Here is a 144,179-nt window from a genome sequence, read left to right on the forward strand (position 1 = left end):
TCTGACTTTGTGATAGTATATTGTATCAGCAATAGCAAATTAATACACATGAGCCAGAGGATATTGGGATTCTTAGTATTTGGGTTACTTGTCAGTGCACTGTAAGATCATCTATACTTGAAAGTGAATTATAGAATCCTCTTTTTGTTCTAAGAAAAAAGGGAAGAATTTTAAAACTCAGTTGCTTTAGATTTTTTTGTTTTCACTTTCAGAGCACTAGGGGAGTCATGGAAGCCAAGTTTTAAAGCAAACTTAATTTTAGAAAGTTGTGAATTTCTAGCTGCCTCCAAATATTTTGAAATTTCAACTCATTTATTTATCACAAATGTGACTTACAGTTCAGAAGACATTCGTATTATGAAATCTAAATTTTACAAACTTACGTTTTTCATCTTTTAAATAAATTAAATTGGATAATTGAAATTCCTTTGACAAATTATTGATGTTATTTTATTTATTTATTTGAGAAGAAGAAAGAGGGGAAGAGGGAGTGTGATGACTGTTTGCACATTCTTAAAATGTTCACAATATGTTAGGCTTGTCTGACCCTAATGCTAGGAGCCAGGAACTCCATCCAGTTCTCCCACAAGGTGGCAGGAACCAATTACTTGAACCAACACTGCTGGCGCCTAGGTTTCACATCAGTCAGAAGCCAGAGGCAGGAATCGAACCCTGTACTCCAAAGTGGGATAAAGGTGGCCCAACCAGCATCATTCCAATTACTAAGTCAAATGCAGCGCCTATAATTTTTTTAAAAATGGTTCCAGCCTAGAAAATTAATTCTGACCTGTCTTCTTCAATTTTTCTGACTTCAGAAGCACACTTGAAGTTTGTGAGAATAAAAATTACCACAAGTGCTCTTCTCTTTGATGCATTTGTTGCTTCATATATAGATATTTTTATTTACTAGCCCCCTTATCGTTGTGACAGGGCATATCTTTTCTTTTTTTTTATTTTTTATTTTTTTGACAGGAAGAGTGGACAGTGAGAGAGAGAGACAGAGAGAAAGGTCTTCCTTTTTCTGCTGGTTTACCCCGCAATGGCTGCTGTGGCCAGCGTACCACGCTGATCCAAAGCCAGGAGCCAGGTGCTTCTCCTGGTCGCCCATGGGGTGCAGGGCCCAAGGACTTGGGCCATCCTCCACTGCACTCCCAGGCCACAGCAGAGAGCTGGACAGGAAGAGGAGCAACCGGGACAGAATCCAGGGCCCCGCCTGGGACTAGAACCTGGTGTGCCGGCGCCGCAGGAGGAGGATTAGCCTAGTGAGCCGCAGCGCCGGCCAACAGGGCATATCTTTTCTTTGAAAGCTTTGTACACTTGTGATGGAGAAGACATGTAAAGAACTGCTAGGAAACTTTATTCCAAATGGTACTGTAGTTGTTAGCATATTGTGAGTAATAAAAAGGTGGCCTTTAAATGAATAAAGATTATTGCAATGGTCAGAATCTTATTTTACTCTCTTGGCTTTCAATTCCCTGCCATGATAACTCTAATTTTACAACCAATCTATGGATTAGGAATTAGGAATGACATCCACATACAATAGCGGTAGACAACCAAGAAGTTATTATCAATCTTTATTAGATTTAAAGCTTTCCAAGTATTCACAACATAGAACTGAATGCAGACTTTATGTTTTCATTTATTTCTGTATCCTTCTTATGATTTCAAGTTGTTCAATACTTAATGGGTCATTGGCATAGGAAAGATAAAAATGCTAAATAATTGATTAAGATAGGGGTTTAATCATGAGATGATTAAGGTCTTTTTCACTTACAGTTGCTTCATTTCAGGCTCAGATCATTCTTGTAGCCACTCTTATCTGCACATACTCCAAGCTGAGTAACCATATCTGGATTCACTAGTTATTCTACAGCAATAACTTATGTCATCCCTTCAGTCTATCATCATAATGACTGAGCTTATAGAGCATAGATGGACTCTTCATTTCACATATTTAGTTTCTGTGTATGAGAATGGGGAATTCTGCCTACTTAAAGAACACTATTCATTTTATGAATAAAATAATATAAGATCAAGCATTTCAATTATCTAGTAAAAAACTCAGTTCTTTTCATTAGGAGTGTGGTTACCTTATGATCCAACCATTTCAACACATCTATGGAGGGTCAGTTGACTACCTAGAAAAGTATGGTAATGTGAATTCTGCATTATTTTGCAAGTTGGTTATCCCTACTCAGTTTGTAATTAGGAAGTATTTTAAAACTTTGATTGTATTAATCCCCATTGAGATATAGATAGATAGGTAGATAGATATAGATATAGATATAGATATAGATAGATTCCTACATTTATATATTTTTATATTTCAGCTTTGTCCTCAGAGAAAATGGAAGAATCAGGTAATGCAATCCATTAAAGGATGGCCAATCAGCCAGCAAATGTTTATTTCAAGTCATGATATAGCATGTGGTCCATGTCATAGAGTTGAGGTTTTTAAATTAAATGAACTGATAAACTTTGAAATCAAAGGACAATTGCTGTATTGCAAAGAGTCAAGATGCTCAAGTAGAGGCCACTGAGGGATTGGGACTTAGACTTCTGAAGAGGAGTCACCACCTGTCTGCTACTATTACCTCTCAAGAACTGTGAGCTTCGTTCTGTGAGTGACAATGGGAGCTAAAAACTAAGGCCAGCTGGTACTACTGGGAGGTAAGTCCCTGCTGGGAAGAGTCCATGAGAATTGCAAGCAAAATGGAAGGATGATTTGCCCTCCTTCCTTCTGAATAACATAACAAGAAGCCAGCTGCCACCAAATAAGTGTAGTTGGCTGAGCCCCAGCTCCAGTCACACAAACAGCACACAGATGGGTGATTCTGAACTGGTACACACGACATATTCATCAGTACCAGTATTTTACTCATAAAATGTATGATACTTAGAAAAATTGAGCAACATCCCTAGAGTCATGCAGTCCATACACAATACAGTCAGAAAGGAAACACCAGGTTGTCTCACATGATCCACCACTCCCATGAATGCTTCCTTCCTTTATAATAACTGGCTTTATCATTCAGGGTAATATCTTGTTAATATACTGTTGTTACGGGATTCTGGGGCTGATCCCAGGCTCCCACCAGGCACCTAGCAGCAACAGGCTATCCAAAGTACTAGCACTGGCCTGATACATTTAGGCACCTTACAGATGCCTAGCAGGTCATGGGTACCACTGAGGATTGCAAAGCCTTCTGATGCTTGGATGGAGAACAGTTGATCCTGGGCTCTGAGCCTGAATCAGATTTGCTCACCCCCTCTGGGATTCCTCTCACATCTGGAGTAGGATTTATTCATAAAATACTTCACACTCCATACAAAATGCTCCTAAATACCACATATAAAAATGATTTTTGAGAATGATGTTTTACTTCTAAGGAATGTTCTCACCAAATTACATCTTAAACGCAAGAATAGGCTGGTGTATTTTCATCCTGTTTGTGTGAATTTCCAAGCTCAGCTAAATGAGCGTGCATCCTGCCAATGCTTTTAAAATATAAGAGCAGACAAGTTTTACCTAAGTTGCTTTTTTGTATGAAATCTAACTTTAGACAACTTGAAACACCCTCACTGGAAAAATATTAATAAGAGGCCTTAGCATCTAAGAATCATTCTTAAAAATGTTCCCACTCAAGGACTGTTTTCTTTCAAAGTGCTATTCTTGAGCAGAAAATGGAAAATTCGTAGTATCCAAAAGGCTAGATTACTTAGTTTATCACCCTTATTATGGTAACTCTAAGAGAAACAGCAAGTGGTTTCACAATTGCTCATTTATAAATGTGAATTTAAAACAGAGTTAAGATTTCAAGTTATAGGGAAAATTTTCAGGAGCAATAACATTAGTCAAAATGTGTTTGTCTTCACAGTTGGTGGAAATGTGTGTGGTAGGACATTGGAGACAAGACCATGTATTCAAGCCACATATACTGCACATTTTCAGTCAAAAGAAAAAACAGCTATAAATCAGGTTGACTATTTACTGTTTTAATGCACTAGAAAGTAATTTCTCAGAAGTGTTCCCAGTTGCTGCTGTACAGAATTTTTGTTAACTTTTTGTTGTTGTTAGAGTCAATACCTTGATTTGTTCCAAGGAATAATATTTACTCCAGGAAAAGGCTTCTTCTCATCATTTTTCCAAAACCTCTAAGTACCAAAAGACCTTTTAGAAGTTGTTTTCTTTTGGGATTCTCACCGAGCCACCTACTCTTTGGAGGAAAACTACTTCAACACCAAAAACAAATACAGTCAATTAAGAAATGCTGCGGCTGACTGATGGGTCTCAATGTGGAGAAGCCTGTGGTTAGTCCAGCAGAACCACTGACTTGCGCAGAAGCCTAAATAAAGATATCTTTCTTTACAGCACATACTTAGTCTGATCCTATGAGCTAAGTGCCCATCCCTGAGAGTCCAGGCTCTGCTTGGATCCATATGCACTTTTTTTTTTAAACCACCCAGGGAGTGTAGTATGGATTTGATAATTAGTATTTGCAGTGTACTCCTGAATTCCTCCAGGAAATAGATTCTGGCTACAAACTACTGAGAGTAAGCATGTTTGCATAAGAAGTTTATATAACTGAATTTGAAGATGTTTTCTTTTCTTTTTCTATCCTCTTCTTATTTATTTATTTATTTTTTTTTGCTTTAGCAATGGACAAATTTCTTCTGTTTGACAGGCATTTGTAAACTATCATTATTACATTTATAGTGTTATTCCACTAGCTTACATTCATTTTGTATGGCTTGTAGCTACATCTCACGTCATGGGAACAAGTTCAAAATCAATCTTTTGAGTCTGGTATATAGCGCAAACTGAAGCTAGGTCAATTGTATGATAAGATAAATGGAATGATGAGGTTTTTTAATCTGGATCATGAAAACTTAAGAAAATAGATATTTGCTTTAAGAAAATGAAAAATAAAAGATGAAGAAATAAATTATTGAGCCCATGTCCTTCCTAGAAAAATATTTTAGGGGAGGGTATTTGGCACAACAATTAAGACATTTGATACCCGATCTCATGATCTCATAGTGGATGTCTGGGCACTCCAGACTAGGCTTTGCCTTTGTTTTCAAATTCCTGCTAATGCATGACCTGGGAGACAGCAGGTGATCTGTATTAATCAGCTTTTCATTAGTTTAGCTAATATACTTGAAAGGAGATTCTTGGGAAGAAAAAGGTGTATTTTGGTTTGTTTTGGAGGTTTATAGTTCTGGGTCAAGCAGGCCCTTTAGCCCAGCATCTGGTCATGGGGGAGAATGAGCAGAGCAGTGATAACATGATGGTCCAGGAAGCAGAGTGATGCTGGGCTGAACTTGAACTAAACAACCGGCTCCTTCGTTTGAGTTACTTCCTAGGGCCAGCCCCAAGAGTTCTGAAGACCTGTCACTCAACTCACCTTAATTAGAACAAATCTGCCACCTTAAACTACTGACCATTAGCAACAATCTATTAATTATCAATGTAAGATTTGGGAGTTTAAATGTCGACATGAGTGTTGGAATCCTAGTCCTGTTCAGCCTATAACATGACAGCTGAAATGTCTGAACATCTGTCACCCACATGGTGGGGACCCCAGTTAAGTCCTTGGCTTCTGACTGGCTTGGCACAGCCCTGGTTGTTATAGGGGAGTGAACCAGCAGAAGGGAGATTTTCTTTCTCTCTTTCTGTCTCCCCCCATCTATCTCTGTCTCTCTGTCTCTGCCTTTCAAATAAATGAAGAGAGAGGGAGGGAGGGAAGGAGGCAGGGAGGGAAGAAAGGAGGGAGGGAGGGAGGGAGAGGGAGAGAGAGAGAGAGAGGAGGAGGAGGAGGAGAGAGAGGAGGAGGAGGAGAAGAAAAAAGAAAAGAATAGAAAAGAAAAGAAAGAAAAAGAACTATCTTAAAATTCAATCTTAAACAAAACAACATTTGTGGCTTCAATGTATTAATAAACCAAAACCTGAAATAAATATGGGAGTATTTCTGTGTGTGTGACTGGAATAAAACTTGGGAAAATGTGAGTATTTAATTGCAAACATACAAAGTAAGTGCTTGTATGCATGTGTGTGTTCACACACTTACAAATTGACACACACGAACAAGCATGTTGAAAAATCTCCAGCTAGTAAATTATCACTCTAAAACAAATACACCTCAGTCACAGAGGAGTTGTCATAGTTCTTTCCTCTTCCAATTGCATTTCAATGCGCACAGGCATGCCAAGAAAAAGCTAAATGCTCATGCGTGAACACATGCTTAAACATGCACACGCCCACACCCACCCACTCACTCACACACACACACACACACACACACATATACCCCTACCTCTGAGGTTATGGTTACCTTTTGATCAGGGCTTTTGCAAAAATATTTAAAGCTCCTAAAGAAACCATGAAGTCTGAGAAACATTTGTAGGTTCTGACAAGCTTCCAAGCTCTCTGGTGGGAATACTTTGTGTTCTTTTCCGTCCTCCTGGAGGAGAGCAGTGGTTTATGGACAAGCTCCTAGGCAATTAGAATTGCATAATTCAAATTAATAACCCCATAAAACACTGCAGATTATGTACTTGGCTTTTCTAACCTATAGCCAAAGTGCCATTCTGATAGCAATTTTAGAATTACTTGGAATTCATCCCAGGTTTGCTAAAAATATTTTTAATGTTAAAGATATTTGAAATAAAAAGGTTTTCATATAATGTAGAGTTTTTTAAATTTACAATTAGATTTTCAGGTTAGTAGGATATGGAAAATATTTGCTTTCAGTGTTTTTGCTTTACTGGCAAGTGGATTTTAAGGTCATATTTTTCTCACATGGACCTTTTCTAAGTAGAAAAGGGGAAATAACAGAGGAGACGGAAACACAACTTCATTTTATCATGTTCCTGTTATGCTTCATCACGTTGTCTAGTGAAATGAATGAATAAATTAGGCTTTTGGTTTCATGTGCAGGATTATGTGTTTTATGTATATACCCCCAGTTTTAATTTAGTAGGGCAGTCCTTTCCACGAGAAGATAGGTCTCATTAAAAGAAATGTCATTATGGAACTGTGTGCATTAGGTTTAATTGTCACTCAATTTAAAAGGAATACTTGGGAGAGCAGAGCATTAGAGCATGAGAAAATGATTAGTTGGGGTTCCTTTTAAGGAGAGGAGCCAAATGTGTGAGAAGTTGTGCCTTTGGGGCAAATAAAACAATCAAATAGTTGGAAATGAGGTTGCAAGCCTTACATAAATGACCGTACTGCTCTATTTCCAGGCCTCCTGCCTTTCTTTAATGACCACTGCTCTTCTTCTACAGGCAATTGATAAAGAGGGGCCAGACTAGAGGGAGGAAGAGGACTTGGGCCCAACTAGGACAAGACCCCTGAAGGGTTGCCTTACAGGAATTCTTATATTCTCTCACCAGGTGAAAAGTCAAATTCGCTACTGAGATCAGGGATCCTTTTTCAGTCCAAGACTTTATCTGACCCGAAGTTACCTGAATTTCAGTGAACATCAGAAGCCATCTAGAGGGCTGGTTAAAATACAGAAATCCGGCCCTACTCCTTGACTTTCTGATGGAATAAGTCTGGAAGTTGAACATGAGAATTTGATCATGAAAAATATTTATTTGAATCTGTAAATTGCTTTTGGGAGAATGGACAATTTGATGATATTGATTCTTCCAATCCATGAGCATGGAAGATTTTTCCATTTTTTGGTATCCTCTTCTATTTCTTTCTTTAAGGTTTTGTAATTTTCATCATAGAGATCTTTAACATCCTTGGTTAAGTTTATTCCAAGGTATTTGATTGTTTTTGTAGCTATTGTGAATGGGATTGATCTTAGAAGTTCTTCCTCAGCCATGGCATTGCCTGTGTATGCAAAAGCTGTTGATTTTTGTGCATTGATTTTATATCCTGCTACTTTGCCAAACTCTTCTATGAGTTCCAATAGTCTCTTAGTAGAGTTCTTTGGATCCCCTAAATAAAGAATCATATCATCTGCAACACAAAGAGACAGAGAAAGATATGAGAGAGAGAGTGAATGCTCATCCATTAGTTTGCTCTCCAAATGTCTGCAACAATCAAGACTGAAGATAAGAGCTGGGAATTCAGTCCTGGTCTCCCACATGGGTAGCAGGGACCCAACTACTTGAACTGTCTATCACCTGTTACCTTTCAGGGTGCACATTAGCATAAAATTGGAGTAAGGACCTGGAGATGGGCATTGAACCTAGGTACTCTGATGTGAGAAGCAGTATCTTAACTACTAGATCAAATGTCCATCCTAGGGGGTCAGTGTCGTGGCTCATTTGGTTAATCCTCCGCCTGTGGCACTGGCATCCCATATGAGTGCCTGCCAGGTTCTAGTCCTGGTTGCTCCTCTTCCAATCCAGCTCTCTCCTGTGGCCCTGGAGGGCAGTGGAGGATGGCCCAGGTGCTTGGGCCCCTGCACCCGCATGGGAGACCAGGGAGGAGCACCTGGCTCCTGGCTTCGGATTGGCACAGCGCTGGCCGGGGGCGGGGGGGACGTTTGGAGAGTGAACCGATGGAAGGAAGACCTTTATCTCTGTCTCTCTCTCTCTCTCTCACTGTCTATAACTCTACTTGTCAAATAAAAAAAATGTCCATCCTAGATTTTGCTTTTGTAACAAATTCCCAAGTAACAATCATGCTGCTGGTCCTTGATTTTCATTTTGAGAACCCTTGGCCTAGAATGGGCTAAGAATGACTAAATGGCTCCAGATAGATTAAAGGTACATCTACATACAAATATGAATATAATAGGATAATCTCATAAATTAGTTCAGTATACAGTCATACTTGAGGACTACCATTATTCGTGTTCAACTGACTCTCAGCTGCAGGAATAGTATCCATACATGAGAGTACTCCATAAAATTCATGTCCAAATGTAATTAAAAGATGATTTTTTTCTTTGTGTGAAAGATTTTGTAATCTTTGCACAGTTTTTTTTTTTTTTTGGGACCATGCCTTTTTCCATGAACTTTATCTTTTAATTATATTTCCATAAACTTTTTGAATTGTTGTTGTACAGGTGAGCTTGTTAATTTCTCCTAATACCTCACCCCAGAAAGTTCTTGATCCTGATATATGGATATGGGGGGATTATTGAAAGAGGAAGTAGAGAGAATTCCAGTTTCATTGAAGTACCCACCCCTTCAGGACAGAAACCAGAATCCTTTGATTCAGTTACTTTGAATTGTGCGATTTGGGGAAAATATTATCCAGCTATAATAGAACCACATATTTGGAAGACAGTGGAAAATAATCTCAACAGAGACATTGTTTTCAAAGATGTATTTATATGAAAGACATAGTTACAGAAAGATAGGGAGGAACAGACAGTGAGAGAAATCTTCCATCACCTAATTCACTCCCCAAATGGCTACAACGGCCAGAGCTGGACCAGTCTGAAGCCAGGAGTCAGAAGTTTCCTCTGGATGCCCCATGTTGGTACAGCAGCCCAAGCACTTGGGCCAATTTCCACTGCTTTCCCAGGCACATTAGCTGAAGCTGGATTGGAAGTGGAACAGCCAAGACACCAACCAGGGCCCATATAGAAGCCAGTGTTGCAGGCAGCGGCTTTACCTGCTAAGCCACAACAAACAAAGAAGTTTGATTCCTCCAAACACAATGTATACAATAAATGTATAAGGAAACGAAAATGCTATTTATCCTGCTTTAATCATTACATATTGCACACATGTAATGAACTTTTAAAAAATATTTATTTATTTTGTTTGGAAGGCAGAGTTGCAGAGAGATGGGGAGAGAGAAAAAGAGAGAGAGAAGGAGGAAGAGAGAAATTTTCCATCTACTGGTTCACTTCCCAAATGGTCCCAACAGTCAGGACTGGGCCATGCTGAAGCCAGGATGCAGGGACTCCATCCTGGTCTCCCATGCGGGTGGCAGGGGCACAAGGACTATGGCCTTCTCTATCACTTCCAAGAAGCATTAGCAGTGAGCTGTACTGGAGCAGCTGGGACTTGAATTTGTGCTCATATGGGATGCTAGCATTACAGGTGGCAGCTTAATCTGCTGCACCGAAATGCCTGTTCCAGGTGTGTTGGATTACAAAATATGTACGATTGTTATTTATGAACTAACATGAAAAAGGATGATAATTGGGATACACACAGAGAGGAAAGGCCAGGTGGGAGCACAGTGAGAAGGTGAGCATCTGTGAACCAGAGAGAGGCTCCAAAAAACATTGATCTTGGGATTCTAGCCTCTGGAACCAGGAGGACACGAGTTTCTGTTGTTGAACTATCCAGTCTGTGGTAATTGGTCATGGTAGCCAGAGCAGTCTAATATAACATCTCAGGAAGATAGTCTAGAAATTAGAGCCAAAGGTCCTATAATCTACCTTTGTATATCACTACAAAGCTTTCTCAAAATGTGTCCCTCTACATTGAGAGAAATGTCTCCAAATTTATTTATATACATTCCTTCCATTGAGTCTTCCATGAATTTTTTTTTTTTTTTTTTTTTTGGACAGGCAGAGTTAGCGAGAGAGAGAGAGAGAGAGAGAGAGAGAGAGAAAGGTCTTCCTTTTTCCATTGGTTCATCCCCCAAGTGGCCGCTACGGCTGGTGTGCTGCACCGATCCGAAGCCAGGAGCCAGGTGTTTCTTCCTGGTCTCCCATGCAGGTGCAGGGCCCAAGCACTTGGGCCATCCTCCACTGCACTCCAGGGCCACAGCAGAGAGCTGGACTGAAAGAGGAGCAACCAGGACAGAATCCGGCGCCCCAACTGGGACTAGAATCCAGGGTGCCGGCGCCGCAGGCAGAGGATTAGCCTAGTGAGCCGTGGTGCCGGCCTGTCTTCCATGTTACAATCAGCTGGTTATTGAATCCCTAATAGATCCATTGACATGCTTGAAGTAATAGCTATCACTCATTCATTCAGACTTAAGAACTTTGATACAGGGGCCGGCGCTGTGGCGCAGTGGATTAAAACCCCAGCCTGAGGTGCTGGCATCCCATATGGGTGCCAGTTTGAGTCCTGGCTGCTCCTCTTCCAATCCAGCTCTCTGCTATGGTCTGGGAAAGCAAAGTAGAAGATGGCCCAAGTCCTTGGGCCCCTGCACCCGCGTGGGAGACCTGGAAGAAGTTCCTGGCTCCTGGCTTCAGCTCAGCTCAGCTCTGGCCTTTGGCAGTCATTTGGGGAGTGAACAAGCAAAATGAAAGAACTTTCTCTTTCCCTCTGCCTCTCCTTCTCTCTGTGTAACTCTGACTTTCAAAAATATATAATATTAAAAAAGAACTCTGATACTTTAAATTAGCCCTCATAGGATATATTTTATATAACCTTGATCATTTGTTTGTTTCTTCTTTTGGGTTTTCTCAAGTTCCCCTAAGGCAGGATCCCAAATAGTTTGTTCTGTTCTTAATCCTACAAATAGGCCCCAAAAGCCCATGTGTCATATGACAGAAAAGATATAAAAAGCCCCTTACTGTGATCATGCCCTGTTTCTGCTAATCCTGAGTTTTCTGAAGATTGGCATTTCACTGGACCCTTTTTCCTAGCCATTACAAATTCAATGTCCTTTACAGAATTCATGGGTTTAGTTTCCTCTTCTGTTTTGGGCTCCTTGTAGATTGATGGGCCCCTTGAACCTCATTTCTCCCTTACTAATCTCAGACTTCCTTTTCTTTAACCTCACCTAATTTGGTGAGGGATTCTCAACCCTGGGATCTACTTACTTCTTGCATTTGCACTGACATCCATAGGCCCCTCAGTGCTGTGTCCCCACCCCCCTCCCCGCCTCCCCGGCAAACTTGACCTCCATGAACGCACTTGGGGGCTTCCTGCAGTAGAGTAGTGACTCATTTCCTGCTCTGAAAATTCCTATCTGCATTATGATATCCCAGGGTTCTTCCCAAATAGCACTTTAAAAAGCAACAGAAACACTGTTCATTGAATATTTAATCTACTGTTAGTCACTTTCCTAAGCAGTTTGCATACATGATCTAATTTAATCTCAAAACTATATCCATTGGGATAATTACATTACTTTCATCTGGGGTATGAGGGAACAGATGAAGTAGCTAGGTTAAAGTGACTTGGCCCAACTCATTTATTTACTCATCATCAAATTATGACTTCTTCTCCACACTATGTCTGACATTCAGGCTTTAAGCAAAAGTGGACTACATCCACAATGCTATTCTTTTATTCATTAACTTTTAACTTCCAAATTTCATTTAAAATTAACATTAATTTTTTTAAACATCCACATCTTATTTGAAAACCACTATTCACTGGGGAGACTAGCTGAGTGCTGGTCACTCCTGTGGCTAGTTAGTGAGAATACATTTCACAGTTGGTTACGTGGTAATAACTTTTCGACTGTTCCTGTAAAGATGTAGTCAAACCCAGAACTGTCCTGGGTTTTCTGAATGACTCATCAAGGAGTACAGATTTCATATTTTGTGTTAATGATTCATTCAAAGTTTACATTCTCCTGCATAATATATTTGTGTTTGCTTTGGTATAAATTATTTATATGTCTAAATGCTTTGCTTACACTTAAAGAAATTATTCTCTGTATTCCCTCGTTGTTGGATAAGATACTGATGGACTGACTTCATGAATTTTAAAAATGCAATGGACTGAAACGTGGAAGGTTCCATGACCAGGAAATGCTTCTTCCTGTTAATGTCATAAATGTGGATGTGATACATATGTGAAGTCAGGTCACAAATCCTTCCAGTGGCTGATTTAGGAGTTCTGTAGTAATCACTAAATAAAAATGCCAAGAACATTGCCAAAGAGACGGTTCAAGATAGGGTCTCTAGACACTGTATTTTTGGAAACTTTGTTGGAATTTTTTGTATATTTTATTCATATGGTGAGGCTTAACATTCTCTGTTCTGCTGGGCATTCTAGTTTTAGCGTCAGTGGCATTTATAATTCCATGGTACCTTTCAGTGGAAAAAACTGAAAGATGATGCTCTACTTACCTTTAACAAAGACACAGTAAACATCATTATTTTTAATTGAACAAAAATGTTCAGATACCTCCTCATCCCCCACAAGCAGTTCCCCATTTCAGTTCCCACATTCATTTTAATTGCCATGATCTTGTCATAGGCAGTAGCAACCTTGAGAGTTTCTTCTTGCAATTATTGATTGCAATCATTTAGCTGTGAAAAAAATGTTGGCTAGATAAGCCAATTTTGTTAAACATTCTTTGTCATTCCAAACAAAAAAGGAGTTAATTCATCTTATCCAGTGCTTCATCCTTCCTGACAGTCTATTCTCCTTCTCTGGGAGGAATATGATCACCGAAGCCAGGAGTACGGTGCTTTGTGGTTCCTGTTGCACATTTGGGTTACGATGTTCCCAATTAAACTAGAGTTCATCTGTACAGTAAGTTTTCAAAGTCACTTCCTATTGTTAAAAAAAAAAGTTATTCAAGTCATTGGACTTTTGTTAAATAAAAGTTTCATTTTTACCACCCCATTGAACACACAGAAGAAATCAGGAGGCATATTGTTTGAAGTGAGTGTTCTTGGTAAATGATGCAGGGACTGCTGGGTCATTCACAATGACTAATGTCCTTGATGCAGGTTACCACTCCCAAAGTTTGACATTGGAACCTTTTTTCAGCTTGGCTGCCTCTTTTTGATCCAAAATAGATTTAGTCATGCCTGTAGCACGGGCTCTATCAAATATTCTGTTACATGAGCTTCATCTTTTAAAATATTTTTGAAAATGACCTTGAAGCTAACTTTGAAAGATATTTTATTTACCTATTTGTATTTTTATTGAGGTGCTTCTAGAAGAGTCTTTATTATTTGGAAAAAATCTGGTAATTCCCCTTCAAATTGTGCTAATTGTATTTTAAATGCTGTCACAAAAGTGATGGGATCTGATTATTTCATCTCAAGGTTTTCTAATAAAATATTTTACAGGTTTTAAGTTGGTTATTCCTTCCTAGTCAAAACCTGTGTTTTAAATAAATACCAGGATAGGTTTTGTTTTGCTGATGCTTAGCATCTAACATGGTAGTGTCTTGACTTTATTAAAAGTCATACTTAGAATGTCTGTAGCATAATTTCTTAGACAATTCTCAATTCCTTTAGGTTTTCTCTAACTTCGTTTTTGAAATCTTGTATAAATTCACAGACTTCAGGGGTTGATTAGATCTTTCTGGTTTAAGCCAAAATGTCATACACTCATGTCAAATTATAATTAAAATATAAACCAAGAATGACACTATAAACATTAACATTTTCAGTTATTTTGTGATAGTATAGCTCTCGGTGTGATGGAAACTGTAGCTAAATTTAATTGTGCTCATAAGAATTTATTCAAATCATAGATTGAAATATTTATGTTTGTACTTTTTATTGCTCACTTGATTGTTTATGGCCTTTTTTTATAGCAGCATTTAAAAGACCTCTCTCAGTGTTCAGGTTTTTTGACGTCCAAAGCAGGGTTTTAGAGACAAAAGAAGAGAAGTGAAGGAAGCCAGTAGCCAATTCATGTTAATGGAATTAGGAAAAGAGACAGATCTAAGAAGTCTCACCTGCCCTGAAGTTCACATGTCCTGGGTGTGCCTGTCAGAAGAGAAATATGAGGCATTAAAGATGCAGTAGGTTCTGCCCCTGTGGACATGGAACCATGTGAATAGATTTGGGGGCTGGCGATAGGAGACCCGTTTTCAGGAAGCTGTCTACACGGTCCTTCAACTCCTCTGGATCGTCACAGGCCTGTTTAGGAAGCCATCTGTCCTGTTCACATGAGCTAGCCTATCACTAATGAGTCATTCCACAGAACGTAGCTTTCCGGATGTAAAGCTCTGATAAGTTGTGTCCTGATCAGTTTGTTCTCACAGATACATCTTCAGCACCCTCCTTTTTTAAAGCAGCTCAAGTAATTTATAAGTCCTCTGAAAACAGTGACTGTTATTAAGAATGAAGGAAACAGAGATGGATATGAAAGGGACTGTGTGGAGGAAGAACTTTAAGGCTCATGACATCCCTCCTCAATATAGCAACCATTTTGCTGATGGCAGTTGGGTGAGAAAGAACCAGTGATTATGTGAGTACTTGTTTTCAAAACAAGAAAGCAAAACAGTGGTTTATACTTTAAATAATAATCTATAAAAGAAAAGAAAAGACTGGGTTGGCGATGCAATTTATGTCCAAATTTCTATGTTGTAACTTATGTAGACACACAAGAATTAGCTTTGAAGGCCAGTGAAATTAACAGAGTCTGGCCTTGTCACAGCAGCATTCTTTGTTCATGATGCAAATAGCATGCTGGGTTTCTAATTATCACAGAATGCAAGATTTCTTATTCATGTGCTAAACTTTCTGTTCTTTGGGCTTTCATGAAAATCAAAAGATCAGCAGATATGCAGTCTACAGTCGGTTGAATCCCACGTATGTATGCGACAAGTATCTCCAAGACATCAAAGACACAGAAGAGGAACCAAAAAGGACTCCACCTCAGTTTACAGTAAGATTAATGCTGTGGGTATAGACACCATACTTCCTCCATGGTTTAGGTAGTGCAGAGTGCAACAGCACCACATAAACAGGCCCTGGTTAAACGGTCACCGTTTTCATAAGCTTCTTCAGGAAAAAATACAGATTTCTGAGATTTTTATAAAGTCGAAGTTTAGAGATATCGAAAATAAATTTTACTTGAAAATGGGGATATTGTGGCAGGGCTAATGACAGAGAATGGAAAAATAAATAGATCCATGATTTCTAATTCATAAATTATAAAGTCCGTTTTCTTGTTTCTTAACCCTGGGTATCCACTGCTTATTTGATTTATTTAGTTTCCTGAATGTTTTAATTCTTTCCATAATTTACTGTCCTATTAAAATGCCATCTCCACCAAAGAGGCTTCCTGGATGCGTTGAATAAAACTAGCTATTTCCTCTTCTATTTCTTCTTAGAAAGAAGAAATACATTATTTGGTATTTTTCACATGAAATGTTCTCTTTTTAAAAAATATTTATTTATATGACAGGCAATGAGGGAGAAAGAGAAAAAGAGAGAGAGAGAGAGGAGAGAGAGAGAAAGACACTCCCATTTACTGATTTCACTCTGCAAATACCCACAAAGGCCTGCCAGCCAGGACCAAAATTTGAGCCTAAACGCTATCCAGGTCCCCCTTGTGGCAGGAATTCAGATACCTGCGTCATCACTACTGCCTCCTTGACCTGCATTGTTTGGAAGCTGGAATCAGGAGCCTGAGCCGGGGATGGAGCCCAGGCACCCAGGCACTCTGACATGGAATGTGGGTGTCTCAACTGCTCAGAGAATGCCCTCCTCCGTGTTAGTTCCTAGTTCAGGCTGTATTTGTTTTGGTGTATGGCTGATTGCTTTCTCCAGAATGAAAGAGAATTGAGCACCAGCACAATACCTTACTCAGAGTTTATCCTCCAGACACAGGGAACAGGAATGTTTTCTGTAGAGGGTCTCATAAAAAATATTTTCATTTGTTTGGGCCACATGTAGTTTCTGTACTTAAATTCCAATTTTTACTACTATTTAAAAATGTGAAAAACATTCTTATATTGGTATTAGTACAAGAACAAATTGTAGGCCAGTTTTGGTCCAAGGAGTATAATTTCTCATCCCTGCCTCAGAATATTTAAAAGGGTATATAATAGAAAATACAAAATACCTGTAAAATGAATGAGTAATACAGGCTGGCTATCCCTTTATCTGTAGTGACTGGAGTCAGAGTGTCAGATATAGGATTTTTTTAGATTTGGGGATATTTGAATATGAATAATGAGATATTTTAGGGATGAGATCCAAATTTAAACACAAAATTTATTTATGACTCATATAAACCTTGTATACATATATTAAAGGTAATTTATTTCACTTTTTGAAAATTATGAAATTTATTTATTAGCATAGCACTATCAAGTTAAGGATATTTTTGTAATAAATGACATTAAGGGTAATTTTATGCTATGTTTCCGGTTACCTGTGAATTGACTGTGACCTATCACATGACAGGTGTGGAATTTTCTACTGTGGCATCATGTTGATGCTGAAGAAAACTTCATATTTTGGAAGTTTTCAGATTTTTGGATTAGAGATACTCAAACTATAATAATAAATAATAACTAGTAAGTAGTATACTATTCAATTGTTTTCCTATTCTAATCCATATGTGTAAAATAATAAAATATTTGTACCTCTATTAAACAAATTTATCAGGTCATCTTGTTTTTCCAGAAGCTGTTTAGTCATAAAACAAATAGAATTTACTTTTTCTTAACTACCCAATTTTAGTTAATTGTTATTTTTCCTCAATGTATGTGATGGTGGGTGTTAAAAAGCATCATACTCAATGTGCAAAAGATCCATATACGGCAAAACAATGAAACAGAGAATTGTAAAGGAGTAAAGCTTATAGTCTGTGAGTTGCTAAATTATTAATCCATCACTAAATATTTATTGAGTCATTCTTCCCATGGGAGGAAGCTACTATGCGTGCTTCTGCTTAAGATGTTGAAAGCCACAGGAATCACTTGCTCTTACCCCAAACAATGAGACAGTGCCAGATAATCTCAGAAATCTTAACTGTTTTTGAACCCATCAGAGACTGGGGGTCATAACACAGTGGAGGGAACTGAATTCCAAAGAGGGACAAACTCTTCTGAGGAGAAGTGGAAAACATGACCTATCTCACCTTTGGAAGAACAGCGAAGGACGAGGTATGTGCCAGGGAGGCAGGTGAGAAAAATCCAGCTAAAATATTAATGAATTCTTAAAGGCCAAATGTGAGCTAGTGTATCCGCTTAGATTGCCTGGGAATTCCAAATACACATTGGCTCACAAGCTCTGCTTCAAAGGCGTCCCCTGAGTGTGCTCAGGAAATACTAGAGGCAGAGCTGGAGCCTAGCCAGAATGGCCTCACTGCTCAGTGCCACAGGCAGACATACGGTGACTGCCTGCCTTGAGATAAAGGTATCTTCCCAGGATTTGGCATCTTATAAGTGAAGGAAATGCACTTCTGAGAGTTGGGGAGAGACCCCATGTTCCCCACAGCCACGATGGGAGGTATATACACAAAACACCTCTGCCTCTCAGATAGGAGAGGGCTAGAAATCCCCACTTCTTTATGTTGCAAATCAAAAGAAGAGCTATTGCTTCCAATTCAAGACTTCTGCTTCTAGGGGAGGAACCAGAAAACCTTTTTGACCAATAATATTGCAATAGTACAAAGCATATATTTTCTAATGATCAGGGAAGAAATGCCAACTTTCTGCTACCCTAGAACTTCAGGAGAGTAAAGTATATTTTGGTTTCTTTGAGGATCACAGGGCAAGAAAAGTGAAAAATCCCCACTTGTAAATAACCAGGCTTAAGAACCTACATAACAGATTAATCCTCTGCCTGTGGCACAGGCATCCCATATGGGCACCAGTTTGAGTTCCAGCTTCTCCACTTCTGATCCAGCTCCCTGCTAATTGCCTGGGAAAGCAATGGAAGATGGCCCACGTGCCTGGGCCAATGCACCCACATGGGAGATCTGGAAGAAGCACCTGGCTCGTGGCTTCAGAGCAGCCCAGCTCCAGCTGTTGCAGCCATCTGGGCAGTGAACCAGTGGATGGAATACATTTCTCTAACTCTGCTTCTCAAATAAATAAATAAATCTTAAAAAAAAAGAAAACCTACATAGCTCTGCTATGAATGTTGTACTAACAAGCAATGAACAAGTTTAAGTTTACTCATGGGATAGAGCAAAAGAAGCAGTCGACAAGTGACAGCCAATAGGCCACTTCTACTAAGTGGGCCATTTGTTTTAAATATATGTTTTATTTATTCTTTCATCTAGAGCAAAAGCAAGAGTGACAGAGATGGAGGTAGAGATAGAGGGATAGACAGACTGACAACTTCCATCTGGGTCACTCCCCAAGTGTTCTCAACAGCCAGGATGGGGATGTCAGGAACCAGAAACACCAAATGAGTCTATCACATGGGTTTGACAAAGGCCTAGGCATTTCAGCCAATTGCTGCCTTCGGAAGATTCATTAGCAGGAAGTTGGGTCAGAAATGGAGCAGCTGGGACCTGAACCATCACCCTCATATTGGATGCAAACTTCACAAGCAGCAATTTAACCCACTGTGCCACAACATTCATCAGCAGCAGACTGTTTTTATATGCCTGTGAACTAAGAAATGTTTTTACAGTATTTAAAGCTTGTAAAATAAAAACAAAGAAGGATAGGGGTGAGAGTGGCATTGTGGCACAGTGGGTTAAGCCACCACCTGAGACACTGGCATCCCATATAAAATCCAATTCAAGTCCTGGCTGCTGCACTTCTGATCCAGCTCCCAGATAATGCTAATGTGATTTGGAAAGCAGTGGAAGATGGCCTGAGTATTTGGGCTCCGGCTACCATGTGGGAGACCTGAATGGAGAGCCAGTCTCCTGGTTTCCACCTGGCCAATCCCCTGCATTACAGCCATTTGGGACGTGAATATGTGGATGAAATTCTCTCTCTCTCTCTCTCTCTCTCTTTCTCCCCCCCCCCCCATCTGCCTCTGTCTCTCTCTTTCTAATTCTGGCTTTCAAATAAATAAATAAATCTTGCCAAAAAAAAAAAAAGAATATGTGACAGAGAACATATGTAGCCTAAAAATCTAAATTATTTACTATCTAACAGAAAGCTTGCTGACCCTTGGTCAGAGCAACAATGCTGTCTCTCAATTGTACAACGGTATCAAATAACAAGTGTGGAGCAGGGAGACACTGAAAACTCCTGAAGCACACATCTTCACCTAAAGCTTGTATTGCATTGAGGGTAAAACTGGCAACACAAAAACCCGTGGCTGATTCAACTAAGTCCACTACTAACTGTACTGATGAAACATTTCACACTAACAACTCAGAAGAAAATGCATGCACATTTTTAGCTGTAAAAAAATATTTACCGTACTATCTGCTCCCAATATATTTAATATTACCTCTTCCTAATTCTATTTTTAAAAACTGTAAGACGCAAAAGTTAGTAAAGAAAAGTCATCTATTTTCAAGCAATAAAGAAGTTGAATGATAATTACAGATGACTCAATCTTAAATTAATAAGAAAGTAATTCAACAGTTATTACCTTAAAGTATCTAGTTGACAATATGAGAAATATCCATGAACACAAATTGGAAAAAGCATGGAAAAACACTCTCCTTATATGCCTGCAACACAGCCCTCTACCACATTGATGAGAGCCAAGTAGGATCTATTTTCTACTTCTGACCTCCACACTGCAAGAAAACAAATTGATGTTGCTTGAATCCACTACATTTATGGCAATTTATTATAGCAGCAAGAGGAAACCAATATGAACACAGATAGAAGGTCATTCAAAATATTAGCAAATCAAATCCAGGAATGTAAAGAAAGATATTACATCACGATAAAGTACTTGGAAAACCAAGTGAGTTCAATGTTTGAAAGTCAGTAAATACAATTTATCACACAGATGCTAAAATAGAAAATAAAACTCTACATATGATCATCCCAGTAGATGCATTGTAAATATTCATTTTACGTATCAACTTGGCTAAGCCATGGTCCCAGAAACACTGTTCATTCATGTGAGGGTATCTTTTGGCTTAGATTAGTTGCTATTTAAATTAATAGACTTTGAATAAAACAGATTGCTATGGTGAGCCTCATTCAATCAGTTGAAGCTCAGAAAAGAAAAAGTGTTAAGTTCCCCCAGGGACAAGGGAGTTCTAGAAGATGGCCGTTAGAGTTAAGCTGAGACCTCAGCTCTTCCCCCGGTCTTCAGTTTTGTGGGGAGCAATCCGGACTGGACTAAGTTACTGGAATTAAGACTTATTCTATGCATCTGCTCTCCCACAATATGGCGCTGGGAGAGAAGAAAACAGCTTCTACACAGCTGCCTCCAGTTCAGCCAATAAACAGCAGGACCTGTTCCTGATTGGAGGAGAGCAGCGTACTCGGCATGTGGGCAGCCGAGTTGGGATTGGCAGAGGAGGACTATAAAGGAGGAGAGAGACGGCATGCACCGGGAACTTCTAAGGGGAACATCTGAAGGAACACCTGTGCAGCCCCCAAGAGAGCCGGCCGGCGGTGTGCCGCTCCCCTGCGGAAGTGGGGAATGTGGCCAGGGGGAACTGCCCTTCCACGGAGGTGGAAGGGATAGTAGCCAACCCGGGAAGAACCAGCAGCAAACCCGGGGAGGGCCGAGCAGACGAAAGAACAGCGCAGGGTCCTGTGTCGTTCCTCCACGAAGAGGGGGAGCGACAAGTTTCACTCGTACAGTTAGGTAAGGAAGAGAAACAAATGGCATCCGTGTTGGAGAGGAAGAAGCAAGACTGATGTACTGATAGCACAATTATCTACTGAGCAAATCCATCCAAATGTATAGTAAATTATGAGAACTAATCGGAATGTATGGGACCATTTCAGTATACAAGATCAATATAAAAAATTGAAGTGCATTTTTATATGCTGGGAATGAATAGGAAACTGACATGAAATGTATATCTGAATTGATATTATAAGTATAATAACATTAAAACAGACATGCATTTGAACAAATATACCAAAATATGTGTGCAAGCCATAGACATTGATGTGGAAATTAAATACCTAAAAATTGGACAATGTAACATAATAATTTATTGGGATAATTCATCTAGTTATCAATGTACCCCTTAATTATCTACAGAGTCTGTGCAAGCCCTATCAATTCAATAAACTTTTCAGTAGAAATTGACAGACTTTTTCTAAATTTATGGGAAGAATTTAAGAACTAGTAAAAGACCAATTCTTGAATGAACTTTGCTGTCTGGTATCAAGACTTCGAAGTAAGCCATTGTAATCAAGACAATGTGGTATTTGTACAAAGTATAGTCAAAAAATGGAAAGTGCATATTATGAAAAATATGCATGGATTTCAATTTTCACCCCAAAATAAACTTATTTAATCCCATTCTTCATAAACCTCTCAAAGTACCTTCGTATAAGAAAAATATTTATCAATGGAGAAAAGCACACATTCCAAAAAGAAAGCTACATTTATATGTTAAATTGTTTTTATTAATTTGCTAAGGTAATTAAATATAGAAAGGATAGCTTTCTTTATTAAACTTTGCTGCAAAATGAAACATGTAATGCAAAAACATTAGCACTTTAACCTATACCTTACTAATATTCAAAAATAATCACAAAATGTATCATAAACATAATTATAACAACTGAACCCAACTTGAAGACAAATCCTCCTTAAATAGAATACATGAAGCATAAATAGAAAAGAAAAACTTTACAAATTGGAATTCACTAAATGTATAACTTTTGCCTCAGTTGAATGTGGAGCAGTCTATATACTATGAGAAAATCTTTGCTAACACCTGGCTGATAAATGATTTCTATCCAGAACACATAAAGAAGTTCGGTATCCATTTTAAAGAGTCTAATAAAATAAAATGGGTGAAAGGCTTTCAGTATACAAGAAATGTTGATAGAAAATATGTATATAAAATGTCTAGTGTCTTTAATCATTAGGGAAATGTAAAATGAAACAACACTACATACCTATTCCATTAGTAAAATAATCAAATAAACTCATATGTTGGCGTGAATCAAGAGTTACACAAAAAACGGTACAGCTTTTTGGAAAAAAATTTGGCAGTGTGTATAAATTTACACATACATTTATTCTGTGACTCAGTAGTCCCACTCTTAGATGTCTACTCAAAAGAAATAAAAGCATATGTCCACAAAACTATATGCACAATTATATAAATGTTTAAGTGTCTTTGTTTACAAAACTCTCAAACTAGAAACATCAGATGGCCATTAACCACTGCTCAGTGATAAAAAGGAATGAAATACTGAGACGTGCAACAACATTGATGAATCCCAAAACACTTACACTGGGTAAAAGAAGCCAGACCAGCAATTAAGTTCAAAAGACAAAATAGAAATTTTGTGGCAATGGATTTTTTTTTTAATTTTTACTATTTGAAACAGAACAGATTCATTTATATATAGGCACAGTTCTAAGAAGGTAACCATACTTAAATTTTCACTCTCTCCATCCCTTCCTTCCTTCCTTTTTTATTTCTTTAATTTTTGCAAAGAAATACTTTGTTTTTTAAAAAATATTTATTTATTTATTTGAAAGTCAGAGTTACACAGAGAAGAGAGGGAGTGAGAGAGAGAGAGTCTTCCATCTGCTGGTTCACTCCCCAATTGGCTGCAACGGCTGGAACTGCCCCAATCTGAAGCCAGGAGCCAGGAGCTTCCTCCAGGTCTTCCCATGAAGGTGCAGGGGCCCAAGGACTTGGGCCATCTTCTACTGCTTTCCCAGGCCATAGCAGAGAGCTGGATTGGAAGTGGAGCAGCCGAGCCTGGAACCAGTGCTCATATGGGATGCCAGCACTACAGGCAGCGGCTTCACCCACTATGCCACAGTGCCGGCCACCAAAACATGCTCTCAATTAACTATATAATTCCTCATTAACCATAATATTCAACAAGTAATAAGTAGAAAGACCACCTTTCTACAGGAGTACAAACAACGACAACAATCATATCACAAGATGTCAGTTTTATTCCTATGCATTGCTTTTTATTACATATACACATATAAGAGAAAACACAATATTTATACGTTGGGGATGAGCTTATTTCAATCAGCATAATGGTTTCCAGTTGCATCCATTTTGTTGTGAATGACAAGATTCCTTTCCTTTATACACCTGAGTAGTATTCCATAGTAAAAGGTGAAAGATTTATACGACCTGAAGAGAAAACAGAGTATGAGTAGTATTTCATAGTTCACATTTTCTTTATCTAGTCATTGGTTGATGGACATCTTACCTATTGTGAATTGAGATGCAATAAACAGATCACTCTTTCATAACACAGATTTCATTTGGTTTGGGTAAATTCCCAGGAGTCCAGGAGTGGTATAGCCGATCTCTTTCAGATTTCAGAGAAATCTTCATACTGTCTTCCAAAACGGTTCTACCAGTTTACATTCCCACCAACAGTGGATTAGGGTTCCTTTTCCCCCAACATCCTCACCAATATTTATTGACTTCCACTTTCTGTATGATAGCCAGCCTAACTGAGGTGAGAGAAAACCTCACTGTGGGTTTGATTTGCATTTCCTGATGGCTAGTGATCTTGAGCATTTTTTTCATGTATCTGTTAGCCATCTGAATGTCATCTTTTTTGAAAATTGCTTTGCTCATTTCTTTTTCTTTTATTTGACAGATAGAGTTAGACAGTGAGAGAGAGAGACAGAGAGAAATACATTCCTTCCATTGGTTCACTCCCCAAATGGCTGCTACTGCCGGCGCGTTGCACAGATCTGAAGCCAGGAGCCAGGTGCTTCTTCCTGGTCTCCCACGCAGGTGCAGGTGCCTAAGCACTTGGGCCATCCTCCACTGCCTTCCCGGGCCACAGCAGAGAGCTGGACTGGAACCCGGCGCCCATATGGGATACAGGTGCTGCAGGCAGAGGATTAAGCAAGTGAGCCACCGCGCCGGCCCCCGCTTTGCTCATTTCTTAACTGGCTTGTTTGGTTGGTGGTGAGTTTCTTTAGCTCTATATAGATTCTGATATTAATTCTTTATCAATCGCATAATTGGCAAATATTTTCTCTCATTCTGTTGGTTGTCTTTTTACATTGTTGAGTGTTTCTTTTTCAGTGTAGAAGCTTCTCAGCTTTATACAATCCCAATTGTCTATTTTTACTTTTACCCCGTGCATCTGGGGTCTTTTCCAAAAAGTCTGTCTATGCCAAGGTTTGCAGAGCTTCCCCATCGTATTCCTCTAGTAATTTGATGGTATCAGGTTGTGGACTTATATCTTTGATCTATTTTTGAGCTGATTTTTGTAAAAGGTGTGAGGTAAGGGTCTTGTTTCATACTTCTACATGCAGAGATCCAATTTTCCCAGCACCATGAATTGAAGAGACCATCCTTGCTCCAGGAACTGATTTTAGTACCTTTGTCAAAGATTAGTTGGTTGTAGATGTGTGGATTAACTTCTGGGATTTCCATTATGTTCTGTTAGTCTGAATGTCTATTTTTATGCCAGTACCAGGAGGCTGTTTTGATTATAACTGCAATGTAGTATGTCTTGAAATCTGGTGTTATGACACCTCTGGCTTTGTTTTTGTTGTTTAAAATTGCTTTAGCTATTTGGGACTTTTGTATTTCCATATGAATTTTAGCATCATTTTTTCTATATATGAGGAGAATGTTCTTGATATTTTGAATGGGATCAAATTAAATATGTAAACTGGTTTGGTCACTATGCACATTTTGATGATATTAATCCTTCCAGTACATGAACATAGAAGATTTTTCAGGTATTAGTTTTTATTTGCTTCTTATATTTTTTTCCTTAATGGTTTGTAATTTTCACTGTAGAGATCTTTCGTATCTTTGGTTAAATTTATTCCAGATATTTGAATTTGTTGTAGCTATTGTGAATGGTACTGATTTTACAAGTTCTTCCTCAGCCATGGTATTGTTTGTGTATATAAAACCAATTGCTTTTTGTCTGTTAATATTTTATCCTGCAAATTTGTGGAACTCTTATGAATTCCAATAGTCTGTTGGTGGAGGGAGTCTTTTGATTTTCCTATATATAGGAACTTGTCATTCACAAACAGGGATAATTTGCCTTCCTCCTTTCCCTTTTGTATGCCTTTGATTTCTTTTTCTTACATAATGATCCAGAAACGTATTGAATAGCAATAGAGAAATTGGATATTTTTGTCTGATTTTGGATTAATGGAAATGCTTCCATATTTCCCCCTAGCTGTGGGTTAGCAATATATTGCCCTGACTGTGTTGAGATATGTTCCTTCTATATCCAATTTGCTAAAGATATATTTTTTATTGTGAAATGATGCTGTATGTTTCAAATGTTATCTCTGCATCGATTGAGATAATCATATAGTTTTTATTTTCCAGTTTTTAAATATGATATATCATGTTTATTGATTTCATATGTTGAAACATCCCTGTATCACTAGGATAAGTTCCAGTTGGTCTGAGTGGATGATCTTTTGATGCATTGTTGGATTCAATTAGCTTATAACTTGTTGAGGATTTTTACATTAATGTTCATCAGCAATATTGGTCTATAGTTTTCTTTCTTTCTGGTATATTTTTCTGGTTTTGGAATTAAGGTAATTCTGGTCTCATAGAAAGAGTTTTGGAGAATTCTCTCCCTTTCAATATTTTTGGATAGTTTAAGAATTGGGATTAGTTTTTTAAAAGTTTAGAATTCAGCAGTGAAGCCACCTGGTCCTGGACTTTTCTTTGTTGTTGTCTTGGTTATTGGTTTGTTAAGGTTTTCTATGCCTTTTGTAGTTCACCTCTGGTAAGTTGCTTGTGTTCAGAAATCTATATGTTTCTTTTAAGTTTTCCAACTAGTAGGCATAAAGCTCTTTGTAATAATTCCTAATGATCATTTTAATTTCAGTGGTATCAGTTGTAACATTTTTCTTCTCTGATTTTGTTAATTTAGGTCTTCTCCCTTTTTGTGGTAAGTTGGGCCAATGGTCCATCAATTTTGTTTATTTTTTCAAATAACTAGCTCTTCATTTCACAGATCTTTTATATCATTTTTATTTCAATTTTGGTTCTTTCTTCTCTAATGTTTGTTATGTCTTATATTAATTTTTGGTTTGGTTTGCTATCATTTTGCTAGGTACTTGAGAAGTAGTGTTAGATCATATATTTGATATATTTCCAATTTCTTGATGTAGGCACTAATTGCTATAAACTTTCCTCTTAATACTGCTTTTTCTGTTTGTCATATGTTTTTATGTACTGTATTGTCATTCCAATTTGTTTCAAGGAATTTTTTATTTCAGGGAAAATTCAGAGGTGTATGCTGGGTATAACCAAGGAGCTCTGGCAAGGGTTTATGTGTGGCACAAATGTTTAGGTAACACGCCAGGTTATGAGTGGTAACTCGTCTCTAGTCTGTAGTAGAGCGGGCGTGATCACCTGGATGGCAGGAGCACTGCCTCTGCCCTTCTCTGTGCTTAGGTGAACCTCTCGATGCCTGCACAACCACACTCCCTCAGGCACAGGAGTCGCATAATCTATGTGCTCCTTATTATGAACATGTAGCCCTCCACAGCGTCCATTTCCAATACCGAGGGAATTCTGAGATTTGGAGTTGGTCTCAGTAGTTGTCCCAAAACACAGGCATACCCCACCCTCTTATTGGTTTCCTAGCCTTTCATACTTCTACAGGATTCCCACGTTCACAAAATGCGGAATTTCCACAGTCACAGGCTGTAGGGGCTCCATTTTGCCTTGCAAACTTCCCCATCCAAAGACAGAGGCACACTCTCCCTGAGTGCAGCACTTCGGTGGAAGGAGGGGAGGGGGCAACATGCCAAATAGGCACCCTGCCCTCTGCCAACTCTCTAGGTCAGACTCCACTCACCTTATTCTGGGAAGATCGCACTTCCCTGTAGGTCACTGGGCACCTTGGTTGGAGGAGAGGGGAAACAGTGTGCCTTCCGCTCAGAGTTCAGTGGGCACCCTGCCCCTCTAGCAAGAAATCCAGCCAGAAAGGTGGATATACCAAGGCTTTTAACAGGAAAAACAGTTTTATTCTTCTGCCAGCTCATCCAGAGAGTTTCGTCTCCAAATTCTGGGCCCTGAACAAAGCAAGGAGCTATCTTATATATCCTAGCAGAATCAACTTTAACCTTCGTAAAACATATTCAGATATACAACCTTTGATTGGATATTTTAGTTCTATAGCAGTGCCCACGCAACCTTATACAGTCACACCTGCAGGTACCGAATCACTGCAGATGGTCTAATAGGATTGCTTTAGCTGACCTAGCTGCATTTGTGGTATTTCTCAGAAAATCCCTTCTACCTCCTTGTTCCCAGAAGGCCCCTGCTTGAAAGTCTCTACCCTTTTTGCATTTAGTCAGTTTTTTTCTACCTGGAAGAGAGGGACCCCTAGAGGTCACTGCCACACACCTTGCTAGTTCATTTGTTGGGTCTCAAAAGTCCGTGGGCACCACGGATTTCTCCCTCTGACAAAATCCACCAGAGGCACACCCATTTTCACAATATAAATTTTGTACAACTTTAAAAATTTTTTCTAAATTGTTTTGTGCTTTTGGATGCTATTGTAAATAGATTTGATTTCTTAATTTCAGGTTTATGCATTTTGTTGAATGTATATACAAAAATAATTGATTTTTGCATGTTAATGTTGCATTCTGAAATCTTACTGAGCTAATTTATTACTTTATTTTTTAGTAGACTCCTTAATACATTGTATACACATGTTCATGCTGTCTGAAAAAAGAAATAGTTTTACACCTTCCTTGCCAGTCTGGATGGCTTTTATTTTATTTTATTTTATTTTATTTTATTTTACCTAATTCCTAACTAGAATCTCCAGGACAACATTGAATAGAAATGGTGAGATGGAATTCTGGATCTCAGTGGAAAAAGTATGTAATACTTTCTGGATGACTTTTATTTTATTATTTTACCCAATTCCTAACTAGAATCTCCAGAGCAACATTTAATAGAAATGGTGAGATGGAATTCTGGATATCAGTGGAAAAAGTATGTAATATTTTACTATTAATTCTGATACCAGCTGTAGATCATTCTTATCATGTTTTCACCCTCAGGAAGTTACCTGGCTCCCTTCAGTTGCGTATCAGCAACATCGTTAATGTTTTGAGAGTGATTTTAGACTTGAATTTGCCCACGATTTTTTGCAAATAATATGTTTCTCTGGGGACTACTTCAGAGATGTTTTCTTATTTTTTAAAAGATTTATTTGCTTATTTGAAAACCAGAGTTAGAAAGAGAGAGAGAGAGAGAGCCTTCTATCTGCTGGTTCACTCCTCAGATGGCCGCAATGGCTAGGGCTGTGCCAGGCTGAAGCCAGGAGCCAGGAGCTTCATCAGGTCTCCCACGTGGAGGTCAGGGGCCCAGACACTTGGCCCATTGTCCACTGATTTTTCCAGGCCATCAGTGGAGCAGCCAGGACATGCACTGGCATCTGTATGGGACGTCGGCATTGCAGGTGGTGGCTTAACTCCCTTTTCCAGAAACTGGCCCCAAGAGCTCTTCTATTCTTATTGATGTGGGCATATAGGCAGCTAACAGAGAGGAGCTGAAATTCAATGGCACTACCTTGCTGGAGCTGCAACAGCTCAGTGGTACTAGGATAGCTTCAGTGTACTCACAACATGACAGCCCCAGACAGTCTGCTGCCTGACAACTCCAGGTGGCCCATGAAAAAGCACTGTCCTGCCATCACAGCAGCCAGTGACCAGCCCCCATGTGACATGGTCTGCACCACCCAAACTGCCTGCCCAAAGCCATTTCTCTGCAGCACTCAAACTTTCCTTTCTGTGCACTGCCCAAACTGCCTTCTGTTTATAGCAGAAACTGGCAGTTCAGCAATGCTGCAAAGTTAGAACCAGCCTCAGCTTGAAATATCCAATATAACTGCAGCGTGTGCTCCTACAGTGACCTTTAGGTCATTATCATGTTATTATGATAAAATTACCAAGGCTAGCATTCCCATTGAGATCTCCATAAAAGGGCAAGGAAATGGGTGATACTCATCCCAGCCCCAATTTCCAATTTATTGGAATATCCAATTAATCTCCATCCCAGACATCATACTCTATCCCTCTCAATAGCCTAAAAGGACGGCCAGAACCTTATGAGGCCTCTTGGTTCATTCTCTCTCTTGAGTTTATAGGCACTTAGATTTCTTGAGGGTGAACTTTTCCTTTGCTTTAGCTCAATCTTGTTTTCCTACTCCCTATCATCTTTGTTCTCCCATTGAATTCCTTCTTGTGACAGAGACAAGAACCTTGACCCATCCTATCCAGGGGCCATGCCTACAACATTATGATCTGCCTGCCTGACTGGGAAGGAAACTGAACCACACCTTCAGGTGGAGGGCAGGGTCAGAGACGCACTTCTCTTGAAGTGAAGCAATGGTTTTCCAGGATTTGGTAACCTCTGGTCTTCCCAGCTTGCCTTTTGCAGCATGGTATGTCTATTGCAGGAGCAAGTTGGGTCAAGAATGAGCAGAGTCCTGGTATTACTGTTTTACCACTTCTAGAGTGGGACCTGCAACCTATGAGTAGTAAGAAGGGAGCTCCCAACACTTCAGCCTCACTCTCCAGGAACTTAGGCTCTGCAACACCGAAGGTGGGTTAAATGAGGAAAGCTAGCGGTCAGCGTCTCCCAGAGAAATACTGAAATCATTCACTAGGACTTGGGGATAGAAAGGGCCATGTGATCTTAGCTGTCCGTATTCCCAGTGGAGTTCTCGTTGTGCCGATATTGGAAAAGGAAGGAACTGGTTTTCATGTTTGTGTGTTTGTTTACTTGTTCATCAGTTTTGATGCTTTGTACCATGAGTGCTAGAAAGGAAGTTGTAATTCTTTATAGGGGATAGATTTTGGTGCATACCTCTGCACCCAAACTTGAATTTCTCAATGAAGATGAGAAAGTTACTAAAGTTAACATTCCCCCAGCCTCCTAAGAACCCTCACCACTTGCTGACTGTTGCTAGGGTGTGTTTCTCTATATTTTAAAATTTGTAACTTTTTTTTTTCTTTTTGCAATTACATGATCGGTCTTAGTTTGCTAATACTGAAGATTTATTGTTTAGTTATCTCTTAATTTTCTATATTCTGTGGTTAAGAACTTCTAGAAAATCTTGAATTAATCTTGAATTAGCTTTTACCTTTGTACCTGTGGAAGAATTTGGCTCAGTTTAAGATAATTGGCTCGCATTATTATTATTATTTTCAAAGTATTATAGCCACTTTTAAACAACATTCTGTCAGCAGTATTGCTATGGAGAAATCTGAGATCACTGAGTTTTAAATTTAGGTCTTTGGGGGCTGGTGTTATGGCACAGTCGTTTTAAACTGCTGCCTGCAATGCCAGTATCCCACATCAGAGCACTGGCTTGAGTCTTGGCTGCTCTGCTTGTGATCCCGCTCCTTGCTTATGTTCCTGGGAGAGAAGTGGATGATGGCACAAGTACTTGGGCCCCTGCCACCTGTGGGAGAAACTTGAAATGAGCTCCTGCCTCCTGGCTTCAGCAGGACCAGCTCTGCCCATTGCAGTCATGTGGGGAGTGAAGCTGTCGATGGAAGATCTTTCTCTCTCTTCCTCTCTCTCTTGCTTTGCCTTTAAAATAAATAAAATAAAACTTTAAATAAAATAAAATTCTGCTTCACCTCAATTTTGAAATTGTATATATTTTTTCTTTGATACCCAGAAGAGTTATTACCTTGAAGAATGGCAATTTCATGAAGACTTAACTCAATGTTATGTATTTTATGGCAGAATTTTCTGGAACACAATGTTTCATTTTGTTATATGTGAGTATAATCTTACATTTTATTTAATAATTTGGTTCTACCATGTACCTCACATCTATCATTTTTAATCGCCTTGATCTCTGTGTTTTAAATTTATTTTGACATTTTGAAGCTTATTCGATATGCTCTTGACTTTTATTTTTCAGTCTATTTGTTATGCGTGCTTCTAATAGTGGGGAGTCAAGAAACTGTTATTGTATTTTCAAGATTGTCACACAGGTTCAACACTACTCTCAGTTACTCCCTATGGGTTAATATTGCAGGCAGTCTGATATTTACAGGTGTCTACTAATGCATCCTCCAAAGCTTGTCTTTTTCATGGCCTGTGTTGTAAGCCTAGGTGGAGAGTTACTTAGGTGTAAGTCATGTTTTATGTAAATTGGTCATAACTGGAAATGGTAGAAGACAGTTTGAATTTGCATATGTTGTATTTTGAATATGATTTGGACCCTGAGCTCGTGCAGGAGGTTCAATTCCAAAGTCATAGGAAACTTAATTCAGTTATGATGTTTGCAGGTGAATCATCAAGTTGGAGCCCCCATCGTTGATTCCTGGTAGCTTTATAAAGAGAGAGGAATTGTATAGCGAGAGATATGGATAGAAATATGTGCATTCCCTGTCCCTTGCACGTGATGCCTGTGCCATCTTGGAACTCTGCCAGCAAGGATACCATCTCCAGAAGCCAAACCAATGGGGCCTGCCCGATCTGGGACTGAGAATCTCCAGAACTGTGAGTCAAAGTAAATCTCTTTCCTTTTTGAAGTATCTTGCTTCAGGAATTTAGTTACAGTAAATGTTGACTTACATAGAATGAAAAATGGGCCTAATGATTTCTATGATCCTAAATGATATAAAGAACACTCATTTGATTTTTTTCTTTAATAGTATCATAAAATAAAAGAAATGGAAGCCTGGGAAATGTTTGGAAAATTAAATCAAACCATAAGAAGTTTTTTAAGAAACAAAAGCTATTCATTTCAAGTCTTTGCTGCAATCCCCAAAAGACAGTAGATCATTAGTAGTTGAGATGTCTTTAAGAGAAGAGCTAAGAAAGAATGCCTGAGTCTCAAGATTTTACAAAAACATTATAATTAGTGGTGGGTATTTGCCACAGCCTGGCTTCAACCTGGCCCAGTCCTAGCTGTGGTAGGCATTTGGGGAGTAAACCAGCAGATGCAACATCCTTCTCTGTTGCTCTCTCTCTCTGCTTTTCAAATAAGTACCTATAAATTAAAAATTATAATTATGCTAATTTTAAACATTTTATTGAACTTAAATATTTATGCATAAATAATAAGATCCACAGTAACTCAAAGATTATGATTTTTCAATAATCCATCATTAATCTTTCCAATTTCCAAGTGCATGCTTTCATAACCTTTTAAATACTATAATATGCATTGAAAATTGCAATTCACTTGACTGAATGATATAACTTTGAAAACAAAGTAGTAGGGGAATACCAAAAATATCTTTCTAATATTTGTTCATTTAATGATGGAGTTTTATTTGGGATGCTAGAATTGTGAACTAATTCAATAATATGAGTTAAGGAGAAGGACTGTGCTATGCAAATGCTATGTATAAATGCTGTCATAGGAGTGCCTTTTTTCTTTTTCCAACTCTTTGCTCTGTAGTGCTTTCTTTTCCCCTCATATTTACTTCAGATTTCTAACAGATTATTAGTGTCATTCTCCCTTTTAGAAATTGAGATTCAGACTAAAAAAGATGGTTGGCTGTGCCTCAAGCAAGGTGCTTCAAATCCAGGGTTTCTCAAGACCTTACAAATGGATTCTGGGAGATATTTTCTTCTCCAAAATTCAGTATAATCTATGGCGAATTAAGCAAAATGGAATTGTTCATCTCACAATTTGATCATCCAAAACTTACAGCATCTCCTGAAAGACAAAAAGCAAAGGTTTCCCCTTCTCCCCATGCTGCACTGAGCAGCAGGGTGAGACAGACAGGGTAAATAGGAAGTCAGAACCCCTGAGGATAACAGCAGGTGGAGCAGGCTCATAAAATGGGGGCCTCCTGCCATGTGTGGTCATCTGGCAACCCCACAAATCAGTCCCACAAAGACAAGCACCTTTGATCTACTTGAAAGGCTGGGGATATGAGATACAAACTCGAGTGACCTTTCCACTTTTCAGCTCCAGCAGGTCCCCCTTGTTCCTTGAATACTTCTTCTCTAGAATTCCACACCACTTCAGAGGCATTCATGTGATGTTGTGCTTTCCCTATCTCTGTCCTTGACCATTCAGCAGCATCAGGGTGTGCGTTTTTGTTTTGTAAGATGGTCCTATAAACTCTGATTTCCGAAGGGCATCTGGAACCTAGGCAGAATGTCTTAGCTGAAGAGAAAAGAAAGGGGACATAGAGTCATTGAAATCTGTGCCTTTACCAGATAAAATTTACATTTTCCATATATATCATGTCAAATACTTGAATGCACAAAACATTCACCTTTTAAGTTAAATATAAATCCATGACATTCCCCAAATTTGATATCATGTATTTTTTTTTACTTTAATCTGTTTCTAAAATAAGAGATGAAAAATATCCAGTGTAAAGAACTTGCTAACTCACTGAAGATATTGGATATGCTGTGGGTAGTAATCAGACTTAGAGTTTAGTTTTAATCATACTATTTTATATAAATGAATTTTTTAAAATATGGAATAGTAGCTTCAAGGGCCATTTCTTAATCAGTGATTGACATATTTGTTTTATACCATAAAATATTAGCTGTATCAACCTTTGAATTCACTAGTAACTGAAATTTTAAGGACTTCTCTGCCTTATTCTGTAGCAGGGAAGAAAAACAAAATAGTGACAGAGAGAAAAGGAGAGACAGAGAGAGAAATAGAAAGATAGAGAATCTTCCAACACTGGTCACTTCCCAAATGGCTTCAATGGCTGTCACTAGTCCAGGCTGAATCCAGGAATCCAGAACTCCATCCAGGCCTCCCACATGAGTGGCAGAGGCCCAAGTACTTTTAATCCTCTGCTGCCTTCCTAAGCACACAAACATGGAGCTGGATTAGAAGTGAAGTGCCGGCACTCAAACCAGCACTATGACATGGGATACTGCCATTGTGAATGGCAGCTTAACTCACTATGCCACAAAGCTGACCACCTCCCATGATCTTTTGAAATACCCTCATATATTATACATGTATATGCATACAGTTGCAGCCATGTATTCGAAATAAAATCTTTTGAACCTATTTGAATTATGCTTTAATTCTTTCTATATTCCCCAAATCTCTCTTTTGAATGTCCTTAATGGATTACATTTTGCTAAACCCAATGACCTTTCTGGACCAACCTACAGCATTGGACAAAGATGATTGCTCTCTTCTACTTTTTTAAAATTTATCCTCCCCACAAAGAAGCCTTTATTGAACGAATACAGACTTCATGCATTTCGTAAGTACAACTTTAGGAATATAGTGATTGTTACCACCATACTCACCCTCCCACCCATTCTCCCACCCCTCCTCCTCCCTATCCCATTTCCAGTCCCATTCTCTACTAAGATCCATTTTTGATTAACTTTATACATGAAAGACCAACTCTATACTAAGTAAAGAATTCAACAGTTTGCATGGTAAAAAAAAAAAAAATCCTCAACAGTTGAAACAAGGGCTGTTCAAAGTCATTGCATCTTGAAGCTAATGTTGCTTTTTATTTTTTTTTAAAGAAATTTAATTAACTTTACTGAAGCACCCAAGAATGATACATCTTTTGGGAGCACTTAGACATAATTATAATACAACTCTTTTGACAGAGGTCCTGTATGGGAAGTGCTTGCTTCTCCAGGCTTCTAGAATATCATCCTTTTGTTGGCTTCTTATTGTCTCCCTGACTGTTCTTTAACCCTTTTTGTACTTCATCCTTCATCTCCCTGACCGGTGAAGGAGGTAAAATCCCAAAGGAAAGTCTGAGACTTCTCTGCTTGATATATATGCATTTTCTTGGAAATGTTATCTGAATCCATCATTTTAAATAGTATTTACAGTCTTACATTTTTCCATATATCCCTAGCTTGAGCCTCACTCAAAAATTGTATGTGTGATTGTCTATCCCAACTTTCCTTTCTTTGAAAGCTTTTATGTAATAAATATCAATTTCACAGGTACAGCTTTTGGAATATAGTGATTCTCCCTCCCCCACCTACCCTTCCACCCCCACTCCCATCCCACCACCTACTCCCTCCCCCATCTCATTCTTCATTAAGATTAATTTTTTTTTGACAGACAGAGTGGACAGTGAGAGAGAGAGACAGAGAGAAAGGTCTACCTTTGCCATTGCTTCACCCTCCAATGGCCGCTGCGCTGATCCGAAAGCAGGAGCCAGGTGCTTCTCCTGGTCTCCCATGGGGTGCAGGGCCCAAGCACTTGGGCCACCCTCCACTGCACTCCCTGGCACAGCAGAGAGCTGGCCTGGAAGAGGAGCAACCCGGACAGAATCCGGCGCCCCAACCAGGACTAGAACCCGGGGTGCTGGCGCTGCAAGACGGAGGATTAGCCTATTGAGCTGCGGCGCCGGCCAAGATTAATTTTTAATTATCTTTATATACAGAAGATCAACTTAGTATATACTAAGTAAAGATTTCAACAGTTTGCACCCATACAGACACACCAGATTTTTCCTAAATTCCTATATGTTGAGGGTAACTTAAAAAACAAAGTCCCCAAATTTGTTGTTGTAAATTTCAAGTCACTCTTTAACGTTTTCAGTTTATCCAAAATAATTTCTTGAATCTCTTCCGAGTTGGAACATTCATTCAGAATTCAGAAATTTAAAACTTATGTTTGATTAATATGACAAATATCAAAGAAACACCATGAGAGACTCAATTCTGATTGTAGGGGACTTTAAGGCTCTGCTTACAATTGAGCAAATAACTTGGAAAGTTCCTTTCCCCAAAATCTTAGCATTAATTTGAAATTCAATTGAAACAAAATGTCTCTTTTAAAGCCTCAGCTTCTTAAAATGGCTAATTAAAAAGAAATGGAAACAGAATAAAACAAACACAAGCCAGAGGTTGCTGCTGCTAGTGCTGCTTCTCTTCTGTATTTTTTTTATTTGTTTTTCCAAATCAGAGCAAAAAAAATAAAAGTCTTATTCTTCTTATTCTATAACCTTCATCTACATGTTATTATGGAAAATTGAAGCAATCACCAGAAATGAAATATATGAAATGTTTATAATTGAATTAGGATGTCACCTTTGGATAATAATAGCATATGACTGTCAATTAGCCCACAATTCCAAGACCTCAATCCCCAGTTTACTGGAAAAGCAGGCATGGCTCCAATGGGACACAGCAGATTCAGAGGTGGGAAAGTCATGTGTAATTGAAAAACGAGTAGTCAACATGCTAATATATTCTGTGATCTAGACTATATTGATCCACTGTTGAATAATTGGTAGTGAATGCTGTTTTACTCTATTTCTGACTAAAATAAAGCAAAGCACGAGGATTAAAACTGCTTTGAGTTGTATTTACAGGAGTGTAGGCTTTGTTTGATCATTAGTTGAGTTTCTCCTTCACAAAGCCCAGCAGCTCTACTTGTCTAATGCAAATCCAGACTTCAGTTATGAAAAATTGCTACAGATATAGGCCTTCTGGGCTGGGCTGCTTGTAAATCATCAAAACTGTGAATATTAAATATGTAACTCTAAGGGGCTGCACCATAAAAAGTTGGGTAAGTCAGAATTAAGCATTTTATTTTATTACTTACTACATGAACCAGTGTTAAACAGAGTGAATGTAGTATAAGAGAAATTGGTGGATAACTAAATAATAGAGTCAATTTAGATTTTTCCACAGAGTGGTATACTTGTTCCAATTGCTGAATGGTCATTAACCCATTGTCATCACCCCACATCCATAATCTATGTTAGGGTTCACACTTGGCTGTTGTACAGTCTGTGGGTTTTGACAACTGTATAGTGTCATGGATCTATACAGAAGTGTGTAGAGTAGTCTCACTAGCCTAAATTATTCCCCTTATTCTTTTATCCTTATCCACAACTGCCAACCAAATACTAATTGCTTTACTGTTTCCATTGTTAGGCATTTTCCAAAAAGTTGCATAATTGGAATCATATAATATATAGCATTTTCAGATTGGGTTCTTTCATTTAGTAATATCTATTTAAGGTCCCTTCATGTCTTTCTGTGGCTCAGTAGCTCAATTCTTTTTAGGATTGTATAATATTTATATATTTTATATAAATATATAATTTAATATATCTGTATATAACACAGTTTATGGATTCATCTACTAAAGGGCATATTTGTTGCTTTAAGTTTGATCAATTTTAAGACTACAGCTATTGCAAACATCCATATGGAGGTTTTTCTGAAGACATAGTTTTTCACTCGTTTCAGTAAAGGGCAAGAAGCTCACATGCTGGAATCATTTAGAAAGAGTGAGTCTATGTTTGTAAGAAGCTGCCAAATTGTCTTCCTAAGTGGCTGTAACCAGCAACGTATGGCAGATCCATTGTTGATGATGTTGTATATTTCATCTTATTAGCAACCATAATTGAAGATTTTCAGACAGAAAATGGTATCAATCACGGGAATGATTTTTACATATTTAGCAAAATAATTCACACCACTTTGAAAAAAACACATTTATATTAATAATATTGTAGATAAGAAGCCAACAAGTGTTATTTACAATAGTAAAAAGCAGATTAAACATGTTTGAAATTTTCTTAATATAATTACCAAGTAAGATGTTGACAGTAACAATATTTATTACTGTATGACTCCCTTATACTGGGCCTTATCAAAGCACTCACAGTCAACAGACATGGATAGAGGTTTATCACTGTTGGGTTAACTCTTCCTTTGATAATTTCACAGTGTAATTCCCTCAGAGTTTAGGTAAGAGTGACTTCTACGGCATCACCAACACCTCCTCATCAACAGCACTGCATTAAGATTAGAGATCAGCCAGTTGCTATATCGTGTAATTTTCTTCAACTTAGCTTGTTTTGTTATATTTAGGAATAGGGTGACTCATCAAGGCTGATTTTTCATTCTCTCATGGTTAACAAAGGAAAAGCTATTTTATAGACAATACTAATCTTCAAAATTTAAACCAGGTAATGAATGACCTAAACTGTCTTGTCAACACAGAGTGCTTTCGGGGATGTAACAGAGAATAAAAATATCTTTTTAAATTTTTTTGTTTTTTGAATCACTTTGGATTAAATTAAGGATGGACCTATACACTTACTAGTGAATTATAGTATATTAAGGATATTAAATATTATCTTCACACAATCTAAGTACTTAATTAAGTGTTTAGGCTCTTTAATCCTACTGAAATATTGAAGTTTTATTATGCTTCCTGTCTTTACATCGGTCTCTACAGAGGAGCTAGCAAGCAGTAGATTAATGTATCAGTGAAGGGCCAACCAGCCCCAGCCATCATTTAAAAGAGCTGTAAAGAGAAATCCCATGGTTTGAGGATTCCAGAAAAATGATGAATGATGGCAGGTTTGCCACATTAGCAATAGAATGTGGAAGACTCACAGTGGTATCCAGAAGCTGCTGGAGGCAACAGGGACATGGTAGAGACGGTGCAGCTCCTTCTCAGTTCTTGCTTTCAGCCTTGCCCAGGTGATTGGCTGAATCCAGGAGAAGTCCAGAATTAGGGTCAAGGACACAGAGCATCTCTATGAACCACGGAGGCAAGTATGAAAATGGAGCACAAACAGTCCAAAGGCCAGCTCTACTTGGAAATGCTGTAGATTTCATGCTGTCAAAACACTCACCAGGGCTGTGCAACACTAATTGGTCTGAGTTCTTTCTTTCAACTCTTTATTCATTTGGATCAGTAAAACAAATGATTCTGATGCAGATAAAACTGTCCTTATGCGAGCATTTACTTTGGGATTTATATTTTGACATTTTTAAGTTAAAATTCATGAAGCTCATTTCTCTCTCCATACTATATTTAGTTAATTGTGGGATTTTTTGCAGGCTTTTCAGCATTTTGGTAATATTAAAAAAGGAAAACTTTAAAATGATTAAAATGTTGTCTAAATAGGTATTCCATAATAATTTGATTATTAAAGTGATACAAGGTACTTTTCAGTAATTTATTCCATAAGTGCAAAACTGTCACTAAATGGGAAGCATAATATATGCTTCAATGCAACTGATATGCCAATTTCCTTTAAGAGGTAGCTTGACTCAGGCCTCCTGCTTTATTTTGCATTTCCATAGATGGAGCACAGACCTAAATGTTTCCTGCCTCCATCTGTTCAGTGGGTATTATCATCTGACACACAGAAATAAGGTTTTAAAAAATTTAACTAGTTGGTCTTTCCAGACTTTAAATGTTTGATCTTTAAATTTAGTTTTTATTCCAACAAACTGCTCTTTCATGATCATAACACATTTTGGTACTATTGCAAATTAGGAAAAAAAATGATTCTCTAAATGTTCGCAAATCATTTCATTGTTGAATATAATTCAAGGTTTCTTACACTCAATCTGGACTATTATTTACAGGTATTCCTGATTTATTGATTTAGTATATTTAGGTATAACACCATATACTTTGAATATAACAATTGGCTTTAGGAAGAGATACATTTGTGACTCACAAAAAACCTTTCAACTTGAAATATATATTATAATCCAGGCTCCCTTATTCTATATACAACTGTGATAAAAGGGTCTAACAGAAATATCCTGGGAATAAAGGGAATTGAGATATTTTTAGCCCAAACAAGTGTCTAATCCCAGCGATATCAGAATAGGATACAGCTTTTTATAATCTGAAATTTAATGAGGTTCATCAAAATTTGTAACAAGTTTAATATGAAGGGGCTGCTTAACATAGTTTCTATCAAAAGAGAGAATTCTAAAATGAAATTCAGTGTGCCCACAATGTTGTAAAATGAAAATTTTACAATGGGGTGGGCATTTGGTGTAGCAGTTAAGATACCGCCTGGGATGCCACAGCTCTAGCTCCGTTTCCACTTCTGATTCCACTCTGCACCCAACCCCCCCCCCCCCCGCCACCTCCATGGAGGACCTGGATTGAGTTTCAGGCTGCTGGCTTCAGTTTGATCCAGCCCTGGATGTTGTGTGCTTTTAAGGGAGTGAACCACCAGATCTGTGTCTCTCTCTTATTTCAAATAAATAGAAATTGATGAATGAAATATTGCAAAAATAAGAAGCCTATGTTGACCAACAGAATGTCTTTGTGCAGATTGGCATAGGGTTACACATTTAGTTTATCAACAGTCACCAGCAAGATGTTGTATAATCTTCCCTTGCTTAAACCAGCTGATGTATTAGTCTGCTTAGGCTACAGTAACAAAATATGATAAACATAGATAGTAGAAATTTGTCACAAATTCTAGAGTATAGGAGAGCAAGATCTAGGTGCCAGCCAGTAGATTCTGTTCTAAAGCCTATTTTCTTGGCTCATAGATGATTTATAACACATAAAGACACAGAGTAAGAATAAGCTGTCTGGTGGATCTTTTTAATATTTTATTTATTTATTTGAGAGGTAAAGTTACAGAGAGAAGGAGAGGCAGATAGAAAGATCTTCCATCTTCTGTTGCACTCTCCAAATGGTCAGAATGGCCTGAGCTGGGCCTATCTGAAGCCCGGAGCCAGGAGCCTCCTCTGGGTCTCCCACGTGGGTTCAGGGGCCCAAGCACTTGGTCCATCTTCCACTGCTTTCCCAGGCCATAGCAGAGTGCTGGATTGGAAGAGTTATCAAAAGTCTCAAGAAAAAAGTCATGATCATTTCTTGGGCAGTGCATAAGATGGTCCTAGTGTCTACCTTATTTGACCATGTATTTGGCTTGCCAATACATGGATAGAGTGTTTTATCTAAAATCTTGATCTGCACAATGATTCCTAATTTTAGTTTAAATACATATATTAGATAAATAGACCTTGTACTTCATATATATCTTGTTTATTTGGATAATGAATGTTCTTCCCCCTAAATATGAATGACCCCTGGGTATACTCTTAAAAATCAGGGGTTGAATAACAAAGCTAAGGAACATAACAATTAGCATAGAGATCACATTATGAGAAGTGCTGCTTGTTCTCATTACTTCTTTTCCAAGATGTAACTTTGTATAATTCAAGGGGTTCATTTACAAAATCATCCTCCAAAAACCTCAGTGACTGAGCAAAGCAAAGATTTGTTTCTTTCCTTCAATCCCAGTCTAATTTTACTTAGCTAGGAGGAAGAGCTCTGTTCCAGTATGTCACTCAGAGACCCAGGCTCATTCATCCAATGGCCATCTTCTTGCATTTCAGGTTCTTTGCTGGATATTCTGCATCTGATAAAATAAAGAGGATAATTATGCAGAAAGCACCTTATTGTCAGATATGGACATGGAAAACATTATTTTTACCCATATTCCCTTGGCTAGAATTCAGTCACATGGTACCATAGCTGTAAGATGGAACTTAAATGTGTGTATAGATAGCAAAGGTATTAGGGAATGGTGAACTCATATCACGTCCTTGCATAGCTTATATCTCTTCATCTCGCTCCACAGAATCTTCTCCCTCTAAAGGAAAAGCCATTGGAAAAGTAGAGTTGAAACGAAAGATACTCCAAAATATGCTTATAAGTTTTAACAAATATTTTATTATTTCTGAAAAGGTGATTAACTATAATCTGGACAGAGTAATTTTTGTGTGCACAGTCAGTTTCTCATGGTTTTGGACTTCTCTGTGAATACACCATATGTTCCAAAAATAATTAGCCTGTGTTTAATATGAATCCAGAGAATTGTAGTCAATAAACTAAGTTCTTGAATAGCATTACCATAAGAATATTTCTTAGTATTTGAGAGCTCTGCTTGTAGTTTTGTGGTGGTGTGTTTGTCACAATAAACATTTCTCATAAATCTGGGTTTTGATAGACACACTTACACACTTGTTTCAAAAAATAACTCAATGGCCTATTGAGAGAAAGCTTTAATGTTACTCAGTTTGAATAACATGTGAGGGAAGAAAATTTCAGACAAATTCTTCAGAGTACAAGTACGCTGTACCCATAGCTAATATATGAGTATAATGCCTTTCACTTTGTATCAGAGGGAAGAAATAGCCTCTTTGCATATTATATTTAGTTAATGCTAGAACAATACACTCTGAGACAGTGACCACTAACTATATGTGCCTATTTAAATTTAAATTAATAAAATTACAAAGTGAGTTTTTTCCTTTGGCCACATGTCAAGTGTAGGTGTGGCTGCCATATTGCACAGGGAAGACATAGACCATTCCTATCAACACTGCAGTAGTCTCCAGATAGTTTTCCAACCCATAACCATGTACGAGGAAGAAACAGAGACAAAGAGCTCTGATCAGGATGGGTGTTCAGGGCAGGCAATGTGTACATGCTTGCCTGTTCCTCTTACCTATTTGCTTTCTTTTTTTTTTTTTTTTTTATTCATCAACAAATCTGGTTCTGTTCAATTCAGTACATTAAAAAAGAAATCAAGCTTAAAAATTGAGTGTCTGCTTTGATGACTAGAGCACAGTGGCTGGCTCATTGGGGACTTCTATTTATTGCTCGCACTAGCATCAAGGCTATTAAAACTATTCAAAAGAAAGCCTCTCTGTTTGGTGTGAATATGTATAATAAATTAATACATTGCAATCAAATCTATAATATTTAAATAGCAAAATATGTCTATACTCTCCATATAAAAACCAATTAAATAGACTACTGAAGTCAGCTTCTCTCTCTCCTTTCCATCTACCCTCACACATCCTTATTTATTATTATTATTTTTTTTGGTTCCTGGAACATTCCGATTTTTTTTTACAAGCTAACAAGTTTGATGTGGCTCTGTGTCTTATTCCCTTCCAGGCTTGCAGCTGTTTTGGCAACAGAAGAAAAAATCCCCATAACAAATCAAATAAAAGCCCTTTCTGTGAAGAAGAATTGAAAACAGCAGGCCTCAAAGAGGACTGCACATGAGTTGCCTTGTTCTGGCTTTCAACACAACTCAAATCAGAAACACATTACCATAATCTGAAACAGCCCACTGCTAACACAAGACAGATGGTGGGTAATAACCCATGCATCATTAATAAATAAATTCCAGCATTAAAGGCTTTACAAAGTATGACAACATTATCTGGGCACAATTACTGCCCCTCTCCCACCCCCTACATCATTTCAGTGTGTTATGGGCTATGCTAGGTTTATTTTTATTTTTTTTCCCTCCAACGCCATGGATCTGAAGGAAGTTTAAATACGACACAAGTTTTAACCAGATGAAACCTATCTCAGTGTACAAGACAGGTCTGAAACTCCATAAGGGAAAAATAAAATAGCTGCCAAAGTGTAATAGCTCACATGTTCTGCCTTGGATCGGCCCACAGCAATTTACTGCGCCGCCCTCTGTGGGCTGGCCTCACTCTTTCTGGTACGCCTCTATGCCTGTATCACACTACACACTCCAAGCAAGAATCTTGGCCTCAGATTTGCCACAAAGCTGAAAGATACATGTGCAATTTCTCAGCTTTCCTTTTGCAAACGATACCATCTGTCTCTTTTTCCCTAGCTCCCCCCACCAAGTGGGAAGAAAAAAGCAAGCTCTGATTAGATTGAAGAGGGAGTGAGAGAAAGAATTTAACTCTATAAATATTTGAAACTTGAAAAAAAAAAAATCAAACGCACAGAGACACCAATTACTTTGATTTGTTTGTCCAAAGGGATGTTTTGTTTGTTCAAGGAACTAATGGTGATCCTCCAGGCTGTGAGGCGTTTAGGAAGATAGGAATGAGGCAGAGCACTGTGCAGCATTCTGGGGATGTTCTCCAGGGTTCTGCAGAGCAGTGCTGTGTTCCTTGGAAGCCGAGGTGGTCACTTATTCTGCACATAACTGTAAGGCAAAAATTAAGCACGGTACTGGGCATAGGTCTAGAGAAATACAAGGTTTAACACAGCAAATATCTAATTTTCTTTCTTTTATATCTAAGAACTACATAGGAGAATGCTTCAAAAGTTTGTGAAAAAGTGGATTAAGAGATACGTTTATTTTAGTGCAAAAAGTTCTGAAATCCATGCATACAACGGGTCTTCGAAAAGTTCATGGAAAGCACATATTATGAAAAAAAACTATCCATGAATTTCAAACATTTTTTGCACCCAAACTTATCATTTTATTCCATTTTCCATGAACATTTTGAAGTACCCTTGTTATTTCTTCTCAAAAATCGGCTATATACAAGCATTTTGGTTGAACATACCAGTAGGAAGTTTTTAATGAAAGAGGTAAACTATGTTACATTAACTCATTTGAGAGGTAAAGAACAAGGCACAAAGAAAATAATACATTGTAAATTGGTGAAGCCTACTTTACTAGGAGGTCAAGTGAAAATATCTCTAAGGCATCATCCAGTGGTCCAGGTGGTGAGTCACATGGATGTGACTTACTGTGGAAACAGAGTGGCTTCTCCTGGTCCAGGATCTTTGGTGGAAAAGCACAGGAAGAGAAGGAAGAGATCTCTGGAACAGTTGCCGCATTCCCTTTGGCTCACAGAGAGCTTTCTTGCCACTTAGTCTCACGTGAAGGCTGATCTGCAAGACTTTCCTGATTAGCATTTAATCTTTGCCTCCCTGTCCTTTTCTTTCCCGAACTTGAATCAATATTTTTATGGGTACATGTGTATCTACTTTCTCTTAATTGACTGTGTGTTTATCTTATTTCCTCCATTAAATTGTGAGATTCCTGAGGGTAAAAACCGTGTCTAATCTATACTCTAAATTCCCCTTAGCACCCGGCACAGAACACTGCCCTTTGGCTAAATGAAATCACAACTCAGAGTGAGACGCCAGGGCCTCTGGCAGTGCAGACTTGGATGGAGTCTATGAGTTCCAGGTGAGTCTGATCCAAGGCGGCTTTTCTTTGAGCTCTCTCCAGCTTTTTCTGGGAACAGCTGCTGAGGGATGGTCAGAAGGAGGTGAGTTAAGCTTTAATTGGTTCCTGAGGTCTGCAATTTCCTTTGTGATCTGAACATGATGGAGGGAATTTGAAATGGACTCTGATATTGAATCAGTAAACAGAGAATGGAGCAAAAAATTAGATTGATCAAGAGACTTTCTAAAAACAGCACACTCTATAAAAGTAAGGATTATTTCTCAGAAAAATCTTAGTGTGTTTCCAACTTTGGAATTTTTGATATCACATCTGATAGTTTCTCTAGTTTCTCAGTTTCTCTGATAGTTTTCCTAAGCAAAACAGTTTAGTAGGCTATGATTTCTACTTTTTTCTTCTTCTTTTCTTCCTTTCCTCCTTCCCCTCCCCCTCCCCCACCAGCCTCTTCCCCTCCTCCTCCTCCTCCCCACCCCTCCCACCTCCTCCTCCTCTTCCTCCCACTCTTCCTCCTTCTTCTTCATCCAGGTACGTTTCTAATTGCTGATTTTAAAGTACAGGCTGTTCAGATTCGTTGCACATTTCTTACATGGATTGCATATTTTTCTGTTGTTTGATTTCCTTATAAATTCTGAATATAACTGCTTTATCAGATAAATAGTTTGCAAATATGTTCTTACATATCAATGTTCACTCAATTTTTGTTCCTTTGCTGTGCTTCTTAGTTTGATAGAATCCCATTTGTCTAGTTTTTATTTTGTTGCCTGTAATTTTAGGTTATTACCCAAAATTGTTGCCTAGGCCTTGCTTGAAGTGTTTCTCTATGCTTTCTTCCAGTAATTTCAGGTATTGCATTTAGAGTTTTTTTTTTCTTAAAGAATTTTTTATTTATATAAAGTGAACATATTTCATATCTACAGATTTAAGATCATAGTGACACTTCCCACCCTACCCTCCCTCCCACCAAAGATGCTACCCTTCTTCCTCATTCCTTTGTTATTTTTTCTTTTAATTATTTTAAAAGATTTTATTTATTTAGTTGAGGGGTAGAGTTAGACTGAGAGAGACAGAAAAATCTTCCATAAAGAGGAAGAATTACATTTTTGGCTAGTCAATAAAGTAATGATGTTCTAGACATAATGGTTCCTTCAAGATTTCGCTTTAAAAGAAAATTGAAACTTAAAATACTTCATACTGAGATATTCCCCTGTCAGAATATATTTGTCAGAGTGTATTTGTCATCTTGATGGTTAGTTAGGTTTTTGGAGAGCAACAGTCCTACTATAACTCCTTGCCAGTCTTGAAAGGATAGAGATAAAGTGGTAAATGTTGAGAGTAAACATTCATGCCTCTTTTTAGTTAGTTACTCATACGCTTATCTTTTTCTAGCTTTACCAACTACCCTAGGGAAAATACATTGCTAATTCAGATACTGCTTTGGTCACAAATCAAATGAGTATGCTCAATTGTCAATGAACCTAAACCTAGGTTCCATTTTTGTCTGATAGGTCCAAATAATAAGCAAAACCCTTTGATCAAGCTCCCGAGTTCTTTATTTTTCCAGTGCTTTGATAGTGTTCATAGTTGGTACCAGCACTTTCTCTGAGACCTGATCTGTCTCTCAGAATTTAGATGAGTGGAGAGGAAAGTATGGTGGTCTACAAGGAAGAAAACGAAGCCACAATTGGGTGTTAAGTCCCAAGTCTTGTTATAAACTATCTTTTACCAATGTATGTCTTTTATATAAGAAAATTTGAGTTCTGGTCTAGCTGTGAATGAAGTGGTGTTTTAATTCTCATTCTGGTAAAGCGTCTGTGTAGAACCCTCTCAGGAACCTTATAAGTGCTGGAACCTCACCATAATTCCTAACAATGTTTGTAATACAGTTTCCTTAAGGTTGGCCTTCTCAGGAGTGATGGAAATAAGGCTGCCAGTTGAAGACAATAAGAAATGGGAGAGAGAGAGAGAGAGAAGGAGAGAGAGAGAGAGAAGTGAAATTATGTTCATATTAGAAAACTTTACCATTCATGTGATAACTTGTTGATTTCTGTGTAAGGAAATTTGGCCAGAATTTCTCAACGTTTCATTTTGCATGGTTTTGTGCTTTCTTACATTTCTTTTGAAGCTTCCTGGGCTTGAAAATTGGGAACTCAAATGAAGAAAAATCTGTTTCTGTGAATTTCCCCATACTAGCCAAGATCCTCTTACATCATCCCTATTTGATCGTGGCTCCAAGGAATGATAGATGGCATCTCTTTCCATCCCTGACATCCCTGTGATGTGGCTTGGGAAGTGAGAATATTATGGACAAAACTCTACAAATTTCTAGTATCATTTGTTTCAAAATAAAGGCAACATGGACTTATTGTAATCATTAAGTGAGTCATTTTGTTTCTTAAGTTAAACTTCTTTGCAATTTTATTTGTTGTAGTAAAAATAAGGAAAATACACTTACAGATTATAGGCTACCAATAGGATGGTATTAAAAATAATTATGATTCTGGCATTGCGGCATAGCAGGTAACTTTGCTGCCTACAATGCTGGCACCTCACATGGGCACCATTCATGTCCTAGCTGCTCCACTTCCATTTCAGCTCCCTGCTACATCTTTGGCCTGGGAAAACCAGCCAAAGATGACCCAAGTGCTTGTGCCCCTGCCACCCACGTGGAATACCTGGTTGAAGCTCTTGGCTCCTGGTTTAGAACTGGCCCAGCCCTGGCCATGGCAGCCATCTAAGAAATGAACCAGCAGATGGAAAAATCAATCTCTATCTGAATATCAAATAAATAAATATTTTTTTAAAAAAATATTAGCCTGGGGCCTCTCATTGTGGTGCAACAGGTTAAGCCTCTGCCTCTGATGCCAGTATCTCATATGGGTGCCATTTCAAATGCTCCACTTCTGATCCAGCTCCCTGCTAATGTGCTTGAGAAAGCAACAGAAGATGGCTCAGATACTTCAGTCCCTGCCACTCATATAAGATACCAGGATGGGGTTTCTAGCTCATGACTTCAGCTTGACCCAGTCTGGGCTGTTATGGCCATTTGGGGAGTCAACAAGAGGATGGGAGATCTCTCTGTCACTCTCTTCCTGTATCCCTCTCACTGCTTCCCTCACTCCCTCTCTTTCTGTAACTCTTTCAAATAAATAAATAAATATTTACAAAATTTTTAGCAGTAAGAGGAAATTGGTGATAGTATGTCTTGGCTTTGTCTCTTTTTCACCTGCCTTACTGTCATGTCAAAATTGGAAGATAGTTGTTCATCCCCAAAACTAGTTAAATGCAAACAAATAGCTTGATCCTAGATACTTTGAGGTCAGCACATATAAACACATAGATTTTAGGTTTAGGTAAAAGTGTGGAAGAGAAATAAAAGTTACACCAGTAAACTACACTATGGAATTTGGTGTCAAAATATATTTAGTTACACACAGTGTAGATAAGTGAGATTAAATAAAGGAAGAAAGAGAATAAAATTCAACACACAGATTTTATGGAGAAGTGAACTATTATTTTCTTTTAGAAATGGACAGTTATTTAGGCTCAAGGAAATCCAGTAGTTGTACCTGATTCCCTTTCTAGAGAACTATTCCTTGACAGATTTAACAGGAAAAGGATAGGAGCTGATTATAATTTCAATTCCCACTGCTGTTTTGGAAACTATAATTAGAGAAAAGAAGACCAAAACTAATCTTTCAAGGCTTGTAAAGGACAAAAAAATAAAACCTTGGCTACATTGAATCCTCTAGGCAAATGTTTCTATTAGCACCCTGTCAGGCAAGGGGAGGAAAGTTTTTGTTGAGGAAACTATTCATCATTGGTGGCTTTGAGCTCCAAAGGACTCACTATAATCTAACACCAGATATAGGAACGTAGGACCTATGTCACCTACCTTTGTTCTTCATTGGTCACATTCATTTTATTAGTTGGATTAGGTATTTAATAAATATTCAACATCTTTTTAGTGACTGCATGCAAGGATACACACTTGGAAGTTTCCTATATATACACAAATATTCAGGTACCTTAGCTCCATCACTCTGAAATACAACCCATTGTTCAGTTTATAATGGAACTTAATACTTGATGTGATTAAACAGATACCCAGTTTACCATCACTCACCATAGAGCTGAATAAATTAATCTTAAGAAAGAGGTACAGAATTATTTATTTTAAGTTTAGAAAGTTGGTGAAATTTGAATCTGAAGGAAGATTTGACAGGCCACTTTGATAGCACAGGGGAGACCCCTTGTCACTAAACTTGTACAACAGTAGTCCTTTTGGTGCTTGATAGCAACAGATATTTTCACAAATACAAGGTCGATGTATATACAGCACCCAAGCCATCTTATCATTTGTGTGAATTAAATAATGTGATCAGCATACAGAAAATGATGACTTTTTTTTCTAGTTATGCTGTGCAGATTTTATCTTAGTTTTTTTTTTTTTTTTTTTTTTTTTTTTTTTTTTTTTGGCTGCAATTCTGCCATTCAGAGACACTCTGATCTGATCACCAAGTCTCAAATGCATTCTATGATCATGTGTATGAACTGAATCTTCCAAAATACAATTGTTGTCAAGAAGTTCTGAGTTCTTTTTGAAGCCTTATTTCAAGCCAGTTATCATTACTATTCTACTTGCTGATTTGAAATGAATATAATTTTCAGTAAGAGGCAAATTTCATGATCTTATAAACAGTGGCAGGTAAAGGACAATGATTAATTCCAGCATTTCAAACATGTTTTTTATTCATTTCAGAAGGTCTTTGGAATAACCCTAGTGACTCTGGTTTTTGGTCTGCATATTCTATAAGTAGGAGTTATGAATCTGATCCAAGTTCATGGATATCAGAGCTGTGTAGTCTCAACGGCTTCCATGTTCATGAGAAAAACACTTGATTTAATGTTCTACTGTAACCACATTAAACTTTTGAACTTTTAAGCAAGTTACACCATATCTTCCTTTTGCACTGCCCCTGCAAATTATACGCATGGTCCTGTTGCCAATATCCCACCTTCTTAACCACAAGTAAATTAGTTATAGGATAATTACAAATTGAAGGAAGAGAGAGGGAGAGAAAGAGAAAGTGAGGAGAAAATCTATGGATGTGTAGATATAATGAAAAAGTAGAAAGAGGCAGATCCAAAGAAGAATCAAGAACCAGAGTATGCATGGTTCCAGGGAGCAAGAGAATACTGGAGAGAAAAGCAACCTTTTATCCCAATGGCTTTTTTTTGACAGGCAGAGTTAGTGAGAGAGAGACGGAGAGAAAGGTCTTCCTTCTGTTGGTTCATCCCCCAAATGGCCGCTATGGCCGGTGCTGCGCTGATCCAAAGTCAGGAGCCAGGTGTTTCCTCCTGGTCTCCCAGTGCAGGGGCCATTCTCCACTGCCTTCCCGGGCCACAGCAGAGAGCTGGACTGGAAGAGGAGCAACCAGGACAGAATCCGGCGCCCCGATCGGGACTAGAACCTGGGGTGCCGGCGCCACAAGCGGAGGATTAGCCTAGTGAGCCGTGGTGCCGGCCTATCCCAATAGCTTTTAAGACTCCAGCTCCAAAGTCCTTTTGGAAATTCTGTAAGAATCTTCCTTGTCCTTTCAAATAATCCTACATTTCCTTTGGACTAGTTTAAATGTGTTCCTGATGCGTCTTGCTTTATTTAGCTTGTTACACAATTGCTTCAAGAAGTATTTCATTTGGTGCTCCCAAAGCCATGCCCTCATTTATTGTCTACATGGAATCCATATCAATCTTTTTCTAGAATTATTTACTTATTTTGAAAGTCAGAGTTACAGGGAAAGGGGACAGGCCCAGAGTTACAAGGAGCTTCGGCCAGGTCTCGCATTTGGCTGGCAGGGGCTGAAACACTTGGGCTACCATCTGCTGCATTTCCAAGACCACTAGCAGGGAGCTGAATCAGAAGTGGAGCAACAGAGACATGAACCAATCCCCATATGAGGATGCCAGCGCTGTATGTGGTGGCTTTACCCACTAAGCCACAACACCGGCCCCCCAGGACTGATCTTCAAAAAGACAGAAGTCTGTTTGAAATCACACAGTAGGATTTCTGTTCCACTTGGAACAAAATTCAAACTCCTCAGCGTGACAAAAAGGTCTCACCTGATACAACTGCCCCTTCCCTCTTCTCTGACCACCTTCTCCATCATAGAACCGCACCATCCCTGCAGGTGTTGCTCGGCTCCTCTACTGGGCTCGATTTCTGCCACTTGCTTTCTCTACAATACCTTCTTTCACTTAAGGTCAGTTCCTTCCTACAGGAAAATCCTAAAAGTAGACTGCTTAATTCAAATATATATGTTTCAGATTTTGATAGACGTCTCTAAGTTCCTTTTCATAAGCTAACAACTTACCAGCAAAATATGGTAGTGTTTGTGTCCCCCAACAATGCTGACACAGGCTGAGGCTGTCAAATATCTTAAACTTTGCTTTGGGTCTACAAATCTTTTTATGCTTCTGGCCGGCATTGTGACATAGTGGGTTAAGCTGCTGCCTTTGATGCTGGCATCCCATATAGGCACTGGTTTGAGCTGTTCCACTTCTGATGCAGCTCCCTGCTGATGTTTGGGTAAGCAGCAGAAGATGGCCCAAGTCCTTGGGCCCCTGTTCCCACATGGGAGAACTGTATGAAGTCCCAGGTTCTTGTCTTCAGCCTGACCCAGCTTTGGCTGTTGTGGCCATTTAGGGAGTGAGCCAGCAGACGGAAGATGTCTCTCCCTCTCTGTCTCTCTTTGTATGTGTAACTTTGAAATAAACAAATCTTAAAAAACATTTTATGCTGCACTATTTTCCATAAGATAAAGCACAATTACCCACTGTATTCCTTTCAATTTCTGAACCATCTGTGTCCTTGCTTCCAGTGCCGTGGAGATTATATTCTTTTTCTAGAACACACTTACATCACTCACTGCCACTTTTCCACTGTCAGCACTTTGCCCAGCTTATACTCATCATTCAATCCTCAGCTCAAGGAAAACCCTTCTCTGAAAACAGGATCTAGGCTGGCAGCCCCCCCCCCCCCCCCACGTGGGATCCAGAGCATCTGGTATGTCCTTACCATCAGATACATAACTTTGAATTTTGATTGCATGTTGCATTCCCTCCAGCCCACCATAGCCCATATGCAAATTGAGGGAGAGCATCATGCTGATCTTCATTAAAACTAACTCTGTCAGTACCAAGCATATTTGGGGAATTTGGTCATTGTCCTCCACTGCTACTAAAGAATCCATAGCAAGATTCCACTTTCTCTGCTACTGCAATCTGGAGATGGGTGGGACAATAACAATAGCAGCAGCTTTGACCTGTGTACTGCTTTTCTAGGCCAGGAATCCACCCAAGCACTTTGATGTGGCAGCTCCTCAGGCCTCATGACAATCCTACCAGCGTCACATACAGTTCCACTTTAGAGACGAGAAACAAATGCACATAGCAGCTAATGCAATTTTTCAAATTCTCACTAATGACAAAGAGCTGGCATGAGTCTAGCCAACACAAATGTTTAAGCATTATTCTTCTGCTGTCTTTCACTCATTTGTTGAAAATATGTTCCAGTGATTTCTGGAGATGAGGCTTACTTTTAGGGGCCCAGGTTCCCACAGTGAGGTTAGAAAGCATCAGGGGTGTCTGTTTCCATGAGATGCTCTTGCTATCTACATGTTTTCATCTAAACCTCCTAAATTTTGTGGTCAGAGCTTCCTCATTAGGAAATTATTACCAAGTGAATGGCAACAGTATGAGAAAATGTGTCCCTTATTACTTCGCAAACGAAAAGGTCTGGTGGAAGGAAGGGTACTCAGCTGGAGGCTGCAACTGAAGAAGAAAATGAACATAAACAGAATCTGTAAGTGGTGAACATGAGCTGTCATCTCAAACATAGTCAAAAATCTCTCATCTTATCATATGGTAATGGTGCAATAAATAATATTAAATGATTAAATCAATGAATGGGTTTTGTGATTCTTCCTACTTTTCGAGGCTTTCCGTGGCTTCTCAGAACATCAAGCCTTCTCCTTAATGTACCATTATCATAACTACATTATCTTTTTATTTGGTATTTTGTTTCTGCTTTAAATTTAGATTTTTCTATTTTTATTTTATACTATTACAGTTGATATGTTTATAATAATCAACTGCCTCCAAATGGTTTTCCAAGGCTGGAAAGGAGTACAGATGAGAGAGAGGGGCAGAGAGAGAGGTATTAGACCAACAGGGAGAGAGTTTGTTCATTTTATAGACCAGCAATTTCCAGTAGAAATGAGCCATGCATGTAATTTTAAATTTTAAAGTAACCACAGTAAAAGGTAAAAAGGAACAGGTGATATTTTAGTAACATGTTTGGTTCATTCAAATATACTAATATATGCAAACATAACAGTGCAAAATATAATCAATACTAAGCTTATTAATTAGAAATGCTACATTTTGTTTACTAAGTATCCAAGATCTTCTGCATATTGTGTGTAGACTTACAGCACATGTCATTTCAACTGAAAAGTTCAGTTTTTCAGTCCAGTCGCATTTCCAGTGCTGTATAACCCACATGGTAATTAGTGGCTACCATATTTGAGAGTGCAGTCACAAAGAAATCATGAAAAAGATGTTTGTTCCATCCTCATTGCAATTCAAGAGTATGTTGGAGGGCTATTAGCCTTGGAAAGCACACTCCAATTCTTTGCCTTCTGTGTCTGCTTCTCCATGGCTCATTTTAAAAAAAAATGGCACTGAGCAAGACAGAAGATATTCAGTATAATGGTCTTAACAATTCAAGTGTGGTTTATTCTCTGATGAAGGCCAACAACCACAGTAAATTGGAACATTCTGGGTATCCCTGGTGCTCAGAGCAAGAGCCATCCATATTTGGCACAAAAGCTGGATTCCCACAGTGAGAAGAGATAGAAAACAAGAATACTGTCCTTGTACCAGTAAGTGGGACTGGAGCAACGATCCGTGAAATGGTGTCCTGGAAACTCCATCCCTGGCGCTCCTTCCGTAATTGTTTTTAAAATGGTGGTGAAGTAAAAAGCATTTTGCAGATCTTTTGCTAACCACCCACTGGAAAATGTGAACACAGCAGTCACCTACTGCAAACAAAGAGATCTTCAATGATTGGCTGCAGCATGAACCTGTACCTGCACTTCCCAGTGAAATGGGTTCTGCACTCTACACAGGTGGCTGAATTGGAAAAGTGGTCTTCATTACAATCTATCTGCCTAATCTGTAAATTCTAAGTTTTAAGTTTGTGACCAATGAATAGTTTCAGAACCATACTTGGGTTGCCATATGCCCCCTATCAAATTTTGAGTCTAGCATCCTACTTTGCTTTTGTTGATGGGTATCTAAAGTTGATGGGAGGCCTGAGGATATTCATTGCCTCGCTTGGAACATTGGGAAATGGTGTTAAAAAGTGGTGCCTTGAAGGAAGAAGAAAAGTTTCCCTGTTTCAAGGAGAAACTGTGAGATATGAAAATTGATTTAAATGTTTGATTTATATTTAATGTGAATATTTCATGCCTAATAAACAAGTCATTCCTCAACAACAACAACAAAAAATAAATTTTGGGGGGGCCAGTGCTGTGGCATAGTAGGCTAAGCTACCACCTGCAGTACTGGCATCCCATATGGGTGCCAGTTCTAGTTCTGTCTGCTCCTCTTCCTATCCAGCTCTCTTCTATGGCCTGAGAAAGCAGGTGGAAGTTGACTTTAGTGCTTGGGCCCCTGCACCCACGTGGGAGATCCGGAAGAAGCTCCTGGCTCCTGGCTTTGGATCGGCTTAGCTCTGGCTGTTGTGGCCATCTGGGGAGTGAACCAGGCGATGGAAGACCTTTCTCTTCATCTCTTTCTCTCTCTCTGTAATTCTGTCAAATAAATAAATAAAATCTTTAAAAAAGTATTTGATACCAGTCTAATAGTGTTGGTCTCTAAGCAATACTTTGCAAGAGGTAACAGCTTCTGCACCAACATTTCTAGTAAAGCAAAATAACTTTGTTAGCACACTATACTCCCACATGTTAATTGGTTTTTTGAGTATTTTCATTTCATTTCATTATGTTATGTGATTTTTGTGATTTATTATCTAGCTTCCTAAATCCGTGTTGAACCGTACATAGTCTGCCAATCAGTGAAACAGTTCAGATTTTCCTTTAATTAGATGTTGCATTTCTAAAATTTTTTTTATCATTTGCAAGTGTTTTCTTTAAACATCATTTTATTCATATAATCTCTACTATGATTTTTTTTATCTTTTCCCAATATACTAATAGTCTTATATTTTCATTCTGTCATTGTGTCCTTTATAAGTTGAAATAGTGGACTAGACATTTGGCCTAACAGTGAAGATGCATGTGGTCCACATCAGAGCATCTGGGTTCAATTCCTGGTTCTGGCTCCTGACTCCTTCTTTCCACTAACACAAACCCTGGGAGGCAACGAAGATGACTCAATTGATTGAGTCCCTAACACACATGTGGGAGAATGGATTGAGTTCCTGACTCCTGGCTCTGGCCTCAGTCCAACACTGGCCATTGCAAGCACTGGGGAGCAAATTTAATGGGAGCTCGTGCGCTCTCTCTCTCTCTCCCCCCTCACCTCTCTCTCTCTCTCTCTCTCACACACACACACACACACACACTGAAGCTTTCTCTCTCACTTTCTCTCTAATATAATAAAATAAATAAAAATAATCTATGATATTCATAATCTTTCTCAATTCATTCTTTTTTTTTAAAACTTTTATTTAATGAATATAAATTTCCAAAGTACAGCTTATGGATTACAATGGCTTCCCTCCATACCGTCCCTCCCACCTGCAACCCTCCCCTTTCCCACTCCCTCTCCCCTTCCATTCACATCAAGATTCATTTTCGATTCTCTTAATATACATTCTTTTTAATTTTTAATTTACTTAATTCTTCCTTTTTGTGCCTCTATAGCTACCTATAAGGTGATTTACTTCTTTGCATCTCTTAAACATTTTACTTTATGATTGTTAATTTACTATGGGAGATAACTACTGTTAGGTTGGAAAATCTTCCAACAGATTCTATTCTAACATTGCAGTGGGTTAACTCTCAGTGTCATAAATAAGTTTATTTTAATGTCTAAGTTGAGTTGTATCAAATAATACAAATAACATCCATTTTCACCCCCCATTGAATACATTTGTTTTTCACTGCTAACATGTAAAATGATTCCTTCCTTCTCAAGCCCTGTGTTGAGCTGATGGGGCTATTATTTTTGTTCTCTTACTTGGACATGGTATCAATGTTTTTAATCTAGGTATTTTCTCAAACAAATGAAAAACGTGGAGAAATTTATGACCAAAAGGATTACTGAGTCAATTGCCTGCAGCTGGGGCATGGATATATGTGAGGGAACAACAACAACAAAAAAATTCTAATGGTGAGGAATCCCCAATTTAAAGGGAAATATGGGAGTCATCATTTGTCCTTTGTAGAATGTATGGAGTCTCATATTCTTCAATGAAAGGGTAGGAAATCCTGAGGATCAGACATATAAGTTAAATATGAGTTTAGAGTGCCAGAGGAGATTAGATTCTCAACCATCCTATACCCCCTATAAGATCAGAGTGGGACACTAAAGACTGGCGTACTGACATTTGAATTGATATAAGTGATATTCTTGAATTCTCCTAATTTTTGAACCTCTGTCACTGGAAAAATGATACTCTCCTCCCTATTTGAAAATAATGCACAGGCCTCTGCCTTACAAGACATGTGCTCTCCTTGTCATCTTCTATATTTCTCATCATAGCCATCATACCCAATAGGTAGAGTCAAGTCAAAAACATGTATGTCCTACCAAACAATCAATACAGGTATCTTCATCCTGCAAGTAGTAGTAGATAGAGCTGAGGTTACACAAAGGAGAAAAGAAAGAAAACACTGGACAAGTATGTCCTCTACCAGGATATTTCTTGTTAATCTCTTGCTCAAACCTGCCTGTAAATGGACAGTTAGAGTCACAGCAATGTGAGAAGAACATGGTAACCAGAGGCTTGGATCATGTGATTATGCCTTTGTCTAAGCCCATAGAATGTGCAACACTAAGAATTAACCCTCCTGTAAAGTATGGATCCAAGGAGATAATGATGTGTCAATGTAGGTTCATCAGTATTATTAACTGTATCACTCTGGCAATGGATATCAATAGTGTGTGATACTGTGTATGCGTGAAGTCAAGGTGTGCATGGGAAATCTCTGTAAATTCCAATCCATTTTCTGTGGAACTAAAACTACTTTAACGCTACAGCCCATTAAAAAATTAAAAGCTAAACAGCACTTTTAAGAACAATATGTTACATACCTGAGGATATATCCAAAGGAAATGAAAGCATATGAAAGAGTTATCTGTACTCCCATGTGTTTTGTTTTGTTTTGTTTTGTTTTGTTTTGTTTTACAGGCAGAGTGGACAGCGAGAGAGAGAGAGACAGAGAGAAAGGTCTTCCTTTACCCATTGGTTCACCCTCCAATGGCTGCCGCGGCTGGTACGCTGCGGCTGGCGCACCGCGCCTATCCGAAGGCAGGAGCCAGGTGTTTCTGCTGGTCTCCCATGGGGTGCAGGGCCCAAGTACTTGGGCCATCCTCCACTGCACTCCCGGGCCATAGCAGAGAGCTGGCCTGGAAGAGGGGCAACCAGGACAGAATCCGGCGCCCCGACCGGGACTAGAACCCAGTGTGCTGGCACCGCTAGGTGGAGGATTAGCCTATTGAACCGTGGTGCCGGCCTGTACTACCATGTTCATAGTAGCTCAATTCACAATAGTTAAGACATGTAACCAACCTAGATTTCCACCAACTAATGACTAGACAATGAAAATGTGGCATATATGTGTGATGGAATATTACTCAGCCATAAAAATGACATTTACAACAAAATGGATGCAACTGGAAATCATTATGCCAAGTGAAATGAAATGACACAAAAAGAAATATATCATGTTTTCTCTTGTGGTAGTTAATATATATAGAGAGATATAACACTATAGTTTTATTGATCTGTGATTATTTTAAAATTTACTAATATGAGTGAGATGGACATCTTTTCATTCGATTATTGTTTACAGCCCTTGCTTATATTCCTGCTGATCTATGCTGTTTTTACTTTTTTATGTTGAACTCTTTATTTAGTGGAGCATTAAACCTTTGGCTATAGCATAAATTAAAAATATGCTATCTCAAAAACTGAAAATGAGAGAAAAAGGAGAGAGGAGGAAGGGGGAACTATGAACCAGTTTAAATATGTTCTATTTGTATTAATATCACATTAACATGAGAATTTTCTTGTAGTAATTATACATTTGCTGTGACCCTGAGAATCTAATGTATTAATAAAATTCCTTTAAAAAGAGCAAGATAAATAAGTAAACTGCACATAATTATATGAAAAAGAATACAAAACACTAACTCAAAGGGCTATAAATGCCCACAACTGGAACATTTGAGTAACGAAATACATAAAGTGGTATTTAATTATACCTCAAAGCATAACATAACATGAGTCCTTGCTGATATAAATAAACAATTTAACAAATGAATTAATGGAGGAGGAGAGACAAAGCTCTCATGGAGAAAAATTCCAAATAGTCTACGTAGCTACTCTGCCTTTCAGCAAACAGAGCGTAACTTTCCACTCTTAGTTGAGGGTTACACACACTGAGTTTCTGTCCAAAAGTACAGCATGTAATGAAACAGCCTCACCAACACTACTCGGCCAGATGATCACGGTTAATATCAACTTTAATAAATTATGCTGATAGTATGATTGATTGCTCTTAGGTGGTGAAAATTGAATGTTACATCTGTGATGTTCCTCCCCCAAACACATTATATCAATCTAATCATGAGGAAAATAGATAAATTCAATTGAGAGTTAGTTTACAAAATACCCAGTCAATATTCTTCAAAACTGTCAAATTCATCAAAAACAGAAAATCAGAGAAACCCTTACCAAGTGGGCATGTGACTAGTAAATCCAGCATAATTTTCTAGAAAAAATCCTAGAAGAGTTAATGAATTATAGGAGAAAATTGAGGAAACATGAATATTAGTAATGTGTCAATTATGGTCCATTAATTGTACAAATGATCCAGAGTGCTAATATATATAGTAAAAACCAAACAAAAACATCTTAATTTGCATATGTGGAACTGACAGCTTGTGGTTTGATTATTTTTTAAAATCCTGTCTGTATTCCTGAAGAACAGTGATTTTTCTACTGTTACTTGTTGAATTCTTTATTTTGTGGACCACTAAGCCTTTGAATATAAAATAAATTGAAAGTATACTATTGCAAAAAAAAAAAAAAAAGAGAAAAGAAAGGAAGGAGGGATGGAAGGAGGGAGGAAGAGAAGTATTGTTATATTCTTGGAATTGCATCTATGAAATATATGAAATCTATTCTTTTTATAATAATAGAACAGTATAGAAAAAAGAAACAAAAAGGAAGGAAGGAAAGAAGGAAAAAGAGAGTGAGGGAGGCAAGAAGTAGGAAGGAGGGAAAAAGGGATATCATTATATTCTTAGAACTGTATATATGAAGAAAATTTAATAAGGGAGACTATGCATAGTATAGCTCAAGTCTCTACTACTTTCACAATAATCTGAATAATCTGTAAATATTAAATGATTATAAAGTAAAATATTTATCAAAGACATTATTTTAGAAAGCATGACCAATTTTAAGCTATATACAGAAAACTTCACTTCAAATGTATGGATAAAGGTAGATCTAAAATTGAAAGATGAAAAAAGACATATCATGCAACCATCAATCAAAAGAAATAAGAAGTAACTTCATTAATTCCAGGTAATGTAGATTCTAGAGCAAATAAAATTTATAAAAATAAAGAAGGTTATTACACAGTAATAGAAAGGTCTATCCAACAGTAAGATACACAATTTTAATTGTGCATGTATCAAATATCATAGATACAAAATATGTGGAAAAAAACTGTAAGAACTGAAAGAATAAATTAAAAAGTTCAGGATTAGACTGGGGAAATTCAAAAGAACATTGTCATAACTGAATAGACACAGTAGGCAGAAAATCAGAAAGGTTAAAGAAAATCTCAACACCACCAACCAGAGAATCTAATGGACATGTGTTGAATACCCCATTAGTGCTAGCAGAAGATACATTTTTTGCAAATATCTGAGAATATATACAAGACAGCTCATATCCTGGACCATAAATAAATTTCAATTAAATTTAGAAGACTTACTAATAGAGAGTGTGTATCTGACCATCTGACTAGAAGTTGATATCAAAAAACTATCTGGGATATCTCCAGGACATAGTACATGGGACAAGGGGAAAGTCTCAACAGAAATTAAAAAAAAATTACACTGAATGAAAACAAAATAAAACATTTCAAAATTCCCGAGACAAAGATAAAGGTGTGTTGAAAGAAAAATTTATACATTAAACATGAATATTATAAGAGAAAAAATTTTCAAATCAATGATATTAGGTTACATTTCAAGAACCTATGAGAACAAAAGAAATGTAAAGTCAGCACAAGAAAAGAAACAGTAAAGATAGCAACAGAATAAAACAAAATTTAAAACATAGAAACAACAGAGATAATTATGAAAATAGAGCTGATTATGTGAAAAAAAGTCAATTATCAAACCTTTGTTAAGGTAAAGGAAGAGAAGGTATCCTTCTGGACTGAAGCAAGAAATGTTTACCAAACCCTGTAAACACCAAAAGTATAATAAGAGAATATAATTGATAAATCTAGACTTATAAATTTGACAATCTATAAGAAAGAAATTAGTTCTTGAAAATGCCAAACTTCTACAACTATCTCAACATGAAACAGATAATTTTGAATAGTTCTATTACTATTAAGCAAATTTAATCCACAATTTAAAAATTCCAAAAGAAAAAAAAATGTATCTCCAAGTCCAAAGACTGTCATTGGAGAATTCTACCTAATACTTAAAGAGAAATTAACACAGATTTGAAACAATCTACTTTAGAATATAAAAAGGAAAGGACAATTTTCAGATGAAAATCACACATAAAGAGAAAAATACAGACCAATTTTCCTCATCAAAGCTGATGCAAAATGCTGAACAACATATTAGTAAGTCTAATTCAACACTGAAAAAAAAGGATTATATACCATGACCAAGTAGGGTGTATTCCAGGATGCAAGGATGATTTAGCATCCCAGTATCAATCAGTATAATCCATCATACTAACAGGCTAGGAGGAAAAGCAAAATAATCATACCAATTGATGCAGAAAAGCATTTGACAAAACTATATATTCAGGAAAAGGAAAAACTCTCAGAAAAATAAGTATAGAGGAAACATAAGCTCATAAAGAGTTTCTACAAAATAAGTCGTAGTTAACATTGTACTGAATGATGAAAATTAAAACAGTTTTCTCTATTTTTGAGAACAGGCGAGAATATTTTCACTCACCATTCATAGTCAATACAGTGCTGAGCAGCCATCCAATGTATTAAATCAAATCAAAGAAAATACAGGGCATACCCTCAGTTAGGAAGAAATAAGCCATTCCTATTCATAATGGCACAATTGCCTACACAGGTTGTCTATAGAAAATTGCAAAAGCATCTAGAACTTATGAGTTACAAAATTCTATATGGTACAAAATAAACATAAAAATCGATTGTACTGAACTTCTATATATTGGCAAATCAACATAAGAACACTATAAATAAAAGCACAATACCAATAACAATTGAGAAAAAAGCTGAACAAGCATTTTAAGTCATACAAATATTTATAGGCCCTGTATGTGCGCAATTAAGAACGAAGGAAAGCAATCAAATTTGTAAATAAATCTAGAGACATATTCATGTTCATGAAGTAGAAGACTAAATATGGATGCAAATTCTCTCCAAACTGAAATACAAATTTAACACAAAAAAATCAGTAAGACTTTCGCACAAAAATTAATATAGAATGCATAAAACAAATCAGAGGAATTAGAGCATGCAAAATAATTTTGAAAAGAAAGACTAAAGTGGGAAAATTAGTCTCAAGATTTATTATAAAGCAACAGTAATCAAGAGTGTAGGCAAATGGCCAGCGCTGCGGCTCACTAGGCTAATCCTCGGCCTGCGGCGCCAGCACCCCAGGTTCTAGTCCTGGTTGGGGTGCCGGATTCTGTCCCAGTTGCTCTTCTTTCAGTCCAGCTCTCTGCTGTGGTGCGGGGAAGGCATTGGAGGATGGCCAAGTGTTTGGGTCCTGCACCCGCATGGGAGACCAGGAAGAAGCACCTGGCTCCTGGCTTTAGATTGGCACAGCACTGGGTGTCGCGGCCATTTGGGGAGTGAACCAATGGAAGGAAGACCTTTCTCTCTGTCTCTCTCTCTCACTGCCTATAACTCTACCTGTCCAAAAAAAAAAAAAAAAAAAAAAAGTGTAGGCAAATGAATAGGTGCATGGAACAATGGAACAAGACAGAACTCAGAAGTAATCTCACATGCATATGTAAGTTCAAGTGATTTTTGGGGGGCAGATGTCTAAAAACAATTCAGTGAAAGAGGATGGCTTTTTCTGAAAATGATGCAGGAAAATTGGACATTCATAGGTAAAACACAGTTAAATAAAAGATGAACCCATTGTTTTTCAAAAGTCAACTCCAAATATGTGATTAACTTAAACCCATAATGTAGAACTTGCTGCAAAAGTGCAGGACAAACATTTGGCAACTTGAACTAGAGGGACAGTTCTTAGATTTGACACCCAAAACATGATCCACAAAAGGAAAATTAATAGATGGACTTCATCAAAATGTAAAAAGTTTTCTTTGGAAAAAAAGATTAACACTGACTGGAAGAAAATACTTGTACAGCATATGTCCAACAAAGGATTATGTCTAAAATACGTAAGGAGGGACCAGTGCTGTGGTGTAGTAGGCTAAGCCTCTGCCTGCCATGACCGCATCCTATAAGGGTGCTGGTATGTGTCCCGGCTGCTCCTCTTGCAATCCCAGTTTCTGCTTGTGGCCTGGGAAAGTGATGGAAGATGGCCCAAATACTTGGGTCGCTGAACCTGTGTGAGAGAATCAGAGGAAGCTCTTGTTTCCTGGCTTCTGATCAGCCTAGCTCTGACCCTTGCGGCCATTTGGGGCGTGAACCAGCAGATGGAAGATGTTTTTCTCTGTCTCACCCTCTCTCTGTCTGTATCTTTACCTCTCAAATAAATAAATAAAATCTTTAAAAAATAAAATACATAAGGAACTCTTCAAAACTCAACAGTAAAATGCAAACTAAAAAGCAAGTAATCCTTTTATAAATGGGCAAAAGAAATTTATAGGTATCTCACAGAATTCTTAGCAAATCAGCAGATGAAAAGGTGTTGCACTTCATTAGTTATTTGATAAATGCACATTGAAGACACAATAAGACATGACTATGCACATAATAGTAAGAAAAAGAAACTTAATGATGAGTAGTGATGAAAAAAGCTAGGTCACTCATTTTTTGTTGGTGAGAATGCAAATAGTAACAGTTAATCTGGAAACAATTTGGCACTTTCTTAAGCCAAATATATAAAATATGACTCAAGAATTGTATTCACCTATTGCTTCCCAAGATGTGCATTAGCGGGAAGCGAAGCCCGAATTTGTTCCCTCACACTGATGTGGAATGTGGTTTTCACAAGTGGCATTTTTTTTAAAGATTTATTTTATTTATTTGAAAGACAGTTACAGAGAGAGGTAGAGACAGAGAGAGAGGTCTTCCATCCAATGGTTCACTCTCCAGATGGCCGCAATGGCCAGAGCTGTGCCAATCTGAAGCCAGGAGCTTCCTCCAGGTTTCCCTCACGGGTACAGGGGCCCAAGGACTTGGGCCATCTTCTACTGCTTTCCCAGGCCACAGCAGAGAGCTGGATCAAAAGTGGAGCATCTGGGACTAGAACCGGTGCCCATATGGGATGCCAGCGCTTCAGGCCAAGGCTTTAATCCACTGTGCCACAGCGCTGGCCCTCACAAGTGGCCTAATCTCACTTCTTTATATTTAATATGCAAGTATTATCTCAGAGAATATCTATTAGAATCTGTGAAAAATGTTGATGATTATGATGGAAACAATGTATTTTTGTATTATAATTGTTAATATCATTTTCTAAAAATTTATTTATTTGAAAGGCAGAATTACAGAGAGGTAGAGGCAGAGCGAGAAAGAGGTCTTCCATCTGCTGGTTCACTCCCCAAATAGTCATAACAGCCGGAGCTGGGCCTATCCGAAGCCAGGGGCCAGGAACTTCTTTTGGGTCTCCCACAGGGGTTCAGGGGCCCAGGGACTTGGGCAATCTTCCACTGCTTTCCCAGGCCATTGAAGAGAGCTGGCTTGGAAGAGGAACAGCCAGGACTCGAACCAGTGCCCATATGGGATGCCAGAACTGCAGACAGTGGCTTTACCTGCTATGCCACAGCACCAGAGCTGTTAATATCATTATTAAACTCTTTTAAATAAGCCATGAAATAGAATATATAATTATCAAGTTAGTGAAGAATGAATCATTAGTGCCAGATGAAGTCTGATTTTAAGAGAATTAATTTTATTCAAACAATATATATGAAATAAATTCTGCAAGCAATGTATCTGCTCATTAAAGCTGACTATTTCTGAAACTTATACCCAGTAAAATTTTACAGGGTTAGTTTGGGTTATAGTAATTAAAGTAGTAAAATAACATTCAAAAATCATTGCCTATTTTAATTTCCTAAAAATAACATATTACAGACTGATTAATATTTCAAAAGTGCTTATACTGACTGTGTTATATTATTTTTGAAGATGTATTTATTTATTTATTTTCAAAGGCAGAGTGTTGGGTGGGGGGTAAGAGAGATCAAGAGATCTTACCTCTGCTGGTTCACTTCCCAAATACCTACCACAGCTGGAACTGGGCCAGGCCTTCTGGGTCTTCCATGTAGTAACAGGGATCCAGTTCTTAGGCCAATATCTACTGCCTTTCCAGTCAGATGCATTAGCTGATAGCTGGCGTGAAATTGGAGAAGCAGTATTTGAACTTGCACTAGAGGCAGGCATCCCAAGCGGTGGCTTAAACGGCTGCACCACATCACTTGCCTCTGTGTTAAATTATTATCAGAGGCTGGCTGTGGGTGACACTGTACCTGGCTGGGAGTCTGCCTGCCCTGCCCACGAAGGAGGTTGGGAGCAGGGCACACCATGCAACCTGACTGCTGAAGGCGGCAGGGGCCCCAGGCACTTTTCCCCACCCCTGCTCCCTGTTAAAGGGCATGGTAATGGCCCATCAGGTGAACAGCTCCCAGGTGTGGTCCAGGCCCATTAGGACCACCTGGAAACAATCCTAGCTAGGTGATTTTCAAGCTGATTGGAGAAGCACAGTGGCGCCAATATCAGTTCTATCCTATAGAATTAGTGTTGTCCTGAATTAGTTACGCCCCTTCTGCCTGCCCTATAAAAAGTGTGTGTGTGGTCATTAATAAAGCAGACAGGTTCACCGAAACTTGTCTCCGGAGCTTCTTGTGGAAGAACACTGTCGCCACACCATGGGGTGAGCCCACAGCTGGCAAGTAATAGCCACCAGGTCAGATCTGGCCTGCCATCTGTTTCTGTATGACCCACCAACAAAGAGTAGATGTTACTCTATGTAGTTGAAAAGATCAAAAGAATAATAATTTGTAACATATGAAAAACATATGATGTGCTAATTACAGGATTCATGAAGGAAGTTCTGTTGGAACACAGCTGTACTCATCCATTTATGCTCTATGGCTGCTTCTGTTCTACAGCTACAGAGATGAGGAGCTGTGAAAGTATGTCCTGAAATATTCAGTATCCGAATCTTCTTTTTTTATATTATTATTTATTTGACAGATAGAGTTAGACAGTGAGACAGAGAGAAAGGTCTTCCTTCCTTTGGTTCATCCCCCAGATGGCCACTACAGCCGGAGCTATGACGATCCAAAGCCAGGAGCCAGGTGCTTCCTCCTGGTCTCCCATGCGGGTGCAGGAACCCAAGCACTTGGGCCATCTTCCACAGCCCTCCTGGGCCACAGCAGAGAGCTGGACTGGAAGAGGAGCAACTGGGACTAGAACCCAGCACCCATATGGGATGCCAGCGCCGCAGGTGGAGGGTTAATGAAGTGAGCCACGGCGCCAGCCCCTCAGTATCTGAGTCTTTACAGAAAATGTTGGCCAACTTTTATTATCACTTTTATGACACCTTAACTTGCCTATTACAGATTTTGATACTACTGGGATCCTTGTATTCTGCAATACTGCTTTTTGAGTGCTTACCTTTTCTGACATTCTTATTCTAGGTGTTTAAGACAATGAAGCTTGTCCAGTTATTCCTGAATCACCTACGTGACCTGCTGTTTCCTGATGTCTCCTGATGTGGACAGGTAGGGAGCCTGCAAGGAAGACCTGAGATCACTAGAAGCCCCACCTGCACTGCAGCTCTGCTTGCACCACCAAACAACTCCCTGATGCAGTGGGAAACTGCAGCTTCCATGGTTTTGTGGCTCAGAACTAGCACCTGCTAAGAACAGCCAACATGGCTGCTGACTGCATTTCTGTAAAGACATTTAGCTTATGATACAGTCATTATAATAAAATTACAAGGGCCAACACATCTACTCCCATCATGACTTTTCCTAGATTTCCAAAAGGGGCAAGGAAATGGGTGGTAATCACCTTGCCCCAAACTCTGTCACTTACGAATATTCAACAAAACCCCATTCCAGGCACAACCTCTTTTGCCTTCAGATCCTGTGTAGGGATGGACCCAAATCTCCTTGAGTGCACTCTCCCTTGACTATGTCTATTCTGCTACCTGGGAGTGTGCTTTTACTTTCCATGTAAATAAATTTCGCTTCTCTGTCAGCCTTTATCTGCATCTTCCCTCACATCCTTTTCTTGCCTCAGACAGGTACCAGAACCCAGCCGCCCCGCTACACTGGGTCTTACGTCCTAGGTAAAATAACCTAAGGACTTCTCATGGGATGCCCAATCACTTTATTCAAATGTGCAAGTGGAAATTATGTTGAAAAGGAGGTAATCATAGAGAAGATCACGGGCTCCCTGAGGAAATTATCAATGCGTTTTGTTTTTCTGCCCAAGAATCTTGCATCAAGTGAAGTAATGATCCAGCATAAAGACATATGTAAATTTGCATGAACAGTTGAAAGACTCAAAAATGTGTTTCAAATGTAAAACTTTCAGAATTAAAAATCTTTGGAAAACCCAGTTCACTTTTCTGATTGTTGGATGACAAAACTGAAACTCATGCAGTCTTTCCCAAGATTACACAACTAGCCATGTTGGGAAAGAATGAACATGATTGCACCAAAACTCACATCACCTATTCCCAGCTCATGCTGTCAGCTTATCTAGCATGCTGGAAATGGAGTATATTCTTTTATTACATAGAAATATTTTATGTAATATGTAGAGTGGATAGAAGGAGCAAAATGAAATTCTGTTGTCTGAAGTTTGGTGTATCAAAAGAAATCTTAACTAATTTAAATTAATTTAATTTAATTTTCATTGGCTGTAATGTAGACTCTTATTTTGTATTTGTGAGGTGGAGTTGGAGAGAATTAGCCAGTAATGGGGAGATTTATTTTACTAGCTGAATAAAATTGTATTCTCTCTGAAAAAATTTAAATTTACACCAATTTCGTGGGTATATTTTCTAGATTCCCATGTCTGAAGTAGAGACTCTCACAGGTAGAACACCAAATTCTCTTCTTCAATAATAAAACTTGAATGATCAAAGACCCGTCTAATGTAGTCTAATGGATGAGTAGTCTCTACAATTAATTTTTCTTGATTGTAACTTATGCCTTCTCTAATAACACACACATCCGGCCAAAAATATCAAGAAAGTATAATTTTGTGTTTTTAAATGCAAAAAGAACACTAAGGGAAATCTCATAAATGCACCTGGAATAGCAAAAGATTGTGAACATAGACATAATTTTTTGCTTAGATTTGTTGTGAGAACTATATATGGCTAATTGTATGAACAACATATACAGATAATATATATCTCATATATATATATATATTTATAATATTCTGTCTTAGAAACTATCATCTTCCCCTCATCTTTAACCCTTGGTAAGTCTCCAGGGCATCCATGGAATGACCAGCATAAAAATGATTGATGACTGGAGTTGTTAATTAGACAGTGTTCAGTGAAGTGAAGGAAGCATGCGGTGCTGTGAGTGTTGACTTCCTCATATGGCAGAGATTAAAGTTTCTTGATAGAGAATTATTATCCCCAAAGTGAATTCTAAATTTTTCACAAAGATTAACGTGTTCTTTTTTAAAAATTTTTATTTGACAATTATAGACAGTGAGAGAGAGAGACAGAGAGAAAGGTCTTCCTTCTGCTGGTTCACTCCCCAAATGGCTGCCACAGCCGGCACTGTGCTGATCTGAAGGCAGGAGCCAGGTGATTCTTCCTGGTCTCCCATGTGGGTGCAGGGGCCCAAGCACTTGGGCCATCCCCCACTGCCCTCCCAGGCCAAAGCAGAGAGCTGGATTGGAAGAGGAGCAACTGGGACTAGAACCCGGAGCCCATATGGGATGCCGGCCCTGCAGGCGGAGGATTAACCAAATGAGCCATGGTGCCAGCCCTAGATTAGCATGTCTTTCATGTCTGACCAAGGTCCTGAGAACTGCCATGCTCTCAGAATGGTGGAACAGGCATGGCCTGGCACTTAGATGAGTTAACTGAGTTAACTCTGGTATTGGTGAAATTTGATAGCAAAGAGCAGGGTCTTGGGAAAAGTATATCACATGTAGGCAAGTGAGGGGCAAGGGTTTAAAATGGACCCAAATTTGTACATTTCAAGTGAAATTTAAAGCAGTTCAACTAGAAATGAATGTTGTCTACAGGCTGAAAATAATTTATTTAAATGGGATTTCAGGAAGGAGATCAAACTGATTTTAATTTTTGCCATGGAAATACCATGAATAATAACACCACTGCCATGGAGATTCTAAGAATTCTTTGAAGTAAATTCAGAGAAATTCCCTCCATTATTTTCCATTTACTTCAATCTGCCTGTTAGTGAGTAAATCAATAATCACCATTAAAAGATGCACATATAGAATAAAAGAAGAAAAAGTGGTTTTGGAGAAATTGAAGATGCTTCCAGAGGTTAGCCAAAGGAAACTCCATGGCCTTTAGCTGTTTTCTATTACTGGTGGGTGCTAAAGTCTCTCTTCTATTCCCCAATATTTTAACTCTAACTAATATATTAATATTTTATCTTGTCCACTGAAATTCTAAATGGTAATATAATTCCTATTACTAATAAATTAAGTATAATTATACATACTCTGTGCAGAGATCTAGTCCTGCTCAGGCTGGAGATCAAGAAAATTTCATAATAAACTTGAGAGGGCACTGGATTTGAGAAATTCCTGATTTAATTCAAAGCTTCCTATAATTTTTTTTTTTTTTGACAGGCAGAGTGGACAGTGAGAGAGAGAGAGAGAGACAGAGGGAAAGGTCTTCCTTCCGTTGGTTCACCCTCCAATGGCTGCTGGGGCCGGCGCACAGCACTGTTCCAAAGCCAGGAGCCAAGTGCTTCCCCCGGTCTCCCATGCAGGTGTAGGGCCCAAGCACTTGCGCCATCCTCCACTGTACTCCCGGGCCACAGCAGAGAGCTGGACTGGAAGAGGAGCAACCGGGACAGAATCCGGCGCCCTGACTGGGACTAGAACCTGGTGTGCCAGCACCGCAGGCGGGGGATTAGCCTATTGAGCTGTGGCACCGGCTGCTTCCTATAATTTTGAAAGCTATAAAATTTCATTGCATCCATTTCAAAATAGTCCCTATAGAATATCTGTAGTAACTTCAACTCCAATTGTTTAGAAAGTTTCCAGGAGTGTAGATGTCTACACTTGCACACAAAAAGAAAAATCATAATATACTTGCATGAGAATGCTCCATTATTCTAAAGAACTCTGACTTTTTTTTTAAAGCTTAATGTCTGTGTTAATTTTCAGAATCAAAAGGTTGGAAGAATATCACATCTACTTAAGACTAGTTGATCTTGTCTATAATTTTCTCAGTTCCTTTGTGTGTGTGTGTGTATGTGTGTGTGTGTGTGTGTGTGAGAGAGAGAGAGAGAGAGAGAGGTAGAAAGAGAGAGATGCAAGAGACACAGAGAGAATCTTCTAAAAGAGTTTACTCCCAGAAGGATACATCTGCTCCAATTAATTTATATCATCTTTTCTGATTCATTTAGTATAAATATATAAATTTTCACAATTGTCAAATCATGTAATGGCCCATATGAGTTAGTCCGTGTCTATAATTATTATTTTTAAGATCCAGTGATGATTATCTCTAATCCATTGCAGTATAAGTGAAGGAACTCTATATGCTATGATGAGTGGTAAACTCCCAGCATCTAGAATAATTTTGACACATAGTAGGATTTCAGTACCTATTAAAATTAAAATACAATGTGAAACATTATGTGCACAAAAGATTGACATTGTTGAACAATTCATCACAATGTTTTTACTATTCTCATCTATTTCTCATTCCTTCCTTGCCGCTATCTAACCCCATACAGTCTGTGCTGCCCTGTCTCATGCTCATGGCAATGGGTATACAGAGGAAGATGAGTCTCTTGGAAATGATGGCCCATGTGCTGCTTCCTGTGATGTTTGTGGTTAGGGTAATGGTCAGTGGAAACCCTAGCATGGAGAGAACTCACATTCTGTTTCTAAACTGTGGCCCTGGAAATGCCCTGGGCATTATGGTTACATGGCACATCTAAGTACGAATCCCGGCAGCTCACAGAGTGCTTGAGCACGGTACAGGAATTATATGAGGATACAACAGGAAAGATGCCTTGTGCATGGAATTAAGGACCAACTCAGCAGTTTTCTATTTTGATCATAGCTCAAGAAATATCATTTTGTTTTTCAGGAGCCACCCATATAGATAGATGATAACAAGTACCAGATATACCCCTCCCCATACCCAAACAAGGTGCCTTATCATTGTGTCAGCCTCCTAGAACTTCAACTTCAATGCCAGAACAAATGTTTTGTCATCCCAGCAGAAGGGATGCTTGTGATATGAATTAAGTTGTACTGTGGAATAAATTAAAAGTGTTGCATCTTTTGCACAGTTTACTTCTATAGTAACATCCATACCCAGCATATCTGTCTAATCCAGGGGTTGACAAATCATGACCCTCAGGCCAATTCCAAGTTTCTGTCAGCTTTTATGCAGTCTAGGAGTTAAGGATGGTTTCCACCTGTTTATATTGTTGAGAAAAATCAAAAGAAGTACGATACTTCATGATATTCAAAAAATTATATAAATTCAAACGTTAGTATACCAGAATAAAATTATATGGGAAACAGCCATGCCCATTTGGTTACACACTATCTGTGGTTGCTTTTGTGCTGTAGTAGCAGAGCTGAAAAGTTGAGATGAGAGTCTAAGCACCACACAGGCTGAAATTATACTATCTTTCCATTTATAGATAAATATTGTCAACCTCTGGTCTAACCTAAAAAGGCTTAAAAAGTTGCAAGTTTTCAGTTTCTTGCTGTCCTTGACAGTAACTGAGGATGTATCATTTTCATTTTTTGTTTGTCAGACATTAAAAAAGGAGAGAAGTGATCCTAGAGCAGAGGATAGGGGACATTTTATAATTTTTAAAGATAACTCTTCTTTAGCCAAAATATTTCTTCACTGGGAAAACACACTTCAAAATTTTAATTCAAAATAGTGTTCTGGGAGTTAAGACAGGGCTAATGGAAGAGAAGTAAAATACTCAGGCTCAAATACTTTGCAAAGAGAAGTTGATAGGACTCAGAATGCCATCAGGTGAGCAGATAAAAGGTGCAGCAGGTAGGGAGACTAATCAATGCATCGCCATGTAGACTCTAAGATGATAGTTCATGTCATCTTCCAAAACCCACTAAAATGATTGTGCTAACCATGGTGAGTTGCCTTTCATGCTTGTTTGGTGCTCTTAAAATGCTTGTGGCTACTTAAAACACATAATCTGTATCTAACTTTGTTAGTTCACCTCGACCTTTCCATCCCAGCAATAAAAACAGACTGTGTGCTTTGAGGTAGGTAACTTCATTATTCATGGTCTGATAAGATTTGTCACTTTAAAAAAAACATTTTCAGTGCCTCAGCATTAGATGAGTTATAAAAATACTTTCCTGTATTGGAGAAAGAAAATGTTCTATTTGAAAGATTCATTTATTCTATAATGCTTTTAGGAGGTTTTCTATGGTTTTGCTTTGTTTTCATTTTCCAATGTTCAATCTTGACATTTTTTTAAGGTTTGTTTTATTTGAAGGTAGAGTTATGGGGTGGGGGTGTTAGGAGGGAGAGACACACACACAGAGTGAGAGAGAGAGAAAGAGAGAGAAAGAGAGGGAGAGAGGGGGAGGGTGAGGGGGAGAGGGAGAGAGAGAGAGAGAGGGAGAGAGAGAGAGAGAATTCATCTGCTGATTCACTCCCCAAATGACCATAGTGGCTAGAGATGGGCTAGAACAAAGCCAGGAGCCAGGAACTCCATCTGAGTCTCCCATGTGGGTGAAGGAAGGCCACCTTTTGCTGCTTTACTAGGTGCATTAGCAGGGAGCTGGATTGGAAGCAAAGCATCCAGGACTCGAACCAGTGCCCATATGAGATACCAGCATTTCAGGTGGCAGCTTAACCCACTATGGCAAAATGGCAGCCCCAACAAACTTGAATTTTGAAAAAAATGTATTAAATCTTTAAAATAATGTGTGTTATCTGATGAGGATTTTAGAATCTACAAAATAATGTTTGTGGACGGCACTGTGGTGTAGCGGGCAAAGCCACCGCCTGCAGTGCTAGCATCCCATATGGGCGCTGCTTTGAGTCCCAGATGCTCCGTCCAATCCAGCTCTCTGCTGTGGCCAGGGAAAGCAGTAGAAGATGGCCCAGGTCCTTGGGCCCCTGCACCTGGCTCCTGGCTTCGGATTGATGCAGCTCCAGCGATTGCGGCCAATTGGGGAGTGAACCAGCGGATGAAAGAGCTCTCTCTCTGCCTCTCCTTCTCTCCCTGTGTAGCTCTGACTTTCAAATAAATAAATAAATATTTTAAAAAAAGAGAAAGAAATCAATGTTCAACTAAAGTTGTTGTACTGAGCAACATTGACTTAGATACCTGAGACTCAATGTGCAAGCAAAAATTCAAGGGTTTAAAATTTTTATTAATTTATTTTTGTTTTGTAATGTTAAAATAAGAAAAGTATGGTTAATCCTAACTCACAAGTTCTCTTTCTGCTGTAATCTCCTCAGAGTTCAAGAAAAATTCAGATCTACATTCTCTCAAAAGAGGAAAATACATCAAAACTGTCCCTTTTAATTTTCAAACCCTCAGAACCAACTCTATTGGTTTAAAAGTGATACTAGAGTTCCCTTTTCCAATTTGGAACTTAGTTTTCAACATTTGTGAAGGCCAGCAGATTATTACTCTTATTTTAAGTGCATCAAAAGCCCCTAGAGCCTGGAGGAATATCAACTCTGATGGCCTCTCCAATCTGCTATCTTGGTGGGGTCACATTATGTCCCAGCTCTAAGCATGAGCGACTCAATTGTTCTTCCTACAGTATGCATTTTCAACTTCTGTATCTTTGCTCACTCTCTATAGAATTTTCAATCCTCCTCCATGTATAATGTGAACTCTACGTATCCTTTATTTATGTATTTATTTATTTATTTATTTTGACAGAGTTAGACAATGAGAGAGAGAGACAGAGAGAAAGGTCTTCCTTCCGTTGGTTCACCCCCCAAATGGCCACCATGGCCAGCACACCAGGAGCCAGGTGCCTCCTCCTGGTCTCCCATGCAGGTGCAGGGCCCAAGCACTTGGGCCATCCTCCACTGCACTCCCAGGCCACAACAGAGAGTTGGATTGGAAGAGGAGCAACCAGGACAGAATCTGGCGCCCCAACCGGAACTAGAACCTGGGGTACCGGCGCCGCAGTTGGAGAATTAGCCTAGTGAGCCGCGGCACCAGCCTCTACTTATCCTTTAAAACATTAATCAAGGGAAATTTTCTTTGAATACAATATCCATAACTCCTTGAGATAGCATCAGATTCTTTGTCTATGTTCCTGTAGCACCTTTGATTGATCTCTATTTTGTTTTTTCATACAATGCACTTCAAATGTTTGCTAGTGTTGCTTTGCCACATGATACTCTTTAGGTATGAATTGTGCCTCATTCAATTCATTATCCTGGGTTAAGCCAATTGTCACACAAAGAAGATGCTGAATATTTGTCTATTGACTACAAGGAGGTAGGTTTGAAATTTTACTATTTTTTCCAGAATTAAACTTACCTCTAAGAAAGCCATATCATGATCAACGTATTAATTTCATGTTCTTTAATTATTTACAGAATTCATACTTTTTTTCCAAGAACTCTCAGACACACTAACTAAGTATTGTCCCTATGCCTTAACTGCTTTATTTTTCTGGGTTGCACATGTAAAGATCAAGAGCCTTTGTTCTTTTGGGGGAAAGCATTAAAATGAGAATGCAGAGAAATGTCTAGCCAAATGCTTGAGGTGATATAATAAGTACATGCTGTGAAATCAAATACAGATGCTCCTTGACTTTCAATAGGGTTATGTCCTTATAAACCTGTTGTGAGTTGAAAATGTTGTAAGTCAAGAATGCATTTAAAACATCTACCCTACTGAACATCATAGTTTAGCCTTGCCTGACTTAAATGTGCTTGGAATATTTACATTTGCTGAAGGCTGGGCAACATAATCTAACAAAAGTCAATTCTATAATAAAGTGATGAATATTTCATGTAATTTATTGAATATTTGCCTGAAAGTGAAAACAGAATGGTTGTAAAGTAAGCTTTCACAGCACAATAGAGTTGAAAAATTTTAAGTTGAACCATTATTAACTGGGGACTGCGTGTAGTTAGGAGCCATGTGTACCAGGGCAACATAAGAATTTAATTGTCACATATTGTTAGATTCTTGTTTGCTAGAGGTTTTATCATATGAGTTTTCTGACATCTTTCTAATTCTTTAATATGCTAATTTCATGAATTGATTTGCTTATGTTGAACCAATTTCTCAATGCTGGGTTAAATCCAAATTGGTCATGATCAATTATTGAGTTTATATGTTACTGGATTCAGTGTGCCAATCCTGGTGAGAATTTAAATAGCTTCTGAAACTAAGTAGCTGTGTAGTCCTGCCCTTCTTACACTCTCATTATCAAGATGATGCTAATCTCACTGTTCCATCTTCTTATTCTCTGAAGGAAATTGTGTAAGACTGGAATTAGTTCTTTTATTTCATTTATTTATTTTTATTAATTTGAAAGACAGAGCGAGAGAGAGAAAGACTGGTCTTCCACCAGCTGTTTCACTCCCCAAATTCCTAATAGCCAAGACTGTACCAGGCCTAACCCAGGAACCAGGAACCTTACCCAGGTCTCCCACATGGCTGGGAGGGACATGAGTACTTTAGCCATAATCTGCTGCCAACAAGGTTGCAGATTATCAGGTGCTGGACTTGAATCTAAGCCCACTCATACAAGCATTCCAAGTAGCTTCTTAACACACAAACAAGTACATATCCCTCTACTTATTTTTTATATGGTTATGTTTTTCTAAGGATTTACCCATTTCACTGAAATTTTCAAATTTATTTCTACTTCATAATATTTTGTTTTTGTTTACAATCTTTGCTATGATTCTATCTTTTGTTCTATTAACAATTTTCTTTTTTTATTGATTAGTCTCATAAGGAATTTATTTTATTAGACTTTAAATCTTTTTTTTTTTAATTTATTTGATAGGTAGAGTTATAGACAGTGTGAGAGAGAGAGAGACAGGTCTTCCTTCTGTTGGTTCATTTCCCAAATGGCCACCACAGCCAGCGCTGTGCTGATCTGAAGCCAGGAGACAGGTGCTTCCTCCTGGTCTCCCATGCGGGTGCAGGCGCCCAAGTACCTGGGCCATCCTCCACTGCCTTCCCGGGGCCACAACAGAGAGCTGGACTGGAAGAGGGGCAACAGGGATTAGAACCTGGCGCCTATATGGGATGCCAAGTGAGCCACGGCACCGGCCCTATTTTATTAGACTTTGAAAACCAACATTTGGTCTTATTGTTTCTGTCTATTACATCTGATTTTTGGCCTTATTCTATTCTCTAAGTTCTTAGAGATTCATGATTTTATTATTCATTCCAGTTTGACATTTAGCAACTAATTTTTATCCTTTCTGCTTTTCTCATAAAACATATAAGGGGATTAATTTATCTATAAATACTGCTTTATTTGCATCCTATGCATTTAACTATGTGGTATTTTCATTCTCAGTTCAAAATGTTCTATTATTTGAATTATGATTTCTTCCTTGAAATATGGGTTATTTAGTTATATTTTCATAATATTAAAAATAATACAGTATTGAGATTTTATTTATTATCCCAATATAGCTTTAATTTTCATAATGTTTTGGGTCTGTATTTGTAAGCATTGTGTATTATTCAGGTGTTGAATATGTACATTTCATTCAAGCTTGTAGATGATGCTCAAATGTTCAGTAATTTTAGTCTATCATCTCTTTTTTATCTATCAGATACAGAGAAAGTTGTATTTAAATTTCCAGAGTAATTGTGGACTGATATATTTCTCATTTAATTGTGCAATTTTGCTTTCAGATCTGTTTTTGACTGATGTCATTATAACTAAGTATTTGTCTCATACATCTTTTTCCGTATATTGATTTTCAACCCTATCATGTGCTTGCCAGGGATGGGTAGACATAGCATAACACTCCCTTCTCCTTCCTCGTTTCTGTAATACAAATATTACAATTGGAAATTCAGATGCCATCCTGAATTATTAGGCCTTGGTGGTAATGAGAGCCTTGGTGTATGGGTTTCCCAGTACAAGCATAAAGAATCTAAATTCCTAATGGCTGTGGAGCCACCTTCCTATATTGTAATGTGTAATTTTGGATGTAAGCCATTTTCTTTGGTTTTCTCCTATCTGCATCTAGCATAATATTAACTGATACTCAGACATTTGTCCCATGGAGACACTAAAGATTAATTGAACTCAACAGTGCTGAAATGAACTTATTGTCCAGTAACAAGCAATATCCTCCTCTATGTAAATAGAACCTAGGCTTGTGTTTATATAAAAACTTCTAGATTTTTGAAATCTAACTTTTCCATAAGAAATTTTAAATAAAATATTATAGTACTTCAGAGTGGCCATTGTTTACAACATCAGAAAAATTATCTTGCAAATGATTTTTTAGCTGATCCAAGAATAAGAGGTAGTACATTTACAGAGAAAGTATGGGAAGAAACACCTGAGAAGGAGAAAGTAGGAGATCTGTATCAGTAATGATTTTTCAAAATTAAATACATGTTGGAATATTTAAGGGAATAGTGGTGGTAGATTTGGTAAGGTGGTTTAATCAGATTAAGGTGCTTCAACGTCAAGCACACAGCTTGAATTTTCTTGGGAATATATTTTTATTGTAGCAGGAAGGACAAAATGATCTTAAAAATTGAAGAACTCGTTTAATGTACCACTTCATTCAAATTGTATGATTTAGAGAAATCATTTATACTGAGTCTCGGTTTTTGCTTATGAAAAGAAATATTAACTACATTTACATAAAATGTGAACACTTTCATAGACTTTGAAAGCCAACTAGAATGTAAACCATTATAGTCATTAGCTGAGATATCTTCAGTCATTTATTACCTTGTGAAGCATATCATTAAATAATTTTGAAGCTATTTAATAAATGCTACAACATATCTACATCCCAAGTGTTCACAGGCACAAAGAGAAGGAAATTTTAAAAGGATATTGGAGAATTAGTATAGACTAGACTGGAAAGGAATTGACATTGCTGCTTGGTTCTTCAGGAAGTTTAGTCAGGGAACTTTTGTGAAGTGTACATACTGGAAGACTTTGAGATGTCCAGATCATAAGCAGTGCAAATATGAGTTCAGATTATGTTGCTAGATTGTGGCTATACTGGGGAAACATCCCTTTCTTTCATTACTTTTTGCCACAAATAACAGTTGAGCACTTGACAAGGCAATCTTCTAGATACTATAAAGTGAAAAATAAATAAAGTTCCTGTCTTGTTAATGTTTGCAATCTGTTGATTGAGGTAGAACATAAATAAATGAATATAAAATAATATCAAGGCAGGTGTGTGGCACAGCAGGTAAGTCCCCATCTGGGATGCCTGCATGCCATATCAGAGTGCCTAGCTACTGTTTCTACTTCTGATCCAGCTTCCTGCTAATGTCCACCCTAGGAGACTGTAGATGATGGCTCAAAAGCTTATGTCACTGTCACCCACGTGGGAGACCTGAATTGAGTTCTGGGCTCCTGACTTGAGCCTGGTTCAGTCTCAAATGTATTTGGAAAGTGGACCAGCAGATGGAAGACCTCTTTCATGTGGTTCTCTGTCTCTGTACCATTCAAATAAAAGGAAAATAAATACATACATAAATAAAATAAGATAGTAATAAATAAAAGCAAGGAGCAAAGATTGATAAGAGCTGGAAAGTGAAAGAATGAACTTCTGAGATAAGGAACTCTGGAAAGATCTCACTAAGAAGATAAAGACTGAATAAAAGGAAGAGTTAGGCAACACTAGAGGAAATGAAGTCCACAAAGAGAACACAGTAAGCAAAAGCAAAAGGAGGAAGACATATTCAATAATGCATGGGAATGGCAAATATCTCAAGGGATTTGGGGGAGGGTGGCAAGTGGTAAAATTATAATAAAAAAAAAAGTAAGCTGGCTCAGGGGATGGTTTTTATTGTGGTAAGGTGTTTGGATTTTATTCTAATTGTGGTGGTTGACCTCTGAGAGGTCTGAGCATAGGAGTGACAAATTCTGGCTTGCATGTTTGGAAGATGACTCTGCCAGATGGAAAATGAATTAAGAGGAGCAAGAGTAGAAACAGGGCTCAAAACTGGATAGGAGGCAATAGCTGTAGTCAGGTAAAATAAAGGTGGTTGGAATTGGGTAGTAGCTATAATAGTGGTAAGATACGGTCATATTCTCAGGATTGTAATGAAAATATTAAAAGCTATTTGTGAAGAGAAAATTATGCTAGTAAAATGCAAAGCTTCAGAATGCAAAACATAGTAGTTTATAAGGATAGCAAATCAATACTCTGAAGACTAGATTTGGCTTACAGGTGTGTTGTCTTTATTATTGTATTTTTAACTAATTATTTGCTAACATTTAAAAATCAGAATATTTCACATGAAAAATCTAAACTTGCTGCTTTTGCCAAAAAAATCATAATATTTGGAAACTCTACCTCCACCCCTTTCCTTCAAAATTTTTCAACATGTGTTTTTGTCTGTTTTTTTTTCTTTTTTTGCCTCTATAACTGAATATGACAGACTAGGTAGTTTATGAAGAATATAGATTATTTAGTAAAAAAAACAAAAACAAAAAAAATAGACAAACATTTACAACTCAGAATGGACAATAATTGTGATTTCTTGAAGAGTAATGCTGATGGTGGTACAGAAGTCTGTTCCCACAATCCATTCTGCCAGCTCCAAATCGTGATTCAGGTTTTAAAACCAGAAAGTCAACATGTGCTTCCTTCGCAAAGGTTTCTTATTAAAAAATTGGTGTTCTGGGAAATCCAAGTGCCGGCGCTGGCATCTGCTCAGCATCTAGTGAGGTTCATTTTCTTGTGTCATCACATGGGGGAGAGAGCATTGTGTGATGAGACAGAACAAGCATGCTAGTTCTGGTCTCTTTCCTCCTTCTCATAAAGCAATTAATGCCACCATGGGAACCACACCCTCATTACCTCATTTGATCCTAATTACTATCCAAAGGTCCCACTTCCAAACACCAGCAATGAAGTTCAACATGAGTTTTGAAGGGGACAAACACCCAAACCATAGCACTATGGCTATCATTGCTGAAAGTTACATGAGGCTGTCCCCCAACAGGCAATGCACTGTGCAAAAGGTTTCATTTCTTTGTATTAAATTCTTGTTTCCTGTAGACATTTGGGTTTGTGACCACTGACCTAGAGCATACAAAACAGTGTAGAGTCAAATCCAAACCCAACTCCATTTGTTTCTTACTACAGTAGTTTTCAACGGAACTCCAGGGATCCATTGATCTCAAGCCTCACTTCCATTTTTACTTCTCTTATGAACAGGGGTTCTGTGTAATATTTAACTTGACATCAGAATGTTTTTCAAAATTTACTTGTTTCTCAACTGGTCTTAGTCCTCGATAGGATAGATGCTAATATTCATTTTTGAAATTTTCAAAAATTTTACTATATTTTCTATTGCTTTTTCATACACAGAGCACTTGGGGAATTAATACTTGGAAAGTGCATTCTGTCTGGTAGAGTAGACCCAAAACCAACATGTTGAGACAAGAAAAGCCTAATTAGATTTTTAAGTCAAGATTTAAACTTCAAGAACTAAGCTGTGTGGTCAAGAAAGCATAACTGATGGGAAAAGGCCAAGAGTCCAGGGAGAGAAGATATAGCCTCATTTATAATTTGGCAGGAAAACCTTGTCTGGCCATGAACAGTTGCAGGAGCTGAAGGGCTGCAAAGCCAGAGTGCTCTGCTGGAGCAACACTGGGGACACTGAATATTCCTGGCTGACGGTGTACCTTCAGGGAACCGCTTGGGCAAAATGCCATCATTAGGATTTTAAATATCTTGCAAGACTGCAAAAACCTTCTTATTTTCCATTGCAAGAACTGTCAAAATGGAGTACAGAGAACTTGGTAGGTTTCCATTGATTGGGTTCTTTCTAAGAAATGAGAGTGGAGATGCCACCTGCGACATCACTATGGAGCACTCCAAGAGAGTTTTATTGTCTCCATGAGAGTGCATTCTCAAAGGCTTAAGGTTTGCAAAAGCCCCAACTCCTTTGGTATCCAGCTTTCTAATTAACTTTATTAAAATCTTTAACAATAACATCTATAAATACATGTGAACTTTTAAAAGCAAAGCATAAGCAATGACAATTTCTTTTATTTTAAAATGAAAGCATAAGAAGTGACACTCAACTGAATATTCTCTGCTGAATTCAAAGTCACATCTTGCCAAGCAGTGCAGTCTTTACCAAGAGATTAATGTAATGATTATTGAACTCACTTTGCTTCTTGGTTTATGGAAGTTTCAGACCCTTCTCCTGCACCCAAATAAAACAGGGGTGGGTAGAGAAGGGGGTGGGGGAGAGAGAGAGAGAGAGAGAGAAAGAGAAAGGGAGAGAGAGGGTATTCTTAATGAGGAACCATGGAGACTGATGATTTTCTCTTTGCTAACTACCCTTTTATCAGTCAGACACAGCCAGCCTCACGGAGCGATGTAATCAGCCTCTAAAACAGATGCTGAGGAAATTCATTAAAGAGGAGCAAAACGATTGGGATGTGCGATACCCTATCTGGAGCTTCCTGTGGGGCCGTTCCCAGGGCATCTATAGATTATTTATTATGTGAACAGTTACAGAGGAGATTATTCCACATGACATCATTTGGCAGGTGAAAAAGGAAACAGTCCAATAAACATCAAGAGAACATTTACTCACTAAAAATGAACAGAGACCATACAAAAGATCCCCTGGATTCACTTAGAAGTTATCTTGTGATGCCAATGTTTAGGGTGCATAATTTGAACAGTTAGCATATTGTACAAAGGAACGGGTGCAAGTAGAGCATGGGAACTGTTCAAAGTATGCATCCCCAAACTCTAATTTCTTTAGAGAGACACTATCTTCTGGAAGCACAATTCAATTTATGAAATGGCACTTGCGGCTGGTAATGCGGTTCACTAGACTAATCCTCCGCCTAGCGGCGCCGGCACACCGGGTTGCAGTCCCGGTTGGGGCGCCGGATTCTGTCCCGGTTGCCCCTCTTCCAGGCCAGCTCTCTGCTGTGGCCAGGGAGTGCAGTGGAGGATGGCCCAAGTGCTTGGGCCCTGCACCCCATGGGAGACCAGGAGAAGCACCTGGCTCCTGCCATCGGATCAGCGCTGTGCGCCGGCCGCAGCACGCCGGCCGTAGCGGCCACTGGAGGGTGAACCAACGGCAAAGGAAGACCTTTCTCTCTGTCTCTCTCTCACTGTCCACTCTGCCTGTCAAAAAAATAAATAAATAAATAAAATAAAATAAAACATAAAAAAAAGAAATGGCACTTTGCTTCACCATATAATTTTTATTTTTCTAAAGGAAATAACTGATTAGACAAAGCTGAGCACTGGGTTTGTAGAGATCAGAAATGCATATGCTTGCATGCACAGGTGGACAAGCCTGACCAGAGTTATGCTTGGAGCTTCAGTTGGCCTCAGTACCTTACCTGACTATACTAGGCCTAATCAGTGATCTAGAGAGGATTTTAGTGTCTCTCTCACTGATATAACATAAACTCTCCTCCTTTTCTGGCTGTTTATTTATTTTTGTTGCAGTTTATAAATTTTGTCTTTAAAGGACAAATACCTGCTTTTGGATGAGAAATGCCAGTTCAACACGATTCATTGTTTAACTTGCTTTGATTATACAAATATTCTTGGTGGAAACTTGATTTTTCATGACTATTCAAAAGCATTGCCCCCTCTGAGCACAGATGTCTTATGGATCCAGTATTTTTATTTTCATACATTATATTTCCTGCCTGCAAATGGAGAAAAATTGCATGACCAGCAATGAGAAAAATATTGCAATCTGGTAAAGCCCATTACTAGAATTATTTCCTTACAATGTGAAAAGTAAACAATGATATATCACGGTTGCTTTAACGTGAATTTGAATGCTTTTTTCAGACATTTATTAGCGGTATGTATTGCATTAGTAAATTGTCTGTTATATCCTTTAATGGCTAATTTGCATATGGCAACATTATGCTGCCAAAGGAAAATATTGAGTAAGTGAAAAATCATTTTATTCTCAAAAAATAGCATTGGGAAGCATGTTGTTTTCCCTCCATATTTTTCCAAGTCCTCTTATCCTATTCCATTAAATGCAGTCTCAGGCTGACTATATTCATTTATCCTTTATACTTTATGTAAATGTGTAAGCATTTAATGGAAACTATAGTTGATAATTATGTATATCACTTTCGAAAAAAGTTTTTGGAATGTTAACATCCAACCTTAAATGTAAAACTCGGAATCTGCAACCATATATTAATAACATAATATGCTGTAAGATGCTCTTTATTTTCAAGCAAACCTTTCTGAGCACTTAGAGATCCTATTGGTAGCAAGTGAGATTCACAAAGCTAGAAGAGAAGAGCTCTCATGAATGTGAAACTTTATTTTATTAAAAATAAATGGGAGGGGCTGTCACTGTGGCATAGTGGGCTAAGCCTCCTCCCTTGGCACCTGCATCCCGTATGGGTGCCAGTTCATATCCCAACTGCACTTCTTCTAATCCAGCTCTCTGCTATGGCCTAAAAAATCAGTGGAAGATGGCTCAAGCACTTGGGCCCCTGCACCATGTCAGAGAGCTAGAAGCAGCTCCTCCCTCTTGGCTTCAGATTGGCCTAGCTCTGGCCGTTGAGGCCACTTGGTAACTGAACCAGTGGATGGAAGAATTTTTCTCTCTGTATCTCCCTTTCTCGGTAACTCTATCTCTTAAAAGGATAAATAAATCTTAAAAAAAATAGACTGGAAGATCAATATGGAGAAAAAATTAAATTAATACAATGATCCAGGGGAAAACTATTGACATTTAACTTTATGTGTTTTTACATTATTTTGACATATTAAAATTCTTCAAATATATATTTGAGTAGCAGCATAATATTAATTTGAGTAAAATGAATCTTTTATTTAAGGAATACAAACTTCATGCATTTCATAAATACAATTTTAGGAACATAGTGATTCTTCCCACCATACCTGCCCTCTCACCCAAACTTCCACCCTTTTACCTCCTCCCTCTCCTATTCCCATTCTTATTTTTTACTAAGATCTATTTCAATTAACTTTATACACAGCATATTAACTCTATACTAAGTAAAGTGTTCAACAAATAGTATAAAAAACCCTCTTCCTCAACAGTTTTTTGATTTCTGCTATGACCCACTGTTCATTCAGGAGTATATTGTTCAGTCTCCATGTGTTTGCATATGTTCTAGAAATTCCTGAATTGTTGATTTTCAGCTTCATTCTATTGCGGTCAGAGGAGATGTATAGTATGATTTTGATTTTTTTTAATTTGCTGAGATGTGCTTTATGGCCTAGCTTGTTGTCTATCCTAGAGTAAGTTCCATGCACAGGTAAAAATAATTTGTATTCTGTAACTGTAGGAGGATAAGTTCTATAGATATGTATTAGGTCCATTTGGTCTATAGTTTCAATTAACTATTGTTTCCTTCCTGATTTTCTGTCTGGTTATCTATCCATTGCTGAAAGTGGGGTAGTTAAGTCTCCCATTACTACTGTATGGGAGTTTGTGTCTCCCTTTAGATCCATTAACATTTATTTTAAATAGCCAGGTGCCCTGTAGTTAGTTGCATATACATTTATTACAGTCACATCTTCCTGTTAAATTCATCCCATAATCATTGCATAGTTCTGTTCTTTGTCTTTTTTAACAGTGTTTGTGTTATTTTGTCTGATATTTGGATGGCTACACCAGCTCACTTCTGGTTTGGTTAGCATAAATAACTTTTTCCAAACTTTCACTTTCAGTCTGCATATAACATTGTTGGGGAGATGTATTTCTTGTAGGCAACAAATAGATGAATTTTTTAATTCATTCAGCCAGTATGGATCTTTTAACTGGAGAGTTGAGTCCATTTACATTCAAAGTGAATATTTATAAGTAACAACTTGGCCCTGCCATTTTTCCATAAATATTCCTATTGTTTACTTTGAATTTCCTTTATACTTTTAAAGGGAGATTTTCTACCTTCACCTTCTTTCATAGTGATGACCATGTTTCTATGTTTCTGTGTGTAGCACATCCTTAAGGATCTTTTGTTAGGCTGTACTAGTGGTGACAAATTCTTTCAATTTCTGTTTGTTATGGAAGGTCTTTATTTCACCTTCATTCATAAATGAGAGCTTTGAAGGCAACAGTAATCTGGGTTGATAGTTTTTTCTCTTAAGACTTAGAATACATCTTGCCATTTTTTCCTAGCCAGTATGGTTTCTGATGAGAAGTCAGTTGAGAGTCTAATTGGATATCCTCTGAAAGTAATCTGGTGTTTCTCTCATGCACATTTTAGAATCTTTTCTTTATGTGAGTTTTACTGTAGAAAGTTTGACTACAACGTGTTGTGGAGAAGATCCTTCACATCTATTAGGAGTTCTATGTGCTTTCTGTGCTTGGACATCCCTTTGTTTCTCCAAGTTAGGGAAGTTTTCTGTAATTATTTTACTTAAAAAGCCTTCTAATCCATTCTCTTTTTCCAACCTTTAGGAACTTTTAATACCCATATGTGAGGTCCTTTGATAGTATCCCATAAATCTCCAACACAGTTTTTTAGTTTTCTAATTTCTTCTTCCTTTTTTTTGGTCTGACTAAAACTTCCAGAGATTTGTCTTCTAACTTGCATATTCCTTCTTCTGCCTCAACAACTCTGTTGTTAAGGCTTTCCACCACATTTTTATTTAATATATTGAATTTTTCTTTTCTAATATTTCATTTTGATTTCTCTTTAAAAATCTCAATTTCATGTGAAAATTTTTTATTCATGTCTTTTATGGATTTCTTTAAATCGTGGATTTGCTTTTGATTACTTCCAAGTACTCCTATGATCTATTTTTTTGAATTCTGCTTCCGGCATTTCTTCAATCTCTTCATTTTCACCTTCTAGTATAGAAGTGTTCTTTTGTTCCTTAGGATGTATCATGTTGTCTTCCTTATTCTTGTTTCTTGAATTGCTGTGTTTATTTTGAAGCATTTATGGAGATACTTGTTTTTTTTTTTTTCCCCCTGTGATGTCTTTTGTCTTTGGACTATGCCTCTGCGGCATAGTGGACCAGGTGCTCTTTCAGTGAATACCCTGTGGCATGTGCTAGGTGTGGCCAAGGAGCTCTGTTCAGTGCTCCAGGGTGAGGGGAATGTCCAAGGGGACAACCAAGTTGGGCACTATAAATCTCTCTCTCTCTTTTTTTAATCAGAGGGGTGGTTTAATCTGTTCTGTTGGCATAGTCTCACATTTACCTCCTCACCTCCAAGGAGACCAATGTCTGGTCGCTTGCCACAGTGGATACAATATTCATCTACACTGACACAAGAACTACACAAAGGATCTGTGCAGTCCTTAGTGTGAGCAGAGATCCTGCAGCAATAACTCTAACCAAGGAATCGGGGAGCCCCAAGCATATGGGGCCACCCACAGTGACTGCCCGGAGACTCAGCCACACCACGCACCCTCCCACGCAGCCACAGTGTTTTCACAGTCCAGCACACCAGGCTCCCACAGTCATGAGCACCCAGCCCCCCCTCAATTCTCCCATCTAGACTCGGGTGTCTCCTCTCAGTTGGTTACTGGCTTTGTGACCACAAGCTGACACAGCTGTTCTGTATGTCCAAAATGGCGCCACCCCCTTTGGCTAGTTACAGGAGGCCTGCACAGGGTGGTTTGGGAGACAGAAACATACTCCGCTTTTTTTTCACTCTAGATTGGCAGGTACATTGTCCCCCACAGGGTTCCAAGCCAGACTCATGCCAGGCTCTTCCCACAGCTTTATCGCCAGTGGCTTGGGGTGTTAAAGTCTGATCTCACCTCACTCTCTGAAGCTGCTGTTGAGGCTCTCAGCTGCTTGGGACCCTCTATGTAGATCTATAGTGTCCCTGTACTTTATGTGGACTTTCCTCTGCCATTTTCTCTCTACCTCTTCCTTGAGACTGCACTCTCTCCACATTTTTATTAAGCTATCTTCCCCTAGACTAAAGCAGTAAGTTCCTTCCCTAACCCGCCATCTTGATCTCTCTTCTGGATCACCTAAACTCTTATATTTTAATGTTAATGGTTGGCAGATTAAGTATGGAGAGTTGATCTAATTGTGGCAGGCCTATAGGGTTCTTCAGGTGATTGCTGCCATGCCCTTGTAGGGTTCTTCTCATGAGAGGTTGATTATTTTGAGCTCTAGTCTGGCCTTGATGCTCTCTTTCTCTGTTTCCTGGCTCATCATGTGGTTATTCCTCTCCACCTGCCATTACCAGACTCTGCAGATGCTGCCCACCCACCCATTCCTGAACTGTCATCTCCAAGCTGTAGGCTGAAACAGACCTTGTCTGGAATTCCCCAAAGAAGTTCTTTTCAGGGATTTTAATTTAATGTAACAAAAAGTCAATTAATGCAATTACGATGCTTCTTTTTGTCATGTATGAAGTTTCCATACACCTTATGCTTGATTTTTTTTCAATTAATATACTGTGTTGTTTTGAAAGTTTGGAAGAAGTAATTTATGGGGCAAGCCTTTGGTCTAATGGTTAAGACAACAGTTAAGATGCCCACATCCCATACTGGAGTGCCTGACTTCAATACCTGCCTTTTGACTGCAGTTTTCTGGTAATGTAGACTTTGGGAGGCAGCAGGGATAGCTGGAGTAATTAGGCTGTGGTCACCCAACATAAGGGGCTGCATTGAGTTTCAGGCTCCCAGCTTCAGTCCCATGCTTGGCACCCTTTCCAGCACTTAAGGAATGAACCAGAGAATGAGAGATGTTTCTCTCTTTCCCTTTATTTCTCTCTCTCTCTCTCTCTCTCACACACACACACACTTGCTCTCTCAAATAAATTAAGAAAACTTAATTAGGTACTATAATCTTTATTAAACAAATGAGGAAACTGAAGCATAGGGTCTCATTACAGGAAATGAATCAGAATGCAAACCTAGAAAAACTAGCCTCTGAATACATGGTCATAATCATTGCACTCTGCTTATTTATAGCTAGAATGCTTCTATATTATTTGAAGGAAGTCTCACTCTCTATCAATCTATTTTTCTGTCTATCTGGATGTTTGTATGTTTCTGTCCTACCAAATTCAAGACAAAGGAATCAAGGTGCACGAGAAAGTAAGATTTATTCATAGGCATGATACACACAAAGATGTGAGTGGGGGGAATCTCTCTTCTTGAGGAATGAAAAGCTGCTACCCCCACCAAAGCTGAGATCATCCTTTTGTAGTGTACTAGATGGTGCTCTAATTAAATATTCAAATAGGACTATTTGGGTGGGGCTTGAGTACCACTTGCTCTGTTTTTTTTTTTTTTTTATGATCTGAGAAGTTTCAGGTGTCTGGTTCATGGAATTGCAGCACATACACAGACACACACACATCATCTCTAGGAAGGTGTCAGTGTTTCATGCATGATGGGAAGTGAGGTGCAAGATGGGGCAGGGGTGTACTGAACCTGCGGCCATGTTGGATTGACACAGAAGGGGATGAGAATTGAGCAGTGCAGGCTTAAACTACTCATTCACAAGTTGTGTGGGGCTGTGGCCATATGCTGCTGCTAGTCTATCAGGTATTGTTTGCTTAGAATATTCCTACCCTTTCCCAACAATGGCAAATGCTAAACCCAGGAGACAGGCAAGTTCACCCTCAGATTTCATCAGTTAACCTTTGTAATAAATCCTGACAATACATGAACAGAACAACTAGCTCTTTTAAAATCACAGGTGTAACTTCATAACCAGCACAAATTTGAAAATTATAGCAAATTGTAGAAAATAAGTTCATATACCACTTGTGAATGAGTAGTTTAAGCTATGCTCCTATACAAATGCATGTGCCTGTTTGACATAATTTTTGCTTCTAGAATTGCTGTTTATTTTGACATGTACATATTAATACAACTAGAAACATTATTATGAAATTGGAATAGAAAAATGCTCCATTAAGCAGAAACTATTTTGACAAGAATATAAGAATATATTTCTTAATATTCTGCCAATAGAAAGGCAAAATTCTCTAAAATATGCTTTCCTAAGTATTTCTAGTCTTGGAGAGAAACCACAGATTTTTAATTCAGTCTCAAAACAGACTTAAGAATTATGATGCCCACAGACACCTCACCAAAGCATTTTATCTGTTGTGGCAAGTATGCAAATGTAATAACATATTTGAAGTTAGTAATCAGATGTAAACTTTAATAGTACAAGCTAAGAACTGAAGTCTTATCCTGATTGGTGGCTCTTATCTGTAAGATGGGAAGGGAGGGTTGATACAGAGTAACTCCAGGCTTTCAGTGGATGTAAATTACATGTCAAGTAAAGGTGCCCTAGTCCTCTGATAAGGAGAGTGAGACTTCCTAGATAAGAAAGAGAGAAGCCAGATAAGGAGGAGCAAAAAAGGGAAGAAAAGAGCAGGAGAGACCTAAACGCCTCCGATTTTCTGTGTAAATATCACACCATTTAATTTCTGAGAAAGGCAAGACATTGGACTATTGAAGCCGGAGCACTGACACAAGTGGGAGACAGGAGATCTGGATTTGAATTCAAATGGTTTTGTATTAATGATCTGTGTGTCCTTGTGTCACCTCTCTCTCTCTTTAGTTTCTTCTTTTAGAAAGTGAGGGATTTAGAGAAGAATAATCTGCAAGGTTTTTCTAATTCTAAATTTCTGTATCTAGTTCTCACAAAAGTTAGATGATTTTGTAGTAAAAAGACCAGGCTTTTCCTAACTCTTTCTTTCATAAATCTGTTAATCCATTTTAACCAAAAAATCACTGGCTTTATGTTTGATCCAAATACTTAGTGCTAAGTCCTGAAAATAAATTGGCAATTAAAACATAGGCCCCCAATGTATTAAGTACTAAGATCGTGAAACATACTTCTTCATATAAAAATAAAAGATTAATTTTTTTTCTACTTTGTTTATTCTTGTGGCAAAAAGAAACTGATTGTTGATATTTTAACTACTATGCCAGGTATGGTTGTCTCTGTGATATATTTTTTTAAGTATGTGAAATTTCAGGTTAAGGTCTAGGATCTGGTATTTGCTACTTAATGTTCAAGGATGTATACACATTCTTTCATTTCAGTAAGAGTAAATGGAAACAGTACAGTATTTCTGAAACAATGATATTCTCATTGGAATGAAACTGAAAACAGTGATAAATTTAGAGGTAAACTTGAATTCTAGTTAGACAGTCAACTAATCTGGTAAAATAGACAATCTGTAGGGTAGAAAATTGAGCCCTTGAGTTTCAGAAATAGCAGTTACTTATCCTAATCTCTTTTTATGGATGAGAGGACTGATGTCTAGTCAGGTTATGTGTCTTGACAAAGGTCACTTAGTCTGAGAAACAAGATTTTTAAGTGAGATCTGCCCTCTCTACCACAGGTATTTTTTTAAGCAGTTAACTCAAAGCTATAGTGAAATCCGTGTGAATATAAGCTTGACACATAGAGGGGAGAAGGTTCAACACACTGTGTGTTCAGAATGTTAGATATATACAAATCTACCCTGGTTGAAAATCTTGTCTAAAACATATAAGAGGAAGAAATAATTCCTCCTATATTGAATCTATGTTAATTCATGAAAAAAGTATGGAGATCATGAATAGAGCTTAAAGAATATGTTTTAGAGTACTTGCCCTAATAACTATTGATCTAGTGACCACTCAGCAAAATTATGCAATTCCTAATTTTCCTTGAATGGTCCAGAGGTTTTTTTTTTTCATATATTCTTAAATTTTTACTCTGAAATTTTGAATCTCCACATAGTTTGACAGAAATCTAACAAGGACACAGATATGATAATTAGTCACTCTGAGAGGTTTTTCTGTGTGAGGCACGGGGCTAACCACACATAAATATGAAAACTTAGGTAACACATCTTTTATTTTGAAAGTCTTTGTAGCTAAAATTCTGTTACAAGATGATGGACTTGAACTTAAGTCAACCCAAAGGAGAATATTCATATTACTTAACTATTTGTCATCCATGAGGTAAGTTTCATTAGGATGAAATGAAATGCAAGCAGAGGGCTGATAATATGGCACAGAGTGGAACAGCAAGTTATACCATCGCTTGAGACACCAGTATCTGATATCAGAGTGATGGTTTGAGTCCCAGCTACTCCATTTCCAGCCCAGCTTCTTGCTAATACCTCTGGGAAAGCAACAGCAGATGGCCAGGTAGATCCCCCTGGCACGTACTTAGGAGACCTTGCATGGGTCTCAAGGCTCCTGGCTTCAGCTTGGTTCAGTCCCAGCCATTTTTGCCATCTGGGGAGTGAAACAGCAGATAGAAGATATCTTTCTGTCTATCTACTTGTTTCTCTATCTGTCATAATGCTTTTCAAATAAATAAAATAACTCCTTCAAAAAAAAAAGAAATGCAAATAGAACAGTTCCTCAAAGGACATCCATTCCTACTTTGATTGCCCAAATAATACGTAAGTACATCAATTTTTTAAAAAATTACTTAAGATTGTTCCTGAAACTATATAACTAATTCATCCACTGCTATAAACTTCTTTCTCAGAAGAAAATAATCCAAATTATGTTCATTTTCCATCCAGAACCAAATCTATTAAATTCTGTCTTGTAAATGTGCTTAGGCTTGAATGTGGGTATTCATCATTGTGAACCTGGATGATAATGAAAAATTTAGCCATTACTACATGCATAATATATAATGAAAAAGAGAAAAGGGGAAATCTGCAGTCAAGTTTATCAACTGGTTAGAGAAAAGAGGATGTAAAGGCGTGTGTTGAATAGGGATGATGAGGACTCCTTGCTCTGGTCATGGCACAGGTTTCCTAGTCAGTATGACTGTACCCACTTCTCTGAATGAGAAAAGGTTGTTATCCTTGAGTGAAATATAATGCAGGATAATTTTTTTGACATCTGTGCTCCACTACTAACCCTCACTTTTTGGTAAAATAATGGCTGACAGATTGCTTTTCAATTTGAAAAGCATAGGTCTCTAACTAGCAAGGTTACTTACCTAAAAAGTAAACTAATTTCTTTGATTTCAAAGGATTTTATAATATACATTGCATTCACTCATGGTTCTTGACTTTAACACAGACCTTATGCTAAATTTGGTCTCCCAGCATTCTAAAGTTGCACATGACTGGAATCCAATCAAACTTGCTTAAACATAAAGGAAATTTGCCAGGCCAAATCATAAGGAAGACCAGGGCAAAGATGGCTCCCAGCAGGTTTTTTGCTATGAAAGCAAGAAAATGTAACTAGATCACTATCTCTCTACCCCAAACTTCTAGTCACCTCTAATTTATTTTTTCCTACTTATGTGGTTTCTACATGCAGCAAAAAAGATGTCTGCTAACAGGTCCCAGTCTTACCTTCTGAGGTCTCATCACTCCCAAAAGAGAGAGCTTCATGTTTTTCCAAATCTTTGCATGTGAAATTGAGAAGGAATTCTTTTTGTTCCTGTATAATCTTTGTTTCCAACCTTCTAAACAAGGCAGTAAGCATGTAGGTTAGTAGTCCAACTAGATAATAGCTGTTCTCTGGAATTTGTTTAATTGACTATGTGATGGTATGTCATTATATTCTCTTGACTATACTAAAAACAGTCAAATTTGCCATATTATGCAATGATATTTTTAAAATTACATCAAATTTCAAATATATTTATCTGAAGTATTAAAATAAGTAAGAGACTTTTTAAAAAAAATTTAGCCTAATCCCTGCATATTATGAATTTATAATCTATTCATAGTCTTCTTATGGCAATTGTATTAGGTAACTTAAATAAAACATTATAGTATCATGTATGAATAGACAATCAGTAGGCCTCTTTATTACATGATTTTATTATTAGAATTAATAAAAGCATAATGCATTATCACATACTCTATTACTGCTTCTTAGTATACTCTTTTGGAAAAAGGGTATGTATATATACATGTAGAATGGTATTACTTTTCAAAATTGAAAACAAATATAGGTAAAAGGTTGCTTTTTAATGTAAGCTGGCTTTCTAAAAATGCCACTGAATTTAGTAAAATGGCCTGTTTTCTCGGGGATATTGGGGATAGTCAGTTTAAAACCTTGATTTATTCTTATTCTGTGAATAGAGCTAAGGAACAGATTTTCATTTTGACAAATGATTTGCACGTGATTTTATGTAGTTACCCTTCATGCACATGTATGTGTTGTTTTGTCAAACCAACATCCTTCCATTTTGGAAACTGTTCCTCCTATTCTCCTCTTTACATCCCCCATCACAGTGCAAACACACATATCACCAAGTTCTAGCATGTAAATCATGAGTTAGATTATCCCTGTTCATTGGAAAAAGTTAATTTTCCCAGTGGGAACATGTAATCCACATAGGAACAAAACGTTTCTGCTGAGGCTCATGTGGATTCGAGGAGATGGGCTCTCTCAATGAGATTCTTTTTTTTTTTTTTTAAAGGAAAGCTTGGAACTTTCAGGAGCCACCCTTGTCCTACAAGAGTAGAGCATGAAGTCAACATGAGGAAAGGCAAAGTTGAAATTAGTAGGTAGGTAGTAGGTAGATGGATGGTGAATAAATAATGGAAGAATGGAAGAATGGAAGGGAGAAAGGAAGGAACTTTTGTTGTATCTTGACCTTCTGAATCAGGCAACTTCTTGTGATATCTAGTTATATGAATTAATTGTCCTTAAGCTGATGGGAACTCTATGATGTTCAGCAGAAAGAACTATTAAATCCTATTTAACTTAAAGCTTACTGAAATCATGTGTGTGAATTCCATCTCTTTTCCACAGATTGGAGATTTCATTCGCAATGACATTAGATGCTACACCAAACTGGCCACAACTATTCACATAACTGTAATTTTTACAGTTTCTGAGATATAAATAAGGTAAGTTTCATTTTAATTCTACCCACATATGTGATACGTGCTACTTTTATTTCCTTTTAAATATTTATTTATTTACTTGAGAGGTCTAGTTACAGAGAGAGAGGGAGAGAGGGAGAGAAGAGGTCTTCCATCCACTGGTTCACTCCCCAAAAGGCTGCAAAGGCTGGAGCTGAGCCAATCCAAAGCCAGGAACCAAGTGCTTCTTCTGGGTTCTCCCATGTGGTTGTAGGGGACCAAGCACTTGAGTCATCCTCCACTACTTTCCCAGAGCATCAGCAGGGAGCTGGATCAGAAGTGGAGCAGCCAGGACTCGAACTGGCATCCATTTGGGATGCTGGCACCACAGGCAGCTTCTTATCGTACTATGCCACACAGTGCTGGCCCTGCTACATTTCTTAATATTCAATTTTATTGTTCCATTTAACTTTATAAAACAGAAGATACTTAAATGGTCAAATTTGCCTTACTGTGGTAACTATAGACCATGCTTCAGCTAAATGGATATGATATATTTGTATGCACATGCCTGCATGACAGTGTTTGGGGAAAAGATAGAGAAAATAATAATTGATTGCTTTCACATTGAAAATAAACCATGGGTGGGCAAGTGTAACAACAGGTCAAGCCGTGACTTGAGGCACTTGCATCCCATATCAGAGTGCCAGTTCACGTCCTGGCTGCTTAGCTCCTGATCTAGCTCTCTGCTAATGCATCGGAGAAGCAGCAGAAAACGGCCCAAGTTCATGATTCCATGCCACCACGTGAGAAACCAGATGGAATTCTTGAGCAAGCAGATGGAAGACTGTTTCTCTCCCTCTCTCTCTTTCTCATCCTGTCTTTCAAATAAATAAATTTCAAAAAAAGAAAATCTAGTCAGAAGTTACCAGTCAACAGTTTGTCAAGGGGAGTGCCTCTTAAACTTCAATGTGCATACAAATTACCCAGGATCTTATTAAGCTGTGGATTGTAATTTACTAGATCCTGAGTGAGGCTCAAGATTCTACATTCCCAACAAGATCCTTAATGGTGTCAATATTGTTGGCCATCAGTCTGCATTTTGAACATTAAAGACTAGGATACCTAACCCAACAAAGGTGTATGCACCAGAAATGCAGTCTCTAATAAGACTCTGTAGGTCTCCAAAGCTAATGAAAAATGCACTGCTAACACAAAAATCCAACAGTGATGGATCTGATAGCTTCAGTAAGTTTGAAATATTCATACATCTTTATTGATGCAAAATATCAAAAATATAATGTACTAAATATTTGGTTGACCTTGAATCATATGAAAGAAGAAAAACAATGCAATCTAAAGAAAGAATAAATTTTCCATTGCTTTTCTTTACTGACATAAACCACAAAAATTAATAAATGATTGTGGTGAGAAGTAAGTGAAGAAACTAAGAATTATTTGTAGGAAAAGATAAGGATGCTCTTACCAGAGAGAGTTACTGCTGAATATTATAATTGTGATTCTGGGACAAATTATTTTAGTAAGGAACTCATAGTAAGAATCCATATTTCTATCCTTTGACAGATACTTGGAAATACTGAGTGACATTTATATTTAAATGGCAAGACTGTCTGCATTTATGGAAAGTAACGCCTACATTACTACCAATCAGAACTATTTAATATTAAGATGTGTACTTTCAGTATTTTTTGATATTGAAAATCTCTAATAAAGAGCAACAGTGCCTTAATGGAAGTTCCAAGAAATGGAAATCTCACCCTTTGTTGTCAGATCAATTTACTTTCAAGCAATTTTTTAAACAATGATCTCATGCATTATTTTTTGGCATAAATGTGTTTCAGTGCTATTTACATAGAATATACATATCTGTTTTACATGCTTACTATAAAATTAAGTAAAGCAAACTCAATAAATGTCTGTTCAACTGCATTAGAACACACGCATAGTTATCTATATGTATACCCATATACTGACTAAATGCTTCATATTGGTTACTGGTGTTCAACTTAGAGTCAAATCTCTAATTTTCTTTTATTAATAACTAAGTACAAACACTGTTTCTTTTGCAAATAAATAAATAATGATTGCATCTGAAGAGTATGCTGAAATTCATGTTCTTGAAAAATCAGAAGTTGAGACTAAGCTTCATCTGTTATCTGCATAAAAAAGTTAATCTTAGAATTCTTCAGGGTATGTCTAACTTCCAAGATCAATTACTTTCTTTTCTATTTTTAAATACATATTTGTTTCAACATTTATTTTTTCCAAATATAAATATTTGGAAATATAAATATTCCAAATATTAATTCCAAATACACTACATGGGTAAAGATTTAAAAATATGTAATAGGAAAAAGCTTCCCATATTCAAAAATTTCAACAACACTAGTTTGTTAACAATTTGGTGATACTCTTCAATATATTGTTTTGTGGTCATTAAAAAGCAATTTAGGGGGTTGGCGCTGTGGCGCAGAGGGTTAAAGCCCTGGCCTGAAGCGCCGGCATCCCATATGGGTGCCAGTTCTAGTCCTGGCTGCTCCTCTTCCAATCCAGCTCTCTGCTATGGCCTGGGAAAGCAGTAGAAGATGGCCAAGTCCTTGGGTCCCTGCACCCACGTAGGAGACCCGGAGGAAGCTCCTGACACCTGGCTTCAGATTGGCACAGCTCCAGCCGTTGTGGCCATCTCGGGAGTGAACCAGCGGATGGAAGACCTCTCTCTCTGTCTCTACCTCTCTCTGTAACTCTGACTTTCAAATAAATAAATAAATCTTTTTTTAAAAAAGGCAATTTAATAATTGATTTATTTGGAAAACTTAATTCCTGAAATAAGACAGAAAGTTTTTGTTTTGTTTTTGTTTTATGAAACCAGATCAGGTAGGGACTGTAGATCTTAAAGAACAAACTAGTAGTAGGTAAGTTAATGATTGAATGAGTTCTCTCGGTTTCTTTTTTTTTTAACTTTGCATGTTCCATCCTGGCTTTTAGAAAGGCATGCAAACAGGGAACGCAGACACAAATGAAAAGGTACACAAGAAGCCTCTTTTCTCTAGCCAAATGATGGCAAAAAAGGACAGTCCAAGAATACAAAAGGTTTGCACAGTACCTGTCCTGTTCTAGGTGAACAGCCTCAGCAAATCACGCCCTTCCCTTTCCCAGAGGGTACGAAGCCAACGGAGAAGTAAAACAGAACCCCGGCCCCCATTCCACATCTGCAGTGATGAAGTAATGCCATTGTCTTTTCCCACTTGGCTCTGGAACTTTGGAGGCTGTAGGCATTGCCAGGGTTACCTTCTTGCCCCGGAATAATGACATAAAGGTACCTTTCACTCCCAACGAGATAGTAGGAAGGAGAATATGAAGAGATATAAATGTGTTTTCTACATGTGGTATATAAAGTCCTGGGCTTTCATTTGTGAAATGAAAAGCAGCACAACAAAGGTTTGATAACTGAAGCCCACTGTGGAATAGCTCTCAGCTTTCAGATCACAGCCTGAGTTGCATATTGATAGGTGGATAGACTAGACTAGTACTGCAAAGATTGGGAAAATGAAATCGCCCTTTGAACTACAATCTACAAAAATGACCAGAATGTGTGTTCTGAATGTAAATGAGTTGACTTCCAGATAAAATAGAATATTGAAAGGGGAAAGAGAATCTCCTAACTCACTTCTACTCTCCAGTATGTAATTCAAAATTACTCTTTGTACCAAGACACAGGGAAATCTCAACTCACATGATAAAAGGACCCCAACACCAAGCAAACTCAAGTGCTGGAGTTACCAAAGCAAGATTATCAAATAACTATAATGAAATTGCTCCAAAAAGTAATTACAAATACTCTTAGATAATAAAGCAAAATATCCACAAGAAAATAGAACAGAAGACCCAAATGGGAATTTCAAAACTTAAAAATGCTATAACCCAAAAGCAGGAGAAGGGAGGAAATTATGGAGGTAAGGAAGGAAGGAAGGGAGGGAGGAAGGGAGGAAGGGATGGAGGGAGAAAGGGAGGAAGGGAGGAAAGGAGGGAGGGAGGAAGGGGAGAGGGAGGGAGGGAAGGAGGGTGGGAGGAAGGGAGGAATGGAAGAAAGGAGGGAGGGAGCAAGGGAGGGAGGGAGGGAGGGAGGGAGGGAGGTAGGGTAGGATGTTGTGGTGCAGTAGGTTAAGCTGCTGCTTGCAACATCCACATTCCATATTGGGATACCAGTTTGAGTTCCAGCTACTGTACTTCCAATCTAGTTTCCTGCTAATGTGCCTAGAAGGCAGCACGTGATGGCCCAAGTATTTGGTCCTTGCTACCCACATGGAACACTTGAATGAAACTCCTGGCTTCTGGTTTCAGTCTAGCCTGTCCCCACTGTTGTGCACTTTTGGGGAGTAAGCCAGCAGTGGAAGATTCTCTCTCCCCCACCCCTTGCCCTTGCTCCTAATCTGTATGTGGGTGTGTGTGTGTGGAGGCTGCGTGCATTTGGGTCTGTCTCTCTCTTTCTGTTTTCCTGCCTTATAAGTAAATACTAGATCTTTTGAAGGAAAAAAAAAAAAAAACCTCACCAGAGAACTAAGTAGCAGAATCGAGAGGATTGAGGACTCCTGAATGTGAAGGTGGATCAATCCAAAGTAATCAAATTTAAAAAAGTAACCAAAGTTAAAAAAAAAACAAAACAGGATGTTCAAGACTCTGGGACAATAGCAAAAGTGCTAACAGAAGTTACCTGAAAACTCAAAGGAAAAGGAAATTTGTATAGGTCTGAAAAAAAATTGAAGCGACAATGACCAAAAACTTGTTGGTGACACACATACATGTACAGGTTCAAGAAGATGAGTGAATCCTAAGCAGAAGGAATCACACTCAGACACATCAACACATCATAAACAAATTTGTGCAAACTAAAGACAAAAATTTTCAAAGCACCAGGAGACTTTTCATCAGAAACCATGGAGGACAGAAAGAAGTTGCACAGAATTTATAAAGACTTAAAGAAAAGAACTTTCAACTCATAATTCAATATTTAGCAAAAAAAAAAAAACACCTTCAATTCTTCAGGAATGAGCATGAATAAAGACTCTCAAATAAAGGAAAACTAATAGAGTTTTTTGTAGTGAGTGTTTTACTTGGTATTTAAGACACCAGCATGCCATATCAGAATGCCTGGGTTTGACACGTGGCTCTAGCTCCTGCCTCTAGCTTCCTACTAATGCAGACTCTGGGATGCTGCAGTGATAAATTAGGTAATCAAGTTCCTGCAATCCATAGGGAGAGCTGTATTGATCTCCCAACTCCTGACTTTCACTGGGCCCAGTCTTGGCCATTGTGGTATTTGGAGAGTAAAATAGTGGATGGTCTCACTCTATCTCATAACTAAAATAAGTAAATAAATTTAGAGAGTTTATCAATATATCTAAAAATATCTTTAGAAAGTTTCTCATACAGAAAAAATAATCTTGGGAGGAAATTTGAGACTTGGAAATGAAATTGCTTCAAAACGTTTTCATCAAACACTCTTAGATGAATAAAAAAAAAAAACAAAGCCCAAATATATGGGTAAATAGGCTATACTCCTGAGTGTTTTAAAGTATGTTTATAGAGGAAAGAAAAATTGCAAAGTGTCTTCTGTGGTTAATATATTAAGAAGTAATATTTGTTACAAGTATATTACAAAACAAGGAGAGTGAGAGGCTCTGAAAGTTTATATATTTTCTACTTGAAGTAGTAAAATGATGCTACCAGTACACTGTGACCTATTATAAGCATATTATAGTTATGAATTACTTTTGGAATAAGTACAGCAATGACTGAAAAACTACACAAACTAGAAAATGCAAAAGACCATAAATTCAGGTTTTTTCAACAGTGACACTATTGACATATTGACTAAGTAATTCTTTTTGTGGGTGACTGCCCTGGGCATCATAGTATATTTAACAGAATCCTGCCAGTAACATCCTCCCATTTATAATAAGTAAAAATGTCTCCAGAATTGTCAAATATTCCCGGGGGGCAAAACTGTTTCCAGCAAATAAACACTGCTAAATAATAAATCAAAATATAATTTAAAAAAATGTTCAAGTAACACAAATGGATGTAGAAAAGTAGGAAAAAGGAATGAAATACAGAAGGAACACACAGAAAGAAAATAATAAGAATGGCATGAAGAGCTCTGTGGGCCCACTCCCCAGCAAACATTGTAATAATTATTATTATGCTGTGATAATCTGTATTTTTACAGGCCCATGCTCCAGGTCCATTCTGTAAGCTCCAAGATATAACAGTTCCACATGGTACAGTGAAGAATACAAGGTACATTTCCTGAGCTCTAGTTGGAGGACTCCCCCTTGAAGAGGCAGGATATCAACATTTTTCATTTTGCCCCTTAACTACTTGTCATTGCTGCAAGACTACGGACAAATATGACAAAGGTGGGTGAGCCTTTTCCCTTTACAACCACAATTCGTGAAAAAGAGCCTTTGCTTTTGGTCATGGACCCCTGGAATGTTGCGTGTTAGTGTCATTGCCCTCGCCTACAGGGTGAGAGTTCCAACCTAAGGAAAGAAACTGAGAGACCTGAAACCGCAATCTCCCACATGGACCAAGTGATCAGTATCCAATAGGGGCAGTGAGGGGGCACTGCCCCTTAACAGAAGTATGCCATTGACTTTCTCAGTAGAAGGACTGTAGCTGAAGAGTTTTCCTTGGGGAGCAATTGATTGCAGAAAACAGTATCTCAAAGTTCTTCCCCAAAACTGATTTGCTTGCTGTAGAGTATGGGGAAATTCAAGCCTCAGTGCAGTCTCAAATGCAATGGAAATTTTGGTAAAAGGTAATAGGAAGAGATTGATAAGGGGATTAAAGATATAGCCTTCTTATTTCGTGGGGTGGCCTAAATAGGTTTATTGGAGATATAGCCTTAAATGTAAAATCCTGGGATAAAAGGGGAAAGAGACAGCAGGGAAGAAAACCCCTGGGGTCACAAATCTCAGATACTAACTTCAAAAAAAGCCTATATTTGATTGGATACCTGTGGTAAGCAACAGATGTCCCAGATAATTATTAAAAACATCAGAGCAATTAGTGACACTTCAGAGGTGGACATGGACAAGGAAAGAGATAATGAAACAGAGCCCTTCCAAAGCCATTTTCACCCCAGGGTGGACATTGTGAAGTCTGAGCTCCTTGAGGACCCCTGCCAGAGGCTTATACTGGTGGGGTGGTCCCTGCGTAGGCTCTGTCCAGGTTTTTCATGTGAGAAAGAACTCAAGAAATTGACACAGATGAAGGAGAGGGGAGAAGCAAGATTTATCTAAAACAAAGTACACACTCAGGAATGGGTGCAGATAAGACTGGGAGAGAAGGAGCTGCAATTAACAACATTTCGGGCCTTTTACACAATCTGCAGTCGTCGAAGGTAGTGTCTTGGGTCTGGATTGACTGAACGTTCAAGGGGATGAATTTGAAGCTTGGGGTACCATCCACTTCCATGCCATTTTTTTGAAATCTCAGAAATGTCATAGCGTCAGCTGCATGAAGAAAGTGGAGGAGTCATACGTGTTAATTTTATTATAATGATATTGTAATGACCTGAAGGCTGGGACACAGCCTACAGCCATATAGGATATTTTTAGTTAGCTCTGATTCAAAGTTTCACCATTGCAGAACTTGCGGTTTTCTACAACACAGAAAGAAAGGGAGGTTGTGGTGGTGCACAGAATGGGGTTTTAGGTGGTACACAAAAAGGGAGGTCCGGGTGTTGCAGGGAAATTTGGGTGGTTTAAATAGCATGGGCCAGACAATTGTATAGCCAGGGCTGACAAATCTTAGCTCATCTCTGGTATTACTACCTTGCTGCCTACATCATCTGACTAAAACCAAAGACATCGTAAGAAAACTGTAGGCCAATGTCTCCTATGAATACAGGTGAAATAATTTCCTCAAATTGCTAGCAAATCAAATTCAGCAAAATAGAAGAAAAATTATACACTATGACCAAGTGGGATATATTCCTAAAATGAAAGGTTGATAACATCCCATAATTATCAACAAAATACACTATGTCAACTTTAAAAAGCCATATTATTATGTTTACTTACGCAGGAAATGGCATTTTTGAAAGAATCCAACTTTTTTATGATTTAAAAAGAAACACTGAACAGATAAGAAATTGGCAGAATTTCTTACATGACAAAGAACACCAAAAACAAACAAAACCAAACCTAAACTAAAGCTAATATTTATTTTAATAATTAAAATAAATGATTTACTTATAAGATTATCAATAAGACAATTATGTCTGGTTTTGCCACATTGATTCAAATGGAACTAGTTTCTAGTCAGAGAAATTAAGCAAAAAATAGAAACAGAAAGCATTCTATTTGGAAAGGAAAAACAAAACTAGCTCTAGGAATATTCAAAGAACATGGTCCCACATATATAAGATTCTAAGAACACAACTAAAAACAGTATTAGAAATGAGGAGTTAAACAATATTGCAGAATATAAGACAAATACATAAAAATCAACTCTTTTGTTGTCTACTTGCTTGACCAGTCCAAAAACAGAAAACTATTTCATCTATAGTATGGAAATACTATACACAAAAGAAGTATTTAGGAATAAATTTAACAAAAAAGTGAAAAATATTACTTTGATAAATATAAAATACTGGTGAAATAAGGAAAGGCTATCTAAATAAATTAAAAGTACATTATCATTACAAATTGGAAGATAACAATACATCCCAAATTGATCTATAGACTCAATGTTATCTCTATTTGGATCTCAGTTGACTTTTTTCTTGTTGGAAACTGATAAATTGATCCTAAAGCCCACATTCAATTAATTGGAATATTATCAGTAAGAATCTTGAAAAATAACAATGGTGGAAGAATTATATGTCCTGATTTTAAATTTATTTACTGGAAAGCTATAGTAAACCGAGGTAGTGTGATATCAGTGTAATGATAAACATGTAATTCAAGGGAATAGATTTGAGAGTCAAGAAATTAATCCATATGTCTATGGTGAATTCATTCTCAGTAAGAATGCAAAGATAACTCTAAGGGGAATGGATAGTCATAGAGCATTCAAAAGAATGAAATGCCCAAGTTCTTTTCCTTACACTATACATAAAAAATCATTCAAAATAGACAAAAGACCTAAATATAAAAGCCAAAACAGGGGCCTGCGCTGTGGCGCAGTGGGTTAAAGCTGCAGCCTGTGGCGCCGGCATCCCATATGGGTACCTGTTCAAATCCTGGCTGCTCCTCTTCTGATCCAGCTCTCTGCTATGGCCTGGGAAAGCAGTGGAAGACGGCCTAACTCTTTGGGCCCCTGCATCCGCCTGGGAGACTTGAAGGAGGCTCCAGGCTCCTGGCTTCAGCTCAGCTCAGCTCTGGAGGTTGTGGTCATTTGGGGAGTGGAGCAGCAAAATAGAAGACCTCTCTCTCTCTCTCTCTCTCTCTCTGCCTCATGTATCTGATAGAATTTGTGTCTATGATATAAAAACATCTCTAAAAATTTCATAATAAAAGACATGTTATCCAATTAAAATAATGAAGAAAATACTGAATAAATATATTTTCCAGGAAGATATGCAAATGGCCGAAGAGCACGTGAAGGAAATACTCAACATCATTAGCAAGTAGAAAAAGAAAATAATCAAAAATATAATAAAGTATAGCTTCCACCCAAGCAGGACAACTGTAATAAGTACTACTACTACTACTAATAAGCATTATCTGGTATGTGGAGAAACTGAAATATTCCTAAACTGATAGTCTGAATTAATATAAAGTGGTTCAGCCACTAAAGAAGGAAATGGAACAGGTACTCAAACAAGCACATGTTCATAGAAGCATTATTCATAACAGCTAAAAAGTAGGAGCAACACAAATGTCATCAACAAATGAATAAATGGATACATAAATAGTATATCTAAGGACTATTATTCAGTAAAATGTGACAAAGCATTAGGGCATGCTACAATGTGGATGGATGTAAATAACATTGTTAAATGAAAGGAGCCAAATACAAAAGGTCACAACTTGTAGAGTTTCATTTATATGGAATATCCAGCAGAGAAAATCCCATGGATAAGCAAAGCAGATAGGTGGTTGTCAGGAGCTACGGAGAGTGGGAAATGGGAAGAAAGTGCATAGAGGGTATGGGATTTCAGGTGTTATTTCCACTTCTGTGGAAAGTATAGGATTTTTGCCAAAGAAAACGTTTGGACATCATTGGATTAATAGAATTGAAGGAGGTTCTGTAGGTGTGACAGGCAAGAATCTAAGGTGATAGATAAGGCCATCACTGGGGAAATTTCCACTGGACACATTCCTTAGGAAGTGCCAAGTCTCGACTTTATATATGCAAATAGTAGAAGACCTCAGCTAGTTAAACTGTAAGTTTTGCTTCTTATATGTGGGCAATCATTAAATCTCAGAATTTATAAAACACTTTCAAACTATATTTCAGATTAGTAAAAGTAAAGCAAGCCCTTACTTTTACTCTTTTGTTGTTGCCTGTGCTCTGAGCTTCATATCTGAGCAATCATTGACATATCCAGGGTCACAAAACTCTTCTTTTGTTCTATGAATTTCATAATTTTTTCTCTTGTATTTAAGATATTTGGTCATTTTGAGTTAATTTTTGTATATTATATATTTTGTACATTATTTATATATGAAGTAGAGGTACAGTTTCAATCTTTTGCATGTGTGCATTGAGTTCTCTATAGGATTTTTTGAAAATACTTTCTTTTCCCCCATTATCATAAAGCAATTGGCCATAGATGTATGGCTTTATCTTTGGGCCCTGAATTCTATTTTATTTCTTTCTATGCATAGCCTTATGTCATTATCATATTATTTTGATTACTGTTGCTTTGCAGCGAGTTTTAAAATCCATGTGTGTGTCCTCAATATTGTTTTTGCTTTTCAGGCTCTGTATCAGTCCCTTTATGCAGCTATAACTGAATACCGCAGCCTAGGTAATTTACCTAAAAAATCGAAATTGATTTCTCACTGCTCTGGATGCCAAGAAGCCCAAGATCAAGGCAGTGCTGTGGTGTGGGCTGCTGTTTTACTTTGAGATAGCGTGATGGTGCATCCCCTCATGCTGGAAGGCAGAGCGCACGAGGGGCCACCATTGTGTGAAGCCACTTCTATCAGGGCCTTCATCTCATTCATGAGGGAAGGTCCTCACATCTTAGATACCCCCATCAGACCCATCTATTGTTACTGTCACATTGGCAACACCTGAATTCTAGAGGAGACACATTCAAATCATCGCAGGCTGCTTGCAATTCATATGAATTTGACAGTGGGTTTTACATTTATCTGGAAAAGATCTGTTGGAATTTTGATAGAGATTTCTATAACTCTGTAGATTATTTTGGTAGAGCTGACAATGTTATTAGATCTTTTTATCCATGAAACAGTATGTCTGCATTTATTTAGCTTTTCTTTAGTTTCTTTCTATAATGTTTTTGATGTTTCCAATGTATAATTCTTTCATCAACCTGGTTAACTTTATACATAGGTAGTTTATTCTTTTTGATGCAATTTTAAATGGAATTACTCTAAAACGTTCTTTTTTCGATTGTCCATATCAGATTTGTAGAAACACAGCTGATTTTTGTATGTTTATCTTGTACTCTAAAAATTTCAGGAATTTATTAGCTTTGATAATTTTCTTGTGGAGCCTTCAGAATGTTCTGTTTGTAGAATAATATCATCTCTAAATTGACATAGTTTTGCTTCTTCCTTTTAAATTTAGATACATTCAATGTGTTTTTATTGTATAATAGTTTCATCCATGGCTTTTAGTATGTATTGAATAACTGTTGTAAAATCAGGCATCTTTGTCTTCTTTGTGATGTTAATGGGGAGACTTTTAGCCTTTTATCATTTAGGATTACATTAGCTGTAAATTTTTCATAAGTTCTCTTTGTGGTGCTGAGGAACTTCCCTTCTATCTCCATTTTGTTAACTTATAAATTTTTAAAATTGTCAATATCTAAAAAGCTTTCTAGGATTTTCATAGAGATTTTTTAGAAGCTACAGATCAAATTGTGTATATTTTAAATATTAACAATAGTCCAATTTTAAAAAAGTAATATTTCTCCATTTACTTATATTTAAAAAATTTACTTGTGTTTTACATTTTATGCACAGCAATTTTCTGTAATTTTAGTTGTATTTATATCTAAATGCTTAATTTGTTTTAGTTCCTTTATAAGTGGTATTTCTAACTTCAGTTTTTCATTGCTGTTACATAGGAAAGTAACTACTTCTTGTACACTGAATTTATTTTTTGAGACACTAATAAAATTCAGTATTAAGTTCCAGAATATTTTGTAGGTTTTGTGGAAATTTGACAATGAAAATCATGTGATTTTCAAATAAAATATTTTTAAAGACTTATTTATTTATTTGAAAGTCAGAGTTACACAGAGAGAGAAGGAGAGGCAGCGGCGGGGCGGGGGGTCTTTCATCTGCTGGTTCACTTCCCAATTGGATGCAATGGCCAGAGCTGCGCTGATCCGAAGCCAGGAGCCAGGAGCTTCCTCTAGGTCTTCCCATGTGGGTGCAGGGACCCAAGGACTTGGGCCATCCTCCACTGCCTTCCCAGGCCATAACAGAGAGCTGGATTGTAAGTGGAGCAGCAGGGACTTGAACTGGTGCCCATATGGGATGCTGACACTATAGGCGGCAGCTTTACCCACTAAGCCACAGCGCTGGCCCCAATATGCATGGTTTAGATGAACTAACTTATTATCTTTTGTGGACTAGCACTGCTAAGGATTTTTTCCAGTTGCTTCAAGGAGTTGTGCTCTCTTCTTATTTAATTTAATTTAATTTTTGGGAGTATGGAGTTGACCTTTCATCCTGAATTCAGATACTTCCAGAGACTGTAAATTTTAACAATACATATTAAAATTCTCAACACAGCCAATTGGAGAGTGTATTACAATAAAGAGACCTAGAGTCTTTCTCAGAGTGCTTCATGGTTCACTGCCCTGCCTACCATCTGGGAGGCTGCTATGTGGCAGGGAAAGCTTACTTTTCACTGTAGGGAATGCTATCACCAAAGCTGAGGTTTCAATTATCTTATAATTTTAAAAAATAAACCAAATCTCATCTTGGAAAATGATCGCGGATCACTTTTTTTTTTTTTTTTCTTTAATCAGTTCTAAAATTCCTGGGATTGAACTGTCTCAGAATGCCTGACACTAGGATATCAATCCTCTGTGAAGGAGTAGTTACCATTTGCAGAGCAAATAAATCCATCACACAATATCTGACATCATCAGTGCTCTTCTAAAATCCTGTTAGGGCTGTGTAATCATCAGTCTAGATCTTACTTAGAGTATCTCCTTCATCTTTAAGTCTGAATGGCTTTCTCAAAGCCCCCAACTTCTCGGTGTACTTCTGATGTAATGTAAGCAGCTATTTAGAAAAGAACTGTAGTTGCCTAAAGGGAAAACACTAATTTACAGTAAAATATACCAGAAATTCATATTCAAAAATGAAATTTATTGTAACAGAAACAACATGCGTAAGTATAAACTTATAAAAATATTCTAATTTTCATTAATGAACAAATGACTTGAGATTCATTTTTTCCCGCAGTACCTCAAAACATGTTTTGTATTGTACCTTACTTGACCATTAGAACTCTGGTTTTATTTCCTAGTAGTGCCAAGTTTACAAAAAATCCTTACAGGGATTTGATTTAATGAGCTTTATTTTTATCTGCCTCAATAGAAATAAATCTAAAAGTCTTTGTGACTTAAAGTTTATCAAAATCGTGCCTTCGTTATTGATTTATATGATAAGAATTATTTAAAAATAAATGTCATTCCTTTTTTTAGAAATATTACTAGAGTAACAACACATGCTACATCTCTACGCTTTAGTATAATTATTATGACCATTACAATACATTACCTAAACAGGGAAATCTTTTTGAAAATGAAATATGCTGTTGCTAATCACAACACATCAGAAATTGTGATTCTCCTTAGAAATGGACAGATAGCTGCCCTTAATAAATAACTTAAAACAAAGAGTGAGGGAACCCATAAATGAAAACCTTGGCTTGTTTTTTTGTTGCTTCTTTATATTTATCTAAAAAATATTATTTTAGGCTAATAAGAACCAACTGATCTGGATGTATGCATCTATGTGGCATACTTTCTGTAGTACCTAATGGTGCCTACCTCAATTTCTCCAGCTTCTCTTTGAAGAAATAATATAAATCAATTTTTATTTGGATAATGGTACTTAATGCACACTTTAACTGTTAGAAAAAATAAACTTGGAGAGTCCTAAGGGAAATTATGTTGCCCCCAGAGTTTCATTGACCAGCAATTTAGTGATAAAGGTGATAAAGCTTATAAATTGTATGTATTATTTAATTGTCTTTATGAATTATTTATTCAGGTAAGTAATACTGAGTTCTCAAAATGGTTTTACTAAAGAAGTCCGAGTAGATTCTTTACTGAATATGCTGAGAAATGTGAGAGTTGCTATCCAGTGTATTTTAGTCCTACTCAAGTAATTTAAATTCAAAAAGAACTTGCATAATGACATTGGTTAATGATTTTATTTTCTCTTGAGTACATGTTTGATTTGAAATATCAGACAGCCTTGAGGGTGTTGTATTTGGTTTATCTACTGCCAGTTTAAAAGTATTCACAAAATGCTGAAAAAGAAGCTATTCAAAATATTTCGTTAGCTCCTTCACAATTGTCTGTTTCCAAGAGATCTGGAAATGTGTTGGAAATTCAGATTCTATTTATTTCTTAGATTTCAAAATGCCATTCGTTACTAGTTAGCCTCAGGGTGCAAATGTAATAAGTAAACATACAATAAATTAAAATGCTTGAGAAAATAGCTTACAGCAGTATTAGAACGGCAAGACAAGAATCATTAAAGTAGGGAATATCCATTACATCTTGCTGCATCACTGCATATGGCAATCTGGGAGCATTCTTTTGTGTGATTTTCTTTATGGTCAATACACAGAGAACTTATCAAACAGTTTATACCATGTGTATTTTGGGTGATTAATAAATGCATTCACAAATGTTATGCATTTAAGTACATCATTAGAAGGGGGAAACGTTTGTATGGGTCTTAACTGTCATAAATAAATTGAAATACTAGTTTCAAAAGGAATTGGAATGTTAAAACATAGCAATGACTGCCATATTGTTCAATTTTACTAAGTTAAGAATATCTACTAATTTCATTACAGATTGGGATATTTTATGCAATATGTTTTGAATAAGGAAAATATAATGACAGGAACACTGATCTATTTGCATCGTTTTGTAGTGTTAACAACACTTCTCTTAATAGAAAAGAAATTAGTGTTACAAAATGGCACAAAATTTGTTAAATATGTCAAGAAAAAGAAATCATGAAAACTGAAGAGACTAATTATGAACAGACAATTCTAACTGAATAATTCATTATAAAATATCTGTATTTTAGACAGTGAGTGTAAAATACCTCAAAATCTGTGCATACACAATACAATGTTTTTGAGTCTAGACAACGGCCCACAACTCCCCTCACACATCATTTGGGTGCTGTTTAGCTACATCTGTGCTTTAACCTTCTCCATATTTGGTATTCATTGTAACCCTTGTACTTCTCCTTGTCAATATCAATCTACCAATCACACTAACAATTGTTTCTGTTGTCTAATCCTCTAGATTGCAAACTTGATAAGTACAGGTCTATGACTCCTTTGTTCATCACTGTATCTCAGTGACCCGGATTCAATCAAAATTGATTGAATAGATATTAGGCGTACTATGGGGCCTAGAGTTCCTGGAATTCCTGCAAGTCATAATGCAATAATATCTTGGGTAGTCCCTTTTCTCACTGAAAGGTGCCAGAGTATCCAAGGAGCAGATCAACACTAAGATGTGTGGAGGGAGAATTGAGCACGTAAAAGAAGCTGCAAATTGACAGTGATATTCCTTTCCAGAATGCACCCAGACCGTGTCTTTGTGTATCTCAAGATACAAATAAGGTCTTAGCTCTTTCCCACCTTAAGCAAATGGCTGGTGCTCATTTGTCCACATTAAAGTCTTATCTGGTGGCTGGCGCCACGGCTCACTAGGCTAATCCTCTGCCTGTGGCACCGGCACACAGGGTTCTAGTCCCGGTCGGGGCACTTGATTCTGTCCTGGTTGCTCCTCTTTCAGTCCAGCTCTCTGCTGTGGTCCGGGAAGGCAGTGGAGGATGGCCCAAGTGCTTGGGCCCTGCACCCGCGTGGGAGACCAGGAGGAAGCACCTGGCTCCTGGCTTTGGATCAGCGCAGCGAGCCGGATGCAACGCGCCAGCTGTAGCGGCCACTTGGGGGGTGAACCAATGGAAAAAGGAAGACCTTTCCGTCTCTATCTCACTGTCCACTTTGCCTGTCAAAAAAAAAAGCTAATTGAGACTACAAAAAGCAACTGAATTAAATTGTACATTCAAAAAATATTAAATGTTCAAAATGATTACAAGACACTTCTATTCACCTGTATATTCTTTATACACCCATTTGCATGTATTTGTAAATAGGGCCACAATATCTTGATACTTTTATTAAAAAAAAAAAAAAACACCTTCAGTCCTCATTAACTCTTCTATTGATGTTATTTTCGCTTGTCCCTAAAACTCCTTTCAGAATGGTACCTGTGGCTTTGTAGAGGGGTAAACATTCAACCATACATGGTCTAGTTTATTTTTTTTAAAGATTTATTTTATTTATTTGAAAGGCAGAGTTACAGAGAGAGGTAGAGACAGAGAGAAAGGTCTTCCATCTGCTGGTTCACTCCCCAATTAGCCGCAACAGCCGGAGCTGGGCCGATTCAAAGCCAAGAGCCAGGAGCCTCTTCCTGGTCTCCCACGCGGGTGCAGAGACCCAAGGACTTGAGCCATTTTCTACTGCTTTCCCAGGCCATAGCATGGAGCTGGATTGGAAGAGGAGCAGCCGGGACTAGAACCAGCGTCTATATTGGATGGCGGTGTTTCAGGCCAGGGCTTTAACCCGCTGCGCCACAGCACCGGCCCCTACGTGGTTGAATTTAAAAAGCAGCTGCTAGCAGCATCCTGTTCATAACCTGCGTGATTTGTGTATGCACAGAGGCATGCTTTTCACACCCATTGGTCAGGATAGATGGTTAGTGCTCTGGTGAGAAACCATCAAACCGTGCGCAACGAGTGAGTCTGTAAACCAATGCACCCTCTCGCTCACTCTGTAGGTGAGGTTTCTCCGAGGAAAGCTCTGCCTTGTCTCTCAGAAGTTCCTCTCAGTTTACAACTCTCTTGCTGACAACTCTGTAGGAGTTGTTCTGTCTCTGTCTCACTGCTCCACCTCCCTCCTGGTGCTTCCTGGAATGAGTCCCCCTCAAAGCCTTCTGTTTTCACATCGTCATTTCAGGATCTACTTCTTGGTAGAACCCACAGCTTACATAGGGATGTGATCACCTGGAAGAGCAGAGGTGGAGAAGCCAGAGAAGGGAACAGTGGGGGAAAAAAAAGAGCCATAAGGTAAGGAAATGGCTAGATTGAAAAATAGTACAAAAGGCAGAGAAAGAAAATAGCAGGAAAAATATTAAATAAGAGAAAAGGAACCAAAAAGCTAGGAGAGAAGCAAAAAAAATGAAAGGTATGGGGATGATAAACCAGACTTTAAAAAGGAAAGTAAGAGGGAGTAAAAAGCCAGGGCAACAAAAAATGGAACAAAGTAGCTGGTCACTAATTCCCTACACCTGTCATTCTCTTCTCTTATTATCCAAGGAAGGAAGCTGGTCCAACCACTGTGATTCTTGGGAGGCTGGGAGATAATATGAGGCACCCTTGTAGCTCACATTCATAGTGGTCTTTGGGTAGTGTAAGATAAACATCAAATCCTAAATGCTTATTGAATGTGTTTGCCAAAGAAAGAAATAGACGTGATGATTCAGAATACAGGGATCCAAGGAAAATAAACACGGCTGCATGGACAGGACAGCCTACACAAATCTCAGAGGAACTGCCTAGTGAAATTCATTTAGCTTTAACTCCCTTGGAACAGAGCTGTGTTGCTTGTTCTGCAATGCATAGGTTTGTTTTCTGTATTTTGTTTAAATAGGTGAGGGTAGAATTGCAGAATCTTAGGGTAATCATATGCTTACCTTTGTAAGAAGCTGTAATTCATATCACAAAATGATTACACCATTTAACAGAATGTTTTGGAGTTCTAGTTGCTCCACATCTGCACCAACATTTGGTGTTGTCATTCTTCCAATTTTAACTATAGTCGTGGGTGTAAAGTGATATTTCACAGTATAAATGTTAAAGATAACCTTTGCATGTTGAGGACAATTTCATGTGACCGAGTTACTTATATATCTCCTTTTACGAAGTGTTTGTTCGAAGTGTTCCTTGTTCTTTATTGTTTAATTCTTTGCCTTGGCAACAAAATCTAAGTTCTGTGATGATAAAGCAAACCTTTTCCATTATATACTACAAGATATGTTATTTTCAAAGGTTACCATATTGTGAAAAAATGTGTTTTTCATTTTAGTTCCTATGAAAGAACTTTGAATGCAAAATAGTTTTGAAGCAAATACACAGTGTTTTTAAAGTGTTTAAAGAAGGTCTAATGTGTGCGTTTGTACCAACATACATTTTTGCATAATTTCTAACTTCCCTGGGGCCTGATCCCATGAGCAGCTTTCATTTCTCAAAGCTGACAAGATTAATTTCTTAATTGTTGTAACAACTATTCCTCAAAATAACATATAGCTACATTATCCACCCTCAAATGCCAAAGGGTTTCTTAAACATGTGTTATTTCTTATTTATTTAGTAAACAACCTAGTTAACCTCCCCACTATGGTATCATCGTGACAAAAATATTGCACCTATTTAAATCATATAATCCATAAATACCAGGTGTTGTGGGAATATTACAATAATAATTGTTGTATAAATTGCACTCTAGATTAAGTATAATTTCAGGTTATATATGGATTACAAGTATGTAACAACATCCCAAAGTATGGAAGGACATAGTTACCTTAACATCATTGCATTCTAATCAGCATTGAATTAATGAAGGATCAGACTATCAGGGGCTTTTAGAGTTCAGCAGGACCCCAAAGATTCTTTGGCATGTTTCTAAAATATTTGATACTTACATGCCAATTGATTTGGTAGACATGAACTGATACACTTAGGCAAATACATTTTAAAAAGTATTGGGGGGCAAGCCTTGTGCGTCAGGTTAAGCCACTGTTTGGGATGCCCACAACTTATATCAAATGCTGAGTACAAATCCAAACTACTCTTCTAATCAGCTCTCTGTTAATGTGCCTGGGAAGCAGAAGATGGGTCAAATGTTGGAGTTTATGCCACCCACATGGGTGATCCAGATGGAGTTCCTGTTTCCTGGCTTCAGCCTTGCCCAACCGCAGTTGCTGTTGCTGGCTTTTAGGAAGTGAACTAATGGACATACCTCTCTGTCTGTCTCTTGCTCTGCCTTTCAAATAAAGAAATACAAATTTAGAAAATTGAAGAAATATCATTTAAAAACCAGTATTTTATTAAAACCCATTATTTAGCAAAAAGTTTATAAGGACTGACTCTTCCCTGATATGAAAAATATTCAGAAAGTTTTTCCACTGAAAAGAGGTGGCAAAATGTTTCATTTTGAATACCAACTCTCATTAGCTGAGAAAATCTGATTGGAATAGCATGCTGAGACAAATTGCAAGTTCTGCCTGGGCTCTGAAGAAAGAATGCCGTGTTTTGTTAATAATGGCTGTTATGAACATGGATGTGAGAATGCCGCATGTGCACCTGTCTTGCTTTATAATCTCTGAATTGAGAATCCTTGATTCAATGACTTTGGAAAGGATACAAGAGTCACGCTCTCTTTACAATTACAGGAGATAAAATGAAATGATGCAAAATCCTTGGTCTTTGACCGTAGTATTTCAATCTGCTTAACAATTCTTTTAAAACTTTCAAAAAGTGGCTAAAGCTTTGTTGATTTGTTAAGCTTTGTTGGAAGAGATACTCTGATTTTTAAAGAAGCATATCAAAGGTGTGGAGTGCACACATTTTTAATGGGACTATAGAAAATATATTTTTAAGAGAGCTTTTTTTTGTTTAAAACCAATAGTTATATTGCTGTGGAGAAAAAGAAAAATGTGCTATTACTGCTATTTTGTCCTGATTTCAGGCCATTCAATTGTGTTGTGACCTTAGCGTAGCCACATTCTGTGGCTGTGATCTCGACCACATTAAGGAAGTGGAAAGGTAAGATGGCCTGCTTTGAAACAGCTCTGCCTGGCACAGTGCTCTTACTCAGGCACGTATCTATCGGTACTGTTTGAGGAGAGATGATGCCTTCTCATGACACCGTATTGGGGAACTAAGAATGTGTTCATGCAACATTTCCTTTGATGTTCGTATGGTCATTAAGTATGTGATTGGTTTGCATGAGATGGTCAGTTTCTCAGGTAGAGGGATCACATTTATCTCAGTTCGTGATGTTGTTTTGTAGGAACTTTGCATGCCTTTCTTTAATGACCTAAGGTGCTTGGGCTTGTTTATTTGTATTTTGATAAAGTACTATATTTCCTGGAGCTTTTGCTTGTTTCCAGTAGCAGAATGAGATTATTTGATGACTCACTGCTTTTGGTCTTACACACAACAAACTTACAGAACAATTATTTCAATAGCACTGAATTCTAATTACAGCCTCTTGGATGAGTTTCTTTCAACACATAGAGTAAAATCAGCTTTCCAGAGAAAATTAAATCTAAGCCTCTGGGGCCACTCTTCTGCAATCAATGACCATTCTCTTCCAAAACGAATGCCAAGACAAAGATGACTTAGGAGTTGAGTGTGCTTCAGCTGTTCATTTTTGGAGATTGACAATTATTTAAAAGCTCTGTAAAAGCTTAATACATATGTAATTATGACAAAATACTGAAAAGAAAACAATTTTCTGATTCTGAACACGTTTTGTTGCAGAGGAAAAATTACAACTATCGTTCAGTTATTTAGTATGTTATTGCAACATTATATAACAGAACATTTATTGCTATAGAAAGTGCTTTTCACTTTAAAGGTTCAAGTCATAAAAAGTTGTGCACCAGTTATTATCATTTACCTTTTACTTAGGTACATTACTTTTCATATGCTTTCATTAGTGTTTTGCTCCCTAGTGTGCAAGTAACTTAACGTCTACTTGCCAAAATCTAGCTTGAGAGAAAAAAGGAATAATTCTTGCTTCATTTCTTTAAGTTGAACAAAGCATTTTGCAAGAGACTGTAGTTGTACAAGAGCCAGCTGGAGGAGCCTATAAATTGTGGATAGAAAGCATGGGATTGCTCTCTCTGATTTGCAAGACTTAATAGGCTTCATGCAATTAATAGGCAATGTTATAATTTTATGTGATTCTAACTTTGTATAGTATTCTAACAAGGACTACTCTAAAATGCTTGATATTTGCTTTTAGTGCAAGGTGGACTTTTTGTTTTTCTTGGAAAAAAGAAACTTTCTTTGAGGTGGCTGTCCTGTATCATTTGTCTAAATCTTGAAGATCGAATAAATCTATTATCTTTCTCTAGCATTTAAATTGTTACTTCAGATCTGTCATATGATCCTTGCTACATTTTTGGACAATGAATTCACATCAGTAATGAGTAGAAACAATAGACCTCCTAAGTCTTAGGTTTGGGGACTAGCTGTAGAATTGTGTTTTATCTTCTGTACTATTTTTTTTGTTTTGTTTTTGATACTTGGAAAAAGCAGTCCAAAGACGTAAACAGTTTAAAATTTTGATTCTATAATCCAGATGACTAAATGATCATCTTGGATTTCTCCCTCCTCCCACTAAATTTATGAAAACAAATGCAAAAACGTTGCTGAAGCTGCAACTTTTCATGTGGAGCCACGGATTATTGATTGTCAGCAAAGTGTTCTCTACTTTTGCCAAGAGTTAACATCTAGAAAGCTGAATTTGTACAAAAGCAATCATTGAATTTCTCTAGAAAGAAAAACAAAAACTGAAAAGGATTTAATACCAAGAAAGTGAGGAAAAATAAACCCAGGCTTCCTGACAAGATGCAGAAATAATTTGAGTTTCAGACCCTATTCTCATAAATAAGTCTTAGTAATGCTACAGGAGTGAGAGTGATATTGATGAATCTGTGAAAATAATAGATATTTCAAAGAAGGTCCTGGAAAAATTGAACTGGCTGGATCACAATGTCTGGAAGGTACCAGAGGAATAGACTCGGTATGTGAACTATTTTATGTTGTTTTTTTTCATACCTGCTTTCTGAATTAGCTCTGAAGAGAGCAAGTTGAACTTACTGTTTCTCCTCAAAGATCTTGACTCACTCTTGCTTTATGTTTGGCTGTGATTTCAGAGACCAGATGGACTTTATTTGGATGAATTGAGAAGTCTTTTTTCACTGTTGGTGTTAGATGGGTAAGTTGATCAAACATCAAAGCTTTCATCAAATTCTAAGAAATTTATGACATTTTTCTATCTCTGAAATGCATTCCAATAAAGGAGACATTCCAAGGATAGGCAATTGTTGGAATTAATTTGCTTTCCTTACAAATGTGTCTAATCATTGCATCAATCATTTTGATTAATGCACTATGCTTTCTGTTTCTACTGCCCATTTCAGCTCTACAGATTTCACATCCCGCTGTCCAAATGCACATTACAAGGTCAACAGTAGATGCAGCAGCAACAAAACATCCCCTTGCTTAGTATTGAACTAAGTACTTTCTTTCCTGGTAAACCTTCACATCCTACAATGAAAAGTTATTTTACAGCTATGATGTCCCCTTCTATTCTACCCTATACCCCAGGAAAGTGAGAACAAGTCTTACTGCAAAATAGCTCACATCTGTGTGAGTTAAATGTTTCCCAATCTCATGAAAGTCAAATACTTCAATACTGTATAAAAATTTTCACCCCCTAGATAGCATGTCTGTTATTTGATTCCACCTGGCTGTGTATCTTCCTTCCATATTCGCTACTTTTCACTGTCCTCCACTTCACTTTGAGCCTTCCAAAACTGGCATTCCTTTGCTCTGGACCAGTGAAGGAGAATTGCATTTAAGTATTTATAAGCCCTACCCCCAATCCAGGCTGCATCACACACTCAATGTCATGGATCCCACTGTCCAGTCCCAGCCATCTTTGCAAAGACACTCTGTTCCCAGATCCCTGTCATCTATTCCTCCCATTATTTTTTGGATTTAGAGCAGTACAAATAGCCCCACTCTTAATATCCTTCCCTTGTAGTTCCCTACATTCTACTCACATCTTTGTGAAGACTATCTTTCTCTTTTTTTTTGGCTCTGATCTCCTAGGCAAGTGCAGGTCACTAGAGTCTTCCCATGGAGTCAGCCAACTGGAATAAAAAGAAGTGCACTGTGGAATAGGGTATATGTATTTATAAGGGTGGTTACACCCAATAAAAGGTCATCTCAGGATGGAATTGAAAGTAGATTTCCGGTCGGTGCCATAACTCACTAGGCTAATCCTCTGCCTGAGGCGCTGGCACCCCAGGTTCTAGTTCCAGTTGGGGTTGTCCCGGTTGCTCCTCTTCCAGTCCAGCTCTCTGCTGTGGCCCGGGAAGGCAGTGGAGAATGGCCCAAGTGCTTGGGCCCTGCACCCACATGGGAGAGCAGGAGGAAGCACCTGGCTCCTGGCTTCAGATCAGCACAGCTTGCTGTCTGCAACGTGCCGGCCGTAGCGGCCACTTGGGGAGTGAACCAACGGAAAAAGGAAGACCTTTCTCTCTGTCTCTCTCACTGTCTAACTCTGCCTGTCCAAAAAAAAAAAAAAAAAATTAGATTTCCTTGACCAACATATTCTCATCATATCAATATATTCACCATATAGTCATATAATTGTAAGTGGTAGAATGAAAATCAAATACAAATGAGATATGCCCTTTTACTTTATCATGATTTTTCTATTTTTCAGTGTGAAATGCAGCCTATTAGCTGTCTAGAGTTATGGTAACAAACGATCATGAATGAGGTGGCTTAAGATAACAAATATGCATTCTCTCACAGTTCAGGGGCCAGAAGTCTAAAACTCGGTGTTGGCTTGGTGAGTTGCTTCTGGGGATTCCCAAGGAGATTGTGTTCTTGGCATTGAGAAGGTTGTGCCTGCATGGCAGCAGTCTCTGCCTCCGTCTCCACCTAGGCTTTTTCTCACTGTATAACTCTTTTTTCATACTTACATGGTCACTGCTCATTGAATTTAAGGCCCAACATATTATGGCCTCATCTTAATTAATTACATTTCCAAAGACAGTCTTTCCATGTCAGGTCATAGTCTGAATGGACATGAATTTTGGGAAGACATTATTTTACCCATTAGAAGGGAATTTATGGTATTTGATGGTACAAAATTAAATCTATTATTTAATAAGAAGTAAAACTGTTTCCCATAGAGTTAAGTTTAAAAAAAAATGAAGACAGGATAATGGTCCATTTTATTCATTTTAATATTATCTGAATGTTTTCTATTTACATGGAGATTCTATTATACGAAGTAATATATTTTATTTCCCTAAATGCAGTTACTCAATAGCCCTAACCACAGTATTTTCTAATTGTAGAAATGACTACTTTATTAGAATGTATTCATAAATGAAAATGTAACATGGACTCTTGACATTGAGAGGAAGCTTTGAACAGCAGTAAACTCAGAGAATCGACAAGAGTGCTCACTTACTTTTTATTCACTGACTCATCCCTTCCCTCATTTTGCAAGCACACAATAAACTAGACATTGAAGGAACTATAAGACAGATTTTTTTTTATCCTTGGTGTTTTATCATCTAGTAAAGGAGTTACTAGGTATAAAATCACTTTTTCATTGAGATACATTATTATATATATGACTATATAAATGAAATGTGTAGAATAATTTATCAATCTGTAATTATAAATAATAAAATATAGGCCGTGGCACAATGGGCAATTGAATTGCTTGTGACTGTCTATCACATAGTAGAAACTCCATTCACATCTATTTATTAAGTCAAAGTTAGCTAGAGGATATGGAGGGCTTTGCTGAGAAAATGACACCTGAGCGGCCGGCTCTGTGGCACAGTGAGCTTCAGCCTGTGGTGACAGCAACCCATATGGGTACCGGTTCTAGTACCAGATTCTCCACTTCTGATTCAGCTCTTTGCCAAGGCCTGGGAAAGCAGTAAAAGATGGACCAATTGCATGAGCCCCTGCACCTGAGTGAGAGACCCAGAAGAAGCTCCTGGCTCCTGACTTCGGATTGGCTCATCTCTGGCCATTGTAGCCAATTGGGGAGTGAATCAGCAGAAGGAAGATTTTCTCTCTCTGTCTCTGCCTTTCTGTAACTCTGCCTTTCAAATAAATAAATAAATAAATCTTAAAAAAAGTAAACAATACCTGATATATGTGTGTTAAAAACTAGGTGAAATTAGCCTGATGAAACATGTGTGAATCATTCTAAGCACAAAGAACAAGATGTAAAAGACAAAGGCATGCCACAGAATAATAGGTTAGGAAACCAATAAGTGTTTCAGTGTGGCTGGAGGAAGGATGCTGAATTATATATATTTGTAATAGCAGAGTTTGTGGATATAGGAAGAAGCCACATCATGAAGTAGAGCTGAAGAATGTAGGTATTTTCCTGAGGACCATTAAAGTCATAAGCAGAGGAGTTTAGTGTCAGATAAAATATTTGAAAGTCGGCTCAAGCCACAGTGTGGAAGTTGGGTGAAGTCGGAGAGTGATGATCAAACAAGAAGAAGGGACACAAGAGGCAATTCAGTAAAAATTGATGGGAGCTGAAACAAATTTCCAAGAAGAGAATGGACAGCAAACTAGTTTCTGAAAGTGTTTATATGAGGTTGAAAATTGCATCCTTGAAATTTGATCTCCATATTTTCTGACGAGATTATGAAAAATAAATATTCCATTTTATAGCCTTCCTGTTATTTGTGTTTTTTTTTTTAAGATTTATTTATTTATTTATTTGAGAGTCAAAGTTACACAGAAAGAGAAGGAGAGGAAGAGAAAGAGAGAGAGAAAGAGAGGTCTTCCATCCACTGGTTCACTCCCCAATTGACCGCAATGGCTCGAGCTGTGCCAATCTGAGGCCGGGAGCCAGGAGCTTCCTCCAGTCTTCCCACATGAGTGCAGGGGCCCAAGGACTTGGGCCATCTTCCACTGCTTTTCCAGGCCACAGCAGAGAGCTGGATTGGAAGTGGAGCAATCAGGACTCGAACCAGTGACCACATGGGATGCCAGCACTGCAGGTGGCAGCCTTACCCACTATGCCACAGAGCAGGCCCCCTTAATTAAAGAACCCAGTTCTTTAACTATTTCTTAAATGACATGGATTTTAGATAGTTCTCCATCCTGGCCACCCATTTCTGAATGTACTTGTGTGTAAATACTCTAAACTGTCATTGCCAACATGATTCCAAATGTGTTCTGGCCAGCAGACAGTTCATGATGACAAGTTCCTTGTTCTGAAGACTAGGTTTAGTAGTAGAATCTGAAATCACATAACTCTTCCCCTGTCCCTCCCTCCCATGACCCCTTTCCCCCAATGTTGCTTTGTTTTGTTTTGTTTTGCAGGTATCTCATGCTATAGGTAGTACTATGCTGAGTTTGCAGTGACCCAGGACCCTAAGATCATATTGCATTAATTGTTCTCTTTTAACATGTATGTAAATAGCAGTATTATTTTAACCTAATGAAGAAAATGTACATGATTTGAGCATTCTAAGCACATTAATACAATTTGTAGATGTAATTTTGAGTTCTGATTCTTTTATTCATTATCTCAGTTATTCTCCATGTTAGCTATGCCATTTATTAAACACTTGTTTTTTCCAACAGAAAATAATCTGTTCTGGAACTAATCACTTTCTGCTTTGTGTTACAGTTATATGGAGTTAGGACTTACATTTTACTAATTTATTAATATAATTTATTAATATTAAGTGTTGCCATCACCTAATCAACTAATAGTTTTTCATTGTTCCACATTAAGAAGAAAGACAAACTCTAGGTCAAAAAATGCTGGTCCTCATATATAGATATAGACATATGTATCTTCCATGCATAAATAAGCTTGCATCTTTTAACTATGATACTAAGTTTTGTGATCAAAACTCGTGTCATTCTCAGCTGGAAAAAACTACAAATTATCTTAAAGTAGAAACAAGATAAAGATGCCTCTCTTCACCAAAATCATTTATCATTTCTGATGATTTGGGTAATGTAATTAAAAGACAGAAAGGGATTATTAAGTATAGCATAGGAGAATAACACGGTCACTGATAGATGCCTTATCTATAAAACTCACCACATTTAAGTGAAAAGCCAAATAAGTATAATGGGTTTGTTGATAGAAATAATGATATATAAAGCTCCATGATTTTATTTCTTCTTGACTTTTGAATTTACTTTTATTGGATATAGAAGTATAGGTTTGTGGTCTCTCTTTCAATGCTTAAGACATTTTACTCTTTTCTCTCTTTTAGTGCCTGTTTTCTGAAAAAAGGTCTTTGTAATTCTCATTTTTTTGTTCCTTTAAAGGAAAGACATTTTCCTCTCTTTCAACATTTTCTCTCATTTTTCATTTTTTGCATGTGAGTATGATAGGCCAAGGTGTAATTTGTTTTCTATTTTCTGTTTTATTTATTTTTGTATTTATCATACTTGAGGCTTTCTTAGGTTTATGGATATGAGGTTTTTGTGTGTCTTTAATTTTTTAATATTCTTAGCCATTGTTTCTTTAAATGTTTATTCTCCATGTACCCTTTTTTAATTTTTAAACTTTTATTAATATAAAGAACACAGATTTGATGTATTTCATAGATACAATTCTAAGATGACAACATACTTCCCTCTTCTTCCTTTTTTATTTTTATTTCCTTTAATTTTTGCAATAACATACTTTCTATTTACTTTATAATCATGGCTTAATTCACCACTAATCATAATGTTCAGCAAATAAAAAGCAGAAAATTCACTGTTCCACAGGGATATAGCAAGAAATATAGATAACCTAGACAATAATCAAATCATAAGATGTTCATTTCATTCTTATAGTTTTTTTCTGGATTCTACATTAACTAATGCATATCAGGGAAAATATTTGATATTTGCCTTTTCGATATTTAAAGCCCTGTCTTTTGCAATGCAATGGATGCAACTGGAGACCATTATGCATAATGCAATAAGCCAGGTCACGTACTCTTTCTTTTCCTTCTAGTGTGCCAATTATTGTTTGTATTGTTTTGAAATTTTCCCATAGTTCTTGGCTATGTCTGTGTAGGTATTTGTGAGTTTTATCCTTTTTTTTAATCTGCACCCAGTTTAAGAAGTTTCTATTGTCTATGTTCAAGCTCACTGATTCTTTGATCATGTCCAGTGTACTGATGAAACTATGGAAATCATTTCTCATTTATGTTACAAGTTTTCCTTATTTCTAGTATTTACTTTGAAACTTTTCTTATAATTTTCTAATATCTGCTTATATCACTCAGCTGTCCTTGACTATGGTAAAATTTTGTTTATAATTTTCATTAAAGTACTGGTCAAATAAATTGACAATAATTACTCACTGTTAATTATCCCAATTTCAGTATTGGTTTTCTGAGTGGTTATAACATCTGCTTTGTCTTTTGTGTGTGTGTGTGTGTGTGTGTGTGTGTGTCTTTTGCTTGCCTTGGAATTTTTTGTTTAGGGTTAGACATGTTGTATTGAGTAGCAGGAACTTTAGTCATAGGCCTTTGCTATTTATGTTAATGATGTTGGGAGTTTGGCTGTGCCTAATTGCCTACCTTTACCTCTAGGGGCCAGAAACATCCAATTCCTCTATGTCCTTGCTTCCCTTTTGGCTTTGGGTTTCACTAAGTAATCCTCATCAGAAAGTATTCATTATAAGTCATTCACCTGAAAGCCCATGTTTCTAAGCCAGAGGCCTGTTGGTTTGTTGATAAATTGTGTGTGGGAAGGGAAGTGTCTTATGATTAGATCTCGGATTTACTGTTTGTGTCTCTGAGATGTAAATGTCATAAGTACTTTTGGGGTTACCTCTTATCCTCTCTGAATCCCTAGACTAGCTGTAAAGACTAGAAAGGGCCAGAGTGGGAGAGACAGCCTTCTGCAGGGATGATAAAAGAGGGGCAGAGTTTTTATCCTAGAGAGCAGGCCTTCATGTGGGGACGGCTGTGTGTGTACTTCACAAAGACCATTCTTCTTTTCTTCTTTCAGAGCCATGAGGGGATTCTTCTTACACCCTATCATGAGAGCTTGATGGGATTGTTGGGGTAAAATCCAGGAAAAGGTGGGTATATCCCCTAAGACTGAGGCATTTGGAATTTTATCACTCACAGTAGTTCACACTCAGACTCCAGCAATGTGCATGGCTCCAGAGGTCTGCACCACAGCAACACATCTAGGCCATGACCTCTGGTTTGCCTGTCTCTCTAGATTCCAGGGTACTGGTTTGTCTTGTAAACTTTGATATCTGAAGGACTTGTAAAAGGTAATTAGCTTAAAAAAGAAATTAATAAGTGCCAATTCTCTCTTGCTAAATCTCTAAATTTAATGTAATTCCAACAAAAATAATAAAGCATTTTTGGAAGTTAATAAACTTATCCTAAAATATATATGAATAACAAACCAACAAGAATGGTCATCAAAATTCTAAAGCAAAGGGATGCTACATATGAATCTAAATATACTACATATAAACATATTGTAATGAAGGGACAGTAAGTGGAAGACTTCAACAGAACACAGAACCATTCATTCATTGAACACAGAAATTCATTCATATTTCATGTAAACTTATAGTAGACAAGGCACTGCTCTAAGTATTTGCAATAGATTAGTGCAAAAATCAGAAATAAATTATTTTTCCTGATTGAGATTTATTCTAGTAGGGAAAATTATCAAAATATACAACATTTAATATATAAGATGAGGGCAAGTGCAGTGGAGAAAAAAACAAAGAAAAATGGGAATAAAAAATTGTAAAGGGGATGTTAAGTAGTGTGGTTAAGAAAGCTTTACTGATGCAGTAATATTTGAGCAAATATGAGAAGCCAGACATGCAGTGAGCTGTGCAAATACCTGGGAGAGATTTTTTTTTTAAGCATAAGAAATATTAAGTGAAAAGGCCCTGCAGCTGAAGCATGTTGGTTGTTTTCTTTGTAACGTGAAGAAATTGGAATTTAGAGAACCGTAGTGAGAGTACTCAGAGAATTAAGAGATCAAGATCATCTACAATTCTGTATGTCACTGTCAGGATTTTGATTTTTGAGGTGCATTTGATGGAGGCTCATTGGAAGGTTTTGGGCAGAGCAGTGACATAATCTGATCTGCAATAAAAGCACTCCTGTGGCATCTGGGTTGTGGATAAATTGTTGAAAGAGAACGTCAAAGCAGGATGTGAGTTAGATTAATGTTACAATAATACAGGTGGCATAGGGTTTCAGACGAGCTTAGGGTAGTAGCAATTGAGGCAGCAGGAAGAGGAGGTAGTTGTGAAAATAAGTGGAGAGAATTCAGGGGGAAAGATTAGAAGTGACACTTGTGAAATGTGAGATGCCAATAGACGTGCAAGTGAAATGTCATGTAAGTTCTTTCATGTGTGATTCTAGATTTCAAGGGGGAAAGTCTGGGCTGCAGATATGAACTTGAGAACAATTCATCATGTAACTGGTATTTAAATTCATAAAACTGGATGATATAACACAAAGAGTAGTAGAGAAATTCAGATTAGATCCTGAAACATTTCATTAGTAGGTATCAGGGAGATATTAGTAGGTATCAGAGAACCAAGAAGAGGAACTGAGGAGTTGTCATTCAGGAAAGTGAAAAGCTAGGGCAATTTGGAAGTCTGCATAATAAAGAATCTACTTGGCTTTTGTTGCAGGTTTCTGGGAGGTAATCCCTAAGTCTTTTGGATTCCATAAGGGACAGGAGCAGCTTGGTGGTGGTCCCCAGATAGTTCATACTAATAAGATGATTCACTAGGTGAATGGGCTATGCCAGAAATATCAGGGAAGTGCTTATATGCTTTGGAGGTTTGAGTCTTGTGATGAGAGAGGAGCTGGATATAGAGTTCAACTGAATGGCCAACGATTCAATCAAGAATTCTTGTGTAATGGAGCCCTCAAAAAACTCTAGACATTGAAGTCATATGAATTTTCCTGGTTGTGAATATTGCACACCCATGTACTGGGAGGGTCGTGAGTCCTGATGACAAGATTTTTTTTCTGGGTTAGGATCCTCCCAGGCCTGTCCCTATATGCATCTCCCTTTGGCTGGAACTGAACTGTATCCCCCTTTTAATTAAGGCTCCAATTGCTAAATATAGTGCTTCCCTGAGTCTGTGAGTCATTCTAGACAATTGCTATACATGATGGAGTAATGGGAACCTTTGAGAGCAGAACGCAGGATGAAAGTGAGGTTGCACTCGGAATCTCAGACTGTGGCTCATGTCTGAAGTGAACTAATTTTATGTGCTGCTTTGAATGGTACAAAGAGAAAAAATATTGTAGAAATAATTTCAAGAGAAAGTAGTATTATAAAGTGTGACACTAAAAAGTAATACTATGAGAAGGGTAACTAAGACACAGAACATTGCATGTAATAATCTTGTATGTAATAATCTCTTTGTAAATGAATAAGTAAAATAAAATATACCTATACCAACTCATGAACAAATACACAAATATGTATGAATATGTACAGAAAATATATAATACAGATTGAGCATCCCTAATCCAAAAATCTGAAATGTTCCAAAATTCAGTATTTTTTTGAGTGTTGGCATAATATCAGAAGAGGAAAATTTCCCACCCTACCCAAGTGATGTCTCTCAGTCAAAATGCAATTGCACTGAAAATATTTTATATAATTATGTACAGGTTATATGTAGTAGATATATTTGGAATGCAAATGAATTTGAGATTTATATGTGGCTTCCATCCCCAAGATATCTCAGCATGTATTTTCAAATATTCCAAAATGCATACAAATCTGAATCTCAAAACCCTCTGATTCTGGGCACTTCAGAGAAGAGATCATTGGCCTGTGTACAACAGTGCTAACGTGTCTGCCTCTGAAATGGGGGCATGGGTCCTAAAGCAGTGTGGGATGGATGATTGCCTTTTTACTGCATGTGTCTGGAGTCTTTTGAGTTTTATAACATATTCATGCAGCATTCTTTTACATTGTATTCATGTTTGATCTTCAAAAATTTAAAGAAAGATTTAAAATTATTAATATCAAAATCTATGCAAAATCTTTAAGCAGAAGAGTTTCAAAAATATAAGAAACTTCATACTGATGGATAATAAGAACTCCTGGAATGTTTAAAAATACACTGGGCCTCGATTTTTTTTTTTTTTTTTTGACAGAGAGAGACAGAGAAAAAGGTCTTCCTTTTTCCGTTGGTTCACCCCCCAAGATGGCCACTACGGCCGGCGCACCGCACTGATCCGAAGCCAGGAGCCAGGTGCTTCCTCCTGGTCTCCCATGCAGGTGCAGGGCCAAGCACTTGGGCCATCCTCCACTGCCTTCCCAGGCCACAGCAGAGAGCTGGACTGGAAGAGGAGCAACTTGGACAGAATCTGGCACCCTAACCGGGACTAGAACCCAGGGTACCTGCGCCACAGATGGAGGATTAGCCAAGTGAGCCGCGGTGCCAGCTGGGGCCTTGATTTTTTAAAACATTTATTTTATTTATTTGAAAGAAATGATTACAGAGAGAGAGAGAAAGAGAGAGAGAGAGAGAAAGAGAGAGAGAGAGAGAGAGAAGTATTCCATCAGCTGTTTCACTTCCCAAATGGCTGTAGCGGCCAGGGCTGGGACAGTCCAAAGCCAGGTTCATGGAACTCCTTCTGGTCTCCCACATGGGTTCAAGGGTCAAAGCGCTTGGGCCATCTTCCAGTGCTTTACCAGATGCATTTGCAGGGATCTGGATGGGAAGCAGAGCAGCCAAGACTAGAACCTGCACCGTTATAGGATGCCAGCGCTGCAGGTGGTGGCTTAACCTGCTACCCCACAGCACTGGCTTCTAGAGCTCAATTTTAAAGAATAAAAGTAGCAACATGGTAAGAAAACACACACACACACACACAGAGAGAGAGAGAGAGAGAGAGAGAGAGAGAGAGAGAGAGCGAGCTCATCCTCGGGTTCACTGCCAGCATCTCTGCAATGGTTAGAGCTAGGCTGGGCCAAAGCCAGTAGACGGTTCTCCCATGTGGGAGATGGAAACTAAATTGAGCCATCACTGCTGCTTCCTAGAGTTTGTATTGTAAGGAAGTTGAGTCCGAAGCTGGAGGCATGACTATGATCCAAGTACTATAACATGGGACGTGAGTGTCCTACCCAGTGTCTGCATCACGAGGCCAAATGCCTGCCCCATGGTAAGACATTTAGGGTTGGCCTTTTCAGTTCATATAGAATGAATGTGGTGGTTAGACGCCAGGTGGAAATATCTTAAGAGTCTTAATATATTAATTTAAGTAAATGTTCTTAAGCCAGTGAGTCACAACCCACTCACTCCCAAAGTCATTAAAGACCATTGTACAATACTTATCTTCACCAAATAGTCAAAATATAATTGATTTTATTAAAAAATCAAAGCTTAAAAAAAACCTTGCTATTAGCACCAAAAATTTAGGTTCTTTCAGCTCATTTTGTTCAACTGCTATGCAATTTACCTCATTTGCCAGTCTTACCCTGGTTCTCTGACAGTTGCCTTACTTTTTTTGGGCATTTTTGCCTTTGTTTGACTTTCCACAGCATTTTGTTTTCTCTGCTGTGCTTCAAGAAAAGGAAAATAACTTGGTATACCTGCCAAAGACTTCTGACAGTAATATAAGAGTAGGGTTCACCACTAATGTCTTAGAATAAAACAATACCCTCAAGAAGACAAACTCTTTGTCATCTGGTTTTTAAGGACACAAGTGGAGGCCAGTGCCGTGGCTCACTAGGCTAATCCTCTGCCTGCGGTGCCAGCACACCAGGTTCTAGTCCCGGTCGGGGTGCTGGATTCTGTCCCGGTTGCTCCTCTTCCAGTCCAGCTCTCTGCTGTGGCCCGGGAAGGCAGTGGAGAATGGCCCAAGTGCTTGGGCCCTGCACCCACATGGGAGAGCAGGAGGAAGCACCTGGCTCCTGGCTTCAGATCAGCACAGCTTGCTGTCTGCAATGCGCCGGCCGTAGCGGCCACTTGGGGAGTGAACCAACGGAAAAAGGAAGACCTTTCTCTCTGTCTCTCTCACTGTCTAACTCTGCCTGTCAAAAAAAAAAAAAAAAAAAAAAAGTATACAAGTGGAGATAAATACATTTTAAAGTAAGAAATTCTTTTAAAGACAGAAGTATAGGGAATTACATAGAAGAAGAACCTGTGATTTAGAGTTAGATACTCCTGGGATTGAGTTCTGATATTTTTTTTATCTCAGGCAGGTTACTTATGTGTTGGAGCATCTCCGTTATCTTCTGAAAGAAGGAAAGGTTACATGAGATATACTAGCTAAACTTCTAGCACAACAAGTGTGGTTCTCCCAAGTCTGTCTGATCACACTCTAGGTTTCTTTTACTTCGCTTCTAAGTATTCCTCAGATCCTCTAACAATTGTGCTCTGTCCCAGTCCCTCCAAACTGGTACACTTTCTGAGGAAAGATTCTTTTTAGTAAAACCATAATTGTTACTAAGACCCCATTGACTAATAGTAGGACCTATGAATGAGAAAGCTCTAAATAACATTTAATTTTTTTATTTGGATACATTTTCTAATTGAAATCCTTTATTATTTACTATATGAATGAAAATAATGCTTCTACTACTTATGAACAAAACAGAAATTCCACAGAATTTGTAGACTAAATCTAGAAGAATACTTAGGAGAGCCATTCTGGCAATTCAATTAATTGAATAATTAATAGACTATAACCAATCAGAATGATGACCACTACCATTTTCTGAAGGAACAACTCAACAAGTAGGTGTTCAACAAAGTAACATTTCATATCTTGGTTGTCTGACTGTAGTTTCTTAGCTGTTTATTAGCCTGGATTACCTTCCATTTAAATATCTTTTCCATTCAAGTTTCTGGGTGTGTAGCATATCCATGTTAGACAATAGATTGAACATGTTAAAGTTATCAATTCTTCCTCTTAATCAATTGGAGAACTTTCTTGTTCTACAATATTTATAATAGAACATATACAAAAGGCTACAATATCCTGACAAATGAGGCACTATGTACTTATGCAATAGATGAAAGATAAAAAAGAAGCTATTAGTTATTGAATGCTTCAAATGTACTAAGCACTTCTGCACCTACCTTATTTATTTAGATTGATAACTTTTCAACGGAAATATTGTTAAACCTGTCTGGATGAAGATATGAACACTTTGAGAATAAGTGGGTTTCCCGAGTTAAAAGTAAATCATTTTTGTATGTATTTGACTGCAAGACTATTAAACCAACAAGAAAATAGCTACAACTGAAACTACCCATCCAACTTTTACTGTACCCATCTGAAAATAATGTCTCTACAAATTCCTTCCAATTCCATATGGTAGGATCCTGTTTTACCTAGCCAATATTACATGCTATAATTTCTACAGATATTTCCTTCTCTTAGGATTTTCCTACCACCTTGCCTTCCTCATTTACTTCTGTTTCTGAAGCAAATTACTAAGGCTACTCTTGAAGAGGTTTAGGGAAGGGTGTTTTCATATCAGTGGTCAGGTGCAGAGATGAATTTTAATATGAAGATGATAGAGAAGTCAAAAGAGAGAGAATTCATCTCAATTTTTCAAAGCCATAACACAGATGCAAAGATAATGGGTTAAGAATAAAATTTTTGTACACATTCAAAGAATTAGAGTTTGAGTTGCTATTATGAGGTATTTAAGTGCAGTATCATTCTAGGTTAGCCCTTTTGTCCTTGGCCAAATGGTGTGGAAGCATTCTTATAATCTAATGTAGCAAATCAAAGAATCACCCTTAAGTATATTTTTGGTACATTGATGCTATTAAAAACTGAAGAATCATTTGCTTCAGCCTTCTTGTATGATGTATCAGAAAAAAATGGGAACTCAGTTACTTTTTATGGAATGAATCTTTTTTTTTTTAGAAAAAAAGTGTTTTTCTTTTTTTTTCTTTCAAACTTTTATTTAATGAATATAAATTTCCAAAGTACAGAATATGGATTACAATGGCTTCCCCCCCATAACGTCCCTCCCACCCGCAACCCTCCCCATTCCCACTCCCTCTCCCCTTCCATTCACATCAAGATTCATTTTCGATTCTCTTTATATACAGAAGATCAGTTTAGCATACATTAAGTAAAGATTTCAACAGTTTGCTCCCACACAGAAACATAAAGTGAAAAATACTGTTTGAGTACTAGTTATAGCATTAAATCTCAATGTACAGCAACTAAGGACAGAGATCCTACATGAAGAGTAAGTGCACAGTGACTCCTGTTGTTGACTTAACAAATTGACACTCTTGTTTATGGCCTCAGTAATCACCCTAGGCTCTTGTCATGAGCTGCCAAGGCTATGGAAGCCCCCTGAGTTCACTGACTCTGATCATATTTAGACAAGGCCATGGTCAAAGTGGAAGTTCTTTCCTCCATTCAGAGAAAGGTACCTCCTTCTTTGATGACCCATTCTTTCCACTGGGATCTCACTCACAGAGATCTTTCATTTAGGTTTTTTTTTTTTCCAGAGTGTCTTGGCTTTCCATGCCTGAAATACTCTCATGGGCTTTTCAGCCGGATCCACATGCCTTAAGGGCTGATTCTGAGGCCAGAGTGTTGTTTAGGACATCTGCCATTCTATGGGTCTGCTGTGTATGAATCTTAAATTCCTCAGTGTGGATTATAGATTTTTACATCTGTGAGGAGCAGAGGAAGAATGGCATACAATGTGCTAATTTCATCATTTGTAGGATACCGTTTATATTTTTCCTTAACACAAGGTTTTTTTTTCTCTGATCTTTGTAAAACCAAACAGTATGCATTGGGTCCTTGGGAATTCTGCAGTGTTGATGACATCTCCCAGATCAGAGTATAATCCTGCTAAATGATTATAATGGGCTTGAATGAGATAATAGGATCTCTAGGTGGTCCCTTGGCTGAAGACTACAGAGCTTGTCAGACTCATCTCACCAACCACAATCTGGGTCGGAACTATTCTGTCTCTCTCCTATTTTGGATTTCCCTACCACTTTATTCTTAAACATGATGTGAACTTCAACTCTGTAATCCTCTGGAGGACTGAGCTGAAGCTGTGCTTTGCAACACTTTGCTTTATGTTACTCTTGGCTTGGCTTCTTTCCCTTCATCCTCCTGTGTTGTCATACTCCTACCAGTTTTTCAGGGAGCATTTCTCTTAGTACATCACTTTCACACGAACTCTCATTTCGTGGTCTGAAAAGATGCGCTATCAGGTAACTAAACAGACAATGTTGAGCATTTCTTTTGTTTTGGCATAGAATGACATCATGTGTGTGCTCTATGTAGGAATTTTTCTGAGGCTGTATTTGGGCATATGTCATTCAATTGCTTCAAGTTTAGATACCATGCAATCAAGTATTTAAGACTGCATTTTATTTGTACAAAGAACTTACAAGACTATCAAAACTCTACCTCACTTTTCACTGACACCACAAGAGAAACTGAGCAGCTTAGCCACAAAGACACAACTTGCTGGAGGTAAAAGCTGGAATTAGACGCTTCTTCCATAATTTTCTAGCCAGCACACAGAGGTGTATTCCTACCAGAATATGAACACTTTTTTTTTCTCCTTTATCTGCTTCCAGTGGAGATTTGGAACAGCTGGTCACCATCCTTCCTATTTGAATAAAGAGTGCAAGAATGGATTATTATGGAAATCGCTTCCTTCCCTCCAGTCTAGAGGGTGATGACTCCACTTAAGAGAAGGAGCAATAGAGGGGAAACTTTCAATGCTGCTGGCCTGTTTCCATGTAGTCTGGGATAATAGAGCTCTTTGATGTCTGGTACATTCATAACCACCAAATTCAGCTTTCCAGTCAACAGAAAAGCTATTTTACACTACTTTTGATGTGATGAAATCACTTAACTAGACGTGGTTAATCACATAGCTGGTGATTATGCCATGCAACGAAAAGCCACTAATATAAGCCAAAGACCTCTAAAAAGAACAAAGGAAAACTCCCCAGTAGGCATATACTGAATCCAGAGTTCTGGCATGAGTCGGTCTCTTGCCGTCCAGATTCACTCTCACTATTTTCATAACATGAAATGTAATCATCACTGCTTCCATGAAAATGCTGCATACCTGCCTGATTTGCTTATTGCTTATTCTGGGTGGCAGTCACAATTTGCCTTTACTCTGTTCCAGACACATCTGACTTTGATCACACCGCTAGGCTGAATGCCAGCAGTTTCTGGGACTAAGCAGAGAAAGCCCTTTTGTAAAAGCTTAATCCCAATTAGGTCATCTGTTTATTGCTTTGTCCAAAGCATCTAGATTTTCGTATGATTTCACTGGTATCACAAATGCAAATCCTATAATAAATGAGTGTCCCCCCACGGGTTAGCAGCATCAAGGGAAAAAATGCAGTGGGAGAGAACAACACTGACAAGTTGTTTTATTACTTCAGCAAAGCCCTGTTTTCAACCAGGTTGTTCATTTGTATCACTAGAAGCTCAGTTCTTTCAAGAAAATAAATACACTGGATCTATTAGAGTAGATTCTCTGTAGAGAAAATTCTAATTTTTCTATGTCCAAATAAACTGAGAGCTAATGAAATCTGTATTTAGTTATTTCCCAAACCCAGGCATCTAAATATATTAATTGTTCTTGAAATTAAACTCTTAATTGTTTTATATAATTACAAATCCTAGAGTAGCAAGAATATAGGAAGTGAGACAAGTTAGGGAGATAATAAGCACCCAGGAGTACGATTCCTATGGTTAGACTAGACCAGAGATTCTCATTGTTCTAGGGAAATGGATCCTTTTCCCAGCCTGTGGATGTCTCTCAAACTAATGTTTTTATATCTTTAAAATAAAATGTGGAGAGTTAACAAAGAAAACTAGTAAAATGTGATTTTCAAAATCTTTTGTAAACATTTAAAATATTTGTTATTTTATATATTTAAAGACAAATGGATAGAGAGAAAGTGAATAAGAGAGAGAAAGAGAGAGAGGGAGAAAGAGAGAGAGAGAGAGAGAGAGAGAGAGAGAGAGAGAATCTTCGAACCACTGGTTCATTCCCCAAATGGATGTAATGACCAGACTGGGCCAGGCTGAAGCCAGGAGCCTGGAACCCAACCAGCTCTTCCATAGGGAATGCAGTGGTCCAAGCACTTGGTCATCATTTACTGCTTTTTCAGGCACATTAGCAGGAAGCTGGATTGGAAACAGAGCAGCTGAGACTCAAACTAGTACTCTGATGTGGGGTGCTAGTGTCACAGGTGGTGGCTTAACTGGGCACTCCAGTATGAGATGCCAGCATTGACTCTGCTGTTTAACACACCATGTCACAACGCCAGCACCTTCAAAATATTTTGAAAACATATGATTAGTAAAATAGCTAACAAGATTTAATGTGAGCAATACTTTGACATATCTGCACACATTCAATATGATATAAAATATTTGATTTATATTGATAACAAGCAACTACTAATATTACTGTAATTAGTACTACACTCATATCTGAAAAAAAATTCTATCTTTCATTTAGGAGTGTATAAAATTCAAGATGTAAATTTTCCGATACAAATTCATGGGTTCCTGAACTTCTGGGATGATCCCTTGGTAAATAATTTCTATTATCAGAAATATTCATATGGTAATCTTGATTCACTTTCTGTGAAAATAATCATTGATAATGCTGAAGGGTGAAAAAAAAACATTTAATTTGTCATTCCGTATGCCACTGGCCATATGTGATTATGGCTGCAATTTCCTTAGATTACATCACATATTCTTTCTTCACACGAGCCTTTTGTAGGGCGCTCGTGTTCAGAGATGCACCATTTCAATCTCTGTAGAGTCTGTATTGACATCAAGATAAACTACTTTTTAGTTCACGAAGACATCCTGACTTTGCTTACAGTTCACCTCCACCATGGAGACAACAGTATTATTTTAATCCAATGTGTAAATTCAGGTGTCATAGATGAATAAGCAATAAAACCAGGGCTTTACCACATTATACTTTCACCGTCATTTTGAAAGTATTTGTTCAGTAAGTTTTTAAGCTCCTGTTTATATACAGAAACATTTTCTCCTAATCTTTCAGAAATACTGGGAATAAACACACTTTGGAATGAAGAATCCTAGGTTTTGGTCTTGGATCTTCTTCTCAATTGTTTGATAGCCTTGGAAAAGTTAAGCTGACTCACTTGTTCCTCACTCATTATATAAATCTAAAGTGTATTTGCTTTACTTCCAAACATCTGTGGCACTCTGCATTTCTATGAAGAGCTGAGCATATTAGGTGAAATGGAATAAAACTCTTCACATGACTGATGTCACAATATGGTACACAGCCCAAGTCTGTCTTTGGCTGATTATATAGCACATTGACGATGTTATCTAATGGTTTGGGTTGGCATAACACCTTTACTAGCTCACACACATTATGTATGGAATGGGGAAATTTTAATTTTGGTGTTTGTGAGCCATAAAAGTTTCCTTATATATATACTCCTTATATATATATTTTTGACAGGCAGAGTGGACAGTGAGAGAGAGAGAGACAGAGAGAAAGGTCTTCCTTTTTTCCATCAGTTCATCCCCCAATGGCTGCTGTAGCCAGCGTGCTGCAGCCGGTGTACCACGCTGATCCGAAGCCAGGAGCCAGGTGCTTCCTCCTGGTCTCCCATATGGGTGCAGGGCCAAGGACTTGGGCCATCCTCCACTGCCTTCCCAGGCCACAGCAGAGAGCTGGACTGGAAGAGGAGCAACCGAGACAGAATCCGGTGCCCCGACGGGGACTAGAACCCGGTGTGCCGGAGCTGCCGGTGGAGGATTAGCCTATTGAACCGCAGCACCGGCCCCCTTATATATTTCTTTAATATTTGCATTGGCGCCGTGGCATAGTGGATAAAGCTGCCGCCTGCAGTACTGGCATCCCATATGAGCACCCGTTGGAGTACTGGCTGCTCCACTTCTGATCCAGCTCTCGGCTGTATTCTGGGAAGGCAGTAAAGATGGTACAAGTTCCTGGGCCCCAAGGGAGATATGGAAGAAGCTCATGGCTCCTTGCTTCTGATTGGCACAGCTGCAGCCATTGTGTCCATCTGGGGAGTGAACCAGCGGATGGAAGACCTCTCTCTCTCCACCTCTGCCCTGCATATCCGTAACTCTGTTTTTCAAATAAAATAAATATTTTAAAAATCTTTAATATTTGTTTTAAGTAAATTTTTCCAATACCCAATATTCCCTTCCATTTCTACCAACCATTTCTTTTGAGATAATTTTCTAATAAATGATGTAAGTGGCTATTTAGGGGGAAACATCTGTTCTTTCATTATTAATGATAAACAACCGATCTCAAAAAATACATTTTTATTTATGCATCTACACTTAAATATAATAGTACAAGTCCCTAAATCCATTAGGATTAGCCTAATTAAAATAAGGTCTTGTGGGCCAGCACCGTGGTTCACTTAGTTAATCCTCTGCCTGCGGTGCTGGCATCCCATAAGGGCGCTGGGTTCTAGTCCCAGTTGCTCCTCTTCCAGTCCAGCTCTCTGCTGTGGCCAGGGAGGGAAGTGGGGGTTGGCTCAAGTTCTTGGGCCCCTGCACCCACATGGGAGACCAGGAGGAGGCACCTGGCTCCTGGCTTCAGATCGTCATAGCTCCGGCTTTAGTGGCCATTTGGGGGGTGAACCAATGGAAAGAAGACCTTTCTCTCTGTCTCTCTCACTGTCTATAACTCTATCTGTCAAATAAATTAAAAAATAAGATTTTATAAATATATTGTATATCATTTCAATAATCAATTTTGGTATCACAAAATTGAAAGGAGTTGGCAGTAGAAGATATGTCAGTGAATATGGCTTGTGTAATATGTCTTGGACATTGAAAGTTAAATTTCTGTGGCAGTTATCATGAAGAACCACTTAGCATTTATCATGTAATTACAATCAAAGTCTTTATAGGTGTGACATGGAGTTATAAGATTCAATTGTAGGCTTTGGAAACTAATGGTCTAGTCTAATGGAGAGAGCTTTCAGTTTTTACTTATTGGCTAAAATTAACAGGTATTTGCTCATCAAAGTTGTGAACCCATTAACAGCCCAGTACTATTCACAAGCAAGGAGTCTTATGTACCTGGACCTGCTGAATTCACTTCTGAGGAACATGAGATAAGAGGAGCGATAGCACAAGGGATAAACAATTGTATTTATTACATCTAGAGTTTGAGGGGATTCATGAGAGGGATGTCTGGCGATACAGGGATGGGGAACAATTTTTTTTTCTGCCAGTGACCATTTGGATATATATATAGCATCATCTGTGTACCATACAAAATTATCAAATTAAATTAGCCTGCTACAGATTTATTGAATCTCAAGTCCCACCTGCAGTTGCCTTGACAGGGCCAGACCAAGTGATTCTCCAGGCTTTATGTGGACCATGGACCAGACATTTCCCACCCATGAAATATAAGAGAGAAGCAAAATGGCATAACTGAACCACGATCTTTGCACACAGGTATACAGTAATCTAATTTCTTATTCTACTAGGCAGTCATCTTAGCCCAGTTACTTAAAATGCCCATGGCCTAGTTTTGTACTCTGCAGAAACAGTCCCAGGAAGAGCAGTCACAGCCACTCACATAACTCCCATAAACAGCAATGGGGTAGCCCTGGAGGGAAAGAGTCTTGGAGTTGATTAAGTGCTAAATGAATGTTAGCTTTCTTCTTCTCAAAATACATGATTCTATTTGCTAGTTTGTATTAATTAAAATTAAATACAATTACTTCTTAATTTCCCGCATGGGAACACAACAGACAACTAGGATACAATTTGTTTTTGTTTCCCTTGGTTTGGATCTTCCTTTTCTTTCTTTCCTCTTTTTTTGCATTATCTTTAAGATTTCCTTTATTGATGTTTTATTTCCTGTTTTTCATATCATCTAACTTACATCAATCCCACCTTCACTCTTCCATTTCTTTATCATTGAAGTTTCTCCTGTTGCCTGTTGTCAGGTCCCTTGTTTGTTCATCACTGCTTTCCTTCCTCTGGCTCAGCTTCCACACTCCTTTGCTTGTGACCTTACGGGCTGGAGTGTTCTAGTTGCATGTTTGTCTTTCTATTCAATCCCAGAGCTCTTTGATCTTACAGAGACCTGACCACCCATGGCATTTCTTTGAACTCAGTGCCTTTGGCTTTTTCCAATAGCTCTTCTTAATGTCTGCTTACAATTTTCATGATCCTTCGAATTCCATTCATTCAAAGTGCTAGTTAAGGTTGCCAAATATTTTAGGTCTTGTTATTTTGTCAGAAATTTGGAAACTTTAAATCTGAGAATTTTAACAGTGATCCAGTGCCTAAATGATTCTTAATATACCTATTTAAGACTTAAAGAAAGGCACATAAAGCTACGAATATTACATGAAAAGCATTAAAGGAAACAATATAAATTTGAAATGATTTATCATATTAATTCACTTCTGATCAGAGTGATGTAAATGATTTTCTTAATATCCTCCCTCAAGTTGTAAGTAAGAAGTTTATTCGTTCTCTAAAATCTATCTGTTAATTAAAAATGAATCAATGAAGAATGGGATGGGAGGGGGAGTAGGAGATGGGATGGTTTGCAGGTGGAAGGGTGGTTGTGGGGAGGAAGAACTGCTATAATCCAAAAGTTGTACTTTCGAAATTTATATTTATTAAATAAATATTTCTATAACAAATTAAAAAAAAAAAATCCATCTATACTAGTATCATATGTTTGTTGAAACTAACATTATAATTAGGATGGGAAAGTGCTGGTATAAGGGAGATTAAAAAGTATAATATGCAAAAATTTGATAACTCCATTAACAACAAATCTTAAAAAGGAATGTTTAAGTAATTATTCACTGGCAGGGCAGTGGAGGATGGCCCAAGTCCTAGGGCCCTGCACCCACATGGGAGACCAGGAGGAGGCACCTGGCTCCTTGCTTTGGATGGGCACAGCGTGCCGGCCGTAGCAGCCATTTGGGGAGTGAACCAATGGAAGGAAGACCTTTCTCTCTCTCTCTCTCTCTCTCTCTCTCTCTCTCTCTCTCTCACTGTCTAACTTTGCCTGTCAAAAAAAAAAAAAAAAAAGACTTGCTTTTTGCACATGTTTATTAAAATTTTACCAATGTATTTGATATAAGACCTGGACTCTGTGGCTCCTAGAGCAGGAAGAATGCACATGCACTTTTTTTTTTAAATGAATTAAATCCTTTGGGAAAAGTCTGAAAACCTGGGAACTGACATTTGTAACTCACCCTAACCCTGGCATGGGCTACAACCTGAAAATACATTGTTAGGAGTGAATCTTTGTATTTGAAGCTGTTGTTCCCTTGTAAAACATAACTTCTCGTGGGATGGGAATGAGTTATGCTGTTAACCATTTATAATGTGAAGTAAGAGTCTAAAATTTTATTTTGTCAAGTATAAAAAGGATGGCCCTATAGAAGACTGAGCCATGCAATGAAGGAACATTGGCCAAGTAAAACACCACAGATATATACAACAAACTATATCTATCTATCAATCTATCTAGCTATCTATCTATATAATAATTTTGTCCATGGGCTAGACCTGTGGAATCCATATCATATTGAGTTGAGATGTGTATTGCTATACTTTTTTTAAAACTCAGTAAATGTCTATTGAGTTTTTACTCTGCCCAAGCAATTGTTTGAGGCGTGGGAGATTCCAAACATACAAACGTATATTCTCAGTTATAGCTTTTTGCACTGTTTCATCATTTGCAGAGCTTGAGAGGAAGATATGACTGTCACAGAAATGGGTAAAAAGTCATCAGTAAAATGTTGATAACACCTAAAGTTCCAGCACATCAGTTTAGCATAAATGAGAGCCCCACTCAGTGGCAGTTCTCATTCATAGCATTTTCTTCATGGGCCTCCTCCAGGTGCTCCTTAGAAAGATGAGCACAAGTCAAAATAGAGTGAATCCCCTGCAACGATACACATTCAAGAGATAGAACTGGTTGCTCCTAAGGGACAAGTGTACCACACCAATTTCCCAAGATCCCATTTTCATGAGAAACAAAAACCCTTAAGCCATTGAAAATGGACTGCAGACTTCCTGCTCTTAGGGCTTATGGAGAAGGCTACAGTGAAGCTAGTGGAAGAAGGGTAGGAAATGTGCCTTTTGGCTTGAGTACCCACGAAATGATTCACTATGTCCGGAGCAAGGGTAGGAACAAAAGCCTTCTCTCCCATCAAGGAGGGGCAGGAAATCTTCTAGGGCTCAAAATTTTGACTGATATGAACCAGGAATCTACGACTGCAGAGGGAGGGGGAAAAGAACATTTACTGCCTAACAACTATCAATGATAACAGGGTTTGTCACTGGAGGAACCTGCAGGAATGGTGAAGAGATGCTTTTTCCGAGGCTAAGACACAAGGACTTCAAGGCTAAATCTGGATCAGAAGAATAGAAAAATGTGCTGCTCCTATCATAAACGAAGCATAGGCTGTTTAGCATAGACAGTGGTCGTCTCCAAAATTCACAACACAGAATTTTATGTCCAGGAAAAAATGTTTTATAGAAATAATGATGTTACACTTCAAACAGGATTTGGGTATTCCGATTCATGCAGATATCATAAACAGCAAAGTCTTATGTTAGTGGAGGAATTGTTGATGGATTAGGGTGCAGGTTTGATCTGATTCTGGTATCCGTTTGGATTACATTGGGTTGCTAAGGTGGAATCTGTGATGGAATCATGATGGCCCATAAGTAGAGAGCACAGACATTAGGTAAAGAGTGTGCTCCCAGTCTCTTTGCTCTTCCTGGCTTGTCATGTGATCCTCCTTCCACCATCCTCCAGCCTCACAAGATACCTAAACCAATGGAGCAGACTGATCACGTACTGTGAATCCTTCATCTAAACCTTGCTCCTTCCTAAGTAGCTCCTTTCAGGTATTTTAGCTGAAGTAACAAAAAGCTGATAGTACATAGGGCTTTTTCAGATAGAAAAAACTGGTTAAGAAGTGGAGCAGCCAGGACTTGAGCCAGTGCTCCAGTATGGGATACTGGCATCACAGGCAGTGGTTTAACGAGCTGCACCACAATGCTGGCCCTTGTTGCAAAGTTCCTACACTGAAATGATATAATACCTCTTGAAGGGAGACTTCCATAAGTGATTCACATTAAAATTTTAGAATATATTTTCATACATACATGAATGCATATGTATGTATATGTTGTGTGTGTGTGTGTGTGTGTGTGCTGTGTCTGTAGTAAACCTGTGAATGTCACCTTGTGTGGTAAAAGGGTCTTTACTGGTGTGAGGCAGTTAAGGATCTGGAGATAGAGCAATGGTGGTGAAAGCAAGCAGTTGAAGTAATGCAAGGAAGAGGTTACAAGACATGGAAAGCAGACAGCTTCTAAAAGCTAAAAAGTTAAGAAAATGAAAGTCTTCAGAAAAAATTACATACTATCATCAAGTAGCATTTCTTTCTGGATTCAAGTGTGGTTTACCATATAAAATTAATTATTATATTATACCACATTAATATCATAGAGGCTAAAAATGATTATCTTAATTATCTGAATAGATGCAGAAAAAAGGCAATTGACACATTTCAATATCTTTTCATGATAAAAACTCTCAACAAGGTAAAACTAGAAGGCGATTACATTAAGCTAATAGTGGCCATAAATGAAAAGCCCACTGTTAGCATTATCATAAGAGATGAAAATTGAAAAATCTTCTCTAAGACACAAGGCAAACACTCACCACTTCTATGCAAATTAGTACTAGAAATCTTAGCCTAAGTAGTCAGGTAAGAAAAAAAATGAAATGAATCCAAATAAGTAAGGAAGAAATGAAAAAATAATCTCTGTTTATAGATGACATGATTCTATTTGTAGAGCACCCAAAATATCATACACTTAGACACACACACACACAATACACAGGATACAAAATCAATATCAAATCAATTTTGTTTCTATAAGCCAACAATAAAGTATACAAAAAATAAATTGGAAAAGATCATATTTTGATACAATTTAAAACAACAAAATACTTACAAAGACAATAAGAAAAGAAAACACTTATACATTGAAGACTAAAAAACACTGAAGAATGAAATTAAGACAAAGTAAATAAAAAGATAACCTATGTTCTTGGGTTAGAAAACTTGGCATTGTTAAAATATTTATACTATCCAAAGTAATTTACAGATTCAATGGAATTCCTTCCAAATTCAAATGATTTTTATAGAAACAGAAAATAACCCTAAAATTCATATAGAACCAATAAACTTGAATAATCAAAGAATCTGGTAAAAAGAGAAAAAGACTGGAACAATCAAATGTTTTGATTACAAAATATATTATAAATCAACTGTAATCAATTTTTCATGATGCAACCTTGGTTCATACAAAAGATTTTAGATCAAAGCTATGAGTTCTATGCTTTGAAAATTTTGAAATAATTTCTCTCTACCACTCAAATTGACCAATAAGATCAGCATATGAAAGAGTTATCTGTACCCCCATGTTCATCACAACTCAATTCACAATAGCTAAGTTATAGGATCAACCCAGATGTCCATAAATTGTTGACTGGATAAAGAAATTTTATAGTATATATACACTATGTAGTACTACTCAGCTTTAAAGAAAATAAAATCCTGTTTTTTTTTTTTTTTGCAACAAAATGGATGCAACTGGAAACCATTATACTTAGCGAAATAAACCAGTCCCCAAAAAACAGATAACATATATTTACCATGATCCAAGGTAACCAATAGAGTACCTAAAATGTAATGTATTAGAGTGAGATAGGCATTTTGAGATTTGATGATTGTTTACAGCTCTTGTCTCTTCTGTTGAGGAAGAGTTTTTTTTTTTTTTTTTTTTCTGTACACTCTTTGTTGGACTCTTTCACTTAGTGTAGGGTTAACTTTACAATCATTAAGTAGACTGAAAGTAGACCTTTGTAATAATTAAGGGTGGGTATGGGAGAAAGAGGAGTAAGAAGGATTGTAGCATGGGCAGGAGGGAAGGTTAGGGTGGGAAGTACCATTATGTTCCTAAATCTGCAAATATAAAATACACGAAACTTGTATAACTTAAATAAGGTTTTAAAGAAACAATTTTTAATTTTTTCAGTAGAAGGAACATCTCAACAAGAATTATTTAACATTATATATATTTTTTCTCTATTTGAGAGGCAAAAAGACAGAGGAGAGAGGTAGAGAGAGAGAAGGAGGAAGAGAGAGAGAGAACTCTCCCATCTGCTGGTTCACCCCTCAATACCCACAGCTTAAGGGTCTGGGATAGGATTGTAGCCAGAAGCCAGGAACTCAATTCAGGTTTGCCACATGGGTGGCAGGAACCCAGCTCTGAGCTTTCTTCACTCCCTCCCAGGATCTGCATTGGTAGGAAGAGTGAGTCAAGAACCGGAGATGGAGATCAAACCCAGATCAAAACTGTCATCCGAGGCAGAGATATGTTAACCATGAAGATAAACACTTCAAGAATTATTTTTTAAATAAAAAATGTGAGTTGATATATTGTTTTCTTCAGGGATAAAAAGTTCATATTTTTTAAAAAGTTCATATTTTAACATTAATCTTGCTGTTTTGCTGTTAAGGCATTACATATGTGTGTATTTGAATGTGTATGTATATGCATAAAATTATATATAATCTCCAGCTGAAGGGAATGTTATAGCACAACTTTCTTTTCTCCCTTTGATACCATTGTAATATACCTATTGTTCCTGCCTAAAGATTCAGTATCCTCATGATCTTACCAGTATGTGGCAACCAAATGAAATTATAAAAAAATAGGAGGAAAAAGATAATGCCTTCATTTGCCCCTAGGGTGAGATCAGGTTAGAGAAAAACAAGAGTAAAGATGACTTAATGGGGTTGGCGTCTGGCACAGCTGTTTAGGATGCCACCTGGATGCCTCATCATATGGGTCCAAGTGCCTGCTCTGCTTCTGATACTAGCTTCATGCTAATATGTACCCTGCTACGCTTCTTACATTCTGATTGAAATCTACTTTTCCTGCCAGGTTGGCAGGACAGTCAATAGTACAGCAATGGGAAAATGTCATGTACCAGGGGACTGCACAAGTTTTGTTTGGAATATCAAATAGTATGTATCTTTGTCATGTTCTTCACTGGAAGGTGATTTTGTTGCTAACTGGTAACTGTTCCATTATAGCAGACAAGACTTTAATAAGGACAAATGAGCACCAGCAATTTGCTTAGGGTGGGAAAGAGCTAAGACTCTATTTGTATCTTGAGATACTCAATAACACGGTCTGGGCGCATTCTGGAAAGGAATATCACCAGGATATAAATCTGGGCACTCTTAGTTTGGATAACTCAACCTTCCTTGTGTAATCTTGCCACCATCAGGGATGGGTTAGGATTTTATTTATTTGACACTAGTAGTAAACCATACCACTGTAGACAAAAAGAATAAGAACACAGGTAGACCAGTAGGCTATACAGCTATATTAGGCTTAAGTGACATAATCAGTGAACCACAATTAGTTTTTCTTTTTGCTCTGGTTGTTGGCCTCATGGTGGCTGGATAGCAAAAGCATCCCCACATATCTCTATCTCCCAACCAGAAATAAAGTATATGAACTAAAAGACTTTTATACTTCAAGCAATTTTGTTTTTATTCACCAAAATGAACGTTATACTATAAATCATTGGCCAAAAACTTGCTAAATCACCCCTTGCAGC

At 37.8% G+C, this 144,179-nt stretch overlaps 1 long non-coding RNA gene across 1 annotated transcript; it reads right to left on the reverse strand.

Annotated features, from left to right (window-relative positions):
• Positions 1 to 44,140: 44,140 nt before the first annotated feature.
• Positions 44,141 to 97,340, reverse strand: LOC127491295 (uncharacterized). The gene is made up of 3 exons (XR_011384191.1): positions 97,259 to 97,340; positions 47,993 to 48,051; positions 44,141 to 44,324 (listed from the first exon to the last, which is right to left on the reverse strand). It is a non-coding gene; the product is annotated as an uncharacterized lncRNA (long non-coding RNA).
• Positions 97,341 to 144,179: the final 46,839 nt, after the last annotated feature.

This window comes from Oryctolagus cuniculus, chromosome 1 (genome assembly GCF_964237555.1).
Source record: "Oryctolagus cuniculus chromosome 1, mOryCun1.1, whole genome shotgun sequence".
NCBI lineage: Eukaryota > Metazoa > Chordata > Mammalia > Lagomorpha > Leporidae > Oryctolagus > Oryctolagus cuniculus.